A 104,558-nucleotide genomic window follows, 5' to 3' on the forward strand; every position below is an offset into this window, starting at 1 on the left:
GCGAGTTCGAAGAGTGTACAGCGTTTAGAGTCTTCCCGCTGCCTGGCCAGACGACCTCGCAGCGCTACCAAACGGTCAAACCCGCTTAATCCGGATCGGTTAAATCCTAATCTCGATCCTAAGCCGATATTATTTGTATGTATGATATATTTGTTTAAACCGGATGAATTCATCCGAATTAAACGGGTTCGACTCAACTTTGTTAAACGTTATTCGAAAATGTGAGAATATCGTCGAAATGCGAGATATTTGGGTCCGTATTGCGTCTGCGAATCTCAGGACGTCCTTCATTACGCGTTTTTGAGCGACATATCGATGCCCCTCCCTCGCAGACAGTTACTGCTCAGATCGAAGCCTATCTCGACCTCCAGTGAACGTACATATCCTATTTCTTCTGCGCAGCCGTGTTTTTCTCGAGACAGAATTCGAAAACGCGAAACTCGACCTATTTGAATCAACGATGCTTTGTTGTGTTGATGATAATGATGATGTTTTGCAAGCAATGCGTGTAACGTTTCTGTATAGGTACCAGAATGAAAGAGTCCAATAAGACGATGGTTTTGTACAGGCTTCGATGATTAATTTTATTATTATCATTGGTATTATTATTATTGTTATTATTATTATTATTATTATTATTATCATTGATACGAAGTACAACCATATTGATTATGATGATGCGAAGGTCGAGAAGAAAACTTGTATTTTTTTTTGTTTCTTTTTTTGTATGTGTAGATTGTACATAGAAAGCAAACGAATACACGATTGATTATTAAAATGAATAAATGCTTGCCGAATATTATCATTGTGTAACTTTTGCAAGTATAGTATGATAATATAACTCGATTGATTACTGAATAAATGAATGAAAAATAAAAACGGGAATATGGACGACATGTATATGTAAAGTATATAGAGATTTGTTGGCAATTTCTGTTGCCTCTCGCTCCACTATTGTGTACTAGTTGAATAGGCTCCCGAGTTAAAATACAGGGCTAGGTTTCATGGATGCGGAAGAAAGATAGTCCCTGGGAACATTTTGAAATTTGTCAGTTACAACCATGGTTTCTCATTGTTACTATGGCGGTTGTCGCCCAAATTGAGGATTTACCCCTAGGGATAACTTCGATACCCAGTCTATGAAACCGGGCCCTGGTGTCTTCGAATGCGAGAGCCAGTTCTACGGGTGGACACGGCGTGTCTAAAGCTTCGATGAGAGACCGTTAAGCTCGTTTTAGTTCGGTAGTTTAAAATCAGTGTTAACTCCGGTGGTAAGAACGTGAGGCTATTTTGTGACTTAATCTTAAAACCGGTATTTCGTCGTTCCGTTTGCCCTTCTGAATCGAAATTGAGCTTGGTTGAGATTTAAGTCGGATTGGTCGTGGCTGTTTTTGGACTTAGGTCTGACCGAGCCTTGAAAAATAAGGGAAAAGGAGGACCTATAGCCCCCCGAGGAACTGGCTCTTGTTAGTAGTTAGACCGTGATGTCTTTTAACTTGTATTTTCCTGGTCGCGAATTGTTGGAATCGAAAAACCTAATCTGTCTATTGTTTCTCACAGAATGTACTAAACGATAGGCGCACGACATGTATGCATCAGCTGATTATTGAATTAATACCTAACAATGTAGTGTATCATTCCGGTTTTAACAAACATGTTAGAGGCATTTGTTGTTTAGCAGATATATTTGAACACAGTTTTATTCCGTGTTTAGGCTATGATTGGACTGCGGGATTGCTGGACTGCGTGTACATCTATCGATCTTCGACAAATTCCCCGAGTAGAAATTTTATCGTCTTCGGCAAATAGCGTGTCACTGAGGCAGGTTTCGATTGAACGTACCTCCGATTCCGGATTACAAACTCTCTACCGGCCGCTTCTATCAGGTTTACAGATTATGCTACTCCCGAATAAGCAGAGAGTATTCTGGTTGAAACAAACGTACCAGAAGAGAATTCCAGAATCGGTAGAGACCAATCAAAACCTGTCTAAGGCCAGCATGACCAAGTTCCAATTTAACTTTTGGATCTATTTCCACAGTTGTGTGGGTTTAATTCGACTCTGGACCCATCACCACAGTTTTGTGGGTTTTATTTTGCTATGGACCTAGTTCCACAGTTGCAATCCCAGAACAAGTTCCACACAGTTATGGCAGAAAAAATTCGAAAATTTATTTATCATTGATCTAGAGCCATCAACTGCGGAACTTTTCACAAATCTTAGTTTAGTTATGAGACCGTTAATAAATTTTTAACAGCTTGAAGATATATATTCAGTTCTAATCTACCGGGTTCGTGCGCACTCTTTCATATCCTGCACTTTGGTCGAAATTCTATTTTCCGTTAAAGACAAATATTGTCGAATCAGTAGCATACACGTAGATAAATACAATGCGTAGATATATAAAACTGTGTCAGTTTTTCATGTCAGACGATATTTTAAAATTGAAGAAAATCCCGCGAAAAATAAAGTGGGGAAATAATGAGAAAAGTACTCGTATATTTATATCCAGTAGTAGGCTGTGCTGTCTTGTCTAAATAAAAATGAATCTGCACACGATTTAAAAGTTGACTGATCTAAAAAAAAAGCAAGTCGACGACGGTCGACCTGGTGAAGACGGTCGACCGGTCACCTCTAGGTGTGTTTCTTTTAAATGCTTCTGTGATTTTTCTTTGAATACATTATATGTCCATGTTGGTAAATTAAAACAATTTCTTATCAAAGGCAAAATGTTTTTTTCTCTTGTTTATTTGTGTTGTGGAATGTTTCTGTTTTACAAGAAGACATTGGAATAGTTCTACAGTGCTGGCATCTATGAGGAATGTCAGTAAATTAATGGGAGTTTTAAGTTATGCAGTAAGTTAGATGGCAGCAGTGGTTTGAAGGGAGCATTCCTTATTCCAGTCGGTAGAGATTTAAAGCGGCAGTACCCTCGCTCACAAAAGTGCTGCAAGTCATCGTGTCTGCCGAGAGTGCAGCATCTGTCAAACTCTGGGTTTAGGGGCTCGTCACGGTAGCTGGGGAGAAGGGGGTCCAAAATCAAAGATTTGACCCAGTATCCTAGGTGCCACCTATAGAAATAGCATATGACACGATTCCAAAACAGATACATGTACATTTTAAAACATAACAAAATGTTTACACTACACTGACCACGGACACTATCGGAGAGATTTAAGTCCTATTTTGATATATTTAACTATTCATTAAAGTCATATTCTGAAGTTCTAGTTGGCGGGTAACGAATTCACGAAATTTGTTAATGTAGGCGAAGATAGTTTGATAACTTATGCAATTAGTTTGACGAAATTGATGAGTTACGAAATCGTATTCTTGCGAGTTCTTGAGGCACAAGGGAGCATCTAATACGATTTAAACGAAGGGTGAGGGTCCGGCCCCGCTGTGATGGGGCTCAATTCCAAAAGTACGTCAAAATCAGTAGACTTGCGTGCAGGGACTTTACTGCGAAATCAATTCTTCGTCAATTCGCCAAACAGATTTCGCACTGAATAGAAGTTAATGCACGCCTTACACTGCTGGGCCAGTATCGGTCCAGAAGACACGATGCAGGAGAGCCTGGGCTCTCTTAGCGTGAAAATGTCGCATCAGTTCTTTTAAGAATTCACTCCCAGGTGTAGGATTTGCCCTGCTTGGAAGTTCGTTCTAATGCCTTGGTCTGTATATCTAAAAACATTATTCATTTTAGTTAGCAAGAATGATATCACGGTATGCCTTTTTATTTATATAAAGATCGTTCAACAAATTGCAACAGTTTTATACTTTTCAGTACTTGTTCCAAAAATGCAGCTCCCACAGATGGTGGTGTCCATTCTGGCCCGTCAAGTGCTGCCCCTATATATGACATTAGCGGTAAACGCTGGAACTAGAATAATCTTACTGTGGCATGCGAGTAATAAGTTAGTTCACATATTCACCGTCAACGTTATGTTTAGAGGCAGCACCTGACGGTTAAAACTTTTTATACATGTCCCTAATTCCACAGAACTAGTTTGCTTAGTTCTATGCAGACTCTTTAAGGCAGAGGGGGATGTCAGTGACCAATCAATATCCAAAAATTCCTTCCATACTAGATAAACTCAAAACAATCTTCAACCTTCAAGTTGTTTTCATTGAATATCATGTATTTCTTTATTTACAATGTACAATTACGAAACAAGATGTACAGTATATTAATCAATAACATCAGAAGATACAATAGACTCTTCTCTTCCCTGATGTTCAATTCCTCCTTTTTTGATCGTATTCAGAAATTCAAACGAGACATTTTTCAATTGAAAATGAACTACAAACACCAGACGTCAGATATTTATCAGCACACTTTCAAATCTCAAACTTCAATCTCTAATATGCTAAATGTCTAAGAGGTGTTTAGGGCTGCGAATTGACAGACTTCTGCAGAACTGACAAAACACAAAAACCAGAAATTGTCACGGTGACTTGCTGAGTCTACTGTATCATTTTACAAATTAAGTAATATTTCCAATAATAAATGCTAATGCCAAACGACCTGACTCGGATGATTGACACTTCCTAGTTTATAATAACGCGCGTTCGACTGAGGGTCGTTTGATGATATTTCGTATGTTCTGGATTGATGATCTCCTTCAGACTGACCGACTGAACCATCACCTTTCAATACCGAGATACATTTCCAGTTATCCAAATAGTTTGCTGTAAATAGAGAATAAATATATCAACATTTATTGCGCCAATGATTATTATATAAATTACCTATCATAAACTATACATTTCAATATGTATTCTATATCTTGTATATTGATAATACAATGGAAATTGAAGTTCAATGATTGATTGAACACTTCTCCAAATTTCCCTGCCACTGCCTCTGGTTCCTCAGTTACAGAGTGGTTTCTTTGTCTAACCACCAAAGTTTGGGTTTATAAGAAACATCAAACCTGCTTGTCTCAAACGGTGCTCAGTATGGGTTATGAGAAATGTCTTACCTTTCCAAAGTCTTACGCAGCCATCGTCACCGGAAGAAGCCAAGATTGTTCCAGTTATGTTCCATCCAATTCTCCATACCTAAATAGACCGGAATATCATCACACCGGTCCACACAAAGAAATAACGTTTTTCTTTCGTTCATTACCTGTGAGTTGTGTTCTTCAAATTGAGCTGCTTGCCGGATTTCAAATTTTGTTCCCGAGGCCTGGTTGGATGTTGTTTCTTTTCTGGAAAAAAGAAAGATTCAAACTTATAATAACAATGATAAATTCATTTTCGATACACAGCACTATTTTCTACAACTTACCGATTAGGTTTCAATATCAGAACGCGTATATCCTTCGAGGCTATTGCCAACATGTGATACGACCGTCCGAGATTCGGAGCAAATTCAACATCGCTGACAGGATCGGTCACCGATAAAATACTCTCGACCTTGTTCCACTTTCTGGAAAATGCGATCAAGAAAATTAATGAGCTTATTTCCGATGAACCGGGTTTGAAAAGGGTCGGTCAGATCGACGGATACCTCGAAGTGTCGTTATATTCGTAAACCTGAACTTTACCACCGGCGTTAGCGTTAGCATCGTTACTACCTACGGCTAACAGTGGAGAATGAACCCTGAAATATACAATTCATTTACACTGAGAAAACACCTCGTTTCACACCATCATCGATACTATCTCACAATTCAGTTTCATCAGTGTTCTACACAATGGGTTTTTAGGTGGCGGCCACCCGTCATTTTTACATCCACTCCTCTGAAAATCAATTACCCCTGTTATGTTAAAAAGTCTGCTGCCCCCTACGAAGTTGATGTCACTTGACAATTGCTTTGCTAAGAAGTGAGCTTTAACTTTGCTTGCCATTTTATGGACAGACCTAAAGCACATAACCGCAAGACCTCTATTGTATAACACAGAAATTAGAATTAAGTTACCGTGAATGATTCCATGAAAGACAACTGCAGCTGAGTTTGTTAATGATTTCATGCTGTAACGTCCAAGAACTTAAATTCATCACATCCGGTGCTTCGTAGATTCTTACTACACCATCAGCTGAACATGTGGCCTGTTATAGAAATGTTTGGTTTTAGTCATTAAGTTAGTTAGGTCTAAAATCGACTCATATATCGTCAGACTAAAAATTTCCAATTTCAGAATCAAAGCCTCCGATGCTGGACTGAATTTGTAAGGAATACACAAAAAAAGAGCATGACATCAAACCATCAAATATATCAGACGGACAATTCCCTTTGACAAGATCAGAGATACTTGACTACTTAGAACTTGACTACTAAGATCTTGACTACTCGCAACTGAAACTAGATTCTTACCAACTGTAAACCGAGGTGTTTAGGTGCAAACTTGACATCAGTAACAGAAGTCCGACTGTCGACTAGACTGTTACGTTTCACCCAATGACTGCGACCCCCATCAATTGACGGCTCACCAACTGAAATCATAACGGAACCAATAAATGGGCACTCTTAAATAATGGATGGAAACTGTTCGATTTTAAGCGTGATCTCAACAAATATCCTGACTTCGACTTATTCCTGATTGAGGGTATTATCGAACTATCATAAGACCCACCTGAAAACTGAAAGAGACATTACCTAATTCTTCCCAGACAGCTGCTGTACGATCAAACGAACAAGTAGCGATCACCTGACCAAATTCAGGATGCGCCCACGTCACTTTCCACACAGAACCGCTGTGAGTCTGTGCAAAATAAAGAAAAATAGGATAAAAAATCATTCGTGAAAATTATTAGTTACGTTGGCTTCCGGTTAATCGATACCTTCCAGTAAGCTGTACAATGCCATTCGCCATCTTCACCTAAATCCCATATCTGAAATAATCAATACAGAATATAAGTCGTATAAGGGGATGAAAATTGATCTGAGCGCTACACACGGCCTCATCCGCAGCGAAGCAGTTTAGCGTGTCCCCGACCCTAAATGGTTATGTACCTTCACCTAACCGTAACTATTAACTTTTAATAACACCAGCGCCACACAGTGGACAGTCGACCCAAACTGCAGTAAGACCCCTCATCCTTCCTTAGATGATGATAGGCAATTTTAGAACATTATTATTTGATTACAATCATAAATCAATTAAATTTTATTGAGAGAGATAATTAATTATTTTGATTGCTGCGCAAACTAACTTTAACGCTCTGATCGCTGGAACACGTAGCCATACGCCTGCCGTGATAATCAAACGATACATCGTGTATTAGATCTTTATGTTCCACTGGAATGCTCTTAGCTACAAACATCGCGGCAGAACCAGCACGGGGGAACCCGGAAATTCAAAGAAAGATGGGGAATTCCCGATTTGCGTAAATCGCGGATTCGGCATATACATCATCGCCGATTCGCAATTGCTCAAACGATGCTTTCGTAGAAATAAACACTTTTTTAGATGTCTTTTTTGTTTCATCTCTTTGCTTTTTGTATACATATTTGTTTGATTTCCATGAAATAAATTTGAAATCATAAGCGGACGCACCGGAGTTTTGCATAAATCGCGGATCGCGGAATCAGAGGTGGACTCTCCGACCTGTAGACGGTGCTTCGGTAGATTGATAGAGATTTTAAAAAATTTGTTTTTGTGCGTAAGCCTTTCATATTGTGAAATACCGTACGATGAATACCGCAATAACAGTGAGTTTAACTGGAGCAAGATGAATCAGCAGTGAATTTAATGAAGAAAAGGTAAGACACAAGATTTTAATTTATTTCATCATCATTTTCGGGATTCAGAAAGAGTTCGTCCGATAGATCAGAACTCTAATGTCTGTGACAGTCTGTGTGATGCTGCTACTTTTTAACGCTGCTACTCTTCTTGCTACTTGCTGAAAAGTGACTGCTGTTTACTTAGTCACCTTAGTGTTTAGTACTTTTAATAGATAGGTATTTCCATGGGCCCTTCGTCCACTGGCAGGGCACTGGCACTAAAATCATACCCCCCTAATTCTTAACTAATGCAGCGGATGGAAAAGGTGACCTTCTAGAATACGACGTACCGGCGACAAAATGGGTACCGGTACTGTGAAGGGCATTCTTTTTAGATTTTCTTTAAGGCTGGGACATTATTGACAATGTCACAGGTGCCCTCTCGCTGTAGTTGGGTCTAAACCTGTTTGAGGTTTTCGCGATTCGAAGCTTTTACCTTAAAACCGACGATTGCTCATTAAGAACGACCATTGTCCCTCTGACTCGCCCCGAATTCAACTGCCTCATTCATTTGAAAGAAATTGATTGATCCCGGCGCAATTCATACATTTTATCGTGGCTGGTGCCATCATAAGATAACATAAGATAAGATTGCGAAAGTACGGACAGTCAAGGACATCTAGCCAGGATTTTAAAAGTTGTAGGTATGAAAACTTGAAATTGATGGTAATTCAATGCAGTACAGAATCAACAGAGTTTAGTTTTAATAATCTCAACCCTGTTTAGAGTCTTAGACTCATCTAGTAAGTTTAGATTTGAATTAAAAGTATTTTGAAAATCATAACTTTGCCAAAAAACTGTAGGCAGGCCTAGGCCCACAGTGTAACATAACTAGCTAGCTACACCCCAGGACCCAGGTGAGTGTGAGTTGTGAGTGAGTTAAATCTTAACTCGGAACTGCCGAACTGGACCCTGAATATGAAATAGGGGCCTACAGGACAAGGACAATACAGATACAAGCTGTGTAGGCCTACTTTTTGTATTGTCCTCGTCCTGTATTTCATTTTCATTTCAATATCGTCATTCTTTATTTAGCCCAACGCTTTTCAGTGTTTTCTAATTTTCTCAAAATAAAAACCAATCGACATTATTCGTGCTATTTATATGAAAACTGACCTCGAAATGAGTTTTATTTCTTAGTATTAAATCTGCATTCTGGAAATAGCTTTTTGTTCGTCGTGGATCGTCAAATACAGATTCTAGGCCTAAACTCTTTTATTCAGTAATACGACGAAAATCCCAATTGCCCATTCATAAAATCGACTATCTATTGATATAATCAATAAAAGCCATTAGCCCGTAAATCCTCGAACTTCCTGGAAAAGTTCTTGTGAAATCATTAATTAGATAGCATGCGTGTCCTATTTTTTTTTTCTTTGTTAATATACGTCCATTGGACTCATTGAATCATTTTTGGACTTTGATTTAAAAATCTACTAAAACAGCGGTTAATCGGATACGACCAGTTCAGTGTTCGAGTCTATAAAAGTAGTTTGTAATTTAGCCGATCTTGGTTTTCGCTCTAAAGGACTTGTACTACTTGCAGGTTAGTTATTCTTACCATCGTAAGTGACCTAATCGTTGGTGTTAAAGCTTTGATTTTTCATTTTTATTTGTGTCAACTTAAACACAGTTTTACTTGTTCAGGCAGGCCCATAGCCAGCCATGTCTGGGGGGTTCAATTACCGCTATCACGAAAGTGGTGCTTTCTATAGAATCCCCATGCGAATGTCAGGTGCTGAAAAGTTTTAGAAATTAGATAAAAGAGGAGCAATTACACAACTAATAGTATATTTGGGGTCTGAAATTGTTCTTCATACAATTTCGCCTAAAAATCAAGTAAGTTTGGAAGCATGCGCATATTTTGAAGGAAAACAAATTTAAAAAGTGTTACCACTGAGTGAATCTTTTGAAATTTTTTTTTTCAACCGGGACAACTGTTCAAACTGGTGCCTAGTGGGTCCATGCCTGTTTGACTCAAGCCAGATTTGTCCAAACTAAAAACGTTGGACCAGGCCCAGTCGAAGGCCTAGTTCAAGCCAGTTTGGTGCAGTATTATCTTTGTGTGATTGTGGATTTTCCTACCTGTTTTAAAATTGGAAATTTGGCAAAATATGTACTTAATAAGCTTTCCCTTCTCTGTCCTTTTTCCATTAGCAGAAATATCTCAATCTGGAGATATAGGGTCCATAGTCATTTAACAAATCCTGTTCAGTTGGGTTCACATTCAATTGTACTTAAACCATAAATCTTTCCGTATCGCGAAGTGTAAACAACATTATTATGAATATCAGTGAATAACGATTTTGCGATGAGATATTTATTCAGTTTTTGTCCCGAAAAACAGCTACCAGTTCACGTTATTGTTATTCAAACGTGTTCGTAAACACGGATATTGTGTCAACTTTAGATCCTGATTTTATATCGGTTTAGTAAATCAGATGCACTGTATTCAAAGTAGGAAAACAAAGTTCGAAGTGAAAACACTCATTTCGGATCGCATAACGAACAGGATTACATGTTTTGTTGAAGTATGTTGAACCGAGGGGGGGGGGAGTTTTTGATGGACATTTTTTTTTGCAACTGTGGAACTGGACCCTGAAGTTTAGCCGTTGAGATGAACCCCAACTGGTCTTTAAATTTTAAATTCAAATTTTCTCTCCGATTTTTTTTTTTCAGTCTCGAATCGAGAAAATGCCTACGCGATTTCACAAATTCCACGGATTGAACATACAGTTAAAAGATGACCGAACGGTCGCGTGTCGATTGCGCAGTTTCGCGCACGCGATCAGCTTCAGCGAGAAACCGCTGTCGCCGGGCGAGATATTCCTCATCGAGATCGAACAGAATGAGGGTGGCTGGAGCGGGCATCTGCGCATCGGACTGACGCAGCACGATCCGTCGAAGCCGTTCGATCTGCCGCAGTACGCGCTGCCCGACCTGGCGAGTATGGGTAAAACGTGGGTGTTCGCCGTGACGAAATCGCACAATCGCGTTTACGTGGAGGACGTGAGCGGCGACTGGCCGGTGAAAAAACCGTACGAGTCGATAATCGGCGACGGGCCGTACATACGCTCGAGTCGCGGTTACTTCATCCGCGCGCACCTGAAACCGGCGATCAAACGCGACGCGGCGGCGACCGACTCGGCCGGAGAGAACGATGACGACGACGACGAGAACGCGCTGCTCGCGACCGACGTCGGGAGTCGCATCGGAGTCATGTACGCCGTCGATAACGGTAAAGCCGATATGCATTTTATAATCAACGGCGAAGATCAGGGACCGTGCGCGCGCGATATTCCGTTTCGAGACGGTCCCCTGTACGCGATGGTCGACGTTTACGGAACGACGAAACAAGTTCGAGTCATGCAATTATACGAAGGTAAGCAACGACGCGAACAACTGACCGGGTCCACACGACTTCTCGATTTCTTTAAAACTCCTTCTTAACAGAAAATGCTTTTAAAGGTGCTTGGAATACCTTTGATTTGAGCGAAACGCCAGAAACTCTTTTAATTTTGAGAAATAGGCTATTAAAAATTTTTGTCTAGTTTGTAGTTGTACAGTAGACTACGCCTTAATCCGTACAGCTGGGACTAGGATTCTTAGCTACCCGATTAGGCAGTTACTGAATTAGAAACCGAGTATTAGTAAAGGATAAAGATTTGCTTCCAAAACTAGTGAATTAACGTTTTAACTAGATCTACACTACCAATTTAGTAGGAGTCCACAGTAAAATGGGGCTATGAAATCGATGCAGATGCTTTCTGGATATATGAAATTCTCTCTTCTAAAACTCCTTGAAAACTCCATATGTTCAAGAATGACTGATCTGAAGGGACCCTGACAGATAAATTATCGGTCAACGGTCGATTGTGAATTCTAAAGTTCAAATAGATTTAGTCTAGTCGATATACGTAGCTTTGACGTACACGGGGTAATAGTGATCTTATTCATGTTCAGGCGGTTATTTTAAGAAATCCTTCATGAACAATACAACAATTGATGTTATCTGACATTTCTTATTCGAACTGTTTCAAGATATATCAAAATCTCGTCATCAATTATGATAACGATAGTGATTACTGTTCCTCTGACTGGGTGGCCACTTACCTGAAGTCAGGAAAAGTCAGGGAATCGTCTGGGAATTGGTAAAAAATTAAGCTAAAAATCAGAGAAAGTCGGGGAAATGTGTTGAGAAACAGTTTCTGTCTATGTCTTACATATTTGACTGTGTTGATTGATTGAATTCTAAGCAGATCAAGTCAGGGAAAATAACGCGCATGTCGGGGAATAGTCAGGGGAAAAGCAAGTTAAATATAAGCAGCCACCCTGTCTGATGATGAGATCTTTGAAAAAAATACTATTTTTCACATTTTCACGAGTTTGTTGAAATTAATGGCGTCCTTTTTCTTCCATTGCAGATATTTCGTTACAGATGTTCTGCCGCGATACGATTCGAAAGCACATTCGTAAAGACGGCCACTATGGCAGCAACGGTTGTATCGATCAGCTTCCGTTGCCGAGAAAAATCAAGGACTATTTGAGTTATCACGAATGATTAGTAATGACGCATTTGAGTTTGCGGTGCCAAATTTAATTCTTATTTAGTTGTCTGAAGGTGCTGAAAGTAGAAAGCTTAAAACAATCGGGATAAAATCCCGCGCGGTGTTAGTCCAGTGATTGATTGTTCGGTGTGTGTTGGCTAATCGATATTACGCTTCCTGCATCCATCCACAATGCTGGGTTCGGTTTTGCGAAAAAGTCGACGAAAACCTAATCGTCAAAATCTCGTTTGAAGGACGCCAGACGGTTTTCAGAGTCGACCGAAAGTTCAGAGTGTAAGGTGTACTTGATAACAAAGTGATAAGATAGTTGAACTCTCTCAATTCTCTATCTACTAATTATAAGTCAAATATTACCGGTTTCTTTCGCATGGAAAGACACATTATTTTCTCAGATTATGGTAAACTATGGTAAAAACTTTTCTAAGTTTGTCCGAGAATTATTTTAATGTATGTGCGTTGATGAAAAGGTTATTTTGTGAAAGAATATTTTGTTCGCTCTCGAATTCAATTCTTTAATTGTGGATCAAATTTGGTTTGAGTTTGACTCTTGAGTAAGTTTACGTGAGTTTATACAAGCTTGTTCCAGTTGCTAGAAAATGGTTAGAACATTTACCTTGATACCGCGTTGTTAGAATTTATGTCGTGGTTAATTTAACCCACTTTTTAACAACTGGTCCCATTAACTGTCAAACTGGATCCAGCTCTTCGTAAAGCCCAACGCACACAGCACCGAAAAAAACGTTTTTTCCTCGTGAAAAAACGTTTTCGATGTTTTTTGTCATGCCGTGTGCGGGGGAGGCAAAACGAAAAACGCCAAGCTGAAAAACGTTTTTCACGAGCAAAAAACGTTTTCTGAAAAACGTGTTTTCTGTTTCGGCGAAACAAATGTTTTGCTATGTGCGTTGGGCTTTAGAATGAGTAAATTTCATCTGGATTGAGTATGGTTGAACTGTTTTGCTTGAATATGAAAAAAAGCAATTCATTTTAAGCTGTCTCGGCATACAAAAAACAAGGAAGCCTTGAAATATCTGTCTTTAAAAAATTGAAATACTCTTTCTTGGTTTTTGAAATTGATCGGCTCTAAGAGCCTTCGAAAAGTGATGGCTGCTTCGATAAATCCTCCTATGACATCATTAACAATCGATTGGAAGGTGCATCAGAAAGTGCAAGCTTAATGAGGAAATTGAGGGACTATGGATGCTGCCATCTTTTTAGGGTCTCTAAGACATGTGGGTCCCTGAAATTAAGAGGAAAAAAAGTTCTATCGGTGTCCGGTGTATTTCTGAAAAATGAATTAACGTCTCCCAAATTTGTCTCTGGCTAACATGGACTACTGTCAATTATACATTTTATTTTTTATATACCCTTATCTCGATTATAAATAGGAAAACACCATCTGGATGGTGTGTGAGGATTATACACCTTTGGTTGGTTGTATGCGCAGCATATCTTTAGTGTAACAATTATCATGTATATATTATATGCTTAATTAACTTGTACAGCAAAATAAATGCATAAGTTGTGTTTATCATAATCTTTATTTGGCTTTGGTTTTTTTTTGGATTTGATGGAATTTCAAATATATATTATTCTAAATAGCCAAGTACTGAGGATTTTTCATTGGAACTATTAATTCTACATCCTTGTAGGAAGTCTTCGGGAGAAGAGGGCTAAGTATAGGATAATTGTCATGAACGGGTGACCACCCGCCGAATGACCGCTACATGACCAAATGCCGTTAGCTGCTGCCATCTAGTGGTTGACCAATCGTACGGTTGAGTGACCATGTACCTCCATCAGGCGCTGCCATTAAGTGGATGCTCAATTTAAATGTTTTTATCTGACATTGCCATATGCATTTCAATAAATGTCAAAAAACAAGAAACAAATCTTCATTGTATACGAGAAGTCCCGAAACACGGTTGAGTGACCGCTAAATGACCTATGTACCGTCAGCTGCTGCCACCTGACGGCTGACCGGCACATCGCACACTCGCGTGAATAAACTGAAACATGGCTGAAGGAGATTATCATCGTCCCGATAGTAATAAATTACAGGCTCTTAAAGACCTGGCAAATAAACTGCGTGTTCACAGTATTGAAGCCACTAATGCCAGTAATTCGGGGTAAGTCTTATTTACAGCTGTCGTCTCATAATTCACTTCATTTGCAGCGTTTTCTAACCTTCGATTTAGATTAGCCTTGCTTGCCAGGGCAGAGAGAGGAAGGAATTGGGATTTGACCCCAGCTGTTGACCTCAGCGCCTGGTGTTGCAGCAGTATAAATCACGCCACTTCATAAGCATAAATCAATTCATTGGATTAGCCAGTTAAATTAATCCTTTATAAATCATGTATAATCAATGAAAAAGCTCCAAAAACAAGGCACTCTGCCGGATCAGTTCAGCCCCTTTTTCGGCAGAAAGAAAATTTTTTATATAGCCTGGATTCTGGAATTTACGCTATTCAATTTTTTGATGGTGCTCTTTAAGAATTAAAGTTGACCCTTGTTGAATTTTTTTGCAAATATCATCTCGTTCAAATTCTGCATCGAAACATATTTTTTAAATGCAGGCCTATAGATATATTTCGTATATTTTTAAAATATTTTCATTAATTAATTCTACAGACACCCGACATCATGTTGCTCGATGGCGGAAATGATGTCGGTTTTGTTTTTCCACACGATGAAATACAAAGTCTCCGAGCCGCGACATCCCAGCAACGATCGATTCATTCTGTCAAAGGTATGTTTGGAATTCATTTACGATTGTTTAAAATCCGAACGTCAATTTTGCATAGTTCACAATCTGGACTATCATTGCTTGATAACTTTAAAACTCTCAAGAATTATTTTCATTGACCTCACGTTTCCTTGAAATTTGAGAAATAATACTTGAATCCTTCAAACTGTGAAAAAGATTTTGGGAAATCTTAAATGAAAATTTTAAAGTCATTTGATAATATATAATAGTCCTCAATAATATGGTTTCTGGCCTTATATCACCAAAGTACCTTCAAAGTAGACAATATTTATAAAAGCGACCCAGCTGTCCAGACAATAGCACAGAGACCTCTTCACTTAGTTTAATTCAGGTTCCATATTCTTGATAAAGGTCAAGCATTAGACGATTGAATAGTTTCAGTTGTCCTCTAAACATGAAATAACGCACAAACAGTTTTTCCTCGAAAGGTGACCTGCTGTTTGTGCATTCTTTTTGGGGACGCATTTAAAACTCTCTAAAAAGAATTTCCAATATTTCTCCTTGAATCCAGTTCTTCAAAAATTCTCAAATAACAAAAATAGAATGAACCCTTTACATAAACAGGGAGACTGACATGTTCTACCCTTACAGGGTTCATCCTCTGTGAACTATATAAAATGATAAATTTTCTAATTACAGGGTCATGCAGCTCCGATTTTGTACGCCGCCTGGGCCGAGGCCGGATTATTCCCCGTTTCCGACCTGATGAAACTGAGAAAAATAGACAGCGACCTTGAAGGACATCCGACACCGGTACGTCAGTATATTCTCTTCTAAGAAAAAGATAATTTATTCGCAAATTATATTGAATTAAGAGCACATTGTTGCTTAAAAGTATTTGTGCATTCACGAAAATGTTGCTGATTTTCTACAATTTTAAGCATTATGTCTATAGGGAGAAGTCGCTTGTACTCTTATTCATGTGAAAAGGGTTTCAGATTTTTGCTGAAAGTAGATTTATTGTTTTGGCGATGACAAAAGGATAATAAGTTTACCCCCGTGTAATTTAATTTCAGAGATTGAATTTCGTCGATGTTGCTACCGGTTCTCTGGGGCAGGGTCTGGGTTGTGCTGCAGGAATGGCATACACCGGAAAGTACTTCGATAAAGCCAGGTATGTATACATTCAAAACCACTGATAGTCAATGTAGTAACAGTCAACCTTGCTGTTTCTCGTCTCAAAGTTGCTCAAATTTTAAGAATTAAAATTTTTAAACTAAGTCGCAGCTATTTAGTTTAGATGATGTCATTATCAGCCAATCAGATATCCTGTTTTATTTTAAACTGGGTTTTCCCATGTATTGTTCTTCCGTGAAATTTACCTCAGCGATTATACCCGGATAAGCACCCGGTCTATTGTGGTAGGGGTTCGTGCCGTGGCTGAGTGTAACGATGCCATCAGGTTTGAACCCCTGCCGAGGGAGGCTGACACATTCACTGAAGCCTATACCTGCTATGCGGCAGTCGATGTCAATATTGAAGGATATTAACTTCCTAAGTCGTACATTTCGTTAAAAAAGAAATTCCTAGATATTCGACTTATTCTTCAGTCGTACATTGTGTTAGTCAAATAAATATCGAATGGGCCGAACTTGGTTCGATGGTACGACTTATGCGAGGTTTACTAACATACAGCCCGTGTTAGGGAGATCACACTGCAGTTATACCCAGTGTAAAGCCTAGCGCACATCGACACTGCGATTGGAGACAATTAGTTGCCAGGCAGTTTTCGGCGCATGAGAGCAACTGGCTGGATACAATCAGTTGCTCGAATTTGTCGATGTGAGCTAGCTTACGATTGGTTAGCGTCCATCCAGTTCTACCCAGTTGCTCGTGTTCTACTTTTGAGCAACTAGTTGTACTCAGTTGCTCTGATATCCGTCGATGTGAGCGCTCCATAATCAACAACACATGGTTGTAACTGACTAAAACAAAGCTATTCGTCACGTGACTTGTGATGCCCTCAAGAATATTTGCTAAACCACATCTCAGTTGCTGTCGATGTGTGCGCTATGGACCTAGCGACCGGCATGAGCCACGCAGTTGCTGGTTTTTACTAAATTTTCGATGTGCGCGGGGTACTCGTTCACTAGCAACTAGTTGTCTCCAGTCGCTTTGTCGATGTATGCTTAGCTTAAGAGGCTTTGTTGAAAACATTAATACCGGTACTTCGGAATATTTTTGAATAGAAACATCAGTTTCAAACATCTGTGGCTCGATTTTATGCCTATCGTGTTCATAGTTTGAGCACGAATATATTCCGGTTGCATAATAATATTTTATCGCGAATGCAGTTTTATTGAGAAAAAGGTCTCTAGATCTTATCGAGTCATTCGTTAGGGAAATTAAATCAAGCTGTTACAAGTTCGCATTCAAAGATCTTTGCTCTCAGAGTTTGGTATAATTCGAGGTCCCGTCTGGCACCTTTACAGTACAATGCGCGAATCAACAGCAAAATGGAACCTTGTTTCTGACTGAGCTGCCAACTGTTCCTGATTTTCAATATTTGTTATTATTATATAACAAGAAATACTGATCTCATTCGTTTGATCCAAATCGAAATGCGAAAAATATAACCGTCGATTACTGATTAATTTGAAGATTTTCTTTCATATTTCAATGAAATGTTACTGAAATAAATTCAATTTGTTACAGATTGCACTTTTGAGAGGTTGGCAATTCTCGCTATTGTAAATTGCCAGAGAGAAAAATGCTTTGGTCTTTTTTGTAACATGTTTTATGCTAGATAATCCTGACTGTGGCAGAATGATGGCATAATAATGATTCAGTCAGACAATGATCTACGGTTTACTGCTGTGCTGTACTACTGAGAAATCTATCAGAAGTTTTAAACTTTAAACCAACCCTCTCTTTAGTCCTGGTCCAGTATCATTGGAACTGCAATAACTACGGGGGCAAAAGCCGTGGTAATTCACAGAATGACGTTTATTTCTTTGAATTTGAATACCATCGTTTTGACGAAATTGAAGTAAATTTGTCACATTTTTACTTTAAAATCGGCAATCAAGAATTGCTTCCAACATGCCTGTGACTCTTAAGATAAATCGAAGTAGGCCGATCAGTCAATACTGGTTCTAACCTGTTGTTGAACCAAAAGAGGTCCTATCAAATTCATCGGGAAACATGTGAAAAATCAAATTCTATATTTTCTAGTTATGAGTGTATTCTGTACATGTATTTTCTAGTTACCCGTATTGTGTATTCTGTATTTTCTAGTTACTGTGTATTTTCTAGTTACCATATATTCTGTATTTTCTAGTTATTGTGTATTTTGTATTTTCTAGTTACCGTGTATTTTGTATTTTCTAGTTACCGTGTATTCTGTATTATTGGTGACGGTGAAAGCGCGGAAGGATCGATCTGGGAGGCGCTCGCGTTCAGCAGTCATTATAAACTCGATAATCTCGTCGCTATATTCGATGTGAATCGTCTCGGACAGAGCGCGCAGACCTCTCTCGCTCACGACATGGAAACTTATCAGAAACGCGTCGAAGCATTCGGGTAAATTTAATCTCGATTCCTCTCCGCGTTCGTGTATAGACATCAGTTAAAGAAATTTGAAGAAAAAAAACTTTTTGAAAATTTTTCTTTTTGATTTATCAGAAACCATTCAATTTCAAATGTGATGAAATGTAGGTGGCATTTAATTTTTGAATCAGCCAGCGAGCATCATATAAGTTACATATCTAGCTATATATGGCTGATTAAGGCTGATAAGAACCACTTACAAGAGGTGATATATTTGCTGTTTGGTCGAAGTTTATTTCCAATTATGAATATTTGAAGTTCTGAACAATGTAGATGATGTTTGGACTAATATCTGTATTGTATATCTGTGGTATAAAGGTTTCTTGTCGGGTTACGGCACCATGAAATTGATTTTTGTTCAATTATGATTTTAGGTGGAACGTGTGCGTTGTTGATGGTCATGACGTGGCTGCTTTATGCAGAGCGTTACACGAAGCTTCGGTAACTAAAGACAAACCGACTGCTATTATTGCTAAAACATTCAAAGGAAAAGGCATTCCAGGTAAATCATGCGATAGTGTTTTAGAGTTCTATATTCTTTCAATAAAGGTTCAAACTAAAATAGGTTAAAACGTAGTCTTCCGAAAATGTCTTAAAACATGATTTTAAACTGCTGATTGTGTATATTAAGACTCAGTCACTCTCATGATTTGATAAGAAGGATCCAAAATTGCACTCATTTTAATAGAGTAGAATTCATTTATCACATGCCCCAGACAATACATAACATGTCATACATTTTCTTAGTCCTATTCGTAGTTGTTGGTCCAAAGAAAGAGGAGTTGACTGTAACGTTTCAAACAGTTAAAGCACGATGACCTGAAGAAATATTGATGTCCTACTAATCTCTTTTCATTGCAGCAAAAAAAGACAACTGTTGGTTAGGTTACCCTACCACTCTGAAATGCATATTAGTCTGATTGTTTTCATGATTTCTAACCTCATTGTTTCAACTTGTAACTAGGCGTAGAAGATTTGTTGGATTTCCACGGTAAACCGATGGGCGCTCGTTCCGAGGAAGCCCTAGCAGCTATACGCGGTCAGATACAGACAGCGAGTCCATCGATCAGCCCTCTTCCGGTTATTGATGATTGCCCGGTGATTGAGGACACCGAGGTGAAATTATCGAAACCACCGAATTACACCCTCGGACAAACTGTAAGTATTTTATTCGAACTACGTGTTTTGTGCAGGGGCAGATTCAGTGGGTGGTTCCGATAGGGGCGGATTCAGTGGGTGGTTCCGGTAGGGGTGGATTCCGTGGCTGGTTCTGGTAGGGGTGGATTCAGTGGCTGGTTTCGGTAGGGGTGAATTCAGAGGCTGGTTCCGGTTATTAAGATGTTAATCGTGTGATTGATGTATTTTCAGGTCGCGACTCGAGCTGCTTACGGAACTGCTCTCGTGAATATCGGACACGATCGTAGAGTGATCGCCCTCGACGCGGACGTCTCCAATTCTACATTCGCTATTCATTTCAGGGTAAAAAACACACGGCGCCCTCTACTGGGGAAATCATTGGGGCCCGATTTATTTCAAAAATTGTGAAAAGTTTTAAGTCTGCTTGAGATATTGTGAAAAAGTTAAGGGCTGGGTTTCATAGATATAGAAGAAAGATAGTCCCTGGGAACATTTTGAAATTTGTCAGTTACAACCATGGTTTCTCATTGTGACTATGGTGGTTGTCACCCAGATTGAGGATTTATCCCTAGGGATAACTTTGATACTCAGTCTATGAAACCGGGCCAAGATGTTAAGATAAATGCAAACAAGATAAATGTCTGAAATGCCTGGAAAATTCAGAAAAATGTTGGGAAAACCCAGGAATTTGTAAAAATGCGGAAAGTGGTGCGACTTTGATAAAATACTGTATGCTGTATTTCTATTTTGCAGAAAGCCTACCCGACCCGATTCGTCGAATGTTTCATCGCCGAACAGAATCTAGTCGGCGTCGGAATTGGCTGCGGAACGCGAGGTCGAACGATTCCGTTCATCAGTTCGTTCGCCGCTTTCCTCGAACGAGCTCACGATCAAATACGTATGGGCGCGATTTCGCAAACCAACGCTAACTTCGTCGGATCTCACTGCGGCGTTTCCATCGGTAAGTCTCCCTAAACGGGCTGACCACTGACCTGGAAAACTCGGGGAATCAGAAACAATTCTAGAAATGAATCGGGGAATTTAACGAATTTCACCAAAAACATGGAAAACTTAAGGAATTTAACAAACTTTGCTAAGAACCTGGAAAACTCGGGAATTTTGTTATGCTTTTTGCGATTCATGAACAATGAATAGATTATAACAGGGCGATCGGTAAGTTTCCCTTAACTGGCTGACCACTGATCTGGAAAACCAGGAAAACTCAGGGAATCGGAATCAATTCCATAAATAAATCTGAGAATTTAACGAATTTCATCAAAAACCTGGAAAACTGAATTTGGAATTTAATAAACTTAACTTACTAAGATCATGGAAAATCAGTGCAAAATCAGGGATTTGTAAATTGGTGGAAAATGGCGCCCACCTGCTATTGAGGCGCTGCCAATTTTACGAAAAGTAAAACTTTTAAATTGATTTAATTTCTTCAGTTTATCTCAAATCTTTACTTTGTAGTTAATAATTGACTTAAGGTCAGTCTAAGACCATCTTAGTTCTATAGCCGATCTAACATCTTCGGACTAGTCTTGAGATTTGAGACTAATTTTTCACTATATTTGTATATATGATGAATTTCAGGCGATGACGGTCCGTCTCAAATGGCTCTTGAAGACATCGCGATGTTCCGTTGTATTCCGGGATCGACGGTGTTTTACCCGAGCGATGCCGTGTCCGCTGAACGCGCCGTCGAATTAGCCGCCAACACGAAGGGTATTTGTTTCATTAGAACGAGTCGCCCGGCCGGACCGGTCATTTATAACAACGATGAGACATTCGCGGTCGGACAAGCGAAGGTAGGGACGCGAATGACTCATTTCATTGCGGTGTTTAGTCCGGTTCCGTATGATACGAGATCAAATATAGGAGGGTTATTTGCTTAACTGTTAAAACACTTGTCAGAAAATTAGGTTCAGGGTGGCCACTTACCTGAAAATCAGGATGAAGTAGGGAATTCTATTTTCTTTTAAAAGTCGGGGAAATGTGCAGGATCAGAATTTAAAAGCGCTTACTTTTATTGTAAAAAAGGGTTCATTCATTTATAACGTACGCATAAAATTTGAATTTTTCAACCCCCCTCCCCCTCTGTACGCAAAATCGACCATTTTTCATATACATTAAGCATTACAGTACGCAATTGCACTTGGCCCCTCCCCCTCCCCTAATGCGTACGTAATAAATGAATAACCCCAAAGTCTTTACTTTTGCCTCGATCAGTGCTGTAATCTATTCCGCGGTATTTCAGGTTGTCCGTCAGAACGACGCCGATAAAGTAACGATCGTAGCGTCTGCCGTGACGATGGTCGAAGCGTTGAAAGCGGCCGACGAACTCGCCGCCGAAGGAATCCACGTACGACTCGTCGATCCGTTCACGATTAAACCGATCGATAAGCAGACTATATTGACGGCGGCTCGCGCTACCGGCGGTCGCGTACTCACCGTCGAGGATCATTATCCGGAAGGTTCGTATACAATCCTACATCATCTAACTATGACTACTTAAGTTTTCTAATTAGTTTCTACTATTTGAGAGTAGTGTCTGCTCTTAAGAGTTCAGCTATTCCAGATAATATCTAAATACTCATGATAATTATTACTTCTGTTTGAGATTAGTTTCTGCTATTCCCAAAAATATCAAAATACTTCCAGAATCAGAATGCTAATAATGATAATGATTATTATTATTACTATTCTGCAGAATTACGATAGGGTCTAAGCAGCAGAAAACCCTAATAATAATGATTATCTGCAGAATAACAAAAGGTTTTTGCCAAAGCAGCAGAAAACCCGGATAATAATCATGGAAATATCTATAGGGTTTTCTATAAAGTAACAGCGTTTTATAATAAGAACTAGATGTTTATACATGTAGTTTGAAAAATGAAATGGTCGCGTGTTGTATTTGTAGGTGGTATTGGTGAAGCAGTCGCCGGAGCTCTCTCTGACGAGAGCGGAATCGTTATTCATCGAATCGCCGTCGACCGTGTCCCGAGAAGCGGAAAACCCAACGAATTACTCGACATGTTCGGCATCAGCGCACCTCACATCGCTAAGGGCGTCAAGAAAATGTTGGCCTAAACGATTTATGTGAATATTGTAACTATCCTCGACGACTTATTAGTGGAAATAGAGAGATAAGAATCAGTTTTAACTACGAGCAAATTTTATTTCTGTCTTCATTTTTGTCAAAGCTACTTTATACATGTATGAAATATGAGCAGCAGGACCCAGTTCCTCAGTTGTAAGTTCGAACTCATTGATTATCAACTGATACTCATTCAAGAATTAACTCACAACTGATAATTCACAACTGCGGAACTGGATTCAAGCTGCATTTACGTTAAACAACCCTTCACAAAGAGGCGAGCTGCTGTAAATGTTGACGACTGCCCTAAAATGAAGATAAGTGATGGATGTAATTGTGTCAAATCTATACAAACTATGTTGTAAAATCTGTTAGTTATGAACGCGCTACTCAAAGGAGTTTGATTTATTTAATTCACCGGTGTTAAATCAGCTAAGCTGGATTTCAAAGAAAATATATTTATATTGTTACATCATAGTTTGATTGATATTACTACCAGGATCGGTTGTTAACTGAGAATTAAGAATATAAGACCAGGCTACATTCAATTGTGTACAAACGACTAAATAAAAATCAACCTCACCCTAAAAGTCCGGAGTGTAGACCAGGGTTCAGTTGCCAGTCACTGCTTAGATGGGTAGTCAGTCTGGGAACATCTTACTCAATCCAATTACCTGAATAACTTAAGACCAGTCTAATGTTTGGGGCCTCAAGTAAGTAATGACTGGAACTGGGCCCTGACTTCCAATGCAGGTCCGATTATTTGTAAATCGCTTACAAAATTAACGAGCGTTATTATGAAAAAATGTATCCATGTTGTTGAGTAAAATCATGTTAGTTTTAGAAATACTATTTTTGTCTTCCGGGAGGTATGAATAAAATGTCTGAATAATAATGTGCTAATCTTTCGTCAAATAAAAACATGACTGTTCACGTGATAACATTGACTCTGACTTCAATCTTTTTCTGTCTTCTTTTTGTTGTGTGGCAGGGTTTAGCACCGTGGCAATCTCGATGCTTCGGGTTCGAATCCTTGCCGGGGAGGAAGGGTGAGATGAGGATGCGGTTCTTTCAAGCTAAAAATTGAGTCTAATTGAACACTCCGACGCCATCAGCGCAGTCGGTCGAAAGAATTCCACATGTTACAACTACGGATAACCCGGTCGATTCGCTCGGCCTATACACGTTTTGTAGCTCAACAGATTTATTTCCCTCACTTTCAGCTTCTTAAGATACACAATAACCTGACAAGCTTTTCTTTACATGTGTCAGGGAATTTTGTTTCAAAAAAGCTAAAACTGAGGGTGACATATATGTTCTCATATACCGTGGAAAATTTAGCATCAGAACCGCGTATATGTGTGTGTGATCAAATTTAAAGTTTCGTAACAGGATTGATATAGGCCCGTTAATCTAGTGTCATCAGGTAAATGATCATCAGATAGGTTCTGGTCTATAACACCAAATATAGTTGATCAATCTCGCATTTATTCGTTTCACGACGTATTTTCTTGGCATTGATCAGACTTTTGTCGAGAGATTTTCTGTCCCTTTTTGTTGGTATAGAGGGCCGCCAAAGATCTATTCATCTATTTTCAAATATAATAAACACGTATTTTGATCCTTTTTGATTTTTACTAAGTGGGTATTCTACTACAATCTATTTTCTAAGTTAGCGCAAAACCCTTGTAATGGGCTATCAAAAGAGTGTGAGCTGTTCGGCTGAACGTAGATAATGGGATTCGAACCTGGCTCGAGTTAGTGTCGCTTTCTACCGCTATAAGCTGGTGGTAGCACTGTACGGCAGATCAGCTGCAACAAAAATCACGTGATACGTCATCACTGTCCAAAATGGCGCAGTCCAGTTGTAATCGGATCTTTATTTTCGTCATAATTTCGGCGATTTTTCTGAGTTTTTCCGAATCCAGGTTGGATGAACTGGATTCCCGAGCAGTAGATAATGTGGGAGTCGTGCATTTTGAAAGTATCGCGGATATACAGGACTCGCCGGTCTATTTAACACGTCATAAACGGGATATAGGCCCAGAGCCGAACCAGGAAGTAAAATCATCCCGAAATAGAAGATCTACGGCTGAACCTACGCCTGACCCTGTCTGCATTGCGCAGGAAGCTAAAATTACGCAACTGATCAAAGACAACAAAGATAAATCTGTGTTGAAAGTAAGAGAACTAATTGACATTTGATGCAACAAGTTTGAGTCGTAAAATCCCATTGAATTGTGTGGTGCTGTTAATTAATATTGCTGCATCTATGTGGGTCCCCAAAAAATTGACAGACCAGGTCACCCTTCTGCTTCTGCTATTGCCTACAATTTTTAGGAATTTTACCATTTGTATTGGCATTAGAATTTGATCTATTCCAATTCAGGGGTACACCCCCTTCAAAAAATTCAAGAGCCGTCTTTGTATTATTTAGCAATTTTGACACAGTTACTTGAAGTTGATACTTATTCGGAACCCCTAGAATTTTGGCCATCATTCCATCAAAGCCCCTTGAATAACCCCCAAATCTTAGATTGGTTAAACCTATAATTCTATGGGTAGACTTAAGGTTAATGCTGGGTTTGATAATCTAAAGTTTGTTCTGTTTGTTTTATTACTAGCACATTTTTGAGAATGAAACAAAGTACAGTTTGGCGCTCGCGTGGGCCGAGGAAAATGCTGCAGTAAGTCATCATCATCTTCATTAAACGCTTCTATTTCTGGTTGAGGTTTCTGAAACTACAGTAGTTCATACTCAGTAGAGATCCTACACGTGTGGCTGATTGATAATTTATCTTCTTTCTCAAATCCAATCATGTCTAGTTGGAGGATAAGGCTTGGGTAGGGTCTGTTTAAAGGTTAGGAACGAATTGATGAAACATTCTGAGTCCCTGTTGTAACGATAGAATAAAAACCCCACAAATAAGAATGAAAAATGAATTTCTTAATTGCTAAAGAAAATAAGTTTTTTCAACGTTTCGAATACCATTATTTCGGTTCGTAAATCGAAATATTTCCATGAGCTAGTAGTTCATTCGAAGTTATGACTGTATCTTCAGGAATACCCAAGTTTTCTAAATATTCTGCTATAACTATGTATTCCTGTATTGATTTATTCCAAATTTCGAATATATCCTAACAGACATCTGGGAAACAGTATTCCTGAAGATTCCTTGAGCGGTATTCCTGAAAATGACTACTAATAAGGATATAGTTGAAACACCAAATGAACAACTAGGTCAGGGAAACATATTGTACTTTCATTTTCATTCTTAATATGTGGTTTTCATACCATGGTAACTGGGATATGGTAAAGATTAGACGCCATGTAGGGGAAGTGCACTGGATTTGTTTTTTAACAGCTTTTTGATTATTGAATTTAGCGGAATACTTCTCGAAATAATGATGACGTGGTAAGTAGGGAATCTTATTATCAGCGTCTCCTGATAATGTAATGAATGTTGTTCTATGAAATGATTGCGCAAGATCTGTACAGTGTGTCAATGGAACTTCGTGATAACAAAACAACGCAAAAACATCAACTCATGTTCATGTTTATGACATTCATGGGTTATGTGTCGAGGTTCAGGGGTGTGTCCAGGCTCAGTTCCTGAGTACAGCACCACAGTTAGGGGTCCTCTCCCAGACAAATTTGAAAATTAACCGCTTCTAAATACAATTTGAGCATTTGTGATGACCTCAACTTAAATTTTCCCAAATCAGAGAATCTTTCCCACATCAGGGGATCTTTTTGTACTTGGCTCATCGGCATGAGTACCAAAAGCAGTAATGGTGCTTGGCTCGATCCACTCCTCTGTAATTTCAACTTTAAAAGTTTGAATGGTCTCTCATAGTTGAGCCACACTGCGCATGCGAATCTCTTGTGTAAATTGGTTAATGAAGTTCCATTGCAGATGTATTTTTTCTAGAAATTAGTTTTTTTCGAATTATAGATTTGCACTAGGCCTTTTTTACACTGATTCTTATCAAAGTACAGCTTGATTTTATGTTTTGCCAATTGACTGAAAATGAATGTCTCTCCCGAACGTATAGAAAGAGGATTGAGTGGAGACGAAATGAAATTCCACCGAGGTACAAGAACAACTAGCTGTATAGCTATACAAAAATCAATACATAAACATCTGCTTATCACCTGTCCTAAATATCATGAAACTGCTTTAACATATCCAACAATATATATATATATATATATATATATATATATATATATATATATATATATATATATATATATATATATATATATATATATATATATATATATATATATATATATATATATGAACTGAACATTGAGGACTGGCATGATACTAGAGACCAGGCCTAGCATCTAAAATACCCCTTACCATAAGACCAGTCCCTAACTGGCGTAGATACGTATATGAAGAAGAGACCAGGTATTGTAGAATGTACCGACCGAGCATTTTAGATACATGTCTCAGTAACCAGACACCAGACCCAACATTTAAATAAAATACATCCAGAGACCAGGTCGAGTCTTATATTGTAGATTTAGGCTGTGAAAGAAGTTATTATCACCAGTAAGTTGCACAATTAGTAACTAGCCCCTGTCTAGAACGATAACCACACTCAAACGTGGTGAACGGATAATAAGATAAAATCCCACTATTTACAGATTAAAAGAATTTAAAAACCAGAATTTATTTATCAAATCTAAAATATTTAAAAGACACGACGTTTCGATCTCACCCTAGAGATCATCGTCAGGTGACGATGATCTCTAGGGTGAGATCGAAACGTAATAAATAAATTCTGGTTTTTAAATTCTTTTAATCTGTAAATAGTGGGATTTTATCTTATTATCCCCCGTCTCCTGTATCATTCTATGTAGTCTTTGCACGCTGCATTTGCCAATATTTTTGTAGTTGTTTTGTATTTGTGCATCATTTTTTATGGTAATCCCCTCCCTTTAACGGATCTATCCTCCGTACATGAAAAAAATCCTCAATACCACAATCCTGAAAATACTTGTATACAGAAATCTAAACGATTTAAACAGGGTTCGTACGGATCAGGAAAAATCGGGGTATTCTGGGCTTTTTATTTTAGAATCAGGGAAAGGTCGGGGAATTTCAGATTCAGAGACATCATACTGAATACCATTGTGTTCTAATCTACTGGCTTATGCTCCAAGCAGTATGCAGTCTATTACTGTATGTGGTGCATTGCAGACATTCTTCAATTCCGCAGTATTGAGATAAAAGTTTAAGCATTTGTGTCATTTGTAAAGTAAACAAACAGTTAAATGAAATGACTATTGATTGGATTTAGGCCCCTATGACTGCGATGTAGGATTATGATTGAATCTATATGAACTGATAGTCAATGAATATGCGGTAATTCGATTCCTCTTGCCATCATTATTTTCATAACCACATTCATTCAGAATCGATCTCACACCTTGAAAAAATGTGAGTTTTCTGGGGGGGAAGGCATCCCCGACCCCCAAGTGGGCTTTGTACCTTCAGCGCTTGCGTCATTGCGGCCCAAGTGCAAACATGAACTGCCACTTTCCGATTTTCCCGACGAGCGTGGATCAGTAATTTAGAGATTTTGATCAGGGAATTCTAGGTGTCCGTATCCGCACGAACCCAGTTTAAAAGTATTTGACAGAATCCGAAGATGTATTATTTGATGGAATATTTGACAATCACAGTTTCTCAGGGACACTAGTATGTACTTAACATATAGAAACTAAAATTGCTTAGAAAATCTGATTATCTGATTCTGTTTTTTTTAGCATCCTCATGTGATCATCGCCGTGACGACGCAGGATTTTTTCGGTGGAATGGTAGTCGGTCCGTCGTCGGTTTACAGAAGGTAAATTCATTTAAACGTTAGTGGTCCTGATAGATCAACAGTATCGATTAGAATTTTTTTTTTTTAACACCCTCAACCCGCTAAGCGCCACACAAGGCATTATAAGCGGGTTCGATGTTTCTTTTTCCCAATGGGGGAGAGACCAGAGAAGAACCTTCAACCAAGAAACTCTGTCGCCACCAGGGTTTGAACCCATAAACCCTGGATTGATGAGACTGGATTGTCGATTAGAAGTTGGGATGTGAAAGCGATACGGACAGGTTGAACTCACTTCTATTGAGCAATCTGGAACCAAGTCAGTTTCTAAATTTCAGTGTCAACTCTGAAACTGCATGCTGGGGTTTAAGGATTGATAAACCAGGGTTTATGCCATTAGAACTGATAAAGCAAGGTTCCATCCATTGTCCGATAAAGCTATTGTATTATTGTGTATTGCAGTGATGACGAAGGACACAGTTTTAAGAATATCACCGGTTCCGTGAACAATGGAGATCAGGTTTTCATACAGAAAGGAACCGGAGTTCAAAAACATCCGCACCATCTAAAAAAGGTAACGAAATCTCTCCGATATTCAGCATTTTGAGGTTAGTTTCGACTATTTAGGTCAAAATAGATTCGAATCAAACTCACACAACTGTGGAACTAGATCAGAGTCCACATTAAACCCACACAACTGTGGAACTGGATTCAGAGACAAATGAAACCCACACAACTGTGGAACTGGATTCAGAGACAAATGAAACCCACACAACTGTGGAACTGGGTAAAGAGTCAAATTAAACCCACACAACTGTGGCACTGGATTCACAATCCAAATTAAACCCACACAACTGTGGAACTGGGTAAAGAGTCAAATTAAACCCACACAACTGTGGCACTGGATTCACAATCCAAATTAAACCCACACAACTGTGGAACTGGGTAAAGAGTCAAATTAAACCCACACAACTGTGGCACTGGATTCACAATCCAAATTAAACCCACACAACTGTGGAACTGGGTACAGAGTCAAATTAAACCCACACAACTGTGGACCTGGATTCACAATCCAAATTAAACCCACACAACTGTGGAACTGGGTACAGAGTCAAATTAAACCCACACAACTGTAGAACTGTAGAACTCTGTCAAGAAATACGTGATGAAATGTGAATTATGACTTGTTTTTCTTTCGCGCGTTTCAGATAATTTTCATCGGTTATAACAAAAACGGACGAACGTCTACATTGTATATAACAGATGACGGCGGATTATCGTTCAACAGTTACGATGTTCCGTTTCGAATCAGCGGAGTTATAAACTGGCATCCGAATAATCAATACAGCGATTACCTGCTGGTGTTTGACGCGGGTCGAGCGGTAATTATTACTCATTTCAAATAACCCTTAAACACGGTTCATAGCGGTCCCTTTAAGTCAATGGAATGGCGATGGTCAATTCAATGCCTTGAAAGTCATGGAACGGCCTCTAAAATCCTTAAACAATGGTCATGGTCCTTGAACGGCATCTGCCTTACCACGCAAATACATTTTGAAGCTTTTGGTCAATCTATTGTATAGACTTACATTATTTGGTCCAGTAACGTCAGTGCGGGATGGGAGTTGTTTTAAGCGGTCATTTCAGTTCAGTCGAAGTCCTGGGACCTGATCGATGGACAGTATTCATTGATAGTTATCGAATAGGGTCATGGAATTGGGGTCAAAAGAGTCAGGGAATGAGACTGGTCATGGAGACTATGATCAATGTTAAACCACCTGCACGTTTAAAGCAACTCAATGACCTCACTGACCAACCTAACTGACCAACCTCACTGACCAACCTCACTGACCAACCTCACTAACAACTCAATGACCTAACTGACCAACCTAACTGACCAACCTCACTGACCAACCTCACTAACAACTCAATGACCTAACTGACCAACCTCACTGACCAACCTCACTGACCTACATTGTTTGAATGTTTATATATTTGTAGTCTGTCTATCTCTCAATTGATGGAGGTCGCAACTTTAAAATGATCCGAGACAAATCCACGAAGTTTAAATGGTATTTCATCCGCTACACTTTTCGTTCTGCTTTATTTTCATAAAATTTTGATGTTTTTTTTTCTGGATGCTTGGATCCCTATGAGACACGGTCTCTATTGGCTTTCCAAGCATCCAAGCATCCATATGTATGAAACAATATGTACGTTATTCCTTGTTAGTAATCATATATTATTTATACCGCATATATATACATGCGAATAGATATTATAACACGTATAATGATATATGTTTAACATATATCATTATAACATTGTTATAACCGATTTTATGGAAAACCTTATTCATCGGATTTTAATCGATGATTTCATTTGCAGGGGAGAAGGATCAACTGATAACGGCCATACGATATTCGTTCAGACTGATCGCGACATGAAACAGACAATCGGCGGCAGTAAGAATTACGATTTATTTTAGAAAAACTTATTGAACTAGGCTATATGTACCTAAGTACTCGTTCCCGTTTCACTGAGATTTCAATTCTTAAATCGATCAAATTTCTTCATGGTGATTTGGGTTAAGATATTTCATGAGTTGTACAATTCATGTACATGGAACTGGTATAAGTCTTTAGTCTGGAACCAACCTCTTCAGACATTCACCAGTAAGGCATGAAGTCTTAATCACAGGGACTTGTCACAATTGATAGTGAATGAATATAACCAGTATCAATGACCAACCCCAGTATCCCTGTATAATAAAAAAGTTTTTTTATTATACAGGGATACTGGGGTTGGTCATTGATACTGGTTATATTCATTCACTATCAATTGTGACAAGTCCCTGTGGTCTAAATGATCAGTTTTTGAAAGTACGCTGATTAAACATCTAATAACTGGTGTTTGTAGTTCCTTTTGAATCCTGAAATGTCCCGGGTGAAGTCCTGAACACTGTAATACCTGGATGATGGTACATTGGAAAATTGTTGATGAAATATCGAATGTTTGTGAGGATGAAGGATGCAGGGTGTAAGCTGCATATTGATACATGCTTATTGATTGACACGTATTTCTGGTTTTTAATCTTTCCAGTGAAATCTCTAAGTAATAAATACGATCTACAGCGTAGCGATGATTTAGGCAACACGTGGACGACGATACAACGGAACATACACACCTTCGGAAACCAAGGCAAATTCCTCTACGCTTCGGTTTATAAGGATGAGGTACGAATTTCATTAAATCTTTTCATCTAAAGCGAAGTTTTCAAACCTGCGTGTAACCTCCATTGAGCTCATCAATGTAAATTGCGTGGACCCCAGTTCAATTTAAGCACCTTTAGCGCTTTAGAGCATTGTCTGTTATGCTCCTCACACAAGAGCTCATACATTTCACAGATTTTGATACATTTTCTCTGGAACAAAGATTCATCTAAATACACTTTTGTTCAGACAATACTTCCTAGAAGAGAGCATCTGAACTGTTTTAATAGGATACAGCGCTATATAAAACTTGTTTATTACTACATGTATCATTATCATTATCTTTTTGTCATTGGGTTGCATCTTTTCTAAACAGAATCCGGTTCCTCAGTTGTAAGTAAAAGCAATGATTTCTGTTCTATTTCAGTTGAAAAAGACGCGGTCAATGAGAGTTTCGACCGATGAGGGGAAAACGTGGAACGAAGCCGTACTTCCTTCTATTACTCCAGAACGGGTAAGTTGTGAATGACAAACCGACCCCCGATTGTCGGGAACAGTCTCTAAAAATAGTTAACAGTCCCCTGATTGCCAGGAACTGTCCCTAGAAATGGTTTACTGTCCCCTGGTTATCAAGAACAATCTCCAAAAATGGTTTACTGTCCCCTTATTGTCAGGAGCTCTCTCTTTTAATGGGTGAATGTCCTTTGATTGTCAGGAACTGTCTCTCAAATGGTTAACTGTCATCTGATTTCAAGGAGATGTCTCTAAAAATGGTTAGGGTACAGCCTCAGAGAATGGTTTCCACTAGATTATCAGGAATAATCTATGGATGGTTTACTGTCCATACTGTCAGCAGCAGAGAATAGATTGTAACATTACTGATTTACTGATTTTATTTCTCTGTACAGTTCTACAGCATATTGGACATGAACGAAGGTCTGATATTCATGCACGTTGACAATCCGGAGGATACCGGTCATGGAATACTCTACACCTCCGACAGCACGGGTGTCATCTTCTCTGAATCGTTAGCCTTTCATTTATACCCGAACTATCAAGATTTGACCGATTTCTACCGCGTGTTGTCGTTGAAAGGGGTTTATATCGCCAGTCAGATGTTATCCGATAATAGCATTCAGACGGTGATCACGTTCAATCGTGGCGCCACCTGGCAGAACGTGCGGCGACCGTCGAACGCCCCGTGTAAAGACGAGGGGAAGGTAAATGAAGTATTTGGATTTTCTGTATTACTACATGGCATCAATTGTTGGCCATAGCCAGAGTTTGAATTTTTTAGTTGAATTTAATGTACCAATAAGCCGTCTGGACCTCTCTCAGACATTCTGCAGTACCCTGCACCCTCTCTGGAAATCATTAGTTTGTAACCATTCTTCCACACTTCACATGTGTTAAGATTATAATAAAAACACCAGGCAATGGAAATTTTATCAGCACACATTTGAAAACTGAATGTCCACCACTTCAGATGTATTCAGGACTTCACCTGAGGCATTTTTGATCGAAAATGTGTTGCATAAATAAAACATTAGACATTGCATTGAAATGGTGAATGTCTAAAGGGGTTGGGTTGGTTCCAGGCTACTGATCGATACTTGCATACCAGTAAGCGTAATATCTAAATACTGATTTTCTATTTCAGAAATGTTTCTTACAAATTCATAATTTGTATAGTATCGTACGTAACATAAAGGCTAAACCTCCTCTTTCATCTCCGACTGCTACTGGAATTATCATGGTTCATGGTACGTTTTCAGCGTTACTCACTTCTAATAGTATGTTAGGCCTATAATCTATGTGTATAGAATAATTAGAGAATGTCTGAAACACAGTAAAACATCATTTCATTCCAAATTGATGATATTTCAAAGTTCATGTTTCTGAACGTTTCAACAAATCCCGTCTTCAGAGAGCCAGTAATCTTCATCACTGAGAATACGGTCAATTTATTCATCATTTTCAATTTTGTAACTATAGATTTAAGTCTTAAAGGTGGAACTGGTTCCTCAGATATGTGCTTAACAATATAAGGATGTAATTCGTTGTAGGGCACGTGGCTGATTCACTACAGATAACGCCACCTGATGTATACGTAACGAGCGATGGTGGATATAACTGGATTAAAGTAAGAACTGATTTCACGGGTTCTTAATGAAAAGAAAAACTTTTTCTTTTAAAAAATACAGATCTTGATTTTCGGATTTCAAGAACCACTCACTGAAAAGTTGGTTAAAGAACGCTAGTGGATGATTAACTGAGTGATAATTAGAATTGCATTGCATCGTTTTAAAGCTTACCAATTTTTGAGCAATAGGCCTCCGAAATAATTTCCATGAAAACATTGAGAAAAATTCTAATCAGAATCGTAATTGTTCGATAGGCATTGGACGGACCTCATCTTTATCAAATCGCCGACCAGGGCGGTCTTCTCGTCGCCGTGCCGATGTCGGCCGATGAATCGAATATTATAAAGTTCTCGACGGACGAGGGACGATGTTGGCATAATTTCACGTATACCGACGAAAAGATACACGTGACCGGATTACTGACCGAACCGGGAAATAAAGCCATGCACGTCGGAATCTGGGGATTCTTAAACCAAGAGTGGAGAACTTTCATAATCAACTTCAAGGAAATAATCAAAAAGCCATGTGAGTAATAAACCCTGTTCAGGTTGGATGCAAATCGTCTTTACTCAGACCGGAAGTGAAATTTCCAATTATTCACTTTGATTTCAACAAAAAACTCTTTAGATTCTCCACCATTCATTTATATTCTTAGACAAATAGTACTTGGAAGGTTAACTAGGTTTACCTATTTAAAATATGAGCTTTAGCTACCAGTGTATAGTAGCTTCATAACGTATTATCTGATGAAGCTATTATGCACTTACTTTTAGTAAAGATAGCCTTCAAAATACTATTTGGGGGAAGAAACATTTTAGCCAGAAATAACGTTCAATGATAATTAGAATCTTAGAAAACTTTCGGCGACATGTTTTAGAATATTTTGTATTGACGTCTGCTCTCTTTTTTCCCTCCACTGATTTTAGGTCAGACTTCTGATTATGAAGATTGGACCGCTCATACCGAGATGAACACGGCAATGGCTAATAAAGGCTGTTTATTGGGCCAAACTGAAACTTTCAAACGACCGAAGAAAGATTCACTGTAAGTTGACATGACTCCGGTGCTGCAGTCGAGACTAAGTTAAGGCTTAAGATAAGCTTGATATCCGGTCAAATTTACTAAAGTTGTTAACAGATCAACCGTCACAATTACTTAAGTAGAATTTGTATTTCCAAATTGACTGAGCATTTGTCATCATTTGGATGAGTCTTCAACACGATGATCGGCCCAACTACAATGACTAAAGTGAATTCAACTGTATAACATTAACTATACGACTATAATAAACTCTAGCCTGCACTTGTGTCGACTGTGGAACTGGTCTCTATTTTTGTCTGGTTCTGCATGAACTAGAAGGGTTTCGACAAGGGTTGAAAATTGAACAGACGATCTCAAAGCGATCTATGGATTGTTTTGCAGGTGTTACAATGGAAGAGATTGGGTGCCGCCGAAAACCGTACAAAAATGTCAATGTACGAAAGATGATTATGAGTGGTAAGTTTGCAGCCGTTCTATAGAATCTATGTACATGTACTTAACATTTCAGTAGGCTTGAAATTACATGTAATTGTAAAAATTAATTCTTTTGCTTATATGTTTTGGCAAGTGGTAAAATATCCACTTCTTATTTCTTTTTATTTGTCTGGAACCTCACATTATTTGTCTCTGATGACATTGAAACGTTTCAATTGTTACTTGCAGCGATTTCGGTTATTACCGTCCAATCAACACGCTTGAATGTAAGCAGGTATCTACGTACCAGAAATACGTGTGTATTCACGGAGAGGAGGAGGTTTTAAAAACACAAGGGTAAGACACAAATCATAAACAGTGCTGTCTCTCTACGTGCGGTGGTGTTTGAATATTAATCAAACTTTGGTTTATGTTAACTTGAACGAGATATATACTTAGATAATAATGATAATAATTATAATAATAATAATAATAATAATAATAATAATAATAATAATAATAATGGACATTTATATAGCGCAGGTATCCAAACAAGAGTCTGTTCAAATGCGCTCCAAACTTGGTATTATTACCCCCAGCCTATAACTCTATTCCATGTATCAGTCATCTCTCCCCGGGGAGAGGTAACATCCGAGCAGCTGCTAGGCGCTCAGGAGTCATCTATCAGACCAGGTACCCATTTACTCCTCTGTGGAGAGAGGCAATGAGGATAAGTGTCTTGCCCGAGGACACTACGGCAATGTACGGGGTTCGAACCCACGACCTGGCTTCCCAGAGCCGAACGCTCTAACCACTCGGCCACACCGCTCCACGAAATGAGAAATGAGAATGTGGTGGCAACTAAAACATATTGTTATTGTACTACAATAGAACCAGGATATTCATCCAGTTCACGAGACTCCACATTTTACGTATGTTTTATGTAATCGTGATGAATAATATGCAGGTTAGATCGAAGTCTAAATTAAACTGATCCCAAAGTGTGGATTTGACTGTACTGCTATTGTTAGTTAAAACCAGTTAGCTCCACCAGTTCCACAGTTGTAAGTTAAGAGTTGATTCCCCGTTATAATCAGTTCATTTGCGTTGAGTGAGAATCCATCAGTCTAAATCAGTATTTAATTCGGAAATATGAAGCCAGATTATGGTGTTTATCAGGGGGGGCTAGTTGCTCAAATATTGGATTTTGCCTGGTAAATTGTTAACCATGTTTGCAGTTGCAGAAAACTAATTAAAAAGTGAGAATCTAAGTCAGTAGCGCGTTTGAAATATTGTAATTCTTCTCATCGAATTTCGAATATTGAATTCTATTTATAACACAACTGTTTTCTGTATTTTCTGTAGATATCGTAAGATACCGGGTGATATGTGCGTCGGAGGTTTCACGCCTGAAGTCACTTCGCTCGTAGATTTAGCCATGCATTGTAACGGCGAAATAGACGTTATAGATAACAGTCATCTGGAGGTGAGTGATGAATGTTGAGCGTTCACATCCCTGAGCACTTCTTCATCCAGTTAGACCAGTGACCTGTATATACAGTAAAACCTGACGAGAGAAATCCCACAATAACGAAGCCAAGATTGAAAAATTCTATATCAGAATGATTATATTTGAGGAGCGACGTTTCGGCTAACAACTGTTAGCCATCATCAGGCGTACGAGAATATTATATTTTCGTAATTGTGGGATTTCTCTCGTCATCATCATACACGGATATTGTGTATCTTTTCGTCTAAACAGTAAAACCTATCTACTGTTAAGATTTGTGGTTCTGGGAAGGTGTTCTCTGTAGAGGGGATTAATTGAAAATGAACTAGAAAATTTTGGTTGGTTTCTAGAAAAAAGTGTTCGCTTTTAGAGTGAGAGTTCACTGAGAGAGGTTTACTGATATTCTATAAAGAATACAAATAAGAAAATACATGTATTACAATGTTGAAGAAAGACTCTTGGGAGTATTGACGTTTTGACTCGAATTGGTAAAGGCCATTTTCAAAGCTCGCATAGTTATTGACTTGAAGTCACTTCTCTCCAAGTTATTCGCCGATTTTGCAGGTATTTTCTTCAGTGTCACGGTTCACTTAAATATTTCACTCTGCAATTAAGGAAATTGACCTATTTTGACATTAAACTGTGGAAGCGGAGAGCTGCATCGGCTGAATGTTAGATATTTTTTCACTAAGTATATATTTGTATCTATTTTCAGTTGGCGCCCGGAGCAAAGCACACGGTTATCGTGGCAACCATTGTGATCCTAGTCCTTGTGTTGGTGGCTTTTATTGCTGCGTATTTCGGCCGGAAAGTTTATCTGCTTCGAAAACAGTAAGTTCATTATTCCATTCTCATTCCAGGCTTGGATTTAAAGTTTCAGATATCATTTAATTAGATGTATTGGTTGCCATCAGTGTTCTACTTAGTAGTTTCCTTGTCAATCCAGTCTTCGTTTGTTCGAACCCAGTAGTGAGGGCAGAGTTTCTAAGCCTCTCCTCATATATTGTCAGAAATAAACTTCAAAACCTGCAAATAATGGCAAGAGTAGTGCTCAGTGGGTCATTAATAGAAAAATGAAATAGATATAAGCTTAAGATAGTTTTGACGCTTTTCCTGGAATAACAAACAAAGTCTTGTTTGTAGAGCCAAGAGCTACAGCGGAACCACATTATAATGAACTTCAGGAGACCAGAAAATCTGTTCGTTATAACCGATAGTTCGCTGTTGTATCCAGTATGAAATTACAGCGGAACCTCATTACAACCAATGATTCAAGCTTATTTTCAGGCACTGAAATATTGAGAATCACAAATGAATTGAAGCCGACAATGTTTTGTATATTTGTAGCAATGTTACATATCGTTATTCGATGTTGAATCAAAATGCTGAAGAATACGACTATGATAATGACATTGAGAATGCGCTCACGCATTCTACTTCATTGTATCACGATGATGAGGAAGAGGTATGTCGTTAAAAAAATTTTTTTTTTGGATTCTTGAAAATTAAAAACTGATACAGGTATCAATCCACAGCCATGAATGGCCCCCTTAGGACTTTCATTGTTTCAGTTTTGATCAATTTCTGAAAATGTGCGATAAAATCTCTAATATCTGGTATTTTCGAATGGGTGCAGAGTGCAAAATAATAGTACATGTATCTGCCCAATTCAAAACCACCATGACCAAAAAAAAACCATTAGGACAGTGAAGCCCATGTTTAGGACCCAGTTTTACAGTTATGGGTGATGAAAATTAAAAATCAGGACCCAATTCCATAGGTGAAAGTTAGCGAATCTTAGCTAAAATCAGTTCATTTTCGATGAGTTAACTCTCGAGTCAAATCTTAATTCGCAACTGTGGAACCGAGTCCTGTCCCTTCATTCAACAAACTAACATACTCCGGATCCAGTTCCACGTTTACAGTTTGACCCTCAGGTTAAAAACCATGGAAATCTACTCATTTAGACCTTGTCAGTCTTGTAAATAATTGTTCTATTACGTTGTTTTTGTTTTGATTAATTGTTTGGGTTTTCCTGTTCAGGGAGAGACTCCGTTCACTGAGGTAAATAAACTTTTTGAATTTGTATTAATCCGAATTAATCCCCCTAGTTAAGCTCTTAACCCCTTTGGTTGACTGTTTATTTTGGTTTTCGGGCACAGGGGTTTATTTTGTTTTTGTTAAGTAAGGTTTTTGATTCAGGCGATGGTGTTTTGGTTCTATTTTGAATAAGAAATCGGGGGGGGGGGAAGCTAGGTGTAGTATTTTGTCGCGGTCATCAGAAAAAGCTTGCCACAAATCTGAACGTGAATCTTCGAGAATTCTGTTGTTGAGTGTTGGCTTCTTCTACAGTAGACTACGCTTACCTCAGATCTTGAGGCACCTGTAAATCCTCTCAAAGGTCCACAAATTCTGGGCTAGTTGGGGCAGCAGTATCTCATAAGCTCATTATCATAATGAATTTGAGCTTTAGAAATTTGTACCGGGGTAATTTATTGCCCAGAGCACGTGATAATCCGAGGCAAACAACTCAGGGGGTAAACAAAGTTTTTTGTAATTCTGTAGATTTGAAGACTACAATAAGTTTTATACAATCTCAACTACTCAAGACTGGTTGCATTAAAATGAATGTAGTAACATTCACAAATTACTCAAGACTGCATGTTAGTTTCATTAAAACAAACTTCTATTTCAACCTTCTGTTTATTTGTAGGAAGTGGACTCTTCAAAATTGCCAATCTCGAATGGTAAAATTCCGAAAAATAATTTCAAGTCGAAATCGAAAGTACGATCGTACCACGATGATTCAGATGATGTAAGTCAACTGAGAAATCTGTCTATTCTAGAGATTTAGCGATTTTTCCTATACGTATAATACCAGTATTGAGACAAGTAGTGGTATAACGAATTGGAATTATTATGAAGAATGGTATTTCTACTAAATTTAAGTTAGATTGAGCGATATATTTGTTCTCTGAAGAATATTGGCGTTAAAAGAGCAATGGCATTATATAATGCTTGATAGATTTTTAAGCAATCTTTGAAAATGAAAATGCACAAGGGAACATCTTTTAAAAACTAGACAAGGGTTTTTAATCCAGGACCCAACTATCAAATTCAACGCGGAACTGCTAAACCATTCCAAGTTTTATGATCATTGTCAATTTAGGTCGTTTGAAGTTTATGGAATTTCTGTTTTATTTTCAGGATCTGCTCGAATAGCGGGTGACAACGGACAGATTCAGCATTCCAAGAACAAGCTTCCTTATACTTATATAAATACATATATGTGAATAACAAACAACTCTGTACTGGAAACATTCTTGACTAAGAAAATGGCAAAAAGTAGCGAACAGACGGACTCAGTTCTGCAATTATTAGTTACGATTTTACTCTCTAAGAGTCAAAATTGTTTCAACTGGAGTCAAATTTTATCTCACAACTGCGCGGAACTGACTCTGAATTAATTATCATTACTGGTATTGATATTATAATTATTATTATAATCATGATGATGTTTGCTTCGACTGTGCTGCCTATCTGTGATTGTTTTATAGACTAACCATGAAATCGCTTGCGACAGTCAAACTGTTGAGAATAGCCGAAAAAAATATATTACAGTAGAACCCGCTTAATTCGGATCATTTTGGCGCAACAAAATTCATCCTGTTTAGTTAATACCCGAAAGTGCTGGATATAATTTTCAGAATTTTCGAATAAGATTCCATGGCAGGCGAGGATCATATTTGACCTACATTTATCCGTAGGTGTAGCATAAGTAATATCCCAATGAGATGAAAATCTAAATTGAACTGATCTGGATTGAGTGGGTGTGACTGTGTCACAAGAATCTCGTATTTTTCAGCAGAGGTGTTGTGTGTTGCCATAATGTTCCATTTGTGTTGAAATTTTATAAGAAATTTTGAATGATTAGAATTGAGCAGTCTTAACGTCCAAATAGTGCCGGACTTGGTCGAGTCTTAATAAACCTCGGCTTAGTCCATTTATAGGTGTCAGAACTTATTTCAGATTAGGGGGTAAGATTTTTTCATATTACATATCGAATCACACTTCCATTACCGGGTTTTCCTTTGCATTACAAATAAGTAACGGCTTGTATTTGTTTTAGAATGATAGCAATAACCGACCAAAACTAACAAAATATCCACAATTTTACTTGGCTGTTTTGACGCTCTTTTGAAAACTTATACGATTCCAAAACCACTAGCCTCTGACTAACTGGGAGTGGCCTGCATTTTTGAATCAAGCCCCCTCTTCTGACGTCTATGCCATTTTAATTAATAAAAACAGATCAACACCAGTCTTAGGTGAAAAACGGTTTTTTTTTGTAGAAAACAAGTTCCCATGATCAATATTGCCCAAAAGTTGTTAAACGTTAACTGGCGTTGGAACTATAATATGAATACCATGATTGAAAATTGCAGGTACCCATCGCCCCAATTAATACTTACTTAGACTTACCCAAGACCAGTCTAAGTTCATTTTGGTTCTATATGGTATCCAATCTAACAACTCTATAACCATTCTTTCTATCACCATTTTAAACTTGTCTAAGCTCATTTTGGTTTTGTTTAAGACCAGTCTTTAGATTTAAGACCATTATCGGACTTAATGCAACTCTGAGCACTGTTTGTCATTGAAAAATGAGTGATCTTTGAACGATTTGGTTTCTGTAATTTTTGTCTAGCTGATATATGTTTGATTGTATTTTATATCGCAACTTATATTTTTCTGGGAGTAAGACTTTAAGCTGCGTGTGAATTCAAATGTTTGAATATATTAACTCTTGTGACTGCGATTAAGGTCATACAAATAAGGTTTCAGTGTAAATGTAGTTTTTTCCAGACGTATGAATGATAAATGGATCGGTTGATGATCATTTGTGTGTAATTTTAATTGATTTTTATTTGTAAATTCTTTAGATGTTTAACATTCATTCTGAATATTCAAGGATTTTTCTTTGTGGCGGTCCAAATTAGCTATGCATCAGTGTAGGTTCTTTATCAGATGATATAAGCCGCAGACGTTTTTTCCCCGGGTTAAACTGGCCCGGACCAGACTTGAGTTCCCTCTAAGCATCCCTCTCACTTACTCACTTGAATTCCATCAAAATGATGCTGTGGCCTGATAATTTGGCTCGGGTTTGGTTGGATTGAATATTGTATATCTTAAACGGACATGGACCCTTTTGAATGTTTTGGCCAATAAAAAAACACTTACAGGTATGTGATCGCGGCTTCAGAACTATGGTTTTTATCTATGTGAAAAAATATTGCATAATTTAAGTCATTATCAACCAATAGGCAGGTCCTTCTTAGTTTCATATATTAGAATACTATATTTGGGTGTCTATCCCTAAATTGGATTACAAGCCATACACAAGATTTGTTGTAGAATAGTCAACTCGGTGATAGGCGTCTCGATTATGAATACTGTTGAACTGGGATAATTCGTTGGGGTGATCATTATGTCCACAACTTATCCATATGATGAATTGGACTAAGTTGACATGAAAAATTGGGACTAAAAATAGATACGAATTAAGTAATGTGTCATCTTATCGTATTGCCTCTGAACTGTATATATTTCACTGGGTTTGACTGGAACCTGAATTGCAAAGTGGGTGCAAACGTTTTTCCAAATGAATTTTCGTAAACGGGTAATTCACCGTGGTGACCACTTGTCCGTATTGTCGATGGTATTTAGTAAGGTTACCGGTATTTAGAATGGGTAATTCCAAGTAGAGTAAGAAGCAAGGTCTGATTGTTTCGTATTTTATAGTACAAATTTCAGTCTGTGGATGTTGTTAACTATGCATTCTTTCATTTCATGACAATTTTTTAATTTTTAATATCAAATAGACACTGTTTGGCACAGTTTTAGGTTTAGAAAAACTAACTGATTTTCAAGGCTAGCGAAAATTCAACTCACAACAGTGTATCAGATGTTATGATGGTGGGGATTTTCATTTTTGCAACAAAAATTAACATGTTTGTTTTTCTTCTGCTTTTTTCATCGCATTTTTATCACTGTGTAGAGTCATTGGGCCAAAACTCATTTTGGTTCAATAGCCAATCAAACAACTTGAGACCAGTCTTAAGATTTAAGCCCTTTTGTGGAATATTGAACTAAGACTTTATGCTAGTTTTACCAGAATGCTCCGATTTTTGGTCAAGATGTTTTTTTTTACTTGAGAATGTCCTTCATATAGAGTAAGGTTCAGAAGAGAAAAAACGATTATTTTGATTTTGTTGATTTCACGAAGAAATGACTGCATTTAGAAAGATGCAGTTGAAACAGTTGTGTAATTACTGACTGACTGAATAATGTGTGAAGGCAATTTTGTAAATAACGAAGAAGATGATAATATAAGATAAGTTATTGTGTACAGAAATATATTCAGCAGATTGCCTCGGCCTATTCTGGTTGTGGTTCTCATTTTTGTTTTGGAAATATCGAAATAAACCAGATATTGTTTCTATAAAAAGAAAGTGTTTCTTTTTCTGAAGTTGTGATAGGGTGTGGGCGAGTCAGCAGGCTGCGCCTGGTTCAAGGCCGAGCTTAGTGGGAGAGGTCAGGGGGAAGACCGCAGATTTTTGAGTCGAATTTCTTCGTAGGTCATCAGACACTGGTTAGGACCATTTCCAATAGTTACAATGATAACTATTTCTTAATTTGCGTGCTATAGTCTCTGTGTTCTAAGCAAGTTCTCCTCAATCCTCTTGTCAGCTGTGAATCTTTTCTCTCTGCGAACCAACATACGAAGAACAGAAGACACTACAAATATCAATTTACTATGACTGACAGTGCAGTCAATTTAATTTCATTTATTGCATTTTTCTTCTTTTTGTAGTCGATACTATACAAAATATCAATATATAAACAAGACCTGTATTTAATCATTTAAATCTATCATTCCCCCAATATATATATATATATACTCAACACATAGTTCACTGTGTTCTTGACGTGTGTGTGTGTCTCTGTACAAATAATAATAATAATAATAATAATAATAATAATAATAATAATATGCAATAATTAATATCATTGCAATAACAATATTATGTAATAATTACATAATATTATCATTGTTACTATTATTACAAGAATAATTATCGTAATATTTAATAATAATATTAATAATAATATTAATAGTAATAATAATAATTATTATCATTATAACCTAGGCGGTTTTTTTTCGCGGCAGAATGTACAAATTTTATTCATTTTTTACAACTGTACAAGTTCGTGATGAATCGATGATAAAAGCTCGTACCTACTATATCTTACACGATCAAGCGTCGGGTTCTATTTACAAACATTTACAATTTCCGCAAAGAAAAAACAAATCCTCGACGAACTTTTTTTGCCGACGAATAAATAATTATTGATTAATCGCGATAATAATTTTATGTAGGAGTAGGTTTTCGATCGGAACTGAAAAATTTTTGCATGATTAGAAAATCCTTTTTTTCAAAAAGAAGAAAATAGTTTTCGCCGAGCACGACTCACTCGCCTGTGGCTCCTTCTCGGGAGTTAATTAATTATCAATCAATTTACAAATAATCAATTAATCAACACCGCTTTATCAAATGCTTGCAGTTTCTTTTTCAATACATGAAATAGATTTTAACACAGGAACCAACAATGCCATAAGAGATCTAAAATTTCTAATTGCTGATTTTCACATGAATTTAATAAAACTGCCCAATCTACAGCCTGAACCACTCCATCATACATTCAGAGATCCAGGACAATCAGTTTCTTATTAAAATGTTCAATGTCAGGTGTTTGTAGTTAATTTTCAATCAGAAAATGTCACAAGTGGACGATCAAGGGTGGAACGGGGTCCAGACTGCAGATTGATGCAACCTACATTAAGTTCAAAGTATTTTTGATTCCTTTTCCCTCGTTGAAGTAGAGTACATTTAGTTTATGATCCAGTTAGAAAAACCACTTCATATAAATCAGTCTGATCTAATCATAAACTGCATTAGAATATACAATTTCCAACAAACCGGGATGCATTTCACTATTAATACCTAATCATCTGGATAAGTATAGTATCAATCATTGTATAATAGTGACATCATTGTTGTGTGCTTTCAATATACGCACAGCAAGGAGCCACCCACTGTGTAGGCTGTTAGCACTAGGAGCCACCCTCAACATGGAAAATACTAGGAGCTACCCACAGTGCAAGTATAATGTTGGGAGTCAACCTCAGAGCAGGCAGACAGTAGTAGGAGCCACCCGGTATAGGTTCATGTGGTACTAGGAGCCACCCAAGGTAAACCGACAACCTACAGCGCAGGTACACAATACGAACCACCCTCAGTAGTAGGTTATGTAGGAGCAACCCATAGCACAGACGGACAACACATCTCTACGAGATAAACAACAAATCTGACCGACCACACGTCTTCTGTTCGCATACAGAAACCTGTAACAACCAATCGATAACAGATTCAAGATCTCCTCTCTCCAACCCTTCTAGTGAAATATCATAAATTAACAAACACCTCAATTAAAGATTTGTTTTTTGATAACTCATCAAATCAACTCGTGTTTTATAAACCTTCTTTGTGATACAAATCTTTTTTGAACGAATGAATTTTTGTCTTCAAAGAATCGCTTCGAAAATGTTCTCAAATATGCCGATCGATTGTCAAAGCAGAATCGGTAGATTCACCAGAGAAAGAATCGAACGCTCTAGGCTAAAGGATCTATCACTTAATCTACATAAAATCTGTACAAGTAATGCATTTAACTGTCTACATAACACTGGCCGTAAATAATCAGTAAATAAAGTTAATCCTTTAAAAACGTCGACATTTCACACTCGACAAAAACCACTTAGTGGATTTACGCAGTTCAACAGACAACAGACTTCTCTAATACCTAAATTCATTACGAAATTCGCTTTCATTTAACAACATTTCAAAGATTGATACTCGAGTTATGCAGCAATAGGTTCAAAAAGAACCACAGTAGACTCGCCTCGCCTCGAATCCCGTGGAATATACTAACTGGAGCAGCAAGTGAATTCCAAGGCAGTTGGAGCGAAGATGGGTCATCATCGCATAAATTGGAGCGAGGAGCCGGATATTAAACGTTTTTCTATCCGGCGTATGCGACCATCCGAGGTAATCGACTCTGTGTTAAGCGTGCAGTCTACTTTTCATAACAATTCAACTCCAGTTGTAGTGTAGTAGGACCAAACAATTCAAATAATCCAAACATTTTAGTCCTAAACACTTCAAAATTGATTGCAGAAAGCATGTTGCTACATATATCATACATTTTTTTTAGCAATAAATGGTTTAAGCCATTTTCAGAAGTCTGTGCTGTGAACATAACCTAGCTACAAATCCTGGGGCCGGTTGCGCAAAAATTAGTACGAGTTAAATAGTGGACAAACACTGGGGTGAAATGTGAATTTTCCACTGGTTTTCTTCAACAGGGTCCCTACAGATTGGTCGTTGCTGGATATAAGGAGATTTTCAAGGAGAAATTTTCAAATTTGGAGAAACTGTCTGCATCACTTTAAGATCCCAATTACAGTAGACTCCTCCTAAATCAGTGCTGTTTATTTCAGTAAACCATTAATGCAGTGGTTTTATATGTCAATTACTAAACTAAACTTAGAATTACCTAAACTCTGTTTAGAATTAAAATTACCTGAACTCTGTTTAGAATTAAAATACTTAACTCTGTTTAGAATTCGGTAACCGCCTAATTGATTTAAGAAAAAATCCTGATCCAAACTGTATTGATTGAGGCTTAGTTTACTGTACAACTAAAACTTTTCTAGATGCCTATTTCCCAAAATTGAAAGAGTTTTAGACGTTTTGCTCAAATCAAAGGAGTTTCAAGCACCTTAAAAAGCCCTTTCTGTTCAGAAGGTTTTATTCAGGAAATCAATGAGTTGTAAGGACCCTGTATAACTAAATTTCGAGCCACTGACCCCGCCATACATCATTACACCATAATCATAGATTACATAAGGGTTATTCGTGTAAGCTGCAGCCAGCACAGCCTCTCTCATCTCTCTCTCATCTCTCATCACTGAAGAATTCGTTCGGGAACCAGCCCCACGCACCCAGGAGGAGAACAGCACAATATTTGGCAGTATTCCGAGCTATAAACGATCTCTCGATTACGCGATTATTTCCGCGATCATTTTAGAAATGCCTTGTATAACGTATTGGACTTGGTGCTTTCGCGCTCCTGTTCCATCAGAAACAACAGATCCCTGAGATTGACTCGTCGAATTCTTGGACGTAAACTCATCTGCAAAATAAATGAAACACGATGTAATTTCTAACAAGTATAATTTCTTCAGAAATCTAGGGGCCAGGAAGGGCGATAGTTATGACAAGCCTGAGCGACAAACTTCTGAACCCAGTTCCAACATTTCTGGGCTTAAGTTTGACTAGGCTAAAAACAATTGCAAAAGAACTCACTTTAGCTCGAAATTTTTAGATTTCAAATCAACTCAAATTTCCAAACTTTCTAACTTTGCATCGGCAAGGAGATAATCACTGGGCCATGGAATTATGCATGAATTTCGTGATCAGAAGAAAAAATGCTTACCGGTCGTTGGGATGAACCAGGGGTACCAGAACCAAATGCACTTCCAACAGCACTCTACGTAGAAAAATAGAATAAAATACGTTCATTCACATAAACCACATCAGGAATCAGTTGTTGCGATTAAGACAGATAACCTATGGTTGATGGTAATGTGTGCAGCACTGGCTATCCTACTAGATGGCGTGTAGGTCTACATCGATAAGACAACTCAAGAAAAAATTAAGCTCATAATAATTTTCTGCCTCCCACATCAGAAGTTGGGCAAATCACGACTTTCAATAAACTCAGATTGATTTTAGGGGTTCATCAGCACAATTTCTCATTCGTCATTCATAGAATTTGAGAAATTATGGATAGATTAAATTGAATCTGGGAAGAGATCAGACATCGGTGTCCGAATGCACACTATGCGACACCTGGTGGATCCTCGCTTGCCGCAGTCGAATATAGAGCCCTGATCAGTAGAGGGACAGGTATGTGTTTGCTGATGTTTTTTTCTTACCGAACTCGATTCTCCCGTCGTGTCAATTTTTCGTTTTTTCCGCGGACCAATAGCTGCCAACGCCGTTAGATTAGCCTCCCTCTGACGAGTCTCCTCCATTTCCATTTGCTGCATCTGAAAAAACACGAGCAATTTCCGGGTAAAAACTGATCATTTGTAATTGTATTAGAAAATGGGGATCAGGGGATTCTATTTTTCATTCTGAGAGTTGGATTTCACATTATCTTCACACAACACGACGTGATAGATCACGGACTCAAATGAACGAACCTCTTTAGCTTTTTGTTTTAATTTCAGCTGTTCGGGGTCTTCGTGTTTCGAACGACTCTGAAATTATGAATAAAACATCATTAGATATAATTGCAAAATTTTACCAAATTCCCTGATTTTTCTGATTCCCTCAAGTTTTCCAGGTTTTTTCTGCAAAATTTATCGAATTCCCTGAGTTTCCGTGATTTTTTCAAGATTTCTCTGATTCCCTGAGTTTTTCAGGTTTACCAAGTCAATGGCAATTTACAGGTGTAATTTCCTTGCAGTCATTTGCCTGATATCCAATAGATGTCGCTACTCTTCATTCAAAACAAACTTGGCGACTGCGCAAGGTGGAATATTTACAGGTGACAATCGTGAATTGTGTGCAATTAATCAAAAACCTCAGATTACTGCAAAAACAATTCAAACCGAAAAGTCAAACAAATCAATTTGTAAGATTGCAGAAATCCGTACCTTCGCAGCTCGTAATAGTTTTTCACGTTCGTGTTCTTCGTGTCGTTTTTTCTCTAGTTTATCCAATTCGTCGACGAACTTTAATTGAGATTTCACTTCGCTGGTCGCCTCGTAACGTTGATCAATCTGAATCCAAAAAAAAAATTCATCATATTTCACGATCGTTCAATCGTCGACACTTGTTTCGGTTTGCAATTAACATCCGTTTAATCGTATTGAAATTTATCAGGATTTAAAGCAGTCCAAAGTCAGCACTTTTAGCTGAACGCAAAAACGAATTCTCGGTATTTTCCTGAATGAATAAGTCATGAAATACGAACATGCATTTGCGTTCAAATTCTAGAGTTCTTTTCATAAGAAACAACCACTTTGATATAGAGAGAAATCCCACAATAAATAAGCCAAAAATGCAAAGTTCTTTAATAGAAATCTATATACATTTGAGCAACGTTTCGGCTAAAGACTATTAGCCATCATCAGGCGACACCTGATGACGGCTCTATTGAGTAGAAACGTTGCTCAATCTACAAACACTTTTACTATCGAAGAACTTATCATCTTAATGGCTGAATTATTGTGGATTTTTCCTCGTATATTCATCTGACACGGTTATTGTGTATCACCTCGACCTAACCACATTACCAAAATTTCAGGGGGTTCACTTACTTTGTATATTTCTAATCTATGTTCAGCTATAACTGATAACCGTTCTAGTAAATTGCGCAATCGCTCTTGAGTCGCGTGTGACACTAAATGAGCGACCTCAGGAGGCACGTCTGTTATACCGTGTTTTTGAGCTGTAATCAAAGAAATTTCAAATTTATTCCATGTTAATCTATTTTGGTAAAATCTGTTTTACAGTATGGGCTAGATCACATATGTACAGCAAACTGTCTCGTACTCGGTAGCGTTCTAAATATTTCACACAGTTCAGAATCAGGGAACTCATTAGCGCAGAGATTGCCACATATATTTCACCGAGTTGAGATTCAGAGAACTTATAAGCGCTGAGATTGCTGCATATAGTTCACCGAGTTGAGAATCAGGGAACTCATTAGCGCAGAGATTGCTGCATATATTTCACTGAGTTGAGAATCAGGGAACTTATAAGCGCTGAGATTGCTACATATATTTCACCGAGTTGAGAATCAGGGAACTTATAAGCGCTGAGATTGCTGCATATATTTCACTGAGTTGAGAATCAGGGAACCTATAAGCGCTGAGATTGCTGCATATAGTTCACCGAGTTGAGAATCAGGGAACTCATTAGCGCAGAGATTGCTGCATACATTTCACTGAGTTGAGAATCAGGAAACTGCTGTGAGACTGCTGTGAATATTTCACTGAGTTGAGAATCAGGGAACCTATAAGCGCTGAGATTGCTGCATATATTTCACCGAGTTGAGAATCAGGAAACCTATAAGCGCTGAGATTGCTGCATATAGTTCACCGAGTTGAGAATCAATGAACTCTAAAGAGTCAGCACCAAAAATCCGAGGAAAAGGTATCTTTTTAGTGAAATTCACTGAGTTGACAAGTACCGAGTAAGGAACAGTCTACTGCATATTGCATTCTGTAGTACGTAATATATTCTGTAATATGTATACGGTGATAATAATGTATGCGTGTATTACCTGCTGCCATGATACGTTTAAGTAAAGGTCCGTGATTGAGGAAGTATTCATCTTTACAAGAACGTACTTGAGTAGTTAATATATCGCTACCGGCTGATAATATATTACGACTCTCCTCTATAATATTAACGCCGCCCATTGCTGCCACATCGTTGATATCATCGTCATCTCTGAATTAAATACAATATCAGAAGGTGAAAAACATGTTTTTATTCGGTTAGTGACAGTTAAGACAAGTGACAGGGTCTCGGGGTGGCCACTTTTATTTGACTGGCTTTTTCCCCCGACTTATCACTTTTTGACATGTGGATTTTTTCCCTGACTTGACTGACTAAGAATCCAATCATTTAACACAGTCAAATACCTAAAACATAGAAGGAAACTGTTCGATTGTGACTATTTCCTGACATGTAAGTTGTTTTCCCTGACTCGATCTGCTAAGAATCTAATCCAATACAGTCAAATAGGCAAGACATAGATGGGACGCACAAGCAGGCAATTTTTACAAAATTCCCCAACTTTTCCCTGATGTCCCGGTAAGTGCCCACCTTGTTTTTTATTTGGTTCGTTTCCATTAGACTGTCTGTATTTCAATTCAGATTCCCTGAGAGATTCCCCGAGTGAATCAGAGAAAATCTCTAGGTTTAAAATGTTACAATTATTCATTCTTAAGTGAATCATGTACTGATTAAGAAACACATGATCAATAGCATTATCCAAATTACCTGGGGCCGGTTGCACAGTCATCCAAAAGTGGTCTTAAATCTTAAGATTGGTCTTAAGTTGTTAGATTGGCTATAGAACTAAGTTGGTCTTAGAATCGTCTTAAGTCTAAGCCCTGACTATGGAACCGGCCCCCTAGAAATTTCTCAGGGTGGCTACTGACCTGGGGCCAGTTGCATAGTCGTGACTTAAGCCCAAAAGTGGTCTTAATCTTAAGACTGGTCTTAAGTTGTTAGATTGGCTATAGAACTAAGTTGGTCTTAGGCTGGTCTTAAGTCTAAGCCATGACTATGCAACCGGGCCCTGAGTTTTCCAGGTTTTGGTAAAATTTGTCAAATTCCCTGATTTTCTCGAGTTTTTCCAGGTCAGTGGCGCCACCCTGTTTTCATTACCGCACCCTGATTGGATTGTAGAAAATGAAGCTTCACTTACTTGAGAGGGTCGTATTTTTTCACGCGACTCGCCGCCGCGCTGGACGATGACGACGATGGTGGAGGGGACTTGAATAGAGTTTTGTTCAGACCAGCAGCAGCAGCAGTGTGAGAATGATGGTGGTGATGCGGTTTCAACACGCGCGGCGTTTGTAACGTGGTCGGTATCTACAATAACACGAGACATAGAAGAATTATTGATAACGATTATCGATGAAACACTACGTTAAGAGTCATATAAAACAACCCACAATGAGACAATCTGTTACACTCGCGCTCCCGATAGATTTCTATCCCTCTTCAGAGATTTATTTCATTTAAAAACTTCTAAATAAATCTATGAAGTTGAATAGAAGTTATCTATCCAAAATATCAGTGTGACAGTCTTTTTGTTGCAGTTCTTTTATATTATGGGTTTTTATAGATAGAACTTCATAGACTGTGAAGATTGCTGATTGAAGATGATATCAAAATCCCACATAATGTTTGCTCGCGCTGGGAGTTTATCAAACCAATCGAACAGTTTTCCTGAAAATGACTTCATATTGAATTCAGGATAAAGTCGAATGAACATCAACCCGAGGAAACATTTCAGGCTCCTTTTGTTCTTTAAGCGTCTTTTTATCGAAACTTTCAGGATTAATATCAGTTATCCCACCAGTATCTGGTATTATGTCATATCTAGATCGTTTAATAAACCCGAGATCTATCGTTCCAGTCTATTCTAACAATATCTAATGCAATGACACACCTGACGATGATCTCTAGTGTGAGATTTTTTGAATAAATAAATTCTCGATTTTAAAATTCTTTTAATTTGTACATAGTGGGTTTTTATCTTATTATCTGTTCACCACGTTTGAGTGTGGTTATCCTACTACTGAACTGTAATAAAGGTTGTCCAAGGTATAACATTCTGCAATCAATTCATATTCAACTTTCAACTTTGAACTGAATTTGTTCATTTTTGAAAGTAATATTAGACGTGTGCTCTCTTACCTGACCCATCGTGGTTGTCATTTTTGGCATCGGAGAGCGATATTTCGGAGGTCGAACGCCTTCGATTTCCATTTTACCATTCGCGAGCGACGATCGCAGCAACGGCAAACTTTTCTATAAATATCGAGAATTGATAATAATAATTACAAAATTTATATTTTACTGAGGGATCATTCATTAATTACGTAGGCATAAAATTTGAATTTTTCAACCCCCTCCCCTTGCACGCAAAATCGGCTATTTTTTCATATACATTAAGCATTACAGTACGCAATCGCCCTGACCCCCTCCCCTAATGCGTACGTAATAAATGAATGATCCTCGAGGTATTTTACTTGGACGTCATTTTCCATTAGTTCAGGGTGAAACCAAAAATACATGTGTATTTTTGGTGAAACTGAATATATTAAGAATGTTGTTAGTTCAGGGTGGAAAAATCATTGAATTTGAACTGAAATTAAGAATGTTGTAAAAGGGCGATTGCGGCTTACGAAAGAGGAACTTACTTTAAGAAACGGCACTAAATAAGGTTGAGGGTTCGATTTTAGTTCGATTTGAAGTTGCGTTGTAAACGTTTCCGGTTCGACTTGGCCGTCCTAGGAAAAAAAAACAACGAAAAAAATATCTCATTAAAAGATCCAGTTCTTGACAGAGGAACGCTCTTTATTCTCCGACCTGGAAAGAAAATAACCCCTGCAGTTGGAACATACTTTGGTAGACTGCGCCTATCACCGAGCCTGGGACGACAAATTCATGTCACGATCCATCGTGCAATTAATTGAAACCCAGAGAAAAAATGGAAACTAGAAACAATTGAAGCCTACAAGGGGGGTCAATCTTTCCATGAATGATCCAAATAAAGTGCGTTCTCAGGGTTTCCAGAAGTAAGGCCAGGACAAAAAGAAGTACTAAGAAGGACTTTTTCGGCAATTTTAGACCCAAAAGGAAGGACTTCTTGACTGAAAAGAAGTACTTTCCAGCAAAATTAGGACCCATAAAGAAGCATTTTCGTAACATTTTCACCAAGAAAATAATATACATTGCAGCTCAATTTTTCCTATTCAAACCGACAAAATATTCAACTTAATCTTAATGAAAATTGTCTTTTTGAAAATTTCCGTACAGACAACTTAATCCAATATACATAGATATATTCAATACATTTCTACTCTATTCCTGAAGATCTAGAATTAGAGTTGGTTCCACATTTGAGATCTTGAGTTAAACTCTTTAAAAACAAACTAATTTTACAGCTGAGTTAACTCTCAATCGGAACTGTGGAACTGGGTCAGGGGGATGCGGCGCTGTTTTTGATGATACTTACTATTAAACCCTGTATTAGATTTTTCACGTTTTCCACTGTCTGTTTAGGTTGACTAGATGCTAATTTGATCAACGTCGTCAGAAAATTCTTGCATTTCTTGACGTTTTCGATTTCCGCGACGTGTGGCTTATGATCTGAAAATTTTTGAAAAACAGAAACAAAAACATTTTATAGATTTTTCATTAAAAAAAAAAACTCAGGAATTTTCACTGTTATTCCTGTCACAGTTTTATAGATTATTGACCACAATCTTCGACCGATTCAAATATAATTTCTCAAGTTTTAAAAAGAGCTTCCTCAACTTGGCAGATGGCATAAAAAGGGTATCAACATATTCTCAGACACTATGCTTGAATTTTTACACTTTTTCGGAATTTTTTCCCACAATTTTTTAAGCAGACATCCCCCCCCCCAGTTGTCAAAAGTTGTCAAATTTGTCACAACCACTTAACCCTTGTTATTATTTTCAGAGATGAATTACAACAATTGGTAAAATGAACATGGTATATAGGCCTAGTTGTAAAGCATGGCTAAGGTTACGAAACAAGAAAATTTCATTCACTTTCTAAAATCTAGTATCAATTCAATACTTACGGGCAGAATAACTATGGCTACTTTGCACGCTGGGCTGTCCCACGTGGGGCTGCATACCCGGAGGCCCGGGCGTGCGGGCTGCTATTGGCTGCGGTGTAGATGATGGAATGGTATGGACATTTTGTTGGCTACCGGGAGGCTAGAAAAAGAAACAAAATATCCAATTTACACAAGTTTGCTAAAAAGGCTTTAAAAACTTTTTCATGGCCTTCAATGTCAAGAAATACCCATCGGACAAATAATATTCAGGGTTTTATGAAAAAGTTTTAATGGTCAAGTTGGTCAATTTTTGTCTTCATTCATAGTTTACAGTCCATCTAGTACAGGATGGCCACTTAATTTGACTTGCTTTTCCCCTCACTGTTTTCCCTGACTTGAACTACTAAGAATCCAATCAATTAACACAGTCCAATACTTAAGATTTAGACATAGAAACTGCTCAATTCTATATGCAATCTAGCAATCTCAACAAATTTCCCTGACTTTTTCCCCGATTTTTTCTTAATTAAAGAAAAGAAAATTAACAGACTTTATCCTGATTTTTAGGTAAGTGGCCATCCAGCAGATTTCGACCGCAATTATTTTTTCGGAATGATAAAAAAATGTCACTTACTTTGAGAGCAGTTTGTATTTTATAAGTCGCCGGTCCGGGAGTCATAGGCATCGTCGACGACGACGACTGACCCGGTACCGGATTGTGAAGTACGGTCACGATTTGACCGGCTTCGTTTTTAATGACGACCATTCCACCGGCCGGCGCTTGTAGACCTGCCGGTAACGTAATCGTATTCTGAAAATATACGCAAACGTTTCATCATCAAAAAATAAAACGCTTCAAATCCGAGTCAGTTGTAAATAAATGTAAATTGCTAGAATTTGAAACGGTAAAATCTTAAAAATTAGTTAACCCTCATTGTGCGATGTAATCAGAAGTAAACTTTGTTCTAATCTTATTTTTCACTCTTAATTTTTTGGCCAGAAGCCGGAGCGGATCAAGGAGCAAATATAGAAAAATACATGCGACAGGTCCTTTTTCGGGCAGAAATTGGTCTTTTCAAGATCGACAAAAATTGCGCCTTTTCGACATGAAGCGTCGTTGAATTAAAAAGGCAATCAGAAGACCCCCCTGGAAGACCACCTGGATCTACACAAGAAACAAAAAATAACCCACCATCAGGGGAAAAACAGTTACGAAAATGAGTTGAAAACCGTTCATCACTTTCATAGGTTTCCTTTTGATTGTTTTTTTTTTTTTTCAGTTTGTAAAATGAATTATCCGCAAATTGTAACATTTATAAGTGGATTTCACACTCAAAAAGTCGTTTAATTTCACCAAAAATTCAAGAGAAACAAATCATCAAGTTATTTTGCTTCAGAGAAAAACATTTCTCAGATTCAAATCTTTGCACATGACTGGAGGTGGAGCCACTAGCTAGTCTAGATTAAAACAAGTTACAAACTGCAACATATTCAAAACTTCTACGCGCGAGATCAAATCAAATTACCGTACTCAAAATGGTTTAATCAGATGGATTAAAATCAATGGATTAATTAAACCTAGCACTCAATGAATTACACAGTTCTGAGTAAGTTAACCCTTCAAGTTAATTCAGATATTTTCAAATCAACTGAGGGAATCTATAACTTTTCAACTTTTGTACCCGAAAGATTGGAACCAGATCTTAGGAACTGATCGAATAGGCTACCCAAACATGACTGACAGTACATTCGAAAATATCTTAAACAATTGAATTTCTCGAAATATCTTAATCTGGATCAATTGAATCTTTGCTAAGTTTACGAAATTACAAAAAATTAGAAGACACTGTAAATTAGAATAGCTTAACATAACTTTGAGTGCTCTCTTCATTGATTACAATGAATTACAATGCACAAATAAATGATGGAATGTAATTTTGTGTAATTGCCGCTAAATTACAGAAATTGCATTTTCGAAACGCAACTCATTCAATTAGAATAAATTACTATGCACTGTTAAAACAAGAGGGATACAATTTCGAGTATTTGCATCAATTACAATAAATTACGACGCACTAATAAATGATTGAGATGTAATTTTGAGTACTCACTGCATTAGATCCCGGTCGTGGACTGATCATGTGCGTTTGAGGCGGTCCGATTCGAATCGGCGTCCCGGGCGCGATTCGAGGCGCGAGCGTTTTTAAAGGCGTTCCGCCCGCCACCGAGAACCGATGAGCCTGATTGGTCGGCGTTCGCACGCTGTACGACACGACCCCCGGACGCACGGTAGAGTTCGCGGCCACGTTGTAATTCACGTTCGTTTGCGGCGTCGGTTTTAACTCCTGTTTTATTTTCATCGAGTCTTTTAACACGATATGCTGCTGTTGCTGAGATTTCGACACAGGTGGCGCCACCGCGTTTAAAATGGCCGTCGTCGAATTTTGGTCGAGATTTAAACCGGCCGGTTTCACGAGGCCGCCGCTGGTAGCGTTATTATTCACATTACCGCCCGGTTTTAACAACACAGTCCGATTCGTCGATATTTGGCCCGCGGGTATCGTACCCGCGTTGGAAGTCACTATCGTTTTTGCGCCCGCCGGGCTACCGTTCGACGCCGCGGTTACCGTCTGTTGTTGCGTAACTACTACGGAATTTGTCGGTAATCCCCGATTAACTACTCCCGATGACGAGGTATCGTTGTTAGTGTGGATTAACGGGGCCGGACTGCCAGCCGGCACGACACCACCGCCGATCGAATTTAACCCGGCGTTATTGCCACCGGCGTGTATAACCCGGGACGGCGGCGGACCCGGGCTACCTTTACTACGGATAATAACTGAATTATGATGAGGTGCACCGTGGACCGGAGTTGGTTTAGGGCTGGCCACATCGTTTTGTTGAGGAGACTGCTGAGATTTTAAACCAGCACTGGCAGCTGAGGATCGATTTAAATGGTTTTCCGACGCGTTTCTCGCGGTGGAAGTTTTTTCGGTGGTCGGAGACGATAGTTGTGACTCTAGAGTCCCGACTAGAGCGCTAATCGTGTTCTCGTCGACCTCCGCGTTCAGAAATTCGTCGAATGGATTTGATGCGGACATCGCCGCCATTATTACAACTCCGAATGAAGTACGCATGCGCCACATTCAGGCGACTTTGGCGCCGCCTAACGTCCAAAAGTGGAACTCGTTCCAAATTTCACCAAAAAACAATCTCAATTCTAGGAATCAGATTAGATTTTCTTTCATAAATTTTTTACGTTTGCGTACATATTTCTTATATACGGGATATCTCATTTTTAGGATCAATGAATAAATTTGAACTCGACGGTGGCGCCGTTTAACGCCCAGAAGCCGAACTCATTAAGAAATTGGTAAAAGAAATCTAACTCTTATTCGAGGTCACACTTTACTTTTTCCCCAATGTAGCTTCATTCTTGTTTTTCGCTTGCATAATGAATCAATTTGATAATCCATGTGAATAAATTAGTTTTAAATCGATGGTGGCGCCGTCCAGCGACATCGAACCAAACCATCATCCGCCATTTGGTTGTCATCTTCTGAATCGAATTTTTAGTCGTGATTATCGGTCGGCATCGTCTTCGTCTCAGCTCGACGGAGCCAAATCGACGACCATGAGTGGAGTTCCGTATATCGGTAGCAAAATCAGCCTGATTTCCAAAGCTGAAATTCGCTATGAAGGCATTTTGTACACGATTGACGCTAAAGAAGCCACTGTCGCTTTGCAAAAGGGTAAGAAATCCTAACAATACACTCAGCTCGGACTTCCCTTCTTTTGACGACGTATATTTCTTTTAAGTTTTTGAGCCATTCCCGGCGTCCATAAATATTATTCAAAACGTATTATTGACGAAATGTAGTTTCTAATTTTACGACAAACTTGTTTGTAAATATGTAAAACAAATAAAGACAAAGTCAATTAAAAAAACAAAGAAGGGTCAAGTGAAACCCGAAAGAAGGGACCTTCTACTACCCCCCTTGCTGAGGTCCAATGTTGAGTTTGCTTTCTGTGAGTCTGGTATTTTTCATCCCCCTTTATTTGTTAATGAATTAATCACAAGAAGGCTATAATCAATAAAACACCTGACTTTACATCTAGGCTTTGAAATTTGCTGATGTCAGTGAATTACAATATTACTGGGTTTGTTATGATGGTATCCCTACTGTACCTCCTAGCGAGAGAGGTTTACAGTAGAACACCTGGTAGTATGTGGTCAACAAACCTACTGTTATTTACTAATAGTAAAAACTCCTTCGAACCTGATGAAGATTAGCCTTTTAGGCCAAATAAAAAAAATTAGTTGTTTATCGTCCTTTTTTTCAAAAAGCTTGGGTCGGCCGGGAGGTTTTTATTTTTTATTTTAGATGGAGTGTTGTAAATGATATACGATTGATAAAATAAAGCATGTTCATGTGTGGCGCCACAAGCAATACAAATACAATTCAATTCATAGAACTTAATTAACTTAGATTTTAAAATCGATCGAAATATGCTCCACAACCGGAAATCCACGCTGTGTACGCTCCATAACCGAATATTGACTTCCATTTGTTATTCAGCAAAGGCACTTCGTCGATCGATAAATCGTTTTGTTTGCTGCTATACTGTCCTACAATCGACATGAAACGGTAGCTATGGCAAATATTTTCCATTGGAACCAAAATAGAACACAATAAAAAAAAAAAAATTGGGTCGGGTATTTTTCGTAGGGTCGGGCGGGGACGATAAACAACTAATTTTTTTTATTTGGCCTTATCTGGTTTCTCCAGTATTTGCCTGCCCTCCTCGCCTTCTACTGTTTCAGTTGTCGTCAAAAACTGTTGTTTAAAATTAAGACTACTTATTTCTAGTCTTCTCGTATTATTTTGTGTTACAGTGCGATCATTCGGTACGGAGGACCGCGTCACCGAGCGTCCGGTACCGCCGAGAGAAGAGGTCTACGAATATATCATCTTCAGAGGACTCGACATCAAAGATCTTCATGTGTGCGAACCGCCGAAATCGACGCCGCTGGCTTCGGACCCGGCGATTGTCAAGGTACTTCTTATATTCTACCAATTCATAACCCCCTGGTTGTATATATCGTTGTTATCGGTTCTCAGGTAATGTAACGGACCCAGTTGCATAGTCATGGCTTAGACTTAAGACGTGCAACTGGCCCTTAGTTAAGATCGGGGATTATAGTGCAGATACTTTCTGTCGAAAGGTGTTAAGGAAATAAGTAAGGTTCTGGGTCGATTTTTACCTGCAGGGAAAATCACTCGGGGAATTGTGACTTTTCTTTAAAATCAGGGAATTTAAATTATTGGTGTCTTGTTGTTCTTGCGGATGCAGAGGGAACTTCTTCGGAACTAAACATTTCTTAATGAAGATCTTAAAATCAGTAATTTTTTGGTCAAAGGTCAAGAAAATAACTGGCGACTTCAGGAACTGTTTTTTTTGAGGGAATCTTAACTTTTTCTTTCAAAATGTGGGAAAATGAGGGGAATTTCAGATTCCGAGAAATTATGATAATATTTTTCGTTCGTAATATAATTCTCTTGTCGTTGAAAAGGTTTTTTACGTTTGTTTCAGTCGTCTCATCCGATGGCACCTCACAGCCACATGACCGGTTATCCGTCGCAGCAGCCGGGCGCGATCGGCTCGGGCGCCGCGGGCATGTATCATCAGTTCGGCGCGGCGCAGCCGTCGTGTATGCCTCCGTCGTATTCGGCTCATCATCCGTTTCCGTCGCAGCAACAACAACAACAGCAGGCTCCACCAGTTCAAGGTCAGGCTCCTTTTTCTCCATCACAGGCCACTTCTTCTGGGACAGGTATTATATCGATGTGTTTGATGCATGCGTGTGTGTGCGTCACAGTAGTAGATGATGCTTTGTATCCCTTGATTTAAGTTGTTGTTCGTGCTGCTGCTTCTATCCAATCTCATGAATTCGTGCTTGATTCTTATCCTGCAATGAATTATTGGGAAATGTAGACTTTTTACGAGATGACCGGCTAGTTAAGGGGGATATAGTTGGACTGTTAAAATGTATTCATTGCCTACTATGAGATATCGATGATGGTCGAAGTGGAAGTTAGAGTCCACTTCCGCCATCGTTGTCAAGATATCTTAATCTGCTTAGCTCAAATCTCACAGGGCATGCAATAATCTTAGACAATTTGCTCCGGTGCACGCGACCCAAAAGCTATCAGCACCGTGGCATCTATTGTAAACTCTATGATTCTAAATTAAGGCTAAATCGTCGTAAATCTGACTTAGAAAAAGAATAATCGTAGCAATGAATGTGTTGGTTTCATCTGTTACTAGCAGGTGTGGTGGGTTTGGGCACAGCAAATCACCTCGTAAATAGAAATCGTTTAGATAAGTGTGATGATTCCCTATTTCAAGATCAAGACTGTCGTGTTTTCATGTGGATGTGTTTGAATCTCTGTAGGTTCAGTTCGTAGGACCTCTCCTTTATTCCACCTCACAGCCGGCGGTGGCGTCGGCGCCGGTCGAAATTCACCCACCGTCGATCAATGCGTACAAGTTACCGCTCGGCAAATCAAACGAGCTGCTGGTAAAAAAACCATTTATTAGTTTCAAAATTAATTAACAAACTTGTTAATTATTCGCTTACATTGGGAGTTTAGGAACGTTCAAAAGGGATCAAGCTGCACTGTTTCGTTTATGTTTTGATTTGTAACTTCAAAGAGATTTTCTCGTAACATTCCAGACTCTGTTTAACCCTTTCAGTGCTGACTAATTAGTACCCGAAAGGACGGGAGATGATTTGAAATTTTTCAAAAATTCCCTTCCAGTGTATTGAATAAGGGGCATGTCGCTTAGTGCCTCTACACTGGTGTATCGTTTGTTTTTAATATTCTACAATATTTGACAGGTGCTGCCATCTTTCATATGAGGTACAAGCTGATAGCATCAATACACCGCAGTGCGGTGTACTAGGAAAGTCAATCACCGATTCATACACTGCACTACAGTGTTGAAGCACTGACAGGGTTAAGTTGGGACTCAGTTGACCCTAAAATAATTAAGCTTTATGTCACTTGCTAACAAATCTGAAGTACAGTTGGTTGGAGTCTGGAGTCTTTTAATGTTGTTTTTTGATTTCTATCATTTTTCTTTGAATTTTAATTGCATGCCTGATTGATGCATGTGAATGTTTATAATACCTTGAATTAAAATCAAGTTAATGCTGTAAAATGGTACACAGAACGATCATAGCTTTTCAGTTTCTTCTCTCATGTAACAGCTCAGTTCCACCGTATAGATGATATTATGTGATTAATCACTGGGGCCAATTTGCACCGTGATGCCTTAGATTTGAGACCGGTCTAAGTTCTTAGTTCTAAAGCCAACCTAAAAATCTTAATGAACTAAGACGACTTTGGACTTGGTTTTATTCACAACTGATTTAATTGCTGCCAAAATTGGGTTGTTTTTTGGACTGTGGAACTGGGTTTTTAGTCTCGAAATCTTGAAATGATGCGACTTGTATTTTACAACACACAGTCAACCCCAATCTATTGCATCCATATCAGGAATTTTGATCTCGGGGTAAATAAAACCTTAAATCTGGTTTCAACTCGTTCCAAGACAAAATATTGGTCGTGCTCTCAGAAAAATGTAGCATTAGGCTTGGCATCGGTTTATCGGGGGTTACTAGAAATCCATACCTAAGTTAGTGAACTAATGAATATTGATAATGAAATGGTTATTTTACTATTTTTCAGCATCTCGAGGTTCGACTCCTCCACCAAACCGTTCGAAATCACCTGCCACCAACGAGCACCAGCCTGCTCACTCCCAGCAGCTGCAGCAGCAGCAGCAGGTCGTGCCGCGTGATAAAGACAGTCCGAATAAAGACTTGAATAACAAACGTCAAAACCAGAAAGAGAATTTAGCGCCTCATCATTCGAACGAACATCACCAGTATCAGCAGCAGCAGCAGCATCATCACCATCATCAGCAGAGACGGGAACAGTCGGCAGGGGCTCATCAGATGAGAGGTAGACGCAGTGATAGAGGTAGTCCTCGCGGAGGAGGTGGAGGTGGTGGTGATAGAGGCGGTGACAGAGGTGAACGTAGTTTCCACAATCACAATCATAGAGGTATGTCTGACTATGTGATGGGGCGCTGTACTAGTTTAAACAATAAGAAACTGCCTTATTCACAGATATTTTGAGACCGGTGAAATTCATCAAAATCCGGATTGAAAATAAGATTTTACGTACAAAATGTGCAAAAGATAGTACAAATATGAATTTTCGACTGAAAATTCGACTAAATCCTCTGGGCCCAGTTTCACAAAAAAAGTTAAACTAAAATTTTTGGTGTAATCGCCATTGGTTACTTCATGTTTTCAATGGGGACAACAATTCAAACTTAACCGTTTCAGACTTTTTCGTGAAACTAGGCCCTGTGATGATTTGAAAATTTCTTAACATTTCACCCCAGTTTGTTGAATAACAGGCATACCACTAGTGAGTCTACACCTCGGTGCAGTGTATTGTTAGCTACTGATACTTCACTGATGAGTGCTGCTATCTTTCAAAGGAGATAAAACTAATCGCATCAATACTACACTGCTGTGTACTATCGAAAGTTGTAGGCTGATTTGTACACCGCACTGAAGGGTCAAACAATGATGTCTGTGTTAAATTCTGCAATTTCGAATCATTTGACCTGTCTTCATGAACTATCCATTATTAATGTTAGCGTATGAGATGCTATTTCACTAGCGAAAGGTCCGAGTAAACTGGTTATTCAAAATTGTAGGTTATTCGTCGTATCGGGGTCAGGGACCGCCGCAACGACGGCCCCGACGCGGAGGACCGCCCGGCTTCGGACGTCCGAAATCGGAACCGTTGCGTTTCGACGACGACTTTGATTTCGAATCTTCGAACGCTCAGTTCGACAAGGAACAATTAGATAAAGAGTTGAAAGAGAAATGTAACATCACCAGCAGTAAGTGTTTCATTTATACAATGATTTGAATAGCGGTGAATTTTCGTCAGGGGAATGATAACATAGACCTGATAACCACCCGAATGGCTTCTTATCTAGTAATCATAGTGGACTTTAATTGATATAGTTTTAAGATCACATGTTTAAACAGTCTCCATCTCGGGGATGCTATTGACCCCTCCTTTCTTTGTCAGTGGCACCACTGACCTGGAAAACTTAAGGAATTAGACAAATTTGACGATAATCCTGGAAAACTCTGGGAATTCGGATAATGCTATTTTGATCCTTGCGCTCTTCTTTATCAATACGTGATTCAATGAAAAATGAATGAATCTGTAACATTTCAAACCTAGAAATTCCTCAGATTTACTGTTTATAACATGGGTAAACCCTGGGAAATTAGTGAATGGGGGCAAGAGGTCACCCTGTTTAACGTCGTAATGAAGGAAATGTTGTAAACAATGCTTTGATTGTTTCATCAGCAGCGGAGAAGGTTGTTAACGGCGACGAAGCGACGACGGCAACGACGACCGCAGGATCCGGTGATGAATGCGAGAACGATGAGAATTATTACGACAAGTCGCGATCGTTCTTCGATAATATCAGCTGCGAGGCGTCTGAACGTGCTAAAGGGTAAAAATATACTCCTTCTAATAGACACTGAATACAACCTTTTGGTTTTACTTCAGATCCATGTGAATTCATTCGGAAATGGGGGGGGGTATAAGGTTACTTATTTGATGGATTGATTTTGATCTGATTAGAACACCCCATGCCTTTAGCTCTCGGCAAAGTTTGCTTGGAAAGATTTCCGCCTTATATCTGGGAATTTTAGATTTCCTGATCCGAAAGAACCCTGTTCAGTGGTAGTGTTTGAACACAGTTAAAGACAGGTCCCCTAACCTTCCTTTTCGTTGTTGACACTTTCGGTTTTAGAAATGTAATGTGCCTATTGAGCATGGTCTGACCGATATGAAAATTGAGTGACAAGTCATGCAGGCTATAAACCGTGGACTTATTTCTGGTTTCTAATGGCTGTTTTAATATTTTCACATTTGCAGAGTTAGTCAGAGACCGAACTGGAGAGAGGAACGCAAAATGAACGCGGAAACATTCGGAATATCGAGTACGCGCGAATTAAACCGTTACCGATATCGGGGAGGTCCACGTGGAAGAGGTGGATACCGTGGAAGAGGCCGGGGACGAGGTAAAGCAAAAAACCTTTCGGAATAACGTTAAAAAACTTCTTGAGAAAATTTCTTGAAACAATTTCAAATAATTTGGGGAAAACATTTTTCGGTGTTATGAAAATTTAGCTGAACTGTTTTTCATATATATATTTTTTTTTTTAAGGAGGATATATGTCCGGCCGCGGTCGAGGAGGACCCGGCGGAGGAGGAAATAGATCACAGCAACCGCAACAAGTAGCTGCTCAATCATAGTCTCTATATCCACACTTATTTATTCATGTCAAGGTCAGTTCAATATGTCAAAATATACGTGAGATTACTTGCTCGAAACAAACCTCTACTTCTTAGGGGCTTATTCAGGAAAGAATTTCTATAAGTTTCAAATTATGAGGCCCTGTGGGCTCTCTTAAACGTTCCCTCCACCTTGATCTGCCAATTGATGTTCCACACTTCACATGTGTTCAAAGCTTCACCTTCAAAGCTATTTGTAATTAGAAATGAACCATAATTGCCAGACATTGATTAGACATTTTATCAGTATCAACACACTTTCAAAAACTGATCATCTGGGCCCAGTTTCACAAAAAGGTTTAACTCTTAAATCGATTTAATTTCTTCATTAATTCAGTTTATCTTAAATCGATTTAGGCCTTAATCCTTTTTGTGAAACTGGGCCCAGGGGTTGGTTGCAGTCATAACTGGAATTTAAGAAAATCGGTCTCAGACAATCTTAGTGTTTGGCCAAGGATAGTCCAGGCTCTCAGACAGCAATAGGAAGCAGATAGACAGAGATAGGAATCAGATACAGAGATAGATAAGTCCTTATCCTGGTTGCAAAATCGAGATTCATCCTTCAGATTGAACTAAAAAAAAAAATTTTGTTTGTTTCAGGCTGTTGAGATATTATTGAAAACGTTTTTGGTCAGAACACGACGCGGGGAGGAAGAGAATTTAATACGTAATATTACTCCTTACATCGTTCACTACTGACTGGACGATGACGACTACGCTACTGCTGCTGTCGCCATCTATTGAGCGCGTTTAGAGTTTAACTCTCGTCTCTGTGAGTTCGCTACATAACAGTACAGACGAGACACAATAAACTTTGTCGCGCGCGCGCGATTCATTTCACAAACTATTATTAGCGCCGTTTCTACGATGGTCAGCGGGTGATTGAGAGCAGCAACGCATATTTAATTACATTGTTAATTACTAATTAACGGAGGGACATTGGGTCAATCGTAAACCGGGTCGCTGTTTTCGCGAGTGAACAACCGGTCGGCGGCGACGACTTTGTTATTTTCATTTGTCGAATGATTTCGCTCGATTATCACTATTATTATTATTATTATTTTTATCGATAATAATTATTATTACGAATATTGTGTATATATATATAGATATGAATGATGGTGAAGTAATGGTAAATGTAGCCCCCCAGAACGCCCCTAGTTTCACAGTTTCCAGCATTTTCACGATGATTTCGATAAACTGGCAATTATGATTTGTAAACATTTTATCAAAGATAATGCAGCGGTATTTTCTTAGTGGATACAGTAAGACCCCGGCTTAATCCGGATATTGATCTAATCCGGAGATTATTGACACTATACATAAAGCGGACTAAAAATGAGGTAAAAGTCTCATAAACCGAGTGAATTTCATTGATCCCGAACGATCTGGATTAAGTTGGGGTTTATTGTTTGTGTTAGGGCCAGGGTAAATCACATCGTTGTAGTATAAACACTTACGTTAACACTAACTACTGTACGCAGTCCCACGGTTGTGAGTTAGAGTTTATAATCAATTCGTTTTCCTAACTCGTGTCTGTGGAACTGGGTTCTTGCGTTTGAATAATTTCTGTTAAGAATTCTTGTTACCTCGAGTTAGATTAGCGGGGAATCGCAGGATTAACGTCCCCTGAAGATTGCGCTTAAACGTCATGCTCCTAGTTTCTAGTCAGTTTAAGAATGCGGCACGTATTTAAAAAGAATTTGTGCCTAAACGAGTTATTTTATTTTCCGGAATGCGATTCGCATAATTGTGACTAGACTTTGTTAGATCGACTACCGGTATATTATAATCAAGATGGTTTCGGACTCGTCTCGATCAAAGTCATGACGTGTGTGCAGCCCCCCTTTGGTTTAGTTTCGAATAAGTATAGCGCTCCGTGTTCAAATATCGAAATTATTTTTAAAGAATTTTTGTTATCAGCCGGATTTTTCTTTTCTTTTTTAACTGTTATTTCGTGAAATGTGCATTGTGAAGACGACGTCGGCAAATCTTATATTTCTACGCAAAAAAATGACTTAAGATGGCAGTTATTTAAGTTTCAATGATCAGAGCTAAGAAAACAGATGGAAAAGGTGAATTTTGTAGTTGCTTTAGTGTTAATTTATGAAATGTGATTCGGGACCCAGTTCCACGGTTCTCTGGTCAAAAACCGACCGGACTGTCGAACCGGGTCCTGAAGATTTTAATGAACCTTTCAGCCGCAGCCTTGTCAATTCATCCCGTCGATAATAGATTTAAATAAATCTGCATTTTGCCTTCGCTAACCTCGTTAGTGCATCGTCGGTGAGAAGGGTTAATTAAGGTTATTAATAATTGTGCTAACTCGAAACTTCTCGATGAATTGAAATGTGCCTACTGTGTGTACATACGATACATGTAGCTGTGTGTTCCTCATTAAAATCATAATGTGCAAGTATATGTATATATTTTCTTTGCATTTGATCGAATATCCACCCGAGAAGGACGCGTCTTACCGTGTCAGTGTTCGTAGCCTCTCGGCCTGAAGCAGTTTCGCGAAAAAGTTATCGACTCAAATTTTTCGTTTAGTCGCTATTGGTTATTTCAAGTTTTCAATGCAGACAACAATTCAAATTTAATCTTGAAAACTTTTTCATCGAACGGCACCAAGTAGTCTAATTGTTGGTAACCAATCTGTATACATAGAGAGTTCCTGTTTTGCTAGCCAGGGTCCAGTTGGGAGGTTAGCACTGACTTTAGTTTGACTGTAGTTGGACACTTCCGATTTTCTCAAATTTGAACCGGAAACTACAGCAGTGGACCCAGGTTTTTTACGGTACTCCGATCTTGTCTCCATCTTCAGTTTAAAATCTACTTGCACTTCATGTACTACGTGAAATTCGTTATCAGAGTATTGAATATAGCTTCTCGAGACATCCTCATAATCGCACCCGGCTTGTAGTGATACCTGATTGGAGCCGGCTTGTAGTGATACCCGATCGGTCCTACTCTTCCGGAACTCGGTCCAGTATTCAATTGGCCCAAAAAAATGAACAAATAAAACTACGCGATTTGGTATCGATTTAAATCTTGAAGGTATTGCGAAAACAAACGTCTTTTGTTTTTAAATGTAAATTATTTTGAAAAGCGGCAGGCATTCCACGGTGAACTGAACCGATCATTCTGTTGTGTATAGATTTATTTTGTTTTTGGTTCTCGAGTCAGTTTCGCTTGAAAAGCTTTCGGAAATATTGCAGAAAATGATAATACGGTCGAATACGCTTCAGTTGTCATCGGAGACAGTCGTCTCGTTGCTTAAGTCATCGCTGTTTCTTTGTCCCAATCGGTATTTTCCGGGTTAAATAGCGAGTCTCCAAAGCACTTTTGGAAAAACTTGCCCATTAAAAGTGCTTACTTTTGACTTTGAACGTACTGGTATCCCTATAGTTAGCTACACCTGCATTTGACATTATTTACTTTTGGCTGCAGCAATTTATGTTGAGACTTGAACGATCAAAAAGTATCACTTTCACCTTACAAAAGTGCTTACAAGAGAATAAGGGATGGAACAGGTGGGGAGTTGATATATGGTAGAACGTTCCTCGATGAAGGTTTCGAATTCAAGCAAGGCGCGAATATTTTTACTCTCAACGACCAATCGTTGCTAAGATAGGCTCGAATTTTAGAGCGTTCGCGTGTTGCGTTCGGTCTAGTTAGTTTTACCAATACTGGTCTAGTGATTCGAGGCTAGACGAATTGAACGTTTGAAAAACAATTCACTATTCAATAATGCGGTAAATATCTAACAGAGTTAGTCTTACAGCTTACAGCCTCCAGAGTGACAGATGACGTGAGCAACGTTGACTGTACTTAAAATAAATTGCACAGTTAGTTTATGAATGAAGACATGTAATGTGTTATTAGTAGGGTATTTAATTGATACTATTTGTGGTATTTAATTGATATTATTTGTGGTATTTAATTGATACTGTTTGTGGTATTTAATTGATACTGTTTGTGGTATTTAATTGATACTGTTTGTGGTATTTAATTGATACTGTTTGTGGTATTTAATTGATACTATTTGTGGTATTTAATTGATACTGTTTGTGGTATTTAATTGATACTACTTGTGGTATTTAATTGATACTATTTGTGGTATTTAATTGATACTGTTTGTGGTATTTAATTGATACTGTTTGTGGTATTTAATTGATACTGTTTGTGGTATTTAATTGATACTATTTGTGGTATTTAATTGATACTACTTGTGGTATTTAATTGATACTACTTGTGGTATTTAATTGATACTATTTGTGGTATTTAATTGATACTATTTGTGGTATTTAATTGATACTATTTGTGGTGTGTACTATAGAGTCAGGGGTGGTACATTATATAGTTTTTCGCTGCAAGTGGTTTGGTATTAATAATAAAATGATAATATCGATATATGTTTATTGTATTATTATTATCATTATTGATTGATTGAAAAATATGAATAAAGATGAGCATTTTCTAGACGCAAAATGATTTCTTTTAGTTTTAAGTAGTTCATGGCGCTGTCTTATGATTTTTGATCGGACGGAGAAAGTCTGAGCTGAGATCGACATTTAATGAACGTCATCTGAACGTTTGAATTAATGCAGTTATCATTCTGTCCTACGGATATTCGTACATCATTCTTCCAACCTGCGATTGTCCACGCTTCACGTGTGTTCAGTAGGCCTACCCATCTTTTTTCTGATTGAAACTGAATTACGAACACACTGGCTGGGTTTCATAGATGTGCAAGCAAAATAGTCTCTGGGAACATTTGAAAAATTTGTCAGTTATAGCCATGGTTTCTCATTGTTACTATGGTGGTTGTTAACCAGATTTAGGAGTTATCCAAGGGACTGATACCAGTCTATGGAACCGGGCCCAGATATTTTATCAGTACTTTAAAAAAAAAACTGATGTCCAAACTGCACATGTGGTCAGTACTTCGCAGATGATTGGATTTCTCTGAACTGATTCAAAGTTTACAGTAAATCTCCGCCTCGGGGGCGAGTTTTGCTGTAACCCTCGAAACTCTGTTAATGAATTAGATTCCTAACTGATTTGCGACGATGATGGTGTAAAATGGGGCGGGGGACAGGATCCCCATAGAAAGAAAGGTAAAAAGATATATGAGTACACGTGCGCACATCATTATGCGACTCGACTGAGGAAATACGTCAACCGTCGTTTCGATATTAGTTCCACTCTCTACACCACATGATGTGAACACGAATGATTCGAAATTTCGATATAAGTTCTCGATGCAGATTATACGAATGACTCGAAACCAATTCTCGGCTCTATCGCCGTCCGGTCAACGACCGCCGTTTTGACGAAATTTCTCGATCGAATCTCCGCTACAATATTCCCCTGACGTCATCATCGTCCTCGTGACTGTACTGCGAAAATCATCGTGATGCAAGTATTTAAAACTGGAGCGTCGCACATCTGTTGAATCGTCGTGCGAGTCGACACACACTCATTCAGCGCACACCCAGCTGTGCTTTTTACCGCTTTATAATCGTTTACTTCACAAGACACTACAAAATGAGTGAGTATTTGTTCAGGGAATTATTCGCTTTTCGACAAAAACCTATTGTACTTAATCGTCACCAAATAGCTATTGAATTGAACCGTATTTTGTCAGTGAGAACCTCTTAGAAGAATTCTTGCAATATTTTTCTAATAATTTTAAGTTTAATTTCAATTGTACAGTTTATACCAATAACGTTTTAAATTCTGTACAGATACTCTAAAAACGGTATCAAAATTAGATCGGCGCTATGCCGTCAATTTAGGTGTTAGTCTATTCTTTTAGATGATACATAGTTTCTCCTAATTATTAATTTTGTAGACCGCATTAAATTTGTAATCAGTTCGCTTATAGTTGCTGGGTCTGTATTTGTAATTGTTAGCTTGGTCATGATTTAGAAAAAAAAGTAATTTACAGGGTAGATATGCGGACGCTCGGGTCATCTTTTTAAGCTCAGCAGAAAGGAGAGACAATGTATCAATTTTTTAGCCTTATTTGAAGAAAGTATCACATTGCAATTATGTTCTTTTGTGTGACGTTAAACAAAGTACGATAACAACGGTATTTAATGTCATGTTAGTGATATTGAATGACATATTTTGTAACCTTATTTCACGTTGTTTCGAATAAGCAGTACTCAAGTTCCACACAGCTGTAGATGGATATTTGATATACTCGAAAAGTTAGATTGTATCCGAAAATAATTGTAGGTCTGTAAGTATTTTGTGCGAGTCCCGTCGTGAGGTTAAATGAATAATCAAATAGGATCATAGTTCGGAAAACTAAGATCCGAACGGCGTTAAAGCAAACTGGAACTACACTTAACTTAAACCTATGACTCAGTTCTTTGTATCTGAGAAATAGACTTGACTTTTGACTAAAGGAATAGAAAATTAGATAAAATTTCACAACTGTGAAATTGAGAAGTGAGACCGAGAGAAACCCCATTATAAATTCAGCCAAAACGAGAAACTTGAATAGAAGAGTATATATATATTTGCGCAACGTTTCGGCTAAAGACTATTAGCCATCATCAGGCGTACTGAGAACAAGAGAATATTACAAGATATTTATACAAGACCAAAACAATAGCAACAGAGTGATTAGAGTGTTGAAAGGAGAATAGATTAAAGTAATGACAGTAATGTCACATCTTGGACACACACTTTTGAAAGGTGCTTGCTATAGGGCGGCCTTTTGGCCTTTGCGCTTGGCCCTCATAAGGAAGCCTTCTTAATTATATTTTTGTACCGTTTGTAAATATTCTTATTACATGCTTTCTTATGAAATAAATTGAAATTTATTTTTATTTTAAATTGAAATTAAATTGGAGTAATCATTGAGATTACTCCAAGGTCTCTGGACCCCAGCTTCGAGCATGTCCATTGTGTCAGACTCCGTTAAAATGCATTCTACCCCGCGTAGTTTATAGATACGAACTCATTAACAATTATTTCTAAAAGAATTATATTTAAATCAAATTACGTAGCTAATTGCATATATCATGCAACCTGGACTAAGGATGTGTGGTGGCCTAGTTGTAGGTTCGACTCTGGAGTCAACAGGTGTGGAACTGGTTCTGGGGTCTGAGCAATTGGTCTGGCAATTTTCGCTAAGATATCATGTCAAAACCTCCGTGATCGCTAACGTTTTAGAATAACGATTTTTCGTCAGTAATGAACCAATCACAGGCCAGTTATTTACACCAAGAGCTGACACCTGTTACCGCCATTAACGGCCGCATTGTCAACTACGGAATCGATGTACTTAGAAATAAAAATTAAATTTATGGCGTCACACTGATCGGCCTTTAGAAACGAAATCCGCAAAAAAGATTCAATTATTTTTTCTATTATGTCGTGTAATTAAATGAAAGATTTTGAAATTATTGAAATAACTGGAGGTTGATTTAAGGTTGAGTTGTGAGTAAGAATTAGTCATTATTTCATAGGCGACAAATGTTACTATAGATTTCCAGAATTTATGAGGAGATGTTGTTCGTTTTCGTCAGAATCTACTTAGTTTATTTTCGTATCCAAGTCCACAGTTTGGAATGATTCTGGACCCTGCTCCACAATTGTGTGCGTTTAACTTGACTCTGGATCCAGTTCCACGGTAGTGCGTTGAATTCAGAATTTTGGAAATTTTGGAGTTGAAATAAGTATGACGTATATATGTAAATAATATCAGCCCACCGAGGCAACCGGGTCAGATTTAAACGTGGTGGACTCTGTCCGCAGGTTTAATCGAAATGATGAGCAAAAATGAACAAAACTTATGACTCCAGAACTATAGAAGTGTGTCCAGAGTCTGATCGACTAAGGTGACTATAAAACTTGAGATAGGATTAAGTCTTTTTTCGAAAAACCGAAACGAAAATGGAGAATGAACTGGACGTTCTGAAAAAGCTGTTTAAAGGTAGGGCGTATAAAATGCATACCAAATATCGATTTCACAATTTCTAAAATATTTGCTATTGTTTTATTTGCATTGACTGTCTACGCAGCTGATTGCGTGATAATTTTTTGAGAGTATTTCGAGTGGGTCTCGGCACTCTGTTCACCATCCAATCAATTATGCTAAACACATGTATATTGAAACTGCCGATATAAAATGTACATATTATATATGAAACGCACGATCTAAATCGTGGAGGCATTTCTATACGTTATATAGCCAGATGAAGAACTGTAGGCATTAAACCAGAGATTTGATACGTGAAATGAGCCAGGTTCCGTCCGCTGTTGAGTCAAAAATATTTGCGATTTGATAAACTTGGCGTTAGATTAAACTCAAATAAAGTTGAAAAATGTGTCATTTTCAAATGACGTAAAATCTAGAGAATCGAACTATACTCCTAAAACTTTGCAACTTGATATCGGTCGTTAATTGAAGCATTCGAGAAGTCTTCAACAACAATTCGTTTCGACTTTCGTCATGTCAGAAAAATCAATCGTTAAGAAGCATTTTCGTAGATTCTCAAATTGAACGTAACCTGTTACACTTGTACCGTGCGGATCTATACTTCATCAGTGCACGTATATATTTTTCTATGCGCCGTTATTTTGAAAGCCGGATATTTCTTCTGCTGTTAAAATCGGAAGTTGGATCGTTTCACGATGGGAAAAGGTAATTATCGTTGACAAATTCAACAGTAAGTTTATAAAAGTAGAGTGCACATTTTAGGTGAGAGAGCACGAAAAAAAAGGTATAATACATTTTCGTATTGCACTTTGATTCTTGGTTCATTTTCTCAAGGATACGAACACAACGCATTTGAATTGCGAGCCATTGGAAGCTAGGGACAGCATTTTCAGAGAAAACGTTTAGAATATATGTCAATTTCTAAATTTCGATAACTCCTCGTGAAAAATGTTCTTCCGAAAACGTTATAGCATCAAACTGCGGGCACGCTGGAACCAGTTGCGCGATCTATGACTTAGATTGGTTTGTCTGGTTCTGTTACAAAATCTGATGGATTTAAAACTATTTTAAGTCTAGACAGTGCATTGGTTATATAGGACCAAACAGCTTTATGTTGGTAGCGGGCACAATGTCACCTTGGAGTTCTCCAAGATGTCACACATAATAATGAATATACACATTTGAAGCACTGAACAGTTCCACAGTTGCGAAGATATTCTCAGATATTATTAGACATTGAGAACACGCAGAACTGTGGAACCGAGTCCTATTACTCCTTGTTTATATGATGACTCCTTGTATATATGTATATAGATATTTAGAAACGATGTTCTTCATTAATCACAGTTCATTGAGAACTGTAATCACAGTTCATTGAGAACTGTATCAGTTTAATCCACTCTCAGTAAGATATATACATATCGTATTGAGTGATGTAGACATACATGACTCTAAAACCGATAGACCAATCATCGTTTTAAAAATTCCCGCTTATTTCAGCAGCACATTCAGACCAAGAAAAATGATAACTAATATGGATTTTAAAGACACTCGTTTTCATCCACGAACTAAAAGGACTAAAAAACTAGACTATGGATGAGAGTGAGGGTAGATGAGCGGGCGTTGGTCGTTAAATACGACAGGAAACTCTTTCAGCTTCAGCGCGATACACGAAGTTAGAACCTCGTGAACAGTTTGTTTTTAACGCTGAATCGGTGGAATCGCACGAAAGCGGCGCTCAGAAATTTTCGGTTTGTTAAAGCCGGTGGGCGTATAGGGTGGGCGGTGGGCGACGCGATCGTCGCTGTCGGTCGCAGCGAGCCGCAAGCCGTCGCGAGACCGCGACCTACGCCCGCCTTTGTTAAGAAAAAGTTTCGTTGCACGAAAAATGATATATCTAATATTATACATCAACATTTGATAAATTTTTCTGCCACTCCAAAATGTTTCAGGTTTTGTTCATCGACTGATCATAAAAAGATTTTTCACTGCGTTCTACTTGTATTATATATTGTGAAGTATGATTTATTGAGTTGTGAATGATTTGAAGGGCCAGGTGATTGTGGTAATATTTGAAATTGCAACTTTCCGATCAATTCTATACCATTGAAAAGTTATAATCTCATACATACCTATTGTAATAAATATCATCGTCATTATTTCTAATAGTCGCAATTTGGAATTTGAAGTTGCAATTTCAAATATTACCACAGGCTCGAGCCAAATTTGGCCCGTACCTAATATAACAGCGCGTTCCCATGCAAACCATTCACGCGAGACTAAACAGTGCTCAAACAAAGCGAATTGAGTCACTTCCGGAACCAGTTGCAATTCAAACGCAAAATTTGTCCCGTGCTAAAATTTGGCTCGGGCCTGGTCTGAAGTTTTTGGTCGGACCAAACGTGGGACCAAAAACGCTCGCTCGTGCGATCGCAGCTAATGAAACTTTGAACTGTTAATGAAACTTTGATCTAGTTTTCAATTTCATTTTTCGTACATTTTTGTGAAAACCATTTTTTGAAATATGCCCTTATAAGAAGATGATTGAAATTGTTGCTGGTACAAAGAAAGGGGAGTCGCATCTATGATGTTTGTTCATAGTATTGTTTCATTTCCACTAATGAATACAAAAAGGAAGTAAATTTCTTTTTTTTAAATTTCGATTTCTGAATCAATCAAGTTTTTCCCGTCTTTCAACGGCATACTATATACGAGTTGTACTTGTCTGTACGCGCAATATGGCGCAGGTTTCCTCTTGTGTGGATTTATATCAGTTATGTCATGAACACGTGCAAACTTGGTGTTTGTTTTAATAAGATATGTTTAACTTCGAGCGAAAAATCACCTGTTGACGATATTATGTTTAATGAAATGTAGCTTCGAAACGAGTCTTCACCCAGAACATAAGTATAATAGCCCACCATATCGACCAAAACACTATTGACTTGCTTTATCAGAATTTCATTGAATTGTTTTCCTTTTTAATACATGTTTCTAAACCATTGTCCGGATAGGTTTTCATTCCTGGTGGTATACTGATGTGCAATTTGCGGCCGTGTTCCAATCCAAAATTTTGCTTTTGAAAAATTATGGTGTCCACATCTTTATTACATCAGGAATGCAACCTTCGCCCGTCAGTGGTTTGAAAATCTAAAGAGGACCTTTCGTTATTTCATTAACATTTGATGAAAAATATCGAGATTATCTTTGCTGGTGTGTGGTAGGGAGCGTTGGGATTGAATCCGAGAAAAAATGTTCGGAAGATTGATTCTTGATTGGTGTTAATGTCTCTGATGCATCTATACTGATTTAAGCTCTACGCCATGACAAGGGCTAATCCAGGTGGATCAGAAGACTAGTCCCCGCTAAGTTTGCTGAGGTGCCCTCAAAATCTTTAGGATTTTTTTGTTTTCATTTTACAAAGAGATATGAATGACAGCCATCAAATATCCTTGGAGAACACCAAAATTTCAACATTTTCTGGGGGAGGGCCCCCTGACATGGCACTCACCACGTTGGGTGCCCTTCATGATTACTTTTGTGCCCTTCAGTACCCTGCCCCCCCCCACCTTCCAAAAATGCTGGAAGAATTCGAAAATTCAATCTAAACAATTCAATCATTTTGAAAATTGTGAGAATTTTGAATTATTCCTCGTATCGAATCCAATAGTAAACGTTGATACTATCTTAAATCAGCTGAGTTCATTTACACGCAGACATCCATTACCATTATCCAAACAAGATTCTAATTTCATAGAAATTTAAAAAATAAATCATGATATATATTTCGTACCATACTGTGCACGGGCGACGTAGGACAACGCACCATGTGTTGTCAACATGCACAGTCATTAATTACCTAGAAACGAATTTTTAAATTCCTATATTATGCATGTTCATGAAATCCTGTATAAACCTATACTCAGAATGTCCACAACATCTATCGCAATTAAACTCTAAATGTAAGAGATTAAATCTATAAAAATCTGATATCACATGCTTTAAATCCGAATCTAGATTGTAGAATAGCTTTTATTTCCCTTTGAATATTGAAATGATGTCTATATTGCTGTAGAAAAGTATTGCCTTTAATTATGATTGAAATGAAGTATTGTGGCTGTGTAAACTACAATACTATATTTGAAGCAGTTGAAAATCACGGTTAAGATCATGACGTGTAAGATCATGGACTATAACGAAAACGTTATTCGTTATATAATCCATGGTAAGAGAAAGCCCAACACACACAACGAGGGAAACGCAGGAGACAGAAACATGTTTCCCTGTGTCGTGTGCGATTACGATGAGATGAGAAACATATTTTTGGGAAACAATGTTTCCGAGATGAAATATGTTTAATTCCGCGTTTCAGTTTCCCTGTGTCGTGTGCGTTTACGAACAATGAGAAACATGTTTTTCGGGAAACGAAACATGTTTTCTGTGTTTCCCTGTGTCGTGTGCGTTGGACTTTACTTTCCGAGTCTTCGATGAGCTGACTGTTAGTCTTAAACTTTCTGAGAACTGACTATAGTCACTACGGTTCCATAGTTGCGAAATCCTAAACCCTTATTCATGTATTCATTTCGATAACCGTCCATTTTACTTACTATAATCCGTGTTTTCATGAAAACAAATGGATTTCGAGCTAATCTGATTTGAAAGCCATTAATTTCTAGAGTGTTGTTAAACAGTCAAAATTCTTCATAAATCAAGAGCCACGGATTACATAAAAATATGTTCTTTTGAAATAGTAGCACTCGGCACGCTTTTATACAGCACGGGCGTCACACGTAGGCCTGACTATCCTTCCGATGGCTGTCAGCGGTGACTTTTTGCTTCAGTTAGCCACTTTACGTCCAATAAGACGCACGAATAACTTGGGGTATAGAGTAGTATATTTGTATATGGTAATGTTCGTGCACGTGTTTTTTCCGTAGTGATGGGAGTCACTTAATGTTCAGCTCGTTAGTAAGCGCCATCGATTGGGTTTTCACCAATTAGAATAAGAAAAGAAGTACGCACTTAAATTAGAGGCACGTTCACATAACACACGCCGGCGCTATTTTTCTACGGTTTCCGTATTGAAAAGAATTTATTGCAAATACAATAAACTACGACGTTTTGGAAAAATGATTAAGTGCCGTTTGTTTGTATACGCAAGATGATGTTCTAAACAGCCACAGAGAGTTGTGTTGTCTGGAACAGAATTGAGAAAGAATTTCTTTTTAAGTGACATTATTTTCAAAAGGCGAATGAGCATAATCGATCATTCTAATTACATTCAATTGAAGATTTAAAAAGAAATTTTTTATGTATATAAATGTAGTTTATCGTCCCAAATGCATGCAATTATATAATGATTAATAAAAGCGTTTTTCGGTTTTTAATTGTTTCAGGTTCAACACGGGGAAAGATCACGACAAATGGAGCAACTGAGGTAGGAACCCACCAGGATCTTGTTCAACGGACCATGGACGTATAAACTAGATTATCTAGTTTATACGTCCATGAACGGACTTAACCTCAAAATTCAGGTTCAATTTACCTCTAAATATAAGATCTGTTGGTCGTTTTAATAAAAATCTAACTCTCAATGGAGTAACTGGGCGTAAACTATCCGATAACTTTTGAATCATTTCTTAAAAATAGCTTCTGCGCCATATTGTGTATATATTGTCCTTAAAGTTCACTAAGTACATGATTTATACTAGATTCAATTAGATTCTGAATTAAATATGATTTATGTAATTCATTTGAGCGATTGTCGGTTGCGATGGGAATCCCACTCTCCCCTCTACGCCCTTTTTCCTCCCTCCTCTGTCTTTCTCTCGCTCTATCTCCCCCTCTCAATCTCTGCAGTGAAACGCACTCAATATAGAATTTACTCGTTTTCAATAGAATCAAATAAACACTCCCAGAGCGGAGTTTTTAACATTTCAAATATATGTACTCAACTAATTCTTCCAGTAATTATCCCGATCGTTTCAATTAGCGTATCATCTCCCCGAGGTATTCAGAAATTTCAGAATCATCACGTCAATGGGTTGGTTTAATTGGGCACTTGTCGTCGGCACCACAAGAGAAAACTATTACAATGCGACTCCACGTAGTCTGTGCTACTTTAAGTTGTCAGATTGGTTGTAGAACTGAGATTAAAAAGTTGTAAGTTTGGTTATGAACCCAAATACCTGTCAAACTGGTCTAAAGTTGTGGGTTTGACTATAGAACCAAAAAAAGTTCGATCTGAAGTTTGGTTTAGAAGAACTGTCTCAAGTTATTAGATTGGTAATGGAGCCAAAATGAGCCTAGGCTGATCGGACTAAATGAGCTTAGCTTGGACTCAGTTTGTTAGATTGGTTATAGAACCAAAGATTAGTTATAGAACCAAATTGAACTAATTTGGGCTATATAACCAGTATGAGCTTAGACTTGGTCTTGATTTGTTAGATTCGTTATAGAAGCAAAATTAATTTATATTCTGCTCTTAAAACTGTTAGATGGGCACAAGAACCAAGAGCCTCTAAAACTGGTTTTTTATCTAAGCCTGTAACTGGCCTCGGTGATCTAGTTCGTCTGATATACGTGCATCTTTTCAAGGTCATTTCGAAAACCTATTTGAAAATGGGTCGCTCAGTAGAAATCGTCGACCCCTGTGACGCGTGTCTACCAGTGCTTCAGTAATTATTCATGAAAATGTAACCGAATTGTATTAAAAACAAATTTAAGTGCAGCTGAATTACAAGCCAATTATATAATTCTATGACATATTTGAATAAATGAATATCAATCCTCGTCGTCTATGAAATTTGATATTTGATATCTAGATGAATAGATAGCTCCTAAAAGCTAGATTTTATACCTACTTCGAAAATGATGTGTGGCAGAATTCCATGTAGATCTAGTTAGATGTACAATCCTACAACTTGCATTCTAAAATCTACACAGTCTATATATACATCACCAGTCCAGTTTCACGAGAAATTTTAACTTAAGTTCTTGTTTAATAGCAATAATGATTGCTTCATGTTTCCGACAACACTATTCAAACTTAACCGTTTTAAGCTTTTAAACTTTTTCATCGAGCTGGACGCAGGTCGGCCTTTTAGCTTAAGACAGTATGCCTAGGTAGTGTTGGCGACGTAATGACCGATTTGAGAATCAGGAAACCACAGTTAACATGTCACCGAGTTGAGAATCGGGGAAATAAGGGAAATACCGGTTTTCCAAATACATTTGCATTAAATGAATCGTATTGAACTGGCACCAGTAGTTAAGGCAAAGACCATCATCACGATGACCTAAACTGAAATCTCGGCTCTGAAATCTATGGTCCGAAAGTTTCTCTTTCCCACAACAAACGCTATAGTAATTCGAAAGAAAATTATCTATGATATAACCGACAATTTCTATTGCAGGAGGAAGAGGCTTTGCTGGTGGCTGCAGCTTACGGCGACACGTCCGGGCTTCAACAAATTCTATCGACACATCCCGAAATCAATTTACGCGTTGAGGATAGTTTAGGTCGGACACCGATTCAGTTAGCCGTCGCCAACGAACAAATTCAAATCGTCGAAATTCTTCTCGATTTATGCGACCTCGACGACATATTCCGAGCACTGACTAACGCTATCAAACGCGAGCACCAACAGCTATCACAAACTATCATCAAACATGAAAAATACGCACAAATCGAGGCAGCCCTCGTCAGTCCGGGTGGACTAGAGAACCTGGGCATTCTCGAGGACGACGAAGGTCTGCATCTTTCAGCGCTTGTGCTCGCGGCGCAGAGAAATCAGTTCGAAATAGTGAAATCGTTATTGTTAAAAGGCCAGACGATTCCTAAACCTCATCCGGTACATTGCCCGTGTTCCGTGTGTTTTGATGCCGAGACTAAACTGGACAGTTATAGACGTGCCCGTCTGCGTCTCGAAACCTATAAAGCTTTATCCAGTGATTCCTATTTGGCCATGAACTACAAAGACCCGTTTTATACGGCGCTTCAGTTCAGCAGGGATCTAAAACGACTGTCGAAATTTGAGAAACATTTTAAGGTTTGTGTCATCGTGGTTGATTAGGGCCTCAAAATCTCAAACTGATTTTGAAAAAAAAGTTTTTGTCAGTACCCATTTAAACCAACTTTTGATAAGTAGTTTTCATCATCTGGTGAAAACTTTTTTATACAGATAGTTTTTCTAATCGATCTGATATATCGTGGCCCGAATCAGCCACCGGTTGAAGTAACATGCATCAAGAATTAGTAGTAAAAAATATTGCCGAAACATTTACGAGAAAATTCACCTGAAAATACTATGAATAAAGCGATTAATGACTTTTTTGATGAAATCGCAAAACACTTGTTCATCAAAGCTTTTGATTGAATTGTTAGCTTTAGTTTTCTCTGTTCTCTATGTATGATGTACGTAAAGCCAATGCGCAGATTTCAAATGGATTTTAAGCTCAACGAATAATTATTATCATTAATATTTATAACAAATTACCGAGCCCCGGAGGTTACATATATCGTTAAAATCTTAAAAATCGATATTTTTTTCGTGGTAGCGAAATAATCTTTTCGTTCGAACGAACTTCGTTCCCACAAAAATGACCTTCATTTCTCACCAAGTCACGGGGCTCCGTAGAAAATGGTAAAATTATGATTGATTAATAGTAAATGCTGTGTGATTTATTTGATAAAGTTAACTTTCCTAAAGGAGAATTCTTCATAATTCAGGACAATTCGTAACCAATTTATTCTCAACCTTATTTTTTCTTAATTTTGATGAATAGTATTTATAGTATAATAGCACCTCGATGAATAAACCATTTTACAGTTGCTAGCCGCCATTTTGTTAGGGTACTTTTGTCCTGTATTGTTGGGTCATTATTTTCTCCTTTTTAGAAACTATTTGTGATGCGTGTTTTATCATATCTCATCTGTCCCTGGATGGATTTTGACAGTTTTAGCAACATTTAAACCGTGTGAATCTCTAGTTTTTATTTATGCAAAGATCATTTTTCAAATTTGCAACAATGCGACATGAGAGCGATATAAAAATCGGTGGTCAGTTTTTGCCGCGCGCATAAAAATCCAGTTTAATGACCCAACAATACAGGACAAAAGTACCCTAACAAAATGGCGGCTAGCAACTGTAAAATGGTTGATTACGCAGGTTCAAAAAATTAAGCTATAAACAATGACCTTCTGGTTACAGATCGACTATCTAAATCTATCGGACAAAGTCAGTAATTTTCTTGTCGATCTACTGGACCATGTCGATAACAACAAAGAGTTAGAAATATTGCTAAATGAACCGGTACCGGGACGGATGGATAAAGGATACGCCCGATTAAAACTAGCCCTCGACTACGAGGAAAAGAAGGTTAGTTCTTCGTTTTATACTTAGATTTTATTGTGTCCAGTTGCTGAAAGGGTATTCTACGTTAACCCGGACCCAGTTCCACAGTTTTGTTTGACTCGAGTTAAAACATCGAAAATGGACTGATTCTAACTCAGAGCTAAATCTAACTCTCACATTGAGTGGAACCGTGTCCCCAGCTCTAAACTGAAATGATTTAATTCAATCTTTCAGCTGTTTTTACTTGTCTGGTGTTACTCGAATATGATTCAGTAAAACTAATCAATCACATAACTAACATTTCTATGGAAAATGAACAATTTGATTTTCGGGAGTGCAAAAGTCTCAAACGAAAATATCTTTCAGTGTCCTAGTTATAGTTTTAGTTTCAGTATCGTATTGTGTCGCCGTTCGTCGGCAGAATCCAGTCCTGTTGATGCCAGTTTTCGAAAATACCTCGTAGAAATTGGGTTCATTTCTACTGACAAACTGGGTGCAATGACCAAAAAGTTGCTTATCTTATAAGCGACCTGGGACGGCTTCACAATCAAAACAATAACACCATCTTTTCGTTGCAGTTTGTTGCTCATCCCAGTTGTCAACAGTTGATCGCTAGCGAATTTTTTGGCCCGGCTGAAAAGTTGGTTCCTTCCGGCCGATACAGACAACAAATCTGTATGTTCTTCATGACGTGGGTGTTCATCTTATTGTATCCGATACTTGCCATAGTGTACCTCCTAGCACCAGGATCAAAGGTAAAATATAGTGTACCTCCTAGCACCTGGATCAAAGGTAAACAACCCCAGATATACGTATTAACGCCCATTTGAAACATGAACATTATCATATCAAATTTATTGCCACAGAACTTGTCGCCAATGAAATCCAATATACCAATGTAATTTTCCAACGACATCCAATATATGATTTACGATTTGAAGTGCCTTATTGTTTAGCTCGGGTTTTAGTAATTTTAGGTTTGTTGAATGTAACCCGATGATTAAACAGCTTAGCTCTCGATTATCGCTGGTATTTGAATACGGCGGATTGTTATTAAATTCAGGCAACGCTTATTTAAGTGGCCCAGGGTATTAACGTATTGAAGTATTAACCTTTGGGCAGCTGAACCAACAGTGACCGACTTTAAGCCCAATCAGTCATAGCAATGCTTCAATGCTCTAAGAATCGACTTGATTAGTATCTAATGAAAGATTTATCGCGACTTATGAAATGAAAGTCGTTTTATGAAACTGCGACTCGACTTTATGGGACAAATTTGATTCCACAATGATTTGACTCGTTTACTCCTGACAAGGTTCCTACTCAACTGTAAAACACAATAACACTTTGTTTTTGATTTCGAAACTTTTCAAACATGTATTTAGTTAAGGTGCGTACGTATACAGAAATATGATTTTACTCTCAAGCTCTCCTCCCCGGCCTCTATGCACTGGATGACCAATGGCCATACATTAAAATGATCAACACATTGGACTTATTACGAGTCGAACAAAAATTTCTAATTACACCTTGTCATGAAACCAAACCCAGCCTTCATCAACCACTGAAACATGATGTCATATTCTATTTACAGATAGCTTCATATTTACGCATCCCCTACTTCAGATTCGTCGCGTTTCTGGCGTCGACCGGGGCGTTTTTGATATTCCTGTTAATCTTCACGTCGTCGGTCAGAGCGACGACTGACGGACAGGAGATGGTCGCGGTCAAACAGGGCTACGAGTATTTCGTGAATAAAACGCACATTTCATACAAGAATTTCTCGATTCGAACTTACGGAGACCTGGGCGTCGTATTCTACCTGATAATGGCGTGGATTCTAGGTAGGTTCAAAGATGTCTCTGATATATTTTGATTATCTATAATTCTCAGTGTAGATGAAGATAATGAACGATCCAATGCAGTCGATGATATTTCACAGTTTTTTTTATCTGACAGCTTTAGAGAGTCTATCTTTATATATAAACAGTAAAGAATAAACGTTATTACTGTTTCCTCAAATGAATAAACATGCCTTGAAACACAAGATGAAATCATATCTAATTCCTTCTATATAGATGATCACTTTTACAATAATCTAACCTGTTATAACTATACGCGAATACACAGTAAAAAAAGCCTCCCATTCTTCAATTCATTTTTCCTCTTCTGGGCGCTCGCTTCAGCGGCCTTCTTGGCTTTGCTTGGCGCCCATTTAGAAATGTAAATTATCTACGCACACCATTCATTTTTTTTTCTATAGCATATGAATATGCAGTTATTCTTAAACCATACTTTTCTCAAACCTGTAATTGAGAATATCACTATGTTCTATTCTGTGAAATGGATGAACTTGTACTTGGAAGTGGATTATCAGGGATTTAGATAATTCTCGAAACAGTTAGAATGATGAACTTAAAGCCTAGCGCACATCGACAAAGTGACTGGAGACAACTAGTTGCTAGTGAGCGAGTGCCCCGCGCACATCGAAAATTTAGTAAAAACCAGCAACTGCGTGGCTCATGCCGGTCGCTAGGTCCATAGCGCACACATCGACAGCAACTGAGATGTGGTTTAGCAAATATTCTTGAGGGCATCACAAGTCACGTGACAAATAGCTTTGTTTTAGTCAGTTACAACCATGTGTTGTTGATTATGGAGCGCTCACATCGACGGATATGAGAGCAACTGAGTACAACTAGTTGCTCAAAAGTAGAACATGAGCAACTGGGTGGAACTGGAGATAGATGGACGCTAACCAGTCGTAAGCTCGCTCACATCGACAAATTCGAGCAACTGATTGTATCCAGCCAGTTGCTCTCATGCGCCGAAAACTACCTGGCAACTAGTTGTCTCCAATCGCACTGTCGATGTGCGCTAGGCTTAAGACATTCATGTCATTAGCAATTTATAGATTGTTTACCATCTTCTACGCTGATAATACATTATCCGTCTTATTTTTCTGAAATGTAGTTTTCTTCGCCATATGTCGCCGACACCGGCGTACAGCATTTCATACAAGATAACATGTAAAAAAACCCTTGAAATTATGAACAAAAAACTGGAAATATAATTAGCTCCATATTGTATGTGTCCCTAAAAAATTCGAAAAACATTTTCATTCGATTTCCATAGATAACTAGATATCTTTTTGTTAATTGATATGAAAATTGTGTTTCGAGTCTCCTGGGTCCTGTTTAATTAAAGTAATGATACAACCTCTTCATTTTCTATTACTGCACCAATTTACTATAGTGCTATTTGAAACTGAACCCTCGGTTATAATTTTTCGATGCGGTTTTTTTTTTCAAATAATTTCTTCATAAATGAACATAAATGTATTCGATTTTTCTCTGCATTGAAAGGTTTATTAGTTCAAGAATGTCAACAGCTTTATCAACAAGGACTCGTAGAATATACACACGAGTTTTACAACGTCATCGATTTCGCGATGTTAGCTCTGTACATCGCCGCATTCTCGTGCTATCTTACCGGATCGTTCAAGGTAAGAATCTACGATAAGATCAACTTGTGATTGATGTCTTAAGTCATTTAAAGCACAATTCTTTGAAATTAATGAATCAAACTGATGTATCTAAAACTTCTACAGCGGACAGATTACTCCCATTTCGCGTTTCCATTTCACCCTCATTCTACCTAATTTCATTGAATTTTGATCTTTTTTTTGGGTGCTTGGATCCCTACGGGACACAGCCTCCATTGGCTTTCCAAGCATCCAGCCTCGCATGTATGTAGATTGTTTATAATCTATATATCATTTATACTGCATATGTACATGGCGAAATAAATATTATTATCATTATTATTATTATTATTATTATTATTATTATTATTATTATTATTATTATTATTATTATTATTATTATTATTATTATTATTATTATTATTATTATTATTATTATTATTATTATTATTATGAGTCCATCGTCACCATCCATATACATGACTGGTAGATATTAATATCAGTATTTCAGAGTTGATGAACAAAACTTACAGTTGATGATTCAACAATTTATTCCAACAGTTTCCAAGTTTTGACTAAACTGCATCATTTTCATTTCTCTGATGTTGAAGTTTAGTCAAATCCTAACTCAACTCTGGAACTGAGTCCAGATGAATGAAATTCAACTCTGTGCCCACAGTTGCACAATTGCAACTGAAGTTAGAAAAAGGTCCCATGTCTCCCTGGCCTTGATTTGTAAGATTTACTGTGCTACTGAGGTGACTTAGACCTACGAGCTATTATCTCAATTGCTCGTAGCTTAGACTGGGTTTTGAATCCTTATAGGATGAGCTGAATCCATGTCAACAGCTCAACGCATTCGTACTTGAATCTGATCTATCATATCTCCGTTGACTTTATTTAGATTCTCTTGATTTGGACTGGTCACTAGAATATATTTAAAACTTACAAATGCTATGATCATATCTTTCTTATCACCACAGGTTTTAGAAGCAGTTGGGTACTTCCACGCGCAGAAAAACTGGGATAAACTAATACAGGGTGACGCTAGCGCACTTCAGCACATGTACTGGTTATATTCAGGTAAATTGTTACCCGGTGATGGAAATTCTTAAATCATTTTACACCAAAAAAAGAGCAAATGTATCGTGTAGGGGGAGAATTAGAGATTTTTCTTCCATTTTTTTTAAAAGGGTAAAAACATTTTAACTCTTAAATCGATTGATGATAATAATATCTACTTGCCGTATACATGACGTAATCATAAACAAAGTAAAACATATAGATATACTTAAAATCAGTTTATCTCAAATCGGGAAATCCTTCTTGTGAAGTGGGTCCAGATATCTTAACGATAAAATCGAGTTCAAATTGTCGGAATTTGTTTTCACTAAATGAATGTTTTTCAATATCAGTGTTTATCTACAGCGAATAATTTATGTTTCTTTTTTCAGATCGGTCGCTATGGAATTGGGACGATCCCTACGCTATATTTGAGGGATTGTTTGCATTAGCGAATGCGCTCAGTTTCTGTCGGGTATCCTACATTCTTCCGGCTAGTGAAAAAATTGGTCCCTTAAAAATCACACTGGGTATTATCGTTTATGTAAGTATATTTCCACCTAAACGATAAGTAAAATAAGTACTATCCACGCGACTTAGCGCGGATGTGATGCAAACATCTAAATGGTGCGGTTCTAAAATTGTTGCTAACTTGTCAGTTAGCTATAGAACAAAAATGAGCTTAGACTGGTCATTTGATAGATTGGTTATACGGTAGCACCAAAAGTGGACTTGAACTGGTCTTGAGTTGTTGGATTTGCTATAAAACTGAAATGGGCTTAGTCTAGTTGTAAATCTAAACCCTGATTGACAAGGCAACCAATGAATCCATGGTCTTACAGCCCGAGAACTTCAAAATTATATATCTATTAATTATTCGATGATAAATTCTCGATTTTCGGTTAAATTCGAACGATTTTGTTTAGACAATTTTCGTTTTCGCTTTCAGGACGTGATAAGATTTGGTTTGATATTTATTGTGATATTTATGCCGTTTCTGGTGTCTCTGTTGAATCTGTATTGGTATTACAACGTCGAAACCCTGATGAAGACAACTGTCGACGTTTCGATGACTCGCACTCAGATCGTCGACGGAACTATCCCCGCGTCTGGCGCATTTGCCGGGTACGTGAAAACCTGCAGCCACAGTTACACGGTTTTTCAACCAGTGCCTGAAACCATCAACAAAAAATAATCAGGACTCAGTCCACACACTGTATTTGCTTAAGTTTGACTCAGTAAACGTAAGGAGACATAGCGCTTTGAAGTTTAACTCATTTACCTGATGAACCTACTACAAGGCAAGCTCGTATTTCAAATAAATCTATAGTTTACCTTCAAAGTACTATTTGTTTTTACGTTTACCGAGGGTTTACAAATTTTGGGGGGTAAATCCCTTATTGTGTTTGGCCAGCAATATGACATAGGCACTTGGGAAAACAACATAGCCACAAGAACTTTTAAAACGATTTGAATCAGTTTTCTATTTTGTTTTTTTTTCTTTTATCTGATATGAACGACATTAACCAATTTCCAATTTCGCACCAGAATATATTTGTTTGTTCTGTTTGCAAATGTATATAAACAAATCTCTTTAAACTGAATTCATTTTCTGTTCAAACGAAATCGTATACTATAGCTGAACATCTAAATCATCCTGCTCTCTTATTGTTATTCGCAGATACAAGGAAACTTTCAAGTCGTTATTTTGGTCGTTGTTCGGGTACGGAGATTCGCAGTGGCCCGAACTGGGAGAAAAGTACAAGAATTCCTACACGGAGACAGTGGGGACTTTCCTATACGGCGGATACCACATCATCCTGGTGGTTGTTCTGATGAATATGTTAATCGCTATGATGTCGAAATCTTTTGAAGATATTGCGGTAAGTTGTTTTTGATCGATCGAAGAAATGAAGGTTTTCGAGTTTTCAGCGTCTGGAATTTTTAGGACTACTGAAGTATTCTAATGAAAACAGACTCTTTTGTGGGTTCGAGCAAAAGGTATCGTTTGCGTCTAAGTTGTAAGACTCTTGTGCGCGCCGATGTACGAGTGCTGTGACATTGTACCATTCAACGGGTCTTCAGGACGCAAAACTGAGATATGGAGAAAATGCTATAAAACAATAAATGTAGTAGGCCTATATATCTGTCAAATTTGAATATCGTATATACAAATATTACAATATTGTCAAACAATAAACTGTAATATTGTAAAAATCTCTCAGAAAAGAGAAAAAATCCACACACTTAGAAAATATTTTCAAATCATCTTATTTTCTTCAGCCTCATAAAAATTCTTTTTTCCAATGACAAAATAGCTGGAACCAGTTCTACGGGGGTTATATAGCTATTTTCAACGAGTTGGACATTTTTACAATATATATTTTCAACAGCAGTCAATGTTTAACTGATATCTTCTATTTCTAGCAAGATGAAGACCACGAATGGAAATTCGCTCGTGCCGCTCTGTATATGGACTTCATCCGTAAAGGGGGTACTCTAGCCGTACCGTTCAACATTATACCACCGCCTAAAGCCTTTATTATGATACCTATAGAACTGTTTCGGTGGTGTAAGACGTGCCGGAAGAGAGATCAGGATGAACCACCAATCAAGTACGAAAATGTAAGGAACTTTGTGTAGAAAACTAAATTTGGTAAAGCTAAATTTAGTTTTCTTTATGCCGCGTGTGCGTTGAACATTTTAACGTTTTTCGGAACCTTTACTCAAAAAGTTTTGCGCTAAGTGTCTTTTGTGTACCAATGTAATAATTATGAGTCATAGAAAATCTTCAACTGTTTTCTATAAGTACGAAAATGTAAGGAACTTTGTGTGGAAAACTAAATTTGGTAAAGCCCAACGCACACTTCAATATGGAAAATACGTGTTTTCCTCGTAAAAGACGTTTTCTATGTGTTTTCTTTATGCCGCGTGTGCGTTGAACATTTTAACGTTTTTTTGGAACCTTTACTCAAAACGTTTTGCGCTAAGTGTCTTTTGTGTACTGATGTTATAATTATGAGTCATAGAAAATTGTCAACTGTTTTCTATAAGTGCTATAAAGTTAGTACAAGCCGATAAAACTGATCCGCGAGGAAGCCTCGGAAACACTCTCAGACGCTGATTAACAAGATAATCCTAAGCATGACACATTAACGCGAAAAGCAGCAAATATTATTGATAATCTGCTGCCAGTTTCGTTTAGACAATTACGGTTATTTTTGGGGTTTCAAATTTGTTCTCGATCTCAGAGATATTGAACACATTACTACGGAACCAATGAATTTACGTCTTATGAAACAGATATTTCCCTGATGTTAACATAAATATAAATGCATATGCTTTTTGATGATATTTCTTGGGAGTATATAACATTGAATTTTCACTAATCCGACCACATAACCTTGGATTCATTCATGCTAATCTGTTCGTGATGATCGTCGTGTCTTTTTTAGCCTGTTGTTGAACTGCACGGTAAAACAAACGGAATCTCCTCGAGTTCTGATGAAATCATGGAAACGAACGAGGCAGGCGAAATACAATACACGACGCATAACAGTGACAAATACTTAGTAAGTATATCGAAGACCATCTGGGTGATCTTTGGGTCAGTGCCCTATGAGTGAGGAGGACTACTGTCCCAAGCCGTAGGCAAGAAGAAAAATGAAAGGGAAATTGGAAAAACATTTCGATCAACTTGTTTTTTTTTTCGTCCGCAAATATCGGAAGGGCACTCACACGAAAGCGGGGTGGGTTCTACGCCTCAAACCAACCCCACTCAACCACTGAGTACATTTCCTTGCGAGAAGCAAAGTTCCTTCCTTAATGTTTAGTTGTTTTCATAGACGAAGAAACCTATAGAAACCTACAAAAACAACAAAATAATGTAAGGTTGATTAAAGTTTGAATATATTTCAGAGTGTTATGAGAAAGATCGTGGATCGGTATATTGGATTTACGTTACAAGAGGATGATAAACTGGGTTTGTAATTTTCGTAAATTCTCTTTTTTTTCAAACATGTGTGGAGACGTGAATTGACTTTGTATTGAAACGATCTTAAGTGTTCGTTCGATCTTAGTGGTCGTCGCTTTCGATAACTCTGAGTGAAACGGTTTAGTATATTTTTCTTACCTATCGGTATCTCTTGCTACTGATAACCTATTTGTAGACGATTGCCCTAGCTCCTAGAATCCGGGATATAAAAAGTATACTTAACTTAACTCAGTAGTTTGCCTTTATCTAGTATAATATGAGTATATTTATTCCATCCTCCGATATATAATTTCTTCTATAATGTGTCGCTAAAATCCAGCGTAAATCCTATAGTCACCCCGTCTGATCCAGATCCAATCCCTCGGCTATTCTCCCGTACGATCCCGATCTGATCTCTCGGTACTCCTGACTAGCTTTTCTCTGGACTTGACTTAGCTCTCACTCCCGCCTAGTTCTCCAGTTCCCGTTCTCTCGTTCTCGTTCTCCCCTCTTGCTTGGTCTCGTTCTCCCCGAATCTACTGAACTAACCCTTTTTATCCCCAGAATATCACCCCAAGTCTCAATCCCTTTCCATTAGTTAATTACTAAATAAACTCCCAAACATTCTATATACAATAATATAACTAAAATACTCTATAAATCTCTACAAGTATAGAGATCGCCACTCAAGACCATGGTTTCAACCAATGTTTATATAATGATAAGCCTAATGGATACTAACTAAGAATTGGAACAATGAAGCCTAAAGATGCCAGTTTGAAGGGTCTTGAATGTCGATCTACGCTAAATGTTATAAAAACAGCAGATGTTCTGCCCTAAAGTAACATAAAAATACTTTACAAAGAGCATTACTATTTAGCCAAAATAGCTAAATCGTAACAGTATCCTTTGTCCTTTATCACTAGTTCGATGCTCGATATTGAGAGGAGATATTTGGGAGTCAGGTTTAGTGGTGTCACTAAACCTAATACATGTTATGTATCCCAGAACATGACCATACCACTAAACCTAAAAGACCTTAAATCACAAGAGTGTCTTAGGTTTAGTGACACCCGTCAAACTGCAGCTATTGTTGTTTTTTTCTTTTCAGGCAATTCGGATGATCTAAAACAAGATTTGATGAGTATCCGATTTCAGATGTTAAATCAGTACTCGGAGCAGTCCACTGTCATCAAATTACTGCAGGAAAACGTCATCTATTTGAAATCGATGATGAACGAAAATCAAGTAAAAGTGAAAGAACTGAGCGCCAGAGTCGGCGAAATACCCGAGGCGATATCGCAACTGCGACTAGTCGCTGGAAAACCGAGGACTAGAGAAATCGGAACGCAGGCTCCGTCGTGGCATCGCACCCCGCTGAATAAACATACGTTACCACCCGAAAAAACTCAACTGTAGACGTTAAGGGTGTCGTCGTTTCTAATAGAGGTCTTACACGTGACGTCATTGTTAGATTGCCAACCAATGCTGGAGATTTGCTGCTACATAACACAAGATAATCAGGATTCAGTTCTTTTTGTGAGTTCGAACTGACCATCTAGTTGAAAGTAGTTCATTTTCAATGATTTAACTTGATTCACTTGGAACTGGGACCAGACAGTCGTCCGAGATTACACACTTCGATATAATTAGTTCAGTTTCATTGAGTTAACTTAGTCAAATCTTAACTCGCACAGTAGATCTTGGGCCTGAGAATTTAAAACTTCGAGACGTCCGCAACTTATTGTGTCTGACCAGCAATATCTATATGGTGTGCTGTCACGTGAAAAAAGGACCTCTAACAATGAACTCTGTGATTGATAATTCAGGACTGTAAATATTTTATTCAGAACATAGTGACATTTAAATCGCCTTTAGAAAATTACACGTTGATTAAGATAAGCATGGAACTTCTCTGGGTTCGATTTTATTAAAATGACCCTTGTATGGTAATTACATGTATATTGTGTGGTAATTTTTACACCGTCAAAAATGTAGATATCTATATTAAAAATGTACGCATTCACTGTTTTATTTTCATTATATCAAATGATATCTTAGTTGGTTGAAAAGATCCTTCATTTGGCTCAATAATTTATGAATGTCCTTTTATGGCAGGAACACACGAATTCCTGGGGAATGGATGTTTTCCAACAGTGGGAAATTCCACAATAAGTCCAGAAATGTTCAGTTGTAAGTGAATATATTAACTAACGGCATCGTCTTGCTATAATATTATATTCACTTATTTTCTGGACCTTATATCTGGTATCTATATTCCTTGCACGGGAATAGCGTATTTTTACCTCGACCCATTATGTTTTCCATCTTCTTAAAATTGTTCGTAAAGCTACACTGTACAAAGATTTTAGTGAATAGAGTTCGAGGACTAAAGAAGTGACCGTAGACTTGGATTTTACCTTGTGTATTTCTTCATTTGATCAAGATATAAAATAATATCACTGTCTCAATGTATTATAAATAACCCTTTTATATTATCTCACGTGCTACTCTGAAAATATGAATAAAGTTTATGTAATTGTTGTATATTATGAATGTAAGTTTTCATCGGTTTGAAAAGATGTCGTGGAGACAAATCGGACAAAATTGCTGCTCAGCCATCGCCAACAAAATCCCTTCATCCAGTCCCGAGTGACCGGTTCACGGCGCTCCGTATACCGCGTCAGGTACTATCAGCTCGCGTGAACTACTGTTCCGACGCTGGCATGCATTGATTACAGTTTTGACTGCCAATTTAGAGAATCTAAGAAATAAGTTCCGCAACCGTTATTAGAATCAAAAATAAGGAAACTCGCTGATTCGAATCAATTTAATTATTTATTCGCTAAGACCAACGAATCGTCTGTATAAAATGTTACAATATATATATATTATATACAAAATATCGCAATTCACATGAAAATTCAACCATTCTTGAGCAGCAACATCTTCGAAACAATGGAATCTTGATTATGAAAAACTAATCGTTGGCTCAAATCAAAAGGAACATACAAAACCGAATCATACAAAATAACGAAAAATTAACATACAGAAGAGGTTCATTACACGAATCTCCAACATCTCACGTGATGCTTACAGATATTCTAGAAATGCATGCTTTTTCAAGCTGAATTTTTTCCGATGCAGTTTATAAATTCCAGCCCCGAAATTGCACATAATAAATGCTTATTACAACATATTTACAAACAGTCGTCGTGAAAGTTCGATTTAACGAATTAATCCGAACACACCGGTCACGCTGTTCTCAATGAAGAGCGATAGCTCATTTTTCAATTACCAGAAGTTAACCCTCTCAAAAATATATTCCGGAAAATGCTGTTGGATAATGGGCACACTGCTATAATGCGTCTACACTGCGGTGCAGTGCATCGTAAGTTACTAACGTATTGTCCTATGATTAACTTCAACTTTAGATAACACATCGGAACAATTTTGCCAGTCGCAGTTTTTCCGCAGGTTTACTGTACATCAGTAAAACTCTTCTCTGAACCCTAGTTTCTATCAGTGCTCTACTCGTTCGTTATCTGTGGATGTTCTAGAAAATTAACGATCCGTCGTCTCAGATCCGCTTCGAGGAATCTCTGAAAATATTCATCGCACGAGAAAATATTAGAAATTTCATTTCAAATCCACTCCAGACCCTCTTCTCTGTCTTCTCCTACCCTTCTGGTATTCAAAATAAACAATAATAGGATAACATTAATGGTTCCTGATCACAAACTGGACACATCAAAATAAAATTCTTAAAATGTGATACAGTTGCATGATAATTGCATGATAAGTGACTAATATATCAAATATCATCCCTTCCCAAAGTATACCTACCCATCACGAATTTCAATGAAAAATGGCAAACCATAAGAAAGCTACAGGTTTTGGAATTCAGAAAATGAGGCCATCTTGTGTCAGATGGACACGATTTTTTTCATGCTGATTGGCTCTTGGGGGATAGGAATATATATGAAAAATCAAAATAATTGATTGAGGCATCTACAATATTTCCCTTGAAAGCATTAAAATGCATAAAAAGTGCTGATTTTCTGGAATATCAATGGCTCCCTGTTGGGCATTTTGATTCTGATCGGACCAGTTTTTTGGCCAAATTATGAGTCTAGGGTAGATACATATGAACCAATTATCATGACAATCCCTTGATGCGTTTTCAAAATTTCCCAAAATAACTGGAATTCATCTATGAATGAATGAATAAATGGATGAAAAGTGAACGCAATAGCCCATAAAAATACACGAATTACGGATAACTTTCAAATAATTACTGGTTAGGGAAGTTATAGTTATGAAATTAAACACTGACCTGGGTGGGATCATCAACATTCTCTTCCGCCAGTTCACTCTCTTCACTACCGCTCGGCGGACTAACATCGAATCTGGCAGTTTCATTGCTATCAACATTGCTTTGACCGCTGCGAGAATCATCATCAGAAACCGTCGATTCCGACGAGACGTCCGCCTTGCGACACTTCGACATTTGTAATCTCACGACTTTCCGACGTTTTTTCCGTTTCGGTTTTTTCGGCGGTTTTTTCTTTGTTCTTCTCGCCACGTCGATGGCTTGCGAGAAGTCGGAGACATCCGCGTCTTGACTGAGCGGTTGCTCCCATGTTGCCACCACTGGGCTCTGAATGGTTTGGAATTTCTCGTCGATTTCGTCACCGTCCGGTTGGGTAAGTAGAGTTTGCGATAAACTGGAGACATCAGCGTCCTGACTCAAGGGTTGCTCAGCAACAAGACTTAATGAAAAAACGCTGGATATCATCAAAGATGACTCGTTCAGCGTGTTATCGATCAGTTTGTGATGTTCCGGGGAAACATGTGGCGCAGATTTTCTTTTCAGAATACTTGTGCTATGTTCACTATTCGCGGCGCTACTCGAGCTAAAACAGGATACGTACTCCTCCGTCGAGCTAGCAGATGGTGCTGGTTTTGAGTTAGCAGATGGCGCTGGTGTCGAGCTAGCAGACGGTACCGGTGTCAAGCCAGCAGACAGCGCTGGTGTCGGGCTAGCAGACAGCGCTTGCTTCGAGCTAGCAGACGGTGCCGGTGTCGAGCTAGCAGACAGTGCTTGTGTCAAGCCAGCAGACAGCGCTGGCGTCGAGCTAGCAGACAGCCCCGGTGTCGAGCTAGCAGATGGTGCTGGTGTTGAGCTAGCAGACAGTGCTGGTATCTGTTCTTCTGTTATTTCTGAAATTTGAGCGAGCGTATCTTGCGTCGACCGCGACGGCTGCGATTCAACAATCACTGGGTCGAGGTCGTTCGAATTTGTCTCATCCCTCGACGATGAAAACAATGGACGACTTCCGCAAGTCGAAACCGTCGTTTTCGTTACCGTTGACGACTTTGAGTTTTCGGGAGTGGTCAGTTTTTCAGTATGTGCCGTACAGAATTCCTCCTCGTGCATTTTACTATCGCTATCAGTAGATTTTGCGATTTCCTCCAAATTTACATCTTTCGGGTCATCATTCTCCGTGCTGGTTATACTATCAACTACCAGGTCGGTTTGAGGTACAATAACTATAGGAACTTTACCGCTAATATTATCGCTTTTCGAGGCGGTGTATTTCTTTTCAGTCGGCGACGTCTTCCAGATTTTATTCTTCAGCGTTTCTAACCCGTGACCGACGCGACTCAAAAAACTCAAATTGCCGACCGATTCCACCACGGATTCTTCAATTTCGTTGGCGCTTTCAGCTTCGTCCTCGGTTATCAACGAATCGATTGAGATATTCATTGCGTCTTGCTGTCCACAGTTTTCATCAGGACTTGATTGAGTTAAATCCTCAGTCATAATACTAAAAGGCTGGGTTTCTGTGGTCACAGCACTAGATGGTCGAGTTTCTTCAGTCATGATGCTAGAAGGCAGGGACTCCTCCGTCACAGCGCTAGACCGTTGAGTTTCCTCAGTTACAATGCTAGACGCCTGAGACTCCTCAGTCATAATACTAAAAGGCTGAGTTTGCTCAGTCATAATGCTAGAAGGCAGGGACTCCTCAGTCACAACGCTAGAAGGCTGAGTTTGCTCAGTCATGATGCTAGAAGGCAGGGACTCTTCAGTCACAACCCTAGAAGGCTGAGTTTCCTCAGTCATAATGCTAGAAGGCAGGGACTCTTCAGTCAAAACCCTAGAAGGCTGAGTTTCCTCAGTCCTGACACTAGAGGACTGGGTTTTCTCAGTTATAATGCTAAACAGCTGGGTTCCTTCAGTTGGTGTCTGGGAATCTTCAGAAACCAGATTTTCTGATAACCCACTTCCTCTTCCACTGGTCTGCTGCTGCAGCTGCTGCGGTTGTAAATCATCCTTATTTCGATCTGAAATTTGTTTCGACGAATTTCCCGAATTTTCATCCACAGCAGACGGATATTGATCATCACGAATCGGCGACGTCTGCTGAGCGCTTACCGCTGAAGAATAATGATCGCTTTCGATTGTTCGTTGTTGTTGCGCGATATCGTCCATCGATTGCGACCTAGTCAACGTCTGATTCTGTGAACCGGTATTCTCCGGTGAATCGTTCGATGAATCGGTTCTCGAATGACTACACGTGCTACTCTGACGACTCAATCGCCGCCTTTTCGGACTGTTTTCTTCGACGCATTCGAGCACAGTTTTATAGTTGAATAGTTTACGCTTTCGTTTCGCCTGACCCGGCGACGGAGTCGGCGTCCGACAAGTAGCGAACAGAGCGTCCGGTGTGGGCACTTTTACCGATCCCGGAGTAGAACGCAATCGAGCTCGTTCCGGAGAAACTAATCCATCAAACTGAGTTTCAATCTCCATTTGTTCGCCCCTCAATTCCATTTGACCAGTGCTCGATTGTGCTTCTCCAGCACTAGATTGCACTTGACCAATGCTCGATTCCAATTTACCACTCTTTGACTCCGTTTGGCCCCTGATCGATTTCATTTCACCACTGCTTGTTTGAGTTTGACCACTGCTCAATTCAGTGTGCCCGCTCCTCGATTCAGTTTGACCACTCCTTGATTCAGTTTGACCACTCCTTGATTCAGTTTGACCACTCCTTGATTCATTTTGACCACTGCTCGATTCAGTTTGACCACTCCTCGATTCAGTTTGACCACTCCTCGATTCAGTGTGACCACTGCTTGATTCAGTTTGACCACTGCTTGATTCAGTTTGACCACTGCTCGATTCAGTGTGACAACCCCTCGCCTGACTACGTAATACACGAGTGGTCTGTTCAGGTAAATGACTTAATTTCCTATTCTTACTCAAAGGGGTCGATTTAGAACATTTATTCGTCGTAGGTTTATTATCGGTTCTCTTTCGGAATTCATCCACTGCTCCTAATTTGCGTATATCCCACAGTTTTACAGATAACGACCGGTTATTCAATGTTTGTGCATCGTAGATCGACTTGCCCTCTTTCTGTTTCGATAGTTCGTTCAAACGTTGTAATTCGGATTCGCCGTTTTCGTGAGGTAAACTCGCGAGGTTTTTCAGTCGACGTTCTTCGACGCTGTTTTCGACGCGATTTATTTGCGAAAATTCCATCGCGAATTTCGTCGGAACGCTAGCGCCGTCTATCTGCGTTGAATGGAACACGGCATGGTTATCCTGACTGAAAACTGGACCGTTATCCTGACTGAACATCGGGCCGTTATCCTGCGCGATGACTTGACTCGCGGGTAGCACGTCCGAGGGTGTACAGCACGTCAGGTCCAACGACACGTTCTGCGCGTTGTTGTTGTTAAGATTTGGTGGTTTCTAAGAGGAAAAGAAAACAATAATCAACATATTCAGAATCATAGGAAACTGAGTGCAAGAATTGAGTGTCTTACTATGAAAGGTTGAAATGCTAGTTAATCTGGTTTAAAATGTTAGAGGTCAGTTGATTTAAAGTTTAAGTTAACCTGTGGATAACTAGTGCAGTGATAATTACAGCATTCTTCGCATATTTCTCTAATATTTTACTTTGACCAACCTTCGAGCGACTGCCCCTATTGAAAATTGCCATTTTTGAATTGCATTTTCTAAAATAAGACAGAGCCGAAGTTAGTGCCTTACCGCTGTTGGTGGTGGCAATGTTTTTGATGAAGATTTCTTGAATTGTCCAGATTTCTTCAATGGCAACTTCCCCTTGGTGCTGGTGCTTGGAGCAGCAGGAGCATCAGCAGCAGCTGCATCTGAATAACCATTTGCTGGAATTAGATAGCTAACTTAATAATTTGAAAAGTTTTACCAAACCCAAACAACTGTTTACTGGGTCCAGAATCAAATTAAACCTGCACAACTGTGGAACAGTAACCAGAGTGAGTTCTGGTTTCACTCTAATTTTCCAAACTAAATCCTTCTCCGGCGAATGATACCTTCGCATCAACAAATAGGTTTTCATAACCAGTAATAGAATTCAAGTCAATTCAAGTAACAGCCTGCAATACGCACCTGTTTCTGCGCGTTTCGTCGAATCAATTTCGAGTTCCGGAAATTTCTTCGACAATATTTGTTTCGCCTGCTCTACAGCGTGTTTCCCCCTTCTTTTTATTTCCTGGATGATCACCTCGATCGGAATGTCCTTCTTACTCTTTTCGACCCAACGATTGACGTTGCTCTGAAAGAACAAAAAAAAAAACAAATCAGTTTTCAAATTTGGAAGAGCCGTATAAACCTGGTGTTGATTGAATAAACGTAAGGACTAATAGTGTATTGAAGGTAAACTTGGTTTATTTGAAGTAAAAGCTTTTGCTATTAGAGAGTATAGTAGGCTCAGATGAGCTACAATACCTATAAGTCAGGAAAGCTTGTACTTCGAAATAAATCTATTTACCCTTCAACAGGGCGGCCACTTTTGCTTCCTTTTGACTTGCTTTTACCCTGCCTATTCCCTGACATGTACCAGTGCGTTGATTCCTTCGCTCGATCTGCTAAGAATCTGATCAATTAACACAGTCAAATAGGCCTACGTAAGACCTAAATAGAAACTGTTTGATTTTAAGTTCGATCTAGCAATCTCAACGAATTTTCCTGATTTTCAGCTTTTTTACTAAATTCCCTGACTTTTTTTTAAAGAAAAGAAAATTCGCTGAAGTACTATCTGTAACTAACTAGTAATAATAGAATAGTGAGTGCGCACACGTACCGGGTTTTTTTGTTCGGGCCAGAATAATTCGATCCAAACTTGTTCTTCTTTCGAGCGTAGTTCGCGCGGTCGCCCGCTGACGTTCAGACACATGTTCCAGTAGGCGTCGTACTCGTCGAACTGACCGTTATAACCGGTGAACGCTCGACTACCGCGCGTTCTCTTCAACATGTCCGACATCCGATACGCTTCGTCGCACAGCCGTCGTTTCTCTTCGTAACTCATCGGAACATTCGAGTTCTCATAATCATTGTTATCATTACCGGTATTGGTTGGAACGCCATGACCAACGCTTCTATCCTAAAATAGATCAAATACATGTATGCAAACAGTTTCTAACAAACTTAGATTTTCTCCATTCAATTTCTAATGTCCTAATTTAACAATAGAAATTTTAAAATTCTGGTAACTAATTTTCACTTAAAGCAGGGTTCCTACAAATCAGGGAATCCCTCAACTCTGATTGAATTGTAAGATATGCTCAGTGGAGGAGGGGGGGCTGTTTTTTCTCAAGCAGTTTCTTGTGCCACTTGTCACCAACAAAAACAACTGGACACTGAAAAATTCAAATTCCCAGACTAATTCTGGATTTTCAAGACAGGTCAAAATTTCCGGAATCGTCCTGCAGGGACAAATATATCCAGAATGCCCTGATTTTCCCTGATCTGTAAGAAACCTGTTAAAACTTTGTTATACGTGATAGTTGAATTAACCCAGTTCAAGTTAAAACTTGTCCATCACGTTCTCCTAATTACCTGTTCTGCAATTTTAAACGTGACCCTCTGCTGCTGGTTTGAATTCGTAGATACAAATAGCGTCGGCTGCCGTGATTGTTGACAAGCAGACGTCTGCTGTGGTGGTTGCAAAGGTTGACAGGCAGACGTCGGCTGCGGTTGTTGTGAAGGTTGACATGCAGACGTCGGCTGCGGTTGTTGTGAAGGTTGACATGCAGACATCGGCTGTGGTTGTTGTGAAGGTTGACATGCAGGCGTCTGCTGCGGTTGTTGTGAAGGTTGACAAGCAGACGTCCGCTGCGGTTGTTGTGAAGGTTGCGGGAGTTGATTTTCCGTCAGTTCGTTCAAAGCGTTTAACATCGTTTGTGACGTAGCAGTCGATCCGTCGTCGTCTGCGTAGAGTTTGTGTAAATTCTGGAAATCTTTCGGCTCAAAACGATTGTCAATCCTGAATAAAAATATAGTACGATCTCCCAGATCTACAACGTACGTAATAAAGGAATGACGCATTGATTTTTACCCCTTTCACACAGTTGGACTAATTTATAAGGGTACTCGAAAGTGATGGATATAATTTGAAAATTTATAAAGATGTAGAATGGGCCCAGTATGTAGAATAATAGAAATACCGCTATAGTGCATCTACACCGCAGTGCGGTGTATTGTTAGTAACTAATATTACACTATGTTTGACAGGTGCTGCCATCTTTCATGAGACAAAAACTAATTACTGATAACATCAGATGCACTGTGATGCCGTGTACTAGCAAAGTCCAACACCAACTAATACTCCGCACTGCGGTGAAAACGCACTGAGATGGCCTCATAAGTGAATCATTGATTAGCATCTCAATTAATCATTTAAATTGCGACATAAACCTTCACCCCAAGAACTCATAACTTACTCAATTAAATCGTCATCATCCCAGTGATTTAATCCATATTTTAACAATGTGTAACTCTTGATTAGGAAACATATGCGTTTTTTCCCCTGAAAACAGATCAATATACATCAGTATTTAGGCATCAATAAACCGCCACCGCTGACTAACGCATGGTTTTTTCAGAGAATGGAACATCTGTAGTATGCAGCACCAATGTTAAAAAGATGTATTCTGGGGTCACAGCAATTGGAATAGGGTCTGATTTTAATGATATGATGTATAAATTGAGGGGAACTTACAAAGTTTTCTTTCACTTGTAAGCGGTAGTCTTGTATTTTGACGAGAGCTCCTTCTGGTGCCGAGCATAACGTGTCATTAAATCCCCTGAAAATAATTCAACAATTTCATGTGCATTTCCGCGACTGTATTTCACTCCCAGTAACTTTGATAAGTAATTCTTACTGTGAATCAGGTTCGCACGCTAGGACTGCCTGAATAGCACAAACTCCATCGCTAATCCATAATACATCATCACCCAATTCAGTTCTACCGCTGCCCTGCAATTACAGAAAATCATCTTGATATAGGGGCTTAATGTTGAAAACAAGATCATATGAATAGAATACTAACATATGATCATACAAGCATTTTGGCCCGGCCAAATTCATATCCACATTTCAAATTAATTCAAAAATTCCACCCCAGTGTGATATGTAAAGAAAAGATAACTGATGTAAAATTGCGGATGCGGATCCCAAATCAATGACCCCCTGAAGATATTTCCGACTGTCTCTTACCGTCGTAAAATGACAGATATGCGGTTTTAGTAACGGTTTGTGTTTAGTGAAACCATCGATGAATTCAGTAACCGCCGTCAGATACCCGAGAATCCACGGCTCTTTCACCGGTAATCCCGTTGTTATTCCGTACGTTTTCGGCGCCACCGCATCAACTACTGATTCCAGATTCAACACCGAGGACTGCCGGAGTGGGGAATCGCTCCGCTGCGACTCCAGTGGCTGGTCGGAATGCTCCATCGACGCGAGGTTGTTGCTCCGGGGAAAACGAAATTGAAACGACGTGAGCAAAAGGGGGGTCAGTTATCAGTCGCGATCAGTATCGAGTCTTCATTCTTTAACTTTTGATTTAAGATTTGGACTACCCCGGTACGTCATCTGTCAACGTAAATAGTAGGTCGAGGTCGAGGACGACAGTAAGTCGTAAAAAAATGTCAGCAACCAAGTCCAAGAGAATAATGTTTTTAAGCTGTTTACGGGCTTCAATTCAAACTAAGACAAATAAACAAGATTATTCTTGACATCCTGGAAACGTTCGCTGCAATGTGATTCAGCATCGAGTGATGACACACCCGACCGATCTAGTAGTAGAGAGAATTTTTATCCCTTTCTTTCTAAAATTCAAAACCATGGACGCCGCCATTTTTGTTCGCGATGATGATGACGACGGTTCGAATCCCAATTTGATGATTTATTTTAAGATGCGAAAATGCAATTATCATTAAACGTAAGCTTATGTATTTATATGATAATTAGTATAATCGCACATATGCCGGTGGCCTGTACTTAAATCAAGGATTTGAGCCCAGATTATTCAAACCGGGCATTCATTCATTGCATTCAATGCGTATCAGACATTCTCTGTGGGGCTAGCGAGGGAAGGCTCCGGATTGCTTCGCGGGCTTGTTTTGAATCTGAATAATACGTGTCTATATCACACTGTGGCATATTGCCTTGGAAAATGAGGGAAGTAGCTCCCAAATATCCACAGTGCACCCTCGGTGCATGTAGCAATCATAAACAGTTCTGCAATCTATTTGAAAAAGGCTCGGCAACGTGAGGAATAAATGAGTTCAAAATGTGTTGCTTTTTCTCTTTGGCACGGCGACCACGCCGGGAAAAGCCCAGATCCCGTACAGGATACGAAGCTCGTAACAGGGCGTTCAGTTAGAAGTTGAAAACGTATTAGAACAGTAAGTCGTTGATTCCAGCCACATCACTCGTTGTCCGGCGATTGAACTCTCCCAAAATTGAAAAAAGAGGATTTATTTCCCTTGCGAAGAAACAGTTCAATAATCCGCCGGTTTACGACGATCATACGTCTATCTTCTACGTTGCTAGCGAACACAGATATTGAACACGGTCATTATTATACGAACTGGACAATAACAAAGAGATACCGGCGGAAATCAATTGTTCGATATTCATTAGATATGCGCTCAATCGAATAAACAAGGAATGACGTATTATTAATAGGTGAGGTGATACTGAATAACAAAGTCATATCGCGCAAGACGCTCATCCGCCGAATTCATTAGTTCCAGCACGACCGGAGTCATCGAGATGAACATCGCCGTTGTCGAAGAAATATTCAATTCAGCCAATCTGGCCGGGTTGGACCTCGTCGCTCAGCAGTTAGCCGAGGATAGGGGTTATTTAGAGCAGTCACACGGCTCATCTCAATCATTATCAGGTATAGTTGTAATTTTTGACGTCGAAATACTAGATTTTCTCGACTGAATATAGGGTTGGAAAATGAACAAGTCGTGTCGTCGGTCGCCTAAAAGCTTTCGGGATACCCACTAGGCTCGCATTGTTAAATTTTGATTCCCTCCGTGTATTTTTCCAATTTAATCTTTTATTTCGTTTACCTTGATTGGATGACGAAGGAAAAACGTCATAACTTACGGAGCCCCGCGTATAGGTGACATGGTGAAAAATAAACAGTACCGGTAATATTAGTTTCTCACCGTGTCACCTGCGGGGCCCCGTAATGGTTAGAAAGTGATAGTTTTGTAAGTTCATTATCATTTGTGAACACCTTTTCAACTATAAACATAAGTTTAAAACCCGCTATATAAACATTTTAAGAGATTAAAAACGAATTATATGTATCGAGAATTGAAAATAAAACGACGTTTTGAATTCTCACAA

At 38.5% G+C, this 104,558-nt stretch overlaps 8 protein-coding genes across 16 annotated transcripts; 5 read left to right on the forward strand and 3 right to left on the reverse strand.

The window, feature by feature from the left end:
* Positions 1-4,144: 4,144 nt before the first annotated feature.
* LOC141901449 (nucleoporin SEH1-like) lies at positions 4,145-7,315 on the reverse strand. The gene is made up of 10 exons (XM_074788680.1): positions 7,163-7,315; positions 6,791-6,841; positions 6,606-6,711; positions 6,324-6,442; positions 5,928-6,058; positions 5,516-5,608; positions 5,294-5,434; positions 5,132-5,213; positions 4,986-5,064; positions 4,145-4,692 (listed from the first exon to the last, which is right to left on the reverse strand). The coding sequence occupies exons 1-10, from the start codon at positions 7,271-7,273 to the stop codon at positions 4,514-4,516; spliced, it is 1,092 nt and encodes a 363-aa protein (XP_074644781.1). The 5' UTR covers positions 7,274-7,315; the 3' UTR covers positions 4,145-4,513.
* A 253-nt stretch (positions 7,316-7,568) lies between these two features.
* Positions 7,569-12,829, forward strand: LOC141901428 (neuralized-like protein 2). 3 transcript variants are annotated; one of them, XM_074788649.1, is made up of 3 exons: positions 7,569-7,712; positions 10,413-11,115; positions 12,158-12,829. In XM_074788649.1, exons 2-3 carry the CDS (start codon positions 10,428-10,430, stop codon positions 12,292-12,294), a joined length of 825 nt encoding a protein of 274 aa, XP_074644750.1. In that variant the 5' UTR covers positions 7,569-7,712; positions 10,413-10,427; the 3' UTR covers positions 12,295-12,829. The 3 variants fall into 3 exon arrangements, with proteins under 3 accessions (XP_074644750.1, XP_074644751.1, XP_074644749.1); XM_074788650.1 differs by lacking the exon at positions 7,569-7,712 and adding an exon at positions 9,194-9,279; XM_074788648.1 differs by lacking the exon at positions 7,569-7,712 and adding an exon at positions 10,147-10,264.
* A 1,466-nt stretch (positions 12,830-14,295) lies between these two features.
* On the forward strand, positions 14,296-23,792 carry LOC141901458 (transketolase-like protein 2). The gene is made up of 12 exons (XM_074788698.1): positions 14,296-14,427; positions 14,930-15,047; positions 15,705-15,818; positions 16,082-16,179; positions 18,396-18,587; positions 18,989-19,116; positions 19,579-19,772; positions 19,983-20,093; positions 20,505-20,712; positions 21,348-21,562; positions 22,012-22,228; positions 22,675-23,792. The coding sequence occupies exons 1-12, from the start codon at positions 14,315-14,317 to the stop codon at positions 22,842-22,844; spliced, it is 1,878 nt and encodes a 625-aa protein (XP_074644799.1). The 5' UTR covers positions 14,296-14,314; the 3' UTR covers positions 22,845-23,792.
* Positions 23,793-24,702: 910 nt separating this feature from the next.
* Positions 24,703-43,510, forward strand: LOC141901084 (sortilin-like). The gene is made up of 23 exons (XM_074788163.1): positions 24,703-25,032; positions 25,476-25,538; positions 26,238-26,267; positions 28,637-28,716; positions 29,155-29,266; positions 29,901-30,074; positions 30,694-30,764; positions 31,081-31,157; positions 31,795-31,928; positions 32,332-32,418; positions 32,813-33,124; positions 33,565-33,667; positions 33,971-34,047; positions 34,303-34,573; positions 34,975-35,092; positions 35,471-35,545; positions 35,753-35,860; positions 36,869-36,989; positions 37,729-37,844; positions 38,361-38,478; positions 39,057-39,077; positions 39,727-39,828; positions 40,221-43,510. The coding sequence occupies exons 1-23, from the start codon at positions 24,703-24,705 to the stop codon at positions 40,233-40,235; spliced, it is 2,715 nt and encodes a 904-aa protein (XP_074644264.1). The 3' UTR covers positions 40,236-43,510.
* Positions 43,511-44,227: 717 nt separating this feature from the next.
* Positions 44,228-57,655, reverse strand: LOC141902242 (transcription initiation factor TFIID subunit 4B-like). The gene is made up of 14 exons (XM_074789884.1): positions 56,657-57,655; positions 55,180-55,356; positions 54,567-54,705; positions 53,973-54,106; positions 53,155-53,244; positions 52,649-52,762; positions 51,651-51,817; positions 50,496-50,665; positions 49,528-49,658; positions 48,862-48,987; positions 48,406-48,462; positions 48,136-48,249; positions 47,634-47,687; positions 44,228-47,330 (listed from the first exon to the last, which is right to left on the reverse strand). Exons 1-14 carry the CDS (start codon positions 57,653-57,655, stop codon positions 47,217-47,219), a joined length of 2,586 nt encoding a protein of 861 aa, XP_074645985.1. The 3' UTR covers positions 44,228-47,216.
* A 432-nt stretch (positions 57,656-58,087) lies between these two features.
* LOC141901037 (protein LSM14 homolog B-like) lies at positions 58,088-67,436 on the forward strand. 2 transcript variants are annotated; one of them, XM_074788107.1, is made up of 10 exons: positions 58,088-58,297; positions 59,443-59,603; positions 60,141-60,336; positions 61,003-61,128; positions 62,303-62,680; positions 63,348-63,536; positions 64,019-64,169; positions 64,598-64,743; positions 64,890-65,011; positions 65,618-67,436. In XM_074788107.1, exons 1-9 carry the CDS (start codon positions 58,180-58,182, stop codon positions 64,976-64,978), a joined length of 1,554 nt encoding a protein of 517 aa, XP_074644208.1. In that variant the 5' UTR covers positions 58,088-58,179; the 3' UTR covers positions 64,979-65,011; positions 65,618-67,436. The 2 variants fall into 2 exon arrangements, with proteins under 2 accessions (XP_074644208.1, XP_074644209.1); XM_074788108.1 differs by lacking the exon at positions 61,003-61,128.
* Positions 67,437-70,476: 3,040 nt separating this feature from the next.
* On the forward strand, positions 70,477-93,364 carry LOC141902647 (short transient receptor potential channel 7-like). 6 transcript variants are annotated; one of them, XM_074790470.1, is made up of 16 exons: positions 70,477-70,571; positions 72,794-72,971; positions 78,374-78,414; positions 80,393-81,028; positions 82,190-82,357; positions 82,912-83,088; positions 83,928-84,177; positions 85,699-85,838; positions 86,801-86,900; positions 87,272-87,423; positions 87,829-88,004; positions 88,561-88,762; positions 89,307-89,504; positions 90,335-90,451; positions 90,798-90,861; positions 91,964-93,364. In XM_074790470.1, exons 2-16 carry the CDS (start codon positions 72,932-72,934, stop codon positions 92,269-92,271), a joined length of 2,769 nt encoding a protein of 922 aa, XP_074646571.1. In that variant the 5' UTR covers positions 70,477-70,571; positions 72,794-72,931; the 3' UTR covers positions 92,272-93,364. The 6 variants fall into 6 exon arrangements, with proteins under 6 accessions (XP_074646571.1, XP_074646575.1, XP_074646576.1 ...); XM_074790474.1 differs by lacking the exon at positions 72,794-72,971 and adding an exon at positions 73,626-73,682 and having other exon boundaries at positions 70,501-70,571; XM_074790472.1 differs by lacking the exon at positions 70,477-70,571 and adding an exon at positions 72,239-72,721 and having other exon boundaries at positions 72,841-72,971.
* Positions 93,365-93,765: 401 nt separating this feature from the next.
* On the reverse strand, positions 93,766-102,870 carry LOC141902243 (uncharacterized). Its single transcript, XM_074789885.1, has 10 exons — positions 102,405-102,870; positions 102,070-102,164; positions 101,907-101,991; positions 101,629-101,714; positions 100,745-101,171; positions 99,990-100,289; positions 99,296-99,461; positions 98,918-99,051; positions 95,189-98,617; positions 93,766-94,454 (listed from the first exon to the last, which is right to left on the reverse strand). The coding sequence occupies exons 1-10, from the start codon at positions 102,642-102,644 to the stop codon at positions 94,383-94,385; spliced, it is 5,034 nt and encodes a 1,677-aa protein (XP_074645986.1). The 5' UTR covers positions 102,645-102,870; the 3' UTR covers positions 93,766-94,382.
* Positions 102,871-104,558: the final 1,688 nt, after the last annotated feature.

This window comes from Tubulanus polymorphus, chromosome 3 (genome assembly GCF_964204645.1).
Source record: "Tubulanus polymorphus chromosome 3, tnTubPoly1.2, whole genome shotgun sequence".
Classification (NCBI taxonomy): domain Eukaryota; kingdom Metazoa; phylum Nemertea; class Palaeonemertea; order Tubulaniformes; family Tubulanidae; genus Tubulanus; species Tubulanus polymorphus.

What these genes read in the sequence shown, in the direction of transcription:
- LOC141901449 (XM_074788680.1), bottom strand. Translation starts at nt 7,273, where the DNA reads ATGTTTGTAGCTAAGAGCATTCCAGTGGAACATAAAGATCTAATACAC. An exon ending in AACACCTCGGTTTACAGTTG is followed by an intron (nt 6,059 to 6,323) that starts GTAAGAATCTAG and finishes TTTCTATAACAG; the next exon opens with GCCACATGTTCAGCTGATGG. An exon ending in GAATATAACGACACTTCGAG is followed by an intron (nt 5,435 to 5,515) that starts GTATCCGTCGAT and finishes CGCATTTTCCAG; the next exon opens with AAAGTGGAACAAGGTCGAGA.
- LOC141901428 (XM_074788648.1), top strand. Translation starts at nt 10,175, where the DNA reads ATGCACTGTATTCAAAGTAGGAAAACAAAGTTCGAAGTGAAAACACTC. An exon ending in GGATTACATGTTTTGTTGAA is followed by an intron (nt 10,265 to 10,412) that starts GTATGTTGAACC and finishes TTTTTTTTTCAG; the next exon opens with TCTCGAATCGAGAAAATGCC. An exon ending in AGTCATGCAATTATACGAAG is followed by an intron (nt 11,116 to 12,157) that starts GTAAGCAACGAC and finishes CTTCCATTGCAG; the next exon opens with ATATTTCGTTACAGATGTTC.
- LOC141901458 (XM_074788698.1), top strand. Translation starts at nt 14,315, where the DNA reads ATGGCTGAAGGAGATTATCATCGTCCCGATAGTAATAAATTACAGGCT. An exon ending in ATCGATTCATTCTGTCAAAG is followed by an intron (nt 15,048 to 15,704) that starts GTATGTTTGGAA and finishes TTCTAATTACAG; the next exon opens with GGTCATGCAGCTCCGATTTT. An exon ending in CAAAGGAAAAGGCATTCCAG is followed by an intron (nt 19,117 to 19,578) that starts GTAAATCATGCG and finishes ACTTGTAACTAG; the next exon opens with GCGTAGAAGATTTGTTGGAT.
- LOC141901084 (XM_074788163.1), top strand. Translation starts at nt 24,703, where the DNA reads ATGGCGCAGTCCAGTTGTAATCGGATCTTTATTTTCGTCATAATTTCG. An exon ending in AAATCCACGAAGTTTAAATG is followed by an intron (nt 30,765 to 31,080) that starts GTATTTCATCCG and finishes TTTCATTTGCAG; the next exon opens with GGGAGAAGGATCAACTGATA. An exon ending in ATCACGATGATGAGGAAGAG is followed by an intron (nt 38,479 to 39,056) that starts GTATGTCGTTAA and finishes TTTCCTGTTCAG; the next exon opens with GGAGAGACTCCGTTCACTGA.
- LOC141902242 (XM_074789884.1), bottom strand. Translation starts at nt 57,655, where the DNA reads ATGGCGGCGATGTCCGCATCAAATCCATTCGACGAATTTCTGAACGCG. An exon ending in AAAAAATACGACCCTCTCAA is followed by an intron (nt 50,666 to 51,650) that starts GTAAGTGAAGCT and finishes TATTTAATTCAG; the next exon opens with AGATGACGATGATATCAACG. An exon ending in ATAGATTAGAAATATACAAA is followed by an intron (nt 48,988 to 49,527) that starts GTAAGTGAACCC and finishes TTTTGGATTCAG; the next exon opens with ATTGATCAACGTTACGAGGC.
- LOC141901037 (XM_074788107.1), top strand. Translation starts at nt 58,180, where the DNA reads ATGAGTGGAGTTCCGTATATCGGTAGCAAAATCAGCCTGATTTCCAAA. An exon ending in CGGACCCGGCGATTGTCAAG is followed by an intron (nt 59,604 to 60,140) that starts GTACTTCTTATA and finishes CGTTTGTTTCAG; the next exon opens with TCGTCTCATCCGATGGCACC. An exon ending in GAAATGTAACATCACCAGCA is followed by an intron (nt 63,537 to 64,018) that starts GTAAGTGTTTCA and finishes TTGTTTCATCAG; the next exon opens with CAGCGGAGAAGGTTGTTAAC.
- LOC141902647 (XM_074790470.1), top strand. Translation starts at nt 72,932, where the DNA reads ATGGAGAATGAACTGGACGTTCTGAAAAAGCTGTTTAAAG. An exon ending in CACTGGGTATTATCGTTTAT is followed by an intron (nt 87,424 to 87,828) that starts GTAAGTATATTT and finishes TTTCGCTTTCAG; the next exon opens with GACGTGATAAGATTTGGTTT. An exon ending in GCGTCTGGCGCATTTGCCGG is followed by an intron (nt 88,005 to 88,560) that starts GTACGTGAAAAC and finishes TGTTATTCGCAG; the next exon opens with ATACAAGGAAACTTTCAAGT.
- LOC141902243 (XM_074789885.1), bottom strand. Translation starts at nt 102,644, where the DNA reads ATGGAGCATTCCGACCAGCCACTGGAGTCGCAGCGGAGCGATTCCCCA. An exon ending in GCGTGCGAACCTGATTCACA is followed by an intron (nt 101,992 to 102,069) that starts GTAAGAATTACT and finishes AATTATTTTCAG; the next exon opens with GGGATTTAATGACACGTTAT. An exon ending in GATGATGACGATTTAATTGA is followed by an intron (nt 101,172 to 101,628) that starts GTAAGTTATGAG and finishes ATTTTTATTCAG; the next exon opens with GATTGACAATCGTTTTGAGC.